A 107754-nucleotide genomic window follows, 5' to 3' on the forward strand; every position below is an offset into this window, starting at 1 on the left:
GTGTTCGGTCTTATTCACTCACACTTGATGTCGTCAGTGTTTGTAGTCGGTCATTATTTGTTAGAAAAGAAATCCACACGTCACAGTGAAAGCTCAGAACATTCTTCATATAACAGAGAAATGGAAACACCAACACTCTTGAATAAACAATGTATTTGTCACTTGCAGGATGTGTTGTTATTGGATCAGTGATACAATCTCGCTGTGTTCCCCTTGTTCATGTCACAAACAATCGTACCTGAGCAATTCAAGGTTGATTTGATTTCAGTGAAACTGGGAATGCAGTGCCAGAAAATATTTCAGTTCACTCTGTGCAAATACGCCTACTCTTCAGAACATCCTCAGTCCTTTTGTGGTTGGTAGAAATGGATTTCTGATATGTGTGTTCATGCATGTCCCTTCACAGATTTGGCATGCATGTACAAGCTGTTCAGCAGGGTTCCCAATGGGCTGAAGACCATGTGTGAGTGCATGAGCTCATACCTGCGGGAGCAAGGCAAGGCTCTCGTGTCAGAGGAGGGAGAAGGAAAAAACCCTGTAGACTATATCCAGGTACGACGATGGTTAATCAGGACACGCCGCAGTTATTGGTCTTTTTTTTTTGTCAATCTGCACAAACTTTATTTGAAGTTTTCAATGAATTTTCCTCAGTAAGATAATACACTGCTCAGATGATGTTGTTGTAGGTGGCTAAGAGAGATACATGCACCGGTCCCAACATGAAACCTTGTTTGGAGTAATCAGGCTCAGTACACTTCAGCACACCATTGCGTGAGGACCACAAGGCATTTTCATAACCTCCCAGCAGAGTATAAGCGCTCCATGTTTATGGCCACAAACCATTATGGTCTCTGCCATCAACCTCACCGAGTCATTGCACTTTACTCGTTAACATGTGAGGAGACGAAGCGACTCGAGACGAAGCTTTGAAGCTCAGCTTTTAGTACTGAATTTCTTGTCTGAAATAATCTTGGTGAGTTCTGTTCATAGGTTCTTACTCTCATCTAACAGACAGCAGCCTCCATGTTTTTTTGATCAGATCAGCTCTCCTTTGCACCCTGACATTTTTCTGATGAGGTCAGCTTTCCTCTGCTGTAACTGCTGTAATTACTGTGTTAAGCTACCGCTAATGCGAACAGCTGCTGTATCATTCCTCTTCGATCTCGTCTCCCTGCCCCCTTGCTGCAGGGTTTGCTCGACCTGAAGACCCGTTTCGACCGTTTCCTGCAGGAGTCCTTCAACAATGACCGACTCTTCAAACAAACTATTGCTGGCGATTTTGAGTACTTCCTCAACCTCAACTCGCGCTCGCCTGAATACCTCTCACTCTTCATTGATGATAAACTGAAGAAGGGAGTAAAAGGGGTGAGCCCTCTAATGGACCTACTCTGTCATTTTAAAACACACAGACAGATGTTACTGACCTCCTTATTAATAATGGATTACTACACTGCCGTCTAAAACCCTTTTGGTTTCATGGATTACATGTCATCTAAACATATGTCATTATCTCATGTTGAGAGTTGAAGAATTCCAGATTTGTTAAAGGTGTGGGTTTCTGTTTTCTTCTAGGTTTTACTTAAATTTGGCATAGCTCCATCTTTTGTATTTGTTATTACTGCATCAAATTAGGAAATATTTGTAATAATTTTTCATGTGTAATTCAATTCAGTAGGTTGTGTTGCATATCAAAAATTCTGGTGAGAGTAAGTCGCGAAGTCTATCCCTGACTATGATGGGTATATCTTGACCCTGTGTCTTGTTTATTTCGTCCAGCTGACAGAGCAGGAGGTCGAGTCCATACTGGACAAGGCCATGGTGCTCTTCCGCTTCATGCAGGAGAAGGACGTGTTTGAGAGGTACTACAAGCAGCACCTGGCTCGCAGGCTGCTCACCAACAAGAGCGTCTCTGATGACTCTGAAAAGAACATGATCTCTAAGCTAAAGGTGAGTGGGCGTTTGCGCTCATCAAGTTACACTCTCTGGAGTCTGGAGGAAGAAACTTCTTCAGCCTTGTAGTCAAGCTTTAGTGATTTTATGCAAATCACATCACTATGAAGTTTTCTCTGAATCAGCTGTAAAAGAAGTCATTTATTTGTGGAGACACCGCCTGTGCTCAAGTTGATCTTTAATCAATGTCTTGGTGAATTAAAAGGTTAGGAGAGAAGTCTGCTTACTGTATCCACCTGCCACTGTTTGTTGAGCACCATATGAGTTATGATTTACCCTAAATGGCTTTGGATTAGTCAATGAAATCCTTCTTCTGGTCTTTCTTTGCTCAGACTGAGTGTGGCTGTCAGTTCACCTCTAAACTGGAGGGCATGTTCCGGGACATGAGCATCTCCAACACCACCATGGACGAGTTTAGACAACATCTACAGACGACTGGGGTGAGGATGCGCCACATGTCTCAAACCATTCTGTCAAAACAATGAGCTGATTTGCTACCTCTAAACAGTACATGGCTGCTTGACTGACTGAACATTGCTGCGCTGCTCAGTTACATCAAGACAATTACGCGCCTAACTATCCGTGTCCTGGATGTACTTGGTGCTAGCTTCTGGCTTGCGCTGTGCTTTCACAGAGCTTTTTGACACCAGAGTGTCTGTAACTCTTATTTGGTTGCCATTATAGTTGGTTCAAGCAAGTGTCATTCATATTAAGCGCATGTTGGTTACATTCATTAAGTGAGTACAAAACATAAATCTGAATAATTATTTGTATTTTTGTGTGGATGCAACATATTTGTCCGTTTCGGATAAACGGTCTAAGATGTGTCTTTTTTTTGTGTCATTTACCTTCAGGTTACACTGATAACAACTTGTCCACAATAGCACTAAGCTACAGGATGTATTTGCATCAGCGTAGACGGAAGCCTGACCGAACATCTCGTGTTTTTTCGAACTTTAGGTGTCACTCGGAGGAGTGGATCTCACTGTGAGAGTCCTGACAACAGGATACTGGCCAACGCAATCAGCAACACCCAAGTGCAATATCCCCCCTTCACCACGACATGCATTTGAAGTGTTTAGAAGGTTTGTCATCTGGACACTTTAATCACAAAATGAGTTTATTGCTTACATGTGCGAATGGTTTTATGTCTGCACTTTGTTTTGTCAATGTTGTCTCTGTGTGATCCAAAAGGAGGAGTGTAACTAAGCCACTCTTTATGTTTTGTTACAAGTGTAAGCTGAACAGAGTAACAACTCTATTTCCTGAAGATATAAGCTCACCTTTATTTCTAGAAAGTGACAAAGTCACGCTGCGGTCTGTTGTAGAAATGACCAACACCCAAGTTAGATTAGTTGTGGTGCGTTGACTGTTTTCGGAGGTTAATCTGGTATAACTTCTGGTTTGCAGGTTTTACCTTGGTAAGCACAGCGGGAGACAACTCACCCTGCAGCACCATATGGGTTCTGCAGATCTAAATGCCACCTTCTACGGCCCCCTCAAAAAGGTGTGTGAAACCTTTGAAGGGGAGTTTCAGCACTTTTCAACCTAGTGGATGCCTTTGATGCCTTGAAGCGGTTCATTTTTCTGTTTTACGATGACAAACTGGAGCATTTATAGTTCAAGTGTAACAGGATTGTACATTGAAAAATAACAAGGTGACCAGGTATCAGTTTTGAGGCTTTGTTTTGCTACTCTGATTTTCTATAAGAAACGTTTTGCAAACGCTGAAACACCTTTTAACGTAGACATAACACAATCATAATAATAATAATAATAATAATAATAATAGATCCAACTAAATGTGAAGAATATTATTTCTCAATTTCAGTTGGGATTATTTTCTCGTGAAAATGCACATCATTCGAGCAAAGAGGAAGCCTACTGTTTTGTGGACTTTGAGTAACAACAGCATATTCATTTTGTAAAAGAGGATTTTGAGTCACACTTTCAGATTCTGATCTTTCATCCAAACTCATCAACAGGAGGATGGATCAGAGGTTGTAGTGGGAGGGGCCCAGGTGACAGGCTCCAACACCAGAAAGCACATCCTGCAGGTGTCCACCTTCCAGATGACCATCCTCATGCTTTTCAACAACAGAGATAAATCCACCTTTGAGGTACGCAACGTAATTCCCCACAGTCCACGCAATCTGATCGTGTGTTCTGATGCCCCACGTCACAAAAACAGTCAGCCAGAGCAAGAAACACAACGTGTGTTGGTTTAAGTGGACACTTACAGCAGGGAAATGTTATTCAAAGACAAGTTTCAGACTGTGGCCTCTGTAATGTCTTGGTTATTGTTTTATCATGACCCCAAACTTGATCTCTTAGGAGATCCAGCAGGAGACGGACATCCCAGAGCGGGAGCTGGTGCGAGCACTGCAGTCTCTGGCCTGTGGGAAACCCACTCAGAGAGTTCTCACCAAGGAACCCAAGTCCAAGGAGATCGAAAATGGCCACGTGTTTACAGTTAATGACCAGTTTACCTCCAAACTGCACCGTGTCAAAATCCAGACAGGTACACAAAATCATCAAGTTTATATGATGAATGAAGGAAAACCTAATGTTATATTTGTGGTGCTATCTGGAGATAATGATACACAAAACCCTTGTGAGGAAGAGAGTTTTATTGTTTCAAAATATAAACGTCTGATGAATCAGTCAATGAACTTCAGTCTTTATCAGTTGGCTGTGTGATTGAGGCACTTTCTATCAGAGGTGGTGGTCAGATATTAACTCTCAATCAAAGCTGCATTTAGTTATGAGGAAAAAAGTGCTTTTTCTTTTGTCTCACTTTGGGTGCTGGAGTAGATTTTCGCTCTGTCTTTTGTGCGCTTGTTCACTGTTTTCTGTGATAACAAGCTGCACCTGGATTATAGTTACAGTTTGTCTTGCGTATTTTGTTTCAGGACCTTAACCTACCTACTCGTGTGTCTACGCTAAACAAGATACAACTTGGACTAGATTTTTACTCAAGTTAAAACATTTTCAATCAGAAACTCGACAGAGGCGTCTACTGTTTATTCCAGTAAATCTGCAAACTCGCCACTAAATGCCAGTAAATCCTCTACGCTGCTCGTTTTAAGCCTTAGAACCCAAATGGACACAAATTGCGTCCAAATTCCCCACAACTTCCTCTCGGTTGAATTTCACAGCGAGTATTCATCACAGGTAGATGCCATGCGTACCCTATGAAATTGCACGAAGCGCTTTCCAGAAATACCGTTGCAGAGAGGGTTTAAGTTGAAGTTGCGTCGTTGTGACACACCGTCCTTCTCCCCTCCCGCTAATCTTAATTGAATAATTACCAAAGTCCCGATCACTTCACAACGTGCTGTACATCAAAATAAACATCAGAACTTACCCTTCTGATGATACCTGCCGTTTCTCTGTACGACAAGCTCACCTCTACTGTCTCAAACATAGGGCTAATATTACATCCTGCTCTGTATGAAAAAAAAAAAAAACCAAAAAGTTGTTCATGAAATTAGATTTCCTTCAGGTACTGAACACGTATTTTTTTGTGTAATTGCTGAGTCATACAGTGTCCCAGAAACATGGCTTAGATATTGCCAGATTCTAGACAAACTCCTCTACACAACTATAAAAAGATATCTCTACTTGCAATACTTTATGGTGAGATACATGTAAAAACATAACAATTTCATGACTTTTCTTTTTTCCTTGATTATAAAGGCTAATATGAAAAAAAATCTCGAACTATTGTCAAATTAAATGATGAAAGATCTGGATAGGCCATACTGTCCTGAAAATAACAGGACATATTAGGAATGGTTAGCCCCTACTATGACCAAGATGTGAGCTTCCAAGTGAAGTCAGTGAAATTATCCTGAAAGTAGGCTGGGGTTCAAAGGGTTAAAGGTCAGGAAAAGTTGGAGATAATTACTATTTAAAGTAAATATTACAGTATTTTTGATATCATGTTATGGTATACTCTTCCTGTATTTAGCAGAGGTGTAATAGGTCCACTGTTCAACTGCCACCTGACTCATGTCAGACATGCTGCAACTACTGTTTATCACCACCGGGGGCGACCAAAGAGAATACAATGGAGATATTCGAGTCTGCTACTTTAAATCAATTATTTGGGGGAAAAGCATGTACTTTAATCACACTACTTGTCTCTGCCATTTATTTGCCTTTGCCGTGCATCTCCTAGTGGCTGCCAAACAGGGGGAGTCGGATCCAGAGAGGAAGGAGACGCGACAGAAAGTGGACGACGACAGGAAGCACGAGATTGAAGCTGCTATTGTTCGCATCATGAAGTCCAGAAAGAAGATGCAGCACAATGTCCTAGTAGCAGAGGTCAGTCAGCCGAAATGGTTCCTGTGATTTTAAATGGCAGCTAGAATTTCAAAAAGGTTAAGAAGATAGTTGTAATAAACTAGACTATATTTTTTGGGCCTCCTCATTTTTTCACGGTGGACGTTAGGACATTTTCTTCCCCTCAGTGGAAAATGATGTGATGCACACAAATGGAGACGTCTTGTCTCACCTCTTGTTTTTCAAAAGTTGAAATGAAAGTTTTGCATAACGGACTTTCTCTAACTTAAACATTAAAAACTACGGAATGGACATGATTTTCGAATAGTTGAATATTCAAAATATATGACGGTGCTGTTTTTCGGTAAATGAACGGTGAAAGAAGAAGCTCTGAAAAATGACAGGATATTGAAGGATGCAGCGTTCTGTACTGATTACTGTGTTTTGTGTCTCGTGTCTCCACAGGTCACACAGCAGTTGCGAGCACGATTCCTTCCTAGTCCTGTAGTTATCAAGAAACGCATTGAAGGACTCATTGAGAGGGAATATTTGGCAAGAACACCGGAGGACCGCAAAGTGTACACTTATGTAGCATAAAACAAGTGAATTCTATGAAAGCTAGCATCCAGTTGAGAAAAACTGAGGGCCTTGTTTTTTTTGTGGACTGCTATGTGTTTGAATGAACTTGGAAGTGCTTTCATCATTGATTCTGGGAAACACTGGGAAGCTTAACTTTTTCTTCCATAAAAATGTGTAAAAAAAAAAAAAAAAAAAAAAATGCAAAAGGTGGCGAAGTTTTCTAGCAATATTAGATTTCTTCTGCAGAGAGAAGTGAACGGAGGGGATCTAGTTTTGTATAAAATCATGTTTCTTGTGGCCTTTGGAGAGAACTGGGTGAGCCTGTTTGCCAATTACTACATGCTGTCCAGAGCGAGTGTAGACATGTTAAAGCAAACACGTGGCTACATGGAGACCATGAAAACATTTGAACTCACTCCCCCTGTTTTTAAATGTTGATGTCGATGTGTTATGTTTGTGTTTCGTGGCACAATAATGGCTGTACAGGTTGACGGACAGTCTCGGCCTTTTCCTCACGGAGGATTTTTACATTTAAAGAAGAGGACAAAGTGTTAACTGGTACAGACCTGGTTTACAACAGCAGCAAAATACATTTTGAGTACTTGAGAAAACATGAAGAGTGCTTAATTTATGTTGCAAAATATGGTTTTCGGGGTTGTTTTAATGTCTGATATGAATTCAGTGTACCTCACTTCACAGCTGAAATATTTAATGCCATTTTTAGTCATTTAGCCAGGTCTGTACTAGTGTTTAGTCAGATCAAGGGCTGTTGCTTCACAGCATGCTTTTATCTAACGGATCGATCAGGGGAATAAGACAAACACAAAACTCCAGAAATAGTGTTTGGTCTCACATTTTTCACTTAAGGCCTGCTGTACTGATCGGCCAAAAAAAAAGATCTCCTCTCTTTGAATGGAAGGCTCCATGTGGTGCAGGCTTCAAAGAGGATATATATTTTTTTTGTTATTCTTGACTGCATTTTGAACGGGCGGAACCAGTCTAGCACCATGTTCTAATGTGTACAAATTGTAAGATAATTATTGTACTCACTGCGAAGGTGGATTGTACAGGGCCTTGTTTTCATCATATTAAATGTAGAATAAAAAAAACAAGGAAGGGGTGTTTTTTTTTTTTTTTCTTTCATGAAAAGGCCTCGCAAGCATGAGAAATACTTGCCTCTCCAACCATAATTGAAGCTTAATTTAAATGGTTAGCCACAGTCAAATTCTCTGTTCACTAGAGGAGTTTGGCAGCCACATTGTTTACAACAGTATTGTGAGCTTTACGTGCAACTATTTTCCATTCGTCTTAATCTTCATGATAAAATTTTAATTATTTATTTCTACTGTGCTGTTGTAGGGAGATGTAGGTCCCACTGGTCATTTTGCAGGATGTAGTTTGTGTTGCTGTTGAATCGTATTGTGTCATACTGAGTGGTGTTTTACCCTCTGATTAAAAAGAAAAAAGAAACGGCACAACTACCAAAAACTAAAACCTTCAAAATGACCTTAAACCTGAATTGACACCTCTAAAAAAGAAAATCTGAACATTTGAAAATGCCCAATATTACGGTGCCCCAAAGAGTTCAGTAACACAACAATGATCAAATAATACATTAATACATCCATGAGGTTGTCCGATTACCATCAGAGCATTCAGTTCAAACTGTCCAGTTTGTCTTGATTGGCAAAGACTTTAGGTTGAAGTGCCATTATGAAGCAAAACTGCAATTAAACAAAAATAACAGTGATACAAAGAAGGACAAAATAACATCTCGTAATTAGTTTAAAAAGAACTTTAAAGAGGTGGAAAATACGTACATTTACTCAAGTACTTCAGTTGAGTACAGTTTTGAGGGATTTGAGTATTTCTGTCTCGGTAATCCCTCTACTACATTTAAGGAGGAAGTGTTGCACGTTTTACTACATTTGCTCCATTTATCTGACAGCTTTGGTTACTTTTCAGATTTAACACAACAGATACTATAACAAGCCTTTAAAACACAACACGTTGTTAAGATTAAACCAGTAGTTTCCAACTTGTCTGAGTTGTTAACAGCTTCACCAAATAGTGAATAGGAATTGTTCTGCTCTACTTCTCAAATATCATTTAAATAAATGTTCAAACGATCCAAAATGTTAAAAAAAAAAAAAGTTAAAGGTCAGAGTTGTGAATCAGAACCTTTTTTTTTTCTTCTCCTTTAATCATAATCATCTGATGACCCATCAGATTTATTTTCTGTCTCTTGTTTTTAAAGTTGTTCAAACCAGCTCCACTTGCAACACGCTGCTTGCACGCAGATGCTTCCGTGTTAATAATCCAATGACGTCATAGCCCAATATGACAACCAAACCAGAACTTTTAATTTCATACTGTAACTATAATTTTGCTGCTAATACCTCAGTACATTTATGAGAGAAGTATTTTTATTGCATGACTCTGGAGTATTTCCTTGGTACTTTTACAAGGATCTGAATATTTCTTCCAGACTTCCACCACTGGTTTTTAAACATGACCTGTATTATTCCTCACGTGACGTTTTATTTCATGCTTGTTTAAACTTCATACATGAAAGCAGGATGTATTGCGGTATTGTTGAGTGTGTTAAGTGTTGTTCTGGGTTAGACACTTGTAAAAGGTTTTTTTTATTTTTTTTATTTTACTCCACATTATTTAACTGTCTTGTCAAAACTCGGGTTGACTGCTTCAAAAAAAAAAGCAGCTCTTCATGAGTTTAATACTCTTAAGAAGGTTTTAGCTAACAAGGTCTTTAATTTGCAGGGTTTTAGAGCCTCCCCTCCTGCGCACACGTCCCCTGCACTTTTAAATCTGTCCAGCACCGTCTGGACTTGTCTCCTTTGTCTTCCTCATATTGTTAGACGCATGCCATCTGCTCTCTGTTATTACAGGCGGCTTTAGACCGGAGGTCCGCTGCTCCCTTTCGCCCGGGATGAAGTCTCAGAAGCGGCCCGGACACCGTCCAGCGTGCAGCTCTGCTGGGGCACCGCGGTTTTATTTGGTGTGTACAAACAAAAAAACAAAAACAAAACAAAACTGAGTCTCTGTTTTAACATAACGGTGTGTGGCTGTTGGTGACGTCAGCGTCCCACTTCTTCTTTTTTTCTTCTTCTTCTTCTTGAGACAGGCTGAGTGGACAGAAATCAGGCAGGATGTCTTTTACTCCGAGTCCGGACTGCTGCAAACACCTCAAAAGCTCAAACTTCCTGCCGGGAGCGCCCGACCAGATGTGACGGTGTGAACCGGACGATGTGGCGGAGGGCGGCGGCGGTGCTGAAGACAGCCGACGATGGAAACGAGGACTCCGGAGCTGAAACTGCCGAGTGAGTCCGTTAGCTCCGGGCTAAAGCTAACCAGCCCCAACTGCGCTTCTTTTTTTTCTTTTTTTTTTCTCCGGAGCCACAATGGAAGTTAAATTTTGCCCAACATAATGAAAGGGTTCACATTTCAACTCATCAACTTTAACTGTTGCTTTTACTTCTTAGTACTTTTTTTTTTAATATTTTTTTTTAGCTGCTGTACACTTTCCTGTATTTTCCCATGAATGAGCGTTTTAATCTTTTTTTGTTGTTGTTCTTGTTGTTGCTGCTAACAACAGATAATGTGTTGTCATGGTGACCGCAGCTAAATAAAGGGGCAGCTTTCCAAACCCGCGGCCACAAGATGGAGACAGATTTTTGTCTTTCCTCCAGCGAGCGTGTTCGTAAAAACAAGTCAACTCACGTGCTCCTTAATTTGTGTCTCGTTTTAGATCCGACTGCAGCAGGATGTCGTCGTCTGTCGGTAAGTTAAACTCATACGGAATCAGAAGTGGAAGAAGTACTCGGATACTTTATTTAAAGTAAAAGTACCGATGCATCAAGTGTAAAAATGTTTGCAAGAAAAAAAGTCAAGATAGTCAAAACTGATGCAGCTAAGTTATCATGCCTTGTTAGTGCCTAACAGTTCCCATAATTATTTGAAGATTGTCTCAACAAGTGCTTTTATATCGATATCCTATCGTGATATAAGACCAGATGTGGTCTTAGAGTTTGATATAGTAATATCATGATATGGCATAATTTTTTTTTTTGTCCTTTCTTGGCTTTAAAGGGTGCATTACATAAAAGTGTTTTTTTTTAATTTTTATTTTATTACTAGGCTGATCTAGCTGCTTGTATTATTTAACACTTACCCAATTAGTCGTTGTAGCCACATTGCTGATGATTAGTTATCAAAACTCTTTTGTGAAATAACCAATAGTCATCCTTACAATATCGTTGCAATATTGATATCGAGGTATTTGGCCAAAAAGTATTGTGATATTTGATTTTGCCCTCATTGCCCGGCCCGACTCTACCATCATGTCACAAAAATGGCTCGACGTAAAAAACTGGACGTTATCCGACCCCCGAGCTGAGGTCACCACGCTGTGTGTTGTGAAGGTGCAGCCACATGAGACTCTTGTGTGAAACACTTTCAGCCCTCAGTGTTCGTTTTGGACCTCGGGGTAACAGCTGAACCAAAAATAAACTGCCTGTCAGTCTGTCAGAGCCGGCTGGAGATCATCCTAAAACACAAAAGGGATTCTTCTGTTCGTCCGTTGTAATGTCACTGCACATTTCCCCAAGAAGCCCCCCCCAAAAAAAATATAACCGCTTCCCAAACTTGAGTCGTACTCTCTGTGACAAGGAAACTAAATCCCGAATGTGTCAAGTTTGGTTGTTCAGTTGTCACTTTGTTATGACTTTATCTTTGTACACTTTGCACTGTGTTTGCGTGTAACTCCAGTGGAGCTCATGACCAGGCGGGTCAGGCAGCAGCAGCAGCGGCGGCGGCGGCAGCAGCAGCAGCTCCTGCTCGTGAACTTGCATCTGCTTGCCAACCCCGGAGACTCGCTGCTGTTGCAGCAAACGCTGGATCGCCTGCTGCGCTGGCTCTGCCCGAGCCTCCGCATCTTCCACGTATCAGAGAGAGCCGCCCCATTCAGAAGTTACGCCCGCCTCTGTCCTGTGGCAGGTCAGCATCCTGGGTTCCTAGTGTGTGGTCTTTAGTTTCATATCCGTTGTCTTATACATGTACAGAGATCTCGGCTATTTTTTTTTATTATTTTATTTTATTTTTTTTGGGGGGGGTGGAGGGGGACAACTCGTTGTACCCATGCGTTTAACCTCATTACTCACTCGAGAGGTGTATTTTTTCCTGTTTGACAAAATAACAAGCTCCGTATGTGGAAACGAGGCACGCTTACAGAATGTAAATCATTTCATCTTGGCTTTCAGGTCCACAGTTCCTCTAACCCGAAGTTGTACTTTAAACTGGTGTAAACAAGCCCGAGTTCCTGCCAGAACTGAATCTGTTTTTTATTTAAGGTCGATTGAGAATAAACCGTTTGCCAAAACTTCTCAGGCTACCCTTCTGTGGCCATCACCTTCTTCCTCCACGAGGCCTACGGAGAGGAACGAATCCTCAAAGTGCTGGACTTCTTCCAGCGGCCGCCCTGGCAGTACCACCACACTGAGAGCTGCGGCGGCCGGACCGGAGGGGTCCACATCACTTCCAGCGGCTCGTCCTCCGCCGGCCTGCTGCGGCCCTACCTCCTGCCCAGCAGAGACTTCTACAGCCTGGGCGCGGGGATGCCCGTGTGGGGGGTTCGACCGGTGCACTGCGGAGGGGAAATACTCCGCGTGACTCTGTACAGTGGATACGACAACTACGAGGACGCGGTGCGGCTCTATGAGACGGTGCTGCAGCGACAGGCGGAGGAGCAGAAGACGGGCTTCTGCTGGTTCACCCTCCACACCGGTGAGTGCTGGCGGTTGATTTTTAATAGTGTTTGCGTTCTACGCAATGAAAAACACCAACGATGATTTTTCCTTGTTTACCTGCTCTTTCTTTACCTTGAAGAATTTACCAAGACCACAGCAGAAAAGGAGATTTCATCTCTTGTGTGTTACGGTAATATTACAGACCGTGTGAAGTAACGTTCTAGAAAAGTGCACAAGACGCACGACTGCTTTTTCCGCTACTTCATATCATGAATAGAATAGAAGAGAACGACCGAAATCAAGTCTACTTGTATTTCATTTTATGCACTTGATGCGTTTCATCTCATTTCTTTTCTATATTTTTAAATGTTCCTTTATATATCTGTTTTTATGTGAAACACTGCGTGTAATTATCTTGCCGTGAAGCACTTTGAGCTGCATTTCTTGTATGAAAGGTGCTACACAAAATAAAGTCTATTATTATTATTATTTCTCTCAAATTGTCCATCCTTTAAGATAAGTCGAGAAAAAAACACTTTGACAAGTGAGACAGGATAATCATCATTTTCTCATTTCTTCTGCTTTGTTACATTCTGGCCTGTTTCTCTCACTTCTCCTCCCCCCCCCCCCCCCCCCCCCCCCCCCCGCCCCACCCCCCAGAGCCAGGGCTTTGCCTCCAGCTGGCTTTAAAGCAGTTGTCACCGGGGGTTCGCGTGGAGCCCTGCAGCTCCGCCGTGCTCCAGTTTTGTGTGGAGGAAATTGGCCAGCTGGTGCCACTGCTGCCCAACCCCTGCACCCCCATCAGCGGTACGCGCTGGCAGACAGAAGACCTGGACGGCAACAAGGTTCTCTTCCAGGTGAGCGGCGCGTCGTGTGTTTGCAGCCACTCTTCCGGTGCAATCGGGAGGAAAGCGCGAGTGGGACCGGGAGGTTTGTCACGAGTGCTCGCGTCGTCCAAAAAAAAAATGCCGTCAACACTTTCGGAGATTTAATCCGCGTCATCATTTCATTTCATTCAGCTGACGCTTTTATCCGAAGCGACTTGCAATAAGTGCATTTCAATACATAAGAAATAAGATGCCGTGTTTTATTTCCACTCGGTGACTCGCGTGTACAACAAAGAGACCAAAAGTCCTAAAAAAAAGACACGCATCAGTCGTAAAACGGGATTTTCAGATCTATGCAAATCTATGAACGTAATTATATGTAATTAACCTCACAGTGGGAACAGTTGGAGTGCAATTATCATCAGAAACAAATGTTTGTTTTCTCCTTCGTGGTGAGAAATGATTGAACATCTGTTGTTCTTTTGTTTTGTTTTTCTCTCCAATACGCATCATTCCGGGCATTTGAACTTTTTCACCGAATTTCTTATTTTAATTAATGTGGACTGATTGTTAGTTTTGGGATTTTAGATTCAATTTACTTTTTCAAATGAGCAGGTCAGGTTGGGAAATTTAAGGTGTGACGGCGTTTCTTTTTCCGACCTTGTGTCTCAGATTTGATCGACAGCTGCCAGTGTCACGAGCGCTGTCGGCCGTCAGCAGGAGTCAAGATCACGTATTCTGCCGTAGATGAAACGACAGAAAGGGAAAACATTTCTCTTGGAAAAGATTGATGACGAAATGAAAAAGGGCAACGCGTTTGCCGCGTTTGTCGCGGGATGAACTCAAAGCTGTCAGAACGGCCGTACGTCAGACGCTTGTATGTTACTTCTGTCGAAGTTACTCAACTAAATCTCTGCGGTCTTGGTGTCAAATCATAATCCCGCTCCTCTTGTCCCTCTGCGCCGCAGGTGAAAAGCCCAACTCAACCCCAGCGACCTCTGACCTGCGCGTTCCCCCCGACCTACCCAAGCGCGTCCCCTCGAGGAATGCAGCTCAGGAGCTCGGGACAGGGCCACAGCCTGCCGCCCTGCAGCCTCACGTCTCCCCTGTCACACAGGCAAGGTGAGCACTGAGGGGAGAAAAAAAAACCGGTGTTCAGGGCTTTTAAGATGCTGCACTCAGATCTGCTTCATCGCCTGGAGCTCGACTGTCAGCGAGATATGTGTCCGAAATTACAGCTCTCTGAACGGTGTCCCAAAGGCCATGGCGGGGGTTTTTTTTATTTTTTTTTATTTTTTTTTTTCTGATTTGCTTCAATTCATGACAACTTCCCCAACACTCACAGATCGCCGGTCTATCAAATGCTCTCTTTCATGTGGGAAGCAATTTTTTTTTTTTTTGCAAGACTCCGATCACAATGAGCCGAAATGAATCAGAGACATGGAAGGTGAACGACAATAGGAAAGTTGTAAGTAGTTCAACTGAACATTTGGCTGCTTTCCATGCAGTTTATTGAAGAGGACTGAGAGCTTCCCCAGCAAGGGTTAATTAACTGGCAGAAGACTTTGGACAGAAATGTGTTTCACCACCAAACAGAATTTGACTTATTTATATTTTAATTTCATTGGCCCGACTTGAATTCAACTTGAACTTGCATTCAAATATTTCATTTGAATCACAATTTCAAAATGAATTTATTAGTTGAGGTTATTTGATCTGAATCTGTGTTTGATCCTCCTGGAAAATTCAGCTCTCCTTAATACTTCCACATTCAGTTCTCGAATATTTCCTTTCAGTTTGTGTCTCGCACGTCTGACACTTTGAGGAATAGCAATGAAATGCAGATTCACAGAACTCTGTTGTTTTTTTTGGCCAATTAGCACCCAGTGAAGCCCTGAAGGCAAACTTCCTCCTCATGCCGTGTGTTAATGTGGCTTTTTTTTTTTTTTGTAAATCATATTATTCTATTATGCTGAAAAGTTTCATTGTATTTGTATTTTTCAGGACTTTAAAGGGTTTTTAGTTTTAGAACTTTTAAGACATTAAATCATGTCATTAATTTAATTTAAGTTTATAAATGGTTGCATGAATCTGCACTGGATTGCTATTCTTCAAAGACCCAGATGTCTGAGACACAAACTGAAGTTGTATTTCAAGATATGAGCTTGAATTGTCAGAACTGAATGTGAAAGTACGGCGTGGAAATTTCTAATTTCAGAGCAACTTAATTACGTTTCCTAAGATTACATTCAGACTCGAATGAATTGAAATTCAATGTCAAACTAAGAAACTCCATTTCAAATGATGTGATTTAAATTCAGTTTTCTGTGCAATTATTTAAGTTGAGCTTTTCAAAAATATAAGTCAAATTAAAAATGATTCCAATTCAGTTTCTAGTTGAAAACCTCACTTTTAGGAACCAAAACTCTTATCATCCCAACAGCTACAGATGGTTATCTTGTACATTTGAGTCTGGCACACTTTTAAATGTTATTTTAGACACTTATGTTCAAGGGAGTCCGAGATTAATTTTTTATTAAAATATAACACAATTTCATTCGTCGTGAACCCCCGAAGTTGAGCCTTTTCTAGTCACCTCGAGCTGACGAAACACAGAGATCACACGGGGTAGCCGCCATTTCCATTTGAGTGTATTACATGAAGAGGACATTTTCGAGCTTTAAACCTTTTGTGCCGTTGCTTGCTGCTTGCTGCTCGTTGCCAGGTTACCGAGCGCGCGGCGACCCCGCCGACGAGAAGCCCCACGGAGGAGAGAGCCTCGGGTCGGGGAGCCGCTGCAGCACCCCTCCCGGCAGCTCCTGCTACTCCTCCCAGCGCAGCAGCCCGGCTCCGCTCTCCACCTCCAACCGCCCCGACTCTCCTCCGCATCCCCCGATCGCCCGCTCTCTCTCCCGCCTCCTGCTGGAGGAGGACGAGGAGGAGCCGGAGACCAACGTGGACACGGGAGCCGCCGTCTCGCCTCACCCGGACGCCGCAGTCAAAACGATCGCCCGCTCCCCCTCCTCCGTGGACGTTTCGACGTCTCGCCGCGCGAAGAGACCCGCCGCCGTCGGGGCTTCTCCGGCTGCCGAGGGACCGGCCGGGGAGCGGAGCGAACGTCCGCCGCCGTCGCCGCGCGCGACCCGCGAGGAGCCGGTCGATGAGTTCTTCATCTGAAACCCTCGCCGCGACGACACAAGCTTGACGCGTACGCCGCAACGCTGGAGAGGCGGGGGACAGGACGAGCACGTCTCCGGAGAGGAAACCGAAGCGCCGCGGCAGGTGACACCCTCCACCCGGATGTGTCTTAAATTCTTGAAACGGTTCCGCCCGTCCCCTAAATGTCCCGTAAATGTACAAGAACAACACTGTCGTCTGACGACCCGCCGAGCGAGCGGTACAAGGTTTAAGACGGGGTTTTATTGTCGAATGTCTGAATTGCTTTTCTATCCAGATCCGGCGATGGACTTGTACAGCTGTTGTAGCTAAAACGTAGCTCGGTGAATAGCAGACAAAGATGAGTATTTGAGTGGGACTGACGGCAGCCCACGTTTCTGCTGCATCACTCGGCGAGGTCACGCAACGTCTTACTGCTCGACTGCCTTTCCGAACGGAGGAAGGCTGACCGCAGCGTGAAGGCACTCTTTGATGTTGCTCTTCAGCGTGATTAGAAATCTTGATCGAGTCTTACTGCTCTCCACAGCATCGGTCTGCACTGAGCGAAAGCCCGGAGGCTTTCGATTACATTTCCAATGATTTAAATGCACTTGAAACTGATTGTTGCTCTTGTATTTGTGTGTTGAAATGGAAATGCGGAGGATCAGGCCGGGCTAAATCACGATATAAAAGTCTTTCTTTAAACCACAGCCAAACTAGATGCTGAACCGGAGATCTGAGAGCTGTTCATTACTGTAAAACCACAGTAAGCTGAGGGATCAGTTTACTGTGGTTTTACAGTAATGAACAGCTTAAGCAGACGGATTAATTTAAGTGAAACCTCAGCAAGCACATGGATTGGACTGATCACTTCAACAGATGGTAGTCAACCACACATTGTTTTACACAGTCATCATTCTAGAGGTTTCAATACAAATAGATATTGTATTATGTGGGGGGGGATAGTATTCGATCAATGACAAACTTGAATAATTCAGATAGGACTAATCTTTTGTACAGCAGCTTTTCCTGCTTTTTAGTTGTGATAAAGGACGTAAATGAAACCTAACAGATGAACCTGAGTCTGGTATTAACTTGTGCGTTGTGAAGTCTGCGTGTTTAAATGTAATTTGAGGTTAAGAGCCGCTCCCGTGTGGCTGCTCTGGACACTGTGGGTGAGCGGGGCAGCTCGAAGACGCCGGCGTGTTCAACCGTTTACTGTAAAAACTGAAAGAAGGCAAGTGTTCTCCGTCGGGAAGCCGACGCGTGAGCGACATCAGAGTGTGAAATGTTCGGTGATGAATGGTTAGTGTGAAAAGAAAAATAAATAAAACATCTTGGTTATCAGATTATAATGACTGCCTGTGTGAGTCCTGACATGTGACTGAAGGTGTAATGTAATGCATCTTTATCACTCTGCCTGCAGGTTATGGGAAGAAAAAAATATCCAGAAAAGTGGAATGAAATAAGAGTAAATACATGTATGCTGGGAGGATTTTGTTATCCGTTATGTCGTCCAAAATGTAAAGAAAAATGTCTTGGTATAGCATGTCGTCCAAAATATGAAGGCCCCCTATCGAACCCAGAACCTCCTGATTGGGAGAAGACAACGCTGGCTTTGAACTGCACCATTTTCCATGCTTGTTTGACTTATAAGACTTATAAACGTGTTATGGAAGAGCGATCAACGGTGTTGTGGTTGGTGTTGTTGCCTCCCAGTCAGAAGGTTCCAGGTTCGAGACTCGCCCCGGAGAGGATGACGTTAACACCTTAGATGAAAAGCCACGTCAAAGGCAAGAAACGAACCTGGAACCTTCTGACTGGGAGGCAACAACACTAACCACTGCACCACTGTGCTTTCTTCCCAAATTTTTTTTGAAAATCATATAAATTATATAAGTCAGACAAGCATGCAATAGAGGCAGCACAACTTTGCAGTTGCTAGCGTTGTCATCTCACAATCAGGAAGTACTCGGTTCGATCAGGGGCTTGGAACTCTGTCTGTGGAGGATTGCATGTTCTTGCTTGTAGCGTGACTTTGTCACAATTACGACTACATGATGTTTGTTTTACATCATGGACTACATGCATGATAACATGCATAAGGTAGTCGTCCATATTTTGGACGACATATTTTACTTTTACTTATTATTTATGCAGGAACATGCAAATTCCACATAGAAAGTCCCAGGCGGGGATCGAACCACGGACCTTTAGACTGTGAGACGACAACGCTGACAACTGCACTGTTGTGTTGCCTGACATTATTTGAACGGAAGTCATATTTATAGCATGTCGTCCAAAATATGATCAAAAAGTCATACTATAGCGTGTCGTCCAAAATATGATCAAAAAGTCATACTATAACGTGTCGTCCAAATTAGGAAAAAAAAGTCATACTATAGCGTGTCGTCCAAATTAGGAAAAAAAAGTCATACTATAGCGTGTCGTCCAAAATATGATCAAAAAGTCATACTATAACGTGTCGTCCAAAATATGATCAAAAAGTCATACTATAGCGTGTCGTCCAAATTATGAACAAAAAGTCATACTATAGCGTGTCGTCCAAATTAGGAAAAAAAAGTCATACTATAGCGTGTCGTCCAAAATATGATCAAAAAGTCATACTATAGCGTGTCGTCCAAAGTACGTCCTCAAAAGCATCAAATAAAGTCACATTATTACAGGCCCAATGGTGCTGTGGTTAGCGCTGCTGCCTCTTAGTGAGAAGGTCATTGGTTGGATTCCTGCGAGAGACGAACATATCGGATCCAAAAAATGTCATGTTGTTAAAAGTATGAAAAGAAAGTCATAACATTGGAAATATGAAAAGAAGTCACGTGATGTCTTTGAAAATATGAATAAAAACTGTACTGTGGCATTATTTAGCATGCCGTCCAAAATAGGAAAAAAAAAAAAAGTCACGCCAAAACGTCGTGAAAACGTAACAATATATTCTCCTATTAAAGAGGCTCACCAGGATAAACTTTTCATTCTTTATTCTCTCCACTTGGGAAACCGACGAATCTAAAGCATCACTGATAAATACCGCTGATAGATGTTTGTATTATGGATGTTAGGCTGCATACCCAAAGCCACCAGACTCAGCTACAGTGTTCTACACGTTAATGTCACTGTGTTTATTAATGGCAGTCTGGTGGCGGAGGGACATTCAAACAGGGGTCTGACCTTGGAGGAACTCTTGTCCATAACAGTGTCAGACACTTAAAAGTTCCCTTTGAACCTGCCAGCAGTGGGCGCTGGTCAGCTTACTTTGCTAAAAGTCTATAAAGTGTCCATTGCACAGTGTTAACAGTAAGCTGAAATGTTTGTTATTATTGCCTCTTCTGCTAAGCTTGTTACCTGTTCAGGTATCGGTCACTTCCTCTCTGAAAAAGGACTCCTATGTACAACTTGGAGGGGGGAGTCACACAATTAGGTTTTCCTTAACAATGGGAAATAGATTGAAACAGCAAATAACAAGAGACGGAACTTTTGACGGTGTTTATAAAAGAAGAATATATTTAACATATTTTCTACTCTGTATAAGGGGGACAGATTGGTATTTTCTCAGTATTGGGGGGGGGGGCGGAGGGGGGGGGGGGCACGACCCCCACCAAAAAGGCTGTGGTTACACCCATGATGGAAGTTAATAAAAACGTTGTTTACCATTCTGTAACAGTGGTTGACGAGGTGGTTGGTTGCCGTCTGCCGTCTTGTGATCGGGTTCTGAATCCGCCTCAAATGAGTCTGATAGCGCTGCCATTACTTCTCTGCCAAAAAAAAAATATTCATGTTTGCCGGTAAGTTTAGGGGGCCACGGCCCGTCACCTGTGATTGGCCTGGTCAGGTGTCACTCGGAAAATAGTCAGCCAATCGGAGGAGATGGTCATTAATATTAATGAGCCTTGGAAACGCCCACGAAGAACAGCTTGTCCTCAGAAGATCTCCACTGAGAGGCTTTAGAGAGGAGGTGTAAAACGGTGTTGAAAGAGCTTTTGACACTGAAAACCACAAAAATATCTTCCATGAAGATGTCAGGACTATAAATTAAGCACCGGAAACGTTACAATATGGGACCTTTAAAAAGCACGGCACTGTTTCCCCAGCTGTCAGTCTTGTTCGATCACATCCACCATTCTGCTATCAGGATATACTGCCTGCACTGCTCCCTCACACTTTACCAGACTGTCCAGACAACTTTATCCACTCATCTTCCAAAATTAAAAGATGTGAATTGGAGGTCAATTATCAAAATTCAGGCCATCTACTATAACAAGAAACTAGGAGGGATCACAATTACAGGCCAAAATAAGTAACATTATTTACACAGTGTGTTAGTGAAATTGCAGAAGAGATGATACCAAAAAAAATTCCTTTTGTTTTGAAAGCAAACTCCAGCTGCTTTGTAACTTCACCCCCCCCCCCCCCCCACCCCCCACCACCACCTAAAAACAGTTTTTGGTCAGATGATTATTATCTAAGCTGTATTAATAAGGCTGTTATTATCCATCCACACGCAGTAATATTAATCGCTCAGCAGCATAAATACTGCAGAAGTAGCCTTATTTCTGTTGAATCCCTGTGGCATTATTTTGAGGCTCCTTTTACAACATTTAAACTCAATGTGGGTTCATGGCGAAAGGTTTTAGGACCTCTGCGTGAAGGTTTACGTCGACAGATTGCACTGCAAATCTTACAGCTCTCTCTGCTGGTTAAATGATGTTGTTGCTCTGAGGAGTGTTGCTGCAACCAGTCCAACTTAGATCCTTGGCCCACTGGCCCTCCCTGGTGACTCTCACCTTCACCGAGTCGAATCTCCAGAACTGCTGTTCTTTGAACAGGTAATGGCGTCCGTCTGGACGGGTCAGTGCCCCATTGGTCCCCTGTGGCACACCAGTCCAGTCTGTCAGCCTGCGGGGGTAGTAGGGCTCCTGGCGCAAGGTTTTGAGGTTGAGAACGGAGTAGCGGGAGCCCTTGAAGACGATCATGTGGCCCAGAGGAGCGTAGTAGAAGGCACAGTCGGGGTGATGAGGCAGCCCCGACTCGCTGCTCTTCCTGGGGAAGCCGGGGTCCAGCACGCTGCCCGTGTAGCGCCACATCCGCTTCCCTGCACAACATGAGACAAGATATGAGGGTAATTTGTGCCTTTTTTTTTATTATTTTTTATAAAAGTATAAAAGACAGTTTCGAGAGCTAATTTCTCGCACTGCAATCAAAAATCAAGCGCGTATGTAAAAATACATGAACTGAGAGTAAAATTATTTGGACTGCAAACAAATTATCCCTTACAGTTCTCTTGGTTTTGGTCACAGACTTCAGAGTTTTCCTGATGACACCAGCTTTTTTTTTTTTTTTTTATTGCGTGACAAAACGTTTTTATTGCAAATTAGGGCCTCTGGTAACGAGTCAAAAACTTGACATCATGCTGTTGATCACAGGTTCTGGAACAATATTTATTTTCTAATAAAATATAAAACTCCAGCAAGCTCCTTTGTGTGTTTTGGGGTTTAGTGTCTATAAGATATGCAGCTTTATGAGAGTATTAATGACGAGCATCTGGACTTTACATAAACTGTCTTGCATTTAAGCACATGAGGTTTTTGGCTCTGAGCTTAACTTTAAACAAAGTATTAGCCTTGAGCACGAAGGTGAAGCTCATTAAAAAAGTGCAGCTGACGCTTCAGTGCAGTAAAGTCTTTAAATAGCACTTTCCTGTTTAAAAAGGCACTAGAGTTTCTATTTTGGGATTTTTAACAGATACGTGAAATTAGCCAATAGGTAAGGGAATGTCTTTAAAAGGAAGTGTAAGTCACATTATTGAGCTCAGTGAAGCAGTACCTTTGAAAAAATACCACTTGGAGTCCAGCGGTGAGAAGGCAGCGGCCTCGATGGCCGGAGGGAGGTCAGACCAGCGTTGACGGAGAGGCAGCGGGCCGGTCACACTGCCCGCAGCCGACACTGTCCAGTACACGCTGCCCCGAAACACCAGCACGGTCTCGTTCTGGTCTGGAATAAACAAACAGAAAAACTTCAGAAAAGTGCGGATAGGGATTGCCCAGATGTCACGAGAATGGAAAGGTGGGTAAAACTTGTGCCTTCTTTCACAATTTGTTTTATTTTGAAAATAATTTTACAGTACAGGGAAACAAACATTTAACATTGCCCTTGTCCTGCAACGTTAGACATAAAAAGGAAAACAGGAATTTCTACAGCTTTCGCTGGTTTAGTTTTGATCCTCACCAATAACCACAGCCGTGGAGGACGGGGCTAAATATAGGTGGCATCATGAAGGTATCATAAAGTTACATAAAGATCATATTTAATTTGGACCTCACCAATAGTGATGGCATCAAAGACGCCGTGGCAGTAGAGAGGCTGCCCTCGAGCCTCGTGTCCTCTTTGTAGCTCCGTGAACTCCCACTCCTGCAGCGCGGCGTGCAAAACCTGACCTGGCAACCTAACAGGCCGGTCGCCTAACGGTTTACCTGAAGGTAAAAAGACCGAAACAGCAAAATAATGAACTACGAGGGCAAAAAAAAAAAGAAGAAGAGTCCACCTCATGTGAACTTCACTTTGAGTAGGTTGTGCTTTAATTTGCCAGAAATGGGTTACAACATGATGACAGAGCTCAGAGGACAAACATCATCAGTCCAATTTCTCACGCATGCCAAAAAGCTATTTACGTTTTTTTTTTAGACTGTGGGAACAAATGGGAAGACAAACAGTGGAGATCTCTTCTAAAACAGGACTTGGGAAACGTTAGCATTTAGATTGTCCTTTACAGGATGTGACTGGGTTGATGTTCTCTGACGGATGACATTACACTGTGCAGGAAATAAACAAAAGCGCTTAGATAGTGCACACTGGATCCTAAAGCAAATTCATCGAATTTTTTTTGTACTAAAACTAGAGTCCTCCTGTTGTTTTTGGCCTGCAGCGGTCACATCGTGCGTACTTGCGGTGCATGAGCTCAAAAGAACAAAAAGAAAAGCCCAACACACTGAAGCCTAATACTAAACAATATCGTTTTAGACATGATTACAGCCACTTTTGTTTGCGGGGAGCCAAACAAACATTTGTGCTGGAGTTGGATAAAATCAGAACACCCAAGAACCGAAGGAAGACTGCAGGAAAAGTAGATATACACACCACAGAGGAGAGGAGTGGGATCCGCAAGCTCTGTGTGAGTGTGTGAGTAATGCCGTAAGATAAGGTGGGATCTCTGACTCAAACACAGAATCTCCCCTCCTTGTGCTCTGCATCATTCATCGTTGGTGAAAGAGGCACTCAGATACTGGAGACGCGAACAGTGCACAAAACATTTACTTAAAAAGTGGCATGACAACTTTAAACGTCGAAACAGGTTGACTGAAACACCTGCGCACAACACAACCGCTGCTGCCTATCGCTGTTATCAGCGCCGAGGGCCGCGACAGAGAGCGTTTTCCTAAGAACGTTTGCGGCGCATTGAATGCAGATCTTTTAGCGTTGCAGTATTGATCCTTTTTATTCAAGTAAAGGATCTGGACGCTTTACTGATGCCTAATGCTTTTACACTCTCTTGACACACTGTATTCCAGGGAGAAACACAACATCCATGTTTCTTCTCACTGAGCAATCATAGGAGGGCAGGAGCTCTGGAAACTGACATATTCAATCTGCCTCACATGTGCTTCTTCTCAGATCGCAATGCCAACAGGAGGAGCTCTTACACGCACACGCACACACACACACGCACGCACACACACACACACACGCACACGCACACGCACACGCACACGCACACACACGCACACGCACACACACCGTGCCTGAAGCTCATATCTTTAAGCAGATGTAGCATATTCTCAGCGCCAGCCGTTCTGTCAGTTACTTGTCTTGTCAATTTCTTTCTCTAGAGATGCTTGACATTTACACGTGAAATTACTGCCACAGGGTGGACATCAGATTGTTAAGCATGCGGGAGAAAAGCAGCTGCACTTTGCTAAACTCCATCTGAATGTCAACTGAAGAGCCCCGGCTAACTTTTTTGTTAAGCAATAATAAAAAAAAAAAGAAAAGCTGTCAGATCAGAGAGATGTCTAAAATTCTTTCTTAAAGACTGATGAGCAGACATTCACAGGTCCAGTTTTCAGTGTAAAATCCCCAAAAACATTTAGCTCAAGCACCAACTAAAAAGTAGCTATCTGATGTCCGGGCTGCTCATTAAGCAGTGGCACCGAGTGCTGTAGCTCTTGAGTGTAAGTGAGCTGAAAATAAATCCGTACGTCTGAGAGATGGCCGGCAGAGGCAGCGGGGTGAATAAGGAAGACTGGAAATCACCATTTTAGGAGCTGAGGAGAGAATATTTCCAGGTGCAGAGCAGATGGGGCTTATCAGAAGACAGGCAGGCATGAAGACGAGGTCTACCTGCAAGCTTCTGTGGAGCCGAATTTTAAGTTCAGAGTTGAATTATCCAAATGATTGTGTGACTATCCTGCAGCCATGCAAAGATTCCTGCAGTGCTGCGTTTATACTGGCCCTCTAACACTGCAGCTGTCAGGTGAGGCAGTCTGAAGCGTGAGAAAGTCCACGTAGGGAGGAGAGCACAGGACTGTCACCCACGTGGCCGCTGTTCGTGTCCCGTCTGAAAGAAATTCGACTTTGATTTATTTCAATCTACACATATACATGAATTTACTTTCAACGCACACCATGATCTTTGCCTAAACCTAACGAAACTGCCAAAGTGCCACAGACCCGAGGGTTCAGCGTCAAAACAGAGAAAGCGCATGTAGATTCAGAAACACCACACGACCACCGAGGACCGTCGGGTGGTTAAGAAGCATTTGTTTTTGGTGCAAAAATAGTTTGACGACATGTTGTTGTGCAACTGTTATGTTACAACTGTTATAACTGTTTTATTGTAAGTCGCTTTGGATAAAAGCGTCAGCTAAATGAAATGTAATGTAATGTTATAGTGAAATCAGTTACTAAGCACCTGCCAAAAAAAAAAAGTTATAAGTAACGTGCAGAAAAGCACATGTGGAAACCTGCCTTACACATGCCAGGAGGGACAAGACACTGACAGTGAACAGATACTATTAAAGTTGCCATACTGAAAGCCGCGCATCTGCAACCCCACCAGTAATCTATCACAACACAGCCGACCAAACTCCCAGGTAAACACTGAGTGTAGCGCTGACACGCTGGATGATAATAATAATAATAATACAAATAATAATATACAAACAAGCCACTGGGTGTGTTATTTTGACGCTCACACCACCTCTGCTGCCCTCGGTCTAAACCCTCCACTCCTAGCAGCTGAGAGGCCGCAGATCTGAAACAGATAGAACAGACTCCTGCAGTCAAAGATAAACTCCACTGAAAACACAGAGAGGATGTTGGTTCAGCTCTTCGCCGAACAGATTAGACCTCATTTCCACGTTTGCCAAGAATACAAGGAAACGTAAAGTGACTGCAAAAGGTTTTTCGGTTCCTCCTCTTTCTGTTCTATGAATCAATCTCTCACAAATAGAGCTGCCGTGGACTTTTAGTCACATTCATAATCGGATCTTACAGGCGCTCTGAATGTGTTGCACAGTTAAATGTACAAAAACAAACAGCAAGGAAGGTGTCATCTAAGCAAACTTAGTCTTTTTGTTGGTCAAAGCCAGGTTTTAATGATCGGTGTTGACTTTCAACTTTCTACTCGTTCTCCTTCTGTGTTTGCAGCTGGTGGCCTTCTGGCCTTTTCACAGCTCAGTGCCACAACTCCCGATTTAATGGGCCACAGAACAAAAATGACTCTACGTCTGTGTTCCCTGATAGACAGTCTGGTTTCATAACAAGTTATTAAATCATGCGGTCGGTTATATGCAGTCCAATTTATTCTGAATTGCAACCTCATTTCAGCATCTTTACCTAAAGGCCTCCTGAAGCCAGACGATGAGACATTGGTCATCTGTCCACTGAAGTGCTTAAACCTCAGGCAAAAGTGGTAAAAAAAATATCTGTCGGTGTCCAGAGAAGGTGACAAATGTAACACCTTTCCTTCCTTTTGGAGCCACGCGTATTTAACAAAGGAAACACTTCCCCTTACGAGCCGTTAAGATGAATGTGTTATTCTGGAAATGTGTGAATTCTGGATGAAAATTTTAAACAAAATTTAAACACTGCAAAAACATCTCTCGTCTCAGGGGTCGTCATATAAACCTAATGCTTAGTCACGAATGAACCATCTTCTCACCGTACAGCTGCTGCACTGCGATGATGTCGTCCCAGCTCAGAACCAGGCTGCGGCCCAGTTTCCTGTAGTACGGCGACATCAGAGCGTGACGCACGGGGGAGTGCTCCAGTCCCAGAGTGTGTCCGATCTCATGGGCGGTCACCATGAACAGGTTGTGCCCCTTGTGTCCGTTTAGCGTCCACCTCTCTGCCATGTCGAAGTGGGCTTCCCCTCGGCGAGGCAGGAAGGCGTGAGCCAGAGTTCCCCCTGAGCATCAAAGAAGACGCGCACCTTGAGAAACTTTAACATTTCAGTCGTCTTGTAAAAAGAGCGGGTCGGTTCAGAGGCTGATCCTGTCGCGCGCGATCGACGCGCAGCGCTGTGACGTTCACGGGTCAGGAGGAACGTATAACTGTGATGAGTAAGCGTTACAAAGCGCACGAGAAGAAAGACTGTAGCAGTGAGACAAACCTGGTGATTAGTGGTGGCGGGGAGCAACGCGTGTTTTTATTGTGGAAGAGAAAGCCGTGTGTTTTCATTTCGCTGTAGGCGGGCAGACTGTCACGTCGGACAACCGAAGCGCCATCTCGCCACAGAGTTCAGGTCATTTGCGCCGAACGTTTTTGCTCAGACGCCTCAGAACATCACAGCAGAGCTCGTTGGGGGGGAGGGGGGTGTTCACCGTGCACAGCCGCGCCTTTTTTTTGGTTTTCGACGGTGATGTTCTACCCCCTCTGAAACGTAAACGCCACTCGAAACACCTCTCCGGGCTCATGGCTTTGTTGCCGTGGGCTTCCTAAAGCATCCCGGCCGATTTCAAGAGTTTGACACAAAATCTGACGTGCGCCGTCCGCTCATTTCCACGGAGAAATCACCAAAGCATGTGCAACTCGGGTGCTGATTTTGATCAAGCGAAGGAATTTGCAACGCTTACTCATTTGGGTTATAGTTTCCTCCTGCTCCGCGCACGTCACGGTGCTGCGCTTCGTTCACGCGCAACAGGAGCCGACTCCGTAGTTACCCTCGCCCAAACATCATGCCATTGCTTCATTAAACATATAAAATCACAAGAATTTAATGAAGGGAGTTTACACGCTCACACTAACTGTAAATGCGTGTTCTTGTGGGATTCAAATTAAAGGAAGAATTTGGAAAAACACAAACTCAGAAGTGAAAACGCAGATACGATCAGACAGAGAGATCGGCGGTGGCTTGAATAAATGTGTGATGACTCTGACCTGGTCCGTCGAAAGCGTTGCTGGCCCCGTCGTTGTGGTCTCCCTCGTAAAAGGCCAGCCGGATGTCTGCGGGCCCTTCGGGGGCCTCCTGGAAGACCAGGCCCGACACGTTGCTCCACACCTGGAAGGCGGCGCGCACTGCCAGCCGCACGGAGCCCAGAGACAGGTGGTGAGGCCAGTTCACGATCTGGTAGGTCAGATGCCGCTTGTACCACTTCTCGGCTGGAGAACACCCGCGGGGAGAGAGCCACAGAGATACAGGTATGAAGCTCGCAGTTTTATTCATCACCAACGCACGGCCAGAGCAACTGCTGATGAGCTCAAATCACCAGATAACCAAAAGAGAAACCCGCAGACATTCCTGTGTGCTTTTAAAAGCATACAACATTTTTTTTTTCTCCTCTCTGGCATTTAGATACAAATTGGACACTTTTTTTTTTTTTTTTTTTTTTTATAAATTTGAAATAACAAATTATTGAAAATGGATATGAAAGGCAAGATCGCTCCACATGTTACATTGTGAGTCATGTTCTCCAGATGTATATGGCACATAACAGGGACATGTTCCCCAGGTATACATAAGTGCTTTCCAGGCTCTAATGTTCACAGGCTCCTCAGCTAAAAGCACATAATGAGAACATGGAGTGGGACACGCGCGTGTGTGTGTGTGTGTGTGTGTGTGTGTGTGTGTGTGTGTGTGTGTGTGTGTGTGTGTGTGTGCGCGTGTGTGTGTGCGCGTGTGTGAGGTGAACTGAGGATCATAGAAACCTGGGAACAAAGTTCTCTTTTAAGTAAAAAAAATACTTTGATCTTCTTTTAAAAGAAATGGTGTTGTTTGTTGTAGCGCTGGCACACCACGTGTGAGGGGCAGGAGATGTTAGTCATCACAGCAAAACTTATAAAACCAAAACTGTCGGCAGGAAGTTGATGCAAAATATTTTGCAGCTAAAAAACGCACGATAACACAAATTCTGAAAAGTCTAACAATAACTACTTGTAGCTGAACAGATAACAACAAAAACTCACAGCACGATGTGACCTCTGCTAATTCGATCTGATCAGCTAACCACAGGGTGAGCTACCCTGGTACAAACTTTTTATGGCACAAAGTAAAAAATTAAAAACTAATTTAAGAATCATTTGTCATTGTTTCAATTTAAAAATATATATATATATATGGTGCCACAAACACATTCAGGATTTAACTTTTATGAATTAAAATCAAACTGTTTTACTTTCTCTTCACAGTTTGGTGCCGCTCAGTCACTGATGAATTAAGAGAGGACGTAACGAGACATACCTGTTTTTACTCTCGCTGATCACTGTTGCGCAACTTAAAGGATAAGGTCACATTGTTTTAAGTCTATCTTAACATAATACTCACAAATAGACCGTGTGAGAAATGTTCCTACTCTTCACACACTTGTTCTGAGCAAGAATGCTTTCTAATGTCCAGCTGAAGAAAATATGAGGCCTCAGCAGCCTGTTATCCAAATCATGGAGGAATCTTCCAGAGTATTTTCAGGACTAATCCGTGTTAACTTGTTTCCTGAGCGATGGCAAAGAGGAGATTTTAAAGCAGCTTACGTTATCAGTTCAAATAAACTGATAACAGATAAACTAAAACTCTGGAGTGAGGTAAAAATGTTTTGTTTTTTTTAAATTTTGCCCAGTTGTAAAGTAAAAAAAAAAAAAAAAGCAGCATTTTCACATTCTTGTCAGACATTTGCAATTCAAAAAGTTATCAGAAAAAGAATACTTTAATTCATGAATGCACTGGCTGTGTCCCTTAACTTTTACACAGTTCATCAATTGTGTAACACTGGTAACAGCATTTGGAAAAGACTTCAAAAAGTTTATGTTGCTTTGTATTTACATCTTGAATCTCTAGTACAGCGAGATGTTTCTCGTGTTCAACCGTCATGGTTTGAAGTAGAGCCTCTCTGAACAGGCTGAGCCAAAATGACAGGATGTTAACCATGTCAGCTTACAGCTGGATAAACTAACAAGCACTCTGAGTGCAAGCTTGACTAAACAATTTACTCCAACACGTGTCTGTGGTTTCTTTGCTAAGGAATAATTACACGTGTCGCAGACTTCAGAATCTCAGATTTGTTAAACGACTGAGAGCGGTGAGTTAAATGGAGCCATTTTTCAATTACCAAGACTCTAATCCGTTCATATAAATTTATATAAGCAGGATTACGCCGTGTAGCGCTGTGAAATCGAAGCAAGCCTGTGAGCAAACACACACTGTCGACCACGCTGATCACATCCCACAACAAGCAGGCAAGCCTCGCAGGAAACAGTCATTAGATAATATGAAGCTTTAGGGGGAGGCAGCTGGAGAGGCTGCACACTAGCGCCGACTGTTCAGGTCCAGAGTGGACAGAGTTGGTGAACACCTTTAAAACAACAGAAGGATTTTAAGGAGCTGTTTAGAGTTGAGTCCAATGGATTTTACATTTATTGACTCAAAACGGATGTGTCCAAAGTATTTGTAAAAAAAATAAAATAAAATAAAACTCATTAGTTGGTTAAATGTTTTTTATTTTCTATATTATATCCAGGCAAAGTGCTGGACAGCTACGTCTTTAGAATAATTTGGAATAATCGGAAAAAGCCATGACCTGGAAATGATAGCAGGTAAAACTTCCAGTGAAGCAGAGCTGGACTGAAACTTTCAACTTAATCCTAAACCTGCAATAACTGGTTTATCTGCAATAACTCTGCACTTCATATGGCCAGCCACAAGAGCTTTAAGGGTTTACACATACTTTCAGAGTTGATGCTTAACTAGAAGTGGCAACATACATCAAGCACATTAACAGTTGTCAAAATATATTTTTTTAAATGGACCAAATGTGAGTGGGAGGTCTGCACACATGCCAGCGTTACACGGTTGTTGCAGCTCCACCACACAGCCTGGCACTGACTGAGAATGTAAACCTGTAGACAATTTTCTGCTAAAAGTATGAGTGATTTTGTTGCCATGTGCGCTCGGTTGAATAATGCACAGCAGAGAGACGATGGGGAACGATATACACAAGAGGTATGTGCCGTGAACTGCACCCCGGAGACGGGCAAACATCTGGTGACATCAGTTTGTTTCTGTGTGAGTAAACACACGGAGTGAAGTTGTGCTTCTGGAGAGTTAAAGCTACACATTTGATATTTGACTTTTGCGTTGCAATTTACAGAGATATTCAAACAGTAAGAGCCGCCGCACCTGTGACCTCAAACATCATCACCACATATGAAACAGTCACTGATTTACATTTGAGAAAGAAACATGGAGCCGCAGCGAGCTGTCCTGTAGAAGTCCTGTAGGTTTTTCCATGATTTGATACTTGATCAGGTTCTCTGTGACTCAACACCAGAGGCTGTGGGACACTCGAACACTTTCCCACCACCGCTCCATGTTTCTCTCCCATATGTGCATTAGGCCTGGCGTCACATGATGTGCGTATTCTCAGAAAGCGCTCAGGCGCCTATACCCGCCGTCCCAGACCGCCGCGGAGTGAGAGGTCCCCCGAGGACGGCGGAGAAGCCAGGAAGTCCGATACACAAGACATTCCAGGACTTCCCTTATGGAAGCAATTAACATGATGCCCACTATAGCAGCAGCGTGGGGAGGGTGGGTTATCGCAGACATTAGACTGAGATCATCTGATAGCTAAAGTTATTGTTTGCGGAAGTTGCAGAGAGATGTTGTTTGTTGCTGGTGTTAAGGGGGCTGTTTGACACATGCATACACACAAAATGTCTGACTGCAGATCCCATCAGCGTGTCCCAGAGCTCGGAGTCACATCCCATGGTTTGTTCTGTCTGATAAACAGTCTCGAGCGCAAAGATGTTTATTTAACGGTGATATGACAAAAGGACATTTTGGGCATTTTTTAGTAAGAATTGATTGTCAACGTAGTTGCCACCTTCTTTCCTGTTGATCGACAAACTCACAAATGGGATAACTGTTGCTCCGATCAGTGTGTATGTTGCTGAAATTGTGTGAAATTACTGCGAATAGTGTGTCGTAAAAGCGGTTCAGAGTTTCCAGTGCAGGGCAGAGATCCATACTGTAAGTGCACATCTGTGAAAGGTCCGCACACCTGTCACACACCTGTTGCACTCAAAACACTTATCTCGGACAAGAGTGGTGGAATGTCAGTTGTGTAAAATATCGGTGGGAACGACCATCAGATTCAAGGTCTGCTTTCAGTTTCCAGGAAGCTCAGAGTCAGCCGTGTTCACACTAAACAAAATCACAGCACAGCACAGCTGAGATTGAATAAATGGGCAGCCTGTCTGACTCGCCTCTATGTAGCCGTGGCCGCAGGCTTCGCCTAGTAGCCGCAGTCTAGCTGTCAAGGACAAACAGCTCAGGCGGCTTTAAGCAGGGAGTTGAAGTCACAGATGGCCTGACTCGCAGGTGCGCAAACTGTTGAGAGAAGCTTTTAACTCATGACTCAATGATTAACAGAGTAATGGCAATGTAAATGGGTTCAGAAGTATCCTATAAATGATGTATTCACCTAAATAATATGAAACATCGTACATTAGCTGCTTTAAATATTAAAACAAGTTGGTACTAGTTTTAATCTTGTTGATCCTGACTAATAAATGTACGGCATGTGAAATTACAGTTTATCCTGAGAGGGACGTGAATGTCTGAATGAAGTTGCATTAAATTCCTCCTGTTGCTGTAAAAACATTTCACCCGGAACCACAAATGTCAACGTCACGATGCGACCTGTCGTATCACCCGACTGAGCACAAACAAGCCCGAAAGACGTCAGTTGAACGCCGACGTTCAAGTGACGTTCACTCGGACTTGGACGTCCAAACAGGGTCCTAGCCAGATGTTCAGAAACTGAACCCGTCGTGGACGTCCATCACACCTACAAAAGTGAGTCTGGACTGTACGATGTTATACCGACACGATCTGAACATTTCCCGGATGTTGTGTTTTGACTGGAAGGCCAGATGTGTGACACACCTGTCAGTCCACGACAGCATTCTGTGTCAGTGTCATGTTTTGCCTCGTCTAGGCACAAAAAGAACCACATGGTTAGGTTCAGGAAATTATATCTGTCGCTTTCTCACTGACCTGAAGGTTTTGGGTTCGATCCGTCCAACTACCCCCCCCAAACCGGCCTGATCTTAAAGACTTTTGTAGTTCGTCAGACGAATCTACTTTTCACGCCGAGACGAGACACAACGTGACACTAACACGCGACCTTCTGGTGGGCCGTCAGGTGTATTACATACTTTGTTGTGACACCGGGCCGCATGATGAAAAGTCACCAAAGTTACATCAACTAGGAGCAATGAATGTCCAAGAACAATGAGGAAACAAATCCCTCTGTTAGATGTTGGAAAAACTCCACAAATTTAGTGAAAACTTTTAGTGAAAAGTGTTGAGATACTTCAGTCCGGGTCAAAGCGGACCCACCGACAACCAACACTGCCCCCCCCCCTCAGCGCCACGCCACCAGCAAAACAACGGCTGCACATACCTGAGACCTTCAAATAAAATGTTACCGCTGAGTGCTGAGAGATTAGTTTTGAATGCATGTTTTACTGGCTTTTTGCCCGGTGTGAATCTGTAAGAACGAAGGTCTGATCCAAGCACGAGTCTCTTCCAGCAGGCATGCTTAATACCACAGGCAGAAACACATCATACTCAGGAGGACAAACAAAACAGTGTTTCAAGTTCAAGGTAGCGGTCGCACAGCAGCGCAACAATGCTTACTCACAACTGAGCTATCACGTTGTTTAACGACATCAGTCAGATCTGACCTGAGGGTGTAAAAGTATCTGCCGTCAACGGCGCTCCTCGCGTGACTCTACCGCCGCCCGTCACGTGAGTCACGCCTGGGTCTAAAGTAATGACACAGGAGTTGTTTTCTAGCACACGAACGGCCTCGAATCCCTCCAAACAGCCAGTCGCTCGGCAACATACCGGGACACTGAGGAGGCCAAACAGTGTAATCCAGTCAGTCAGTTCTGGATGTGTTTACCAGAGGGAACACTGTCAGGTACCGACATGAAGAGGCAGAGGCAGGTGGACGTCAGCCACCGCTGCATTCCCTGAACATTAGCCAACCTCGTCAGTGACAGGTAGGAATGCGGAGGCTTCACACACACACACACACACACACACACACACACACACACACACACACACACACACACACACACCGTGAGGCTGGAAGCACAAGGAGAGAGCGAGACAGGGAGCGGAAAACCCTCACTGTACTCCCGCTGCAGCGCGACGGGCCGCAGCTGTTCATCCACGAAGGAGATGTGTTGTTCCACTTTCAACCAAGATTCATTCAGATTCTGCCGGGTAGTTTCAGTGGCGACGCGGCTGCGAGGACGGCAACGTTGGCCGGTTAGTTTGCCGACAAACAAACAGACGAATAAAGGGAGCCAAAAACAGTCCTGGAGGAGGCAATAATCTGATGGAAATACATTTAAAAAGCACAGTAATGCTGATTAAAGTGGAGTTATTCAAATTCAGACTCCCGGCGGTTCTCTGTGGAGCCATGTGAGTTCATCAACCTGGACTGAAAACCAACGCAGAAACACTGATCATGGTTTTGTGATGTTGCCCCCCCCCCCTCTTAGTATCTCCCACACACGTTTCTATGGGGGGAGGAATCAACTTTTGAGTAAATTCTCAAGAGTTTTCCTGTGAAGCACCCAAAACTAAGAGAGGGAACCTTGTGCTCAATTACTTCATGGCATCTGCAAAACATTTGGCAGCTGCACCCTTGAGCACCAATAAACACGTTAAATCCTGCAACCTTTACCCCGTCCAGACTGCAAATCTCAGCGGAGGCTTTTATTACTGTTTATTACCCCCTGATAGACTATAGCAGAAAATTGCTGAAGGAATTTAAGGGGACAAACTACACACTCAAAAGTGGTCATAATGTAGACGTGCACAGATTTCTAAAGGGAACTGCTCAGCTGTAGAGAGCTCAAGGGGAAACAGGAAACCGCTGGAGCTGCAGGACGCTGTATATTGCTGCTGCTGTTTGGGGGAAGTCTGACATCTCCCCACTCAATTCATAAACTGGACAATTATCCAGGAGGTCGAACGGTCTTGTTAACTCAAGAGAAACATATAAGTCAGAAACTATAGATACAAAAAAAAAAAAAATGTCAAGCAAAAGTGAAGTGGAGGTTTCCACCAAGTAAATATGACGTGAAAGGTCCGTGGAGCTGTGCGGTTGTAGCTAAGAAAGATCCTGGCTGACGCGTGCGCCATCGGTACCCTCCGGCAGCTTCAATTACAGCCCTGCACTCTTATTTAGTGCTCTGTTTTACGAAGGCGGACCCTCCCAGTTAACCGGTGGCTCTTGAAGACCACGACAGGACATTCAGACCCCCACACACACAAAGCAGTGCGTGACCTACCAGCTTTCTTCACACCGGCGCAGATGTCAGTCAGGTCCACCTGACAACATAAACACACGCGCTTTCTCGTGCAGACTCTTTGAAACACGCTCGTACACATGACACACAGTACCTTGTGCGGCGGAGCGCCTCCCGCGGCGCTGCGGTCGCCTCTGCCCGGTGAAGATGACGTTCACTCTCTGGGCCCACGTGTGCTGGCTGCCCTCATCCGACACCCCGCAGCGGGGCTCTGCCATCCGCCCCAGCGTGGCGCTGTCCAGTTCACCTGTGACGGGTAGACGGGACAGCCACTGGAACTCGCTGCAGAGAGAGAAAAGCTTTGCGTGGCGCTCTTCTTAAACAGCATTTTGACTTTTCAATCGTGTAAAGTCATCAACAGGAATTGAAAAGAGATCCGATCATCTGGGCTCCGAGGCTCCTGATTTAACAATATTACATCCCTCTTTATGTTTCTGAGAAGAGCAACTGGAGATTTGTCGGAAAGTTTTTTTTTTTCAGACACTTGAGACCGCTTGTGGAAATGAGATTTAGGCAAGTGGGAAGGCAGTATGGACCTAATGCTGCTGAATGAAGTGATTTCTTAAATGTGCTTCGGTGGGATGAAGCTATGTTTGCCACGTCAGCGTTACTGTGAAAAACAGAAATAAGGTGGATGGATGGAGGGATGGCTCTGAAAGTTCATAACGTTAATGTCAATAAAGCATTTGTAACGTTCTTTTTTTTTCTTACAAACTTGAAACTGACTGAAGCTGGTCACAAGTCATTTGGTAAAGTAATGATCCACTTGCATACGTGGACCAGCCTCTTCCTCTGACTTCTATGTACTTTTTTTTTATTTTTTTTATTTACCACAGACGGTATACGATCTTCACGAATCAGATCACGCCTAGAGACGAGCCTTTTGACACATCGGATGAGTGTCAGCTGCACACGGTTTACTAACCCGAGCCTATTGTGCAGTCTGCAGACGAACCACAGGGCGAGGTTCTTAAAATTCCTGGACGGTTCAGAGAGGGTTCAGGAGATGTTTTCCCGGTGCACAGGTGTAGGGTGTGTTTTACTGCCCGGCAGTAACGTTCAGGCCTGAGGCTTGTCCCGCACCGAGCTCGCCCTTCCCCCTTATGAACACAACCAGCAAACTGGGATGCTCACAGTGCCGAGAGAAAAATATATTTGCCCTCAAATCACGTCACGCTCCTTTATAGGACCTCGTAATGACCCCCCTCCTCCACTTTAGAGCTTTCAGAGATGGAAAACCGCTTGTCATCACCTACCGGATGGCTGACTGCACCTCCACCGCATTGTGGATGTGGTGATCCTGATGGAGGTAACCGTACTTCTCCAGAAAGTCCTGCAATAGTAACCATACGTGTTAGCAGTGCATCAGAAAGGCTCCAACAAAACATTCAAACCCACAAAAAAAAAAAAAAAAAACTCCACAACGAACCTTTTGCTCTTCAGTAAAAATCAGCTGATAATGCTTTTACTCTTGAAAAGTAAAATTGTGGATGTTTATTTTAATGTCACATAACATTTCTTATAAGAACTCTCTCTGGTAAATCCCCAGAGACACATACCTCCCCACGAGGAGAAAAAAAAAAAGGGCATCATAAAAGTGTAAAGACAATTTTCCATACATACTGTATATGCTGTAGGTTGCAATGTATACATGAGAACCACCCGTAAGACAAAGAAACGCCCCGGGGTGTCCCTGAAATTTATAGGTATTATTTCACATTCAAGTTAAGAATAGTTCTGAAGTTTAACACCTATAACATAACCTTAAAAATGAACCAACAGGATGCATGACAACAGATGGTGCGTTGGGATTTTAGGTCGGGTTTATTATTATGATCTCTTCGTGTTTATGCAGCAGGTTTCATGTTCAGACAACGGCAGGTACAGCTATGATTACAGATGTGGTGAGATCGGGGAGGGGGGGGGAAATTAAAATTGTGGAGATGACAGCTGTGCTTCGGCAAACAGGAATGAGCAACAAAAATGTTCCTTTGTCCCTTTGGAAGACACTGAAAGTGCCAGAAGGCTTTGTTTTTATGTAAAAACAGTAATAAAACTGAGGAAACACATGTCAGAGAAGAAAGTGTGCAGCCTGTGGACGGATGAGAACAGACGGCTCGCAGAATAAACCGGTGCAGCAGTCAAGCTACCAAACAGTAAAAATCCCCCAAACACCACGACACATATAGTTGTTCTTCTTTTTAAAATGGACTCTTTGCGCGTCACTGTGTGCAGCTACAGTGTGTGAGTGACGTAGTGGCCACATGTCATTAAATGGTGATTTTACTGGAATATTAAATTATTTTTAAAAAAAATTATAATTTCCTCAAGTACTTTATTAATAATAATAATAATAATAATAAACGTTATTTGTATAGCACCTTTCATACAAGAAATGCAGCTCAAAGTGCTTCACAGCGACAGAAGTACATGCAGTGTTTGACATAAAACCAGATATAAAGGAACATTTAAAGATATAGAAAAGAAATGAGATGCAGAAGAACAGATAAAATGCATGAAATTAAACACAAATAGAGTTCAAATATAAAATAAGCAAATATCCATTTTAAAGGTAGTTCAAGTGCAGGCAAGCGCAAGAGAGCTTCAAGAGTAACTAGTTGAAGGCTGCTGTGAAGAGATATGTTTTGAGCTCTTTTAAAAGTATTAACTGAGCTAGCTTCCCCGATATCTAACAACTAGTTTGTTCCACAGCTTTGGAGCGCAGCTGACAAAAGCCGAATCCCCAATTTTCTTTCGGCCGTTGTTGGAAACCTCCAATAAACCAGCAGCAGATGATCTCAAGTGTTCTTGAAGGCTCACAGTTCACCAGAGAGTTGGAGATGCGACTCGGTCCGAGCCCATTAAGAGCTTCCTATGTGAGGAGGAGGACCTTAAAGTCAATCCTGTGTGTTACAGGTAAACAGTGCAGAGCAGCCAGAACTGGACTGATGTGCTCTCTCTCCTCTTGGTTCTGGTTAACACTCCAGCTGCAGAGTTTAGGATGAGCTGAAGTCTCTCTGTTGTTTTCTTTGGAAGGCCAATAAAAAGGTGTATCACAGTAATCCAGTCGGCTAGAAATGAAAGCATGAATCACCTTTTCGGCATCTGTCTGATTTATAAACGGCCTCACCTTGGCTTTGTTTATGAGGTGGGGAGAAAAAAAAGATGTTTTCATCACCTTATTAATGCTTGCCTTGTAACGTAGATCAGAGCTTAAGGCTACACCAAGACTTTTAAGAGATTCTGAGATATATTTTGTGACAACAGTGTTTTCACTGTTAAAAAGAGATTTATTTTGAATGGGTAAACAGATTATTTTATATGTCTTATTACATGTCTGGGGGTATCTTTAAATATATTTGTATATAAAAAAAGCTGGTTGTCATTTTGAAAGGATGTCATCATCACCCACCCATCATCATCATCATCCAGCTGTACCGACTGGTCTCCGGCTCGGAGAGTCCTTCCATCGGAAACAAATTCCCGCAACTGGTCCGGGAGAGGAATGTCCTGCCTTCCTCAACCCCGTCTATCAACCGTTGGGTCAGAAACTGGGTCATATTTATTCAACTTTTTAGCTTATAAAAATGTCATAAGCTAAAAAAAATAAATTAAAAAAAAAAATTGATTTCAGCAATGACATCACTGGTCTTCAAATGTGGTACAGACATTCATTTGGACTCGAGGAAGAGCTGATAAGATTTTGATGGTCAATAAGCCCCGCCCAACAGACACAAATGTTCAGAGTTGTTAATCAAAAAGCCCCATTAAAGAATAAAGGGTCGTTTTACTTCGATGAATATTTGCCTTAACATTACTTGAATAGAAGTATTTTATTAGTAAAAAAAAAAAAGTGCCCAAAAACACTGAATTTGAGTGTATAAGCACTTGATAAAACATGAAGGGTAAAATAAAACATTGATATTAAAGAAACTAGTGAATATTTCACGTCGTGGGTTTTAGGGCTAAATACTATGTTTATCAAATGACATTCAGTCACAGAAGAATATCTCATCGGTCTAAAACGATAACGACTCCTGAACTGGTAGGTAGCCCTACAGCCGAGCAATGATTTAGGTCAACAATATCAATTTGAAAATCCCGTTTGACATTTTAACAGCGGAGACCTCAACGTCCAGACAGGGAGTCATCACAGGTCATAAAATAACGTTATTAAATAGTGTTTTGAGCTGTTCATGCCAATAATTTCCCTCCTGCAGTAACCTCAAGTGTTTTGTGTTCCCTTTGAAGCGAGTCCAGTTCAACACGGGTCTCTCAAATCAATTCAATCGCATCTTAACGCGCCAGTGATCCTTCAGTCGCTTTGAAAAGGAGCTCACGTTTGACAGCAGTACCTCGGGGTCCGGCGGCAGCGGCGATCCGCCGGCGGCCTGGGCGCTGAGGAGCGCCGTCACCGTCAGGATCCAGACCCTCCTCGGGTCCCGTCCGGCTCCACACCGCTCCGGAGGTCGTCGGCGGCTCATCGCGGGGAAACCACACGGTCACCACACCGCGCATTCCTGCTCCGCGGCCGGTACCGCGCTCATGGTTCGCGTTCCTCCGTAGCCGAGAGCCTAAGACTGGTCGGCCCGCGTCTCCATCCCGGCGAGGACTGACGGCGCTAATTGAAAACGCCCGGAGTATTTTGCGGGAGGAGGGCCGGCGCCGCCCCTCTGCGCGCCTGCACGGCAGCTCGGGGGCAAGTAGCCTGGCAGCTTCTCCTTACACTAAATACCAGCTGATTTACAAAGGATTTAAAGCACGTTGCCGTTGTCTTATTCAGCGTTACAAAGGCTTGGGTGTATAAACTCACACTAAGCACAGAGAAAAGATCACAGTTTTAATATTGTTTTTGGAAAAAAAAAAAAAAAAAGAAAAAAAAAAAAAAAAAGAGAACCCAAGTAAAACATTTTATTCAGCTCATACAAAACAACAAAGTCTACCTCACAAAACATCTGCAACTAGAGATCTGGGAGAAAATTAAAAAGATGTACAAAGAAATGAACAAAAAAACCCAAAACAAAACAAAAAAAAAAAAAACATTTGAGCACATGCCAACGGTGCCAATCAGCCCCGAAGTCCCTTCGCATCAGCTCGACACATCCCTCACTCACAGATGAACAGGCAATACTCGGGATGCATCGGCTACAAAAACTGTAGACACATCAGAATGTCTGATCTATCCCCCTCCCCGATTTTAGTTTCCCCAAACTAAATCCTCCCTCCACAGCGAACTCAAGGGCTGGAATGGATTTCTTCTGCTCAATGTTTAGTATGGCCGGTCTCTTCTGTCGTCTCTACGGTCGCCTCTGAGGACAAAGGACAAAAGACAAAAGACGTCGGTTATCCTTCATCCACCTTTGTCATTGAACTGAACAGTTATCATCTGACAAATGAAGGCGAGGCTTGAGATATGGTGCGAACTTCACATTAACCCAGCGCCCGCGTGGTAAATCTCCAAATGGATAACCTGAAGTGCTCTCAATAAAGCACACTTCCATTAACCCCCCCCCCCACCTCCCCCAATTTCACCTTCAGACAGCAGCAGTAAATAAAGCGAAGGGCGGAGCACCAATATTCAGACACCAGAAGCACCTCCAGGCTCGAGGTAGTGTGACAGTGTTTTCACGGCAAAAGTGACAGAATGTATTATTTAAATGAGAATAACAAAATAAAAAAAATAAAAACGTCCACCGAGCAATGCTCAAAAGGAAAACATCTACAACATGGCGGAAAAAGACTTTTCATCGCGCGACTCCGGCCGGATTCACGAGAGCACGACAAGATAACAGGAATCGCAAAATCCATCTCGTCAGGCTTTAAGTTCTGCATTTGTATCTGAACCAGCGGTGGATTGGACCCATGTGTGTCCAATGAGGACCTACAGGCCTGTTTGGAAGCCACCGCTTGTTTGAAAACAACAAGAATTAACTCAAGACAGATGCTTCATCCAATCACCTGCCAAGCATCTTTTGAAAGTGAACCATTTCAACTGGTTTCCCAGGATGACGTCTTGGATGGTCCCGTGTAACGCCATCTGACGTTTCAGGTTTAAGTTCGGCAGGCGGCGGGGCCATTTCATGGCCGACAGATCAAACATTTATTCCCGTGACATTTTCCTCAAGGTGCAAGTTCATTTTTTTTTTTTATTACGAGACGGAACTTAAATCGCTTTTTAAACCTTAATGACATTATTCGTAAGGCCGAGACATAAGCTGCATAAAATGGAGTGGCTGGTTAAAAATGATCTGCAACTGGATACGACATGTTTTATGGTGGAGATTAGACTAAAATAGGGAACAGGAATCTGGTAAACAAGTTTTAAACTTTTCTAAAGTAGTCCTTTTAAAATCCTACGACTTTCTGGGAGGAAACTGAACTCAATGCTTCAAGATTTTTAGACCGACTTAAATCCAGAGTACAAAACGGTATGCAGATTTCTGGTAAACAGCATATTAGAAAGGTTTTGGTAGGTACAACCTTCTGTACGCAGTTGAATGTACTGCAGGAAATTAGGACACAGTATTTGTTTTTTTTTTCCCCTTCAAGCAGGCGTCGCCCTCTTCTGGTCACACAGTCAAACTACAACAACACAGCACATCTACATGTGAAGTCTCTCAACTCCGTTCCTGCTTGACAAGTTGCTGAATGGACTTGTATACAACCATCACTGCACGGAGGATTAAGTGTTGCTCGGCTCATCCGCTGGCTTCAGCCGAACCCCCAAAATACCGGCCTTCATCTTGAAGGGCAGCTCGCAAGTCAAATTGAAGAAACAAAACTCCTGAACTCACCTTCCTCCCATTTTGTAGCCACCTCCGTAGCCTCCACGGTCGCCTCCACGATCTCCGCGGTCGCCTCCGCGGTCGCCCCCGCGGAAACCTCCACGGCCTCTGAAGCCGCCTCGGTCGCCGCCGTAACCACCTCGGCCTCCGCGATCTGCAAACACACAATGACAACGTGCATGTCAGTGAAGAAAGTTTCTAAAAAAAAAAAAAAAAAAAAAAGAAGAGTAAAAACACATACTGGACAGACGTGTTGGTGATATTTTGCAAATACTTTGAAGTATTTACAAAAGTCTTTATGCTGGCTACAAATATTTTTTCTTTCAAGTAGGTTTTCTTGCTCTAACCTTTTCACAACAATTTATTTCTTGGTAAAAAAAAAAAAAAAAGGTGTGTTTTTTCCTGATTAAAAACAACATTTTTCCAGTAAAACGATCCGGTTAACGTCACTTACCCCCACCTCCAAATCCAGCATCTCCTGGTTTGGGTGCCCCACACTTGTTACACTCCTGCCGCCGTGCAAAATTCATGTTGCCGCAAGAGCTGAACAAAGAAATTAGATGGAAATTTATACACACAAATCAAACCAGTTGGCCCCTTTTGTTGTACATTAATCACCATTTTCTTTTTTTTTAAATCCCATTAAAAGTATGAAATCCTGACCTGTTGGGACAAGGCCAGTCTCCTCCCTTAATATCAAAGCTGGGTCCTCCGCCGCCGCCGCCACCGCCGCCGCCGCCGCCGCGACCTCTGAAACCTGTCAAACATCCAAAGAGAAATGATGATAATCAGAACACCGGCAAAAACATCAAACACGCAAGGAAAGGTTTATGGCTACACACCTCCTCGCGTGCCTCGCCCACCTTTCTGTGCAAACTCTGCTCTCCGGGTGGCAAATGATACTTTGATGGGTTTACCATTGAACTCCTTTCCTGAAACAAACAAAACAACAAAAAAAAAGGCAACGTGTTGGTGAGAATGATGCTGACCTACTGGAGAAAACAAAAGAGGAGATGTGGCAGCACCATTACCATCAAACCAGTCAATAGCAGCTTTGGCTGAGGGAGGGTCATCAAATGACACTGTAGCTTCTCCCTTTGGTCGACCGGTGGCCTTGTCAGAGTAGATGTTGATCATCGGTTGGGCGGTCTTCTTATTCACCTGAAAGCAGAATATGCGTCGACATGACCAGTGTCATAATGCAACATTTTAAATCACTCCAAATGAGCGGAAACTGACGACAAAAGGCAATCGGATCAAATCAATACCTTGATGATGCCAATTTGTTTGAAGAAGTCACCAACTTCCTGAACTGTGGCATCTTCTCCGAGCCCCTGCACAAAAATGGTGTTGTTGTCGGAGTTGTCCTGCTCTCCAGCTGTGGAAGAGATCAACCGTGAGAGGGGACACCGGGGACGCTTATAGAAACAGAGACCGCTGGCACTGACTAATCAGTACAAATCCTCATTTAATCATGCGATGCTCAAAGACGGTCTCACCTGGTTCATCCTGAGAGTCGTAGTCTCGAGAGCCTGTAAAACAGAGGAGAGGGATGGAGGAGAAAACTTGAACAAAAGGTTGAACGACTGTCTGTAAAGTTTCATACATATAATTATTAACTCCGTCCCTACCAATGCATAATGATACAAAGCAAATTAAACAAAGCCCATGTTTACAGCTCTCTGGTGGGTGTTTTCATACCGTTGCATCACATACCAACACCTTGCAACAGGAACAGAATTGTTCTTTGGTTGTTTTTTTTTTTGAGCTTACACCAGAAATGAAAACCACCAAAATGTCTCCAGTTTTAGAAAGTTTTCCTTCTTCGTCCTGGGAACACCTCTGTCATTTACAATCAGCCCTCGTCTTCATGCAACAATACCATTATTTTACAGCTCAAGCTCCATGTTCTTTACCAAATCTGAAGTCACTTATGAGAAATAGCAATAGGTGGAGTCCCTTGGGATCTGGACATGGAAATGGTGGCATTCACCGAGTTGTTTTTTTTTTTTTTTTTTTTTTTTTTTTGTAATCCCCCTCTTTTCTTTTTGCTAACTCAAGTTCTTTCCTCCCCAACCGACACAGTTCTGATGCTCGTCACTTACCACCGTAATTTTTGTAGCCACCACGGTCACCACCTCTGCAGAGGAAAAATTGGAGATATGATGGCTTTTCCTTTGTCCCAACTGAGAGCTCAAAGCTCCCCTACATCCCCATCAGTATGCACTCCTGCCAGGGTGTGCGACTATGGTGGAAATGTCTCACACGAGGATTGCGTTAGTCTTTGACATTAGAGCTCAATGAACAGACGACTGCGCAGCTCTGACTAAAAGAAAAATCTGGCACACGAGTGAAGACAGTTATCGCGTCACTGGGTCACCATTTACAAAGAATTTGGTACTTTTTTTTTTTTCTTCCTTTTTCTTCTTGTTACATGGTCGGATTGGATACCAAGAGCTGGAAAACCAGCTGAATTTGTTTTGGGGGTTTTGTCCCCCGTGAGAAGCCAAATTGGTGTTAAGGGGTGTATCAACCAATGAGCAATCTTCCACTGTGTGCATTTATGAGATCCTTTAACTGAGGTCCAAGTTTTAGTTCAATCACTCTGAACACCTGTAGTATAAAATGTAGATCCATGTTAACACATTATACATGTTCGCCATTGTCAAATATACAACACTTGAATGAAACCTGTTGAATGTGAAGCAGCTGAAGATGTGGCTCCAGGTCTAAGTGCATCATCTCAGTGGAGTTTCCATTGTTCAAGAACTATAACGTGGCCTTCAGAGAACAACATACCAAAAGTGAGTCGCCGGCAACTGAACAAGTTTGGCTGCTAGATTGAACTTTGATAAAAGTATGGAAGCATTAAACATTAAAAACTTGTCCTCTATTAAGTTCAAATTACAAAAAGGTGACAGAAACCTCTAAATAAAGGGCATTCACAGGTTTAAAAAAAAAATTATTAATAACTTATAGGAAATATACACTACAAAAGATATGGTTGGTTTCCCAATTTTATCGAATTGACCAACATGTGGCCCTTTCAGACCTTACTCAAGTCAAGCGCCAAAAAACAAAACTAAATATCGTTTTTCTCTCCTCATGAACATGTGCAGGTGGGTACCTTTACTAGAACCTCTTCAAAACCGAGAAGTACAACTTTTGCAAGAGGGCAACGGTGAAAGATATTTTTTTGTGTGGAAGAAAGCACTCTTAATGAGGTGCTGCAGAATTGTCGCTTTACAAAAACATCTGTTAACTAAAACTCACGTTTCAAAAATAATTTAACGTTCCTCTTGATACTGTACAGCCTCTAAAAATGACACAAGGTGCCCCTTTCTGGCTGAAAGGGAAAAAAAAACAAAAAAAAACAAAAACAAAAAACTGTCAACTGTTGTTTCAGAGTGGACAAAACCTGTCCCAAAGTGTGGGATAATTCAGTTGCACAACCAGGTCTCTGGTGCCTTCACAGCTCTGATGTGGGCAGATGTAGTCCGTCTCCATCCCTTCACATAAAACCCCATTGATAGCAGGTGGATCATCATTGGGTCAACTCATTTCTAACCACCAATTAAATTAGATTTAACACCAGCAGGGCTCTTGTGTAAAAACTTAATGTGAATCAGGTTTTGAAAAAACAAAACAAAAACCAACAATCTCACACGGTTCAGGCACCTGGAGCACAAAGCTGAGGGTTGGGGAACATTACCTATGAAGTCCATGACAATATTTGATGAATCTGGTATTGAAAAAATTGGGGGTCTGGAGCACAAAGCAGATGAGTGGTGAAAATCCATCTATGTGGATGGTTTGTGGTTGATGACTGATGATGTGTTTAGTGACAAGTTATTTCTCATTTCTGTGTGCAGAGGGTACCTTGGGGGCAGTGGCACTGTGCAACTTACCCCATACCAGGAGGTCCTCCTCTTCCACCACGGTCATATCCACCACTGCGGTCATAACCGCCTCGATCAAAGCCACCGCGGCCTCGGCCTCTGAAACCCCCTCCTTCGGCACGGTCTCCCTGGTCGCGCCCAAACCTTCCACCCTGACTACCACCATCACCTGGTGCAGAAAAGATTTACAATCTCACTTAATAGACAGCAAACTTCCACATCGTCTGAGGAATCTTAACACGATACAGGTGTAGCTCTATACTGATCCTGGATTCAGTTATTCATACCCTCACTCCATCGGCTATAGCCGCCACCTCCTTGCCCCTGGCCACCATAGCCTCCGCTGCCGCCTCCGCTGCCGCCTCCGCTGCCGCCACCACCACCACCCTGTCCGCCATAGGAGCTTTGCTGCCCATAGCTGTCTCCTCCTTGGCCCTGGCCACCATAGGAACCTGGTTGTCCATAAGAGCTCTGCTGGCCATAAGAGCCTGACCCTTGTTGGCCGTAAGAAGACGACTTGTCGCCATACCTTGATTTTAGCAAAATCATTACAGTTAACCCAACAGACACCAAATACCCGAATCCATCAGTTGTTTCCATGTAAAGACATGTGATTAATAATGTGGAGCAGAAAATAACATTTTCTAATTCATCTACACTATAAAAATTCATTAGCTTGAATATGACCAGTGTTTTCAGTTAAAAAAATATATCCAATTTTACATTTGGATTCAGTATGTGTAACAGCATGCATTGCAACTGATGTACTTTATTGTTTAATAAAAAAAGAACTTTAACTTGTATAAAACATACAAAATCTTAACGTTACAAAAGACCATTTGTCGTCCAAACGATGTCTGAGAGAATCGTGCTGAAATAGTAAAGAGCATCCATAAAACAGGAGCCCAAATACTGCAATATTAGCTAAAGCTTACCCGGAGGAGTCCTGTCCATAATTACTAAAGCTCTGTTGCTGAGATTGGCCATAACCCTCTGTCAAAACACAGATGAGACAAAATGAACATTGAGAAACCTCTAATTTGGTTCAAAATAACCCGTTGTTTTATTCACTGTTTGTGTATGACGCAAAAATAAAATAAAAATCGTAAATTATTTTACTCGGCTTAAATAAAAATGAAAAGCATCTTAAAATCTCCTCTCACACACATAAGAGGGTGCAATTTATTCATGTGGTGATCAAATACCGCTACAAACATTCAGGGAATGCGAGTAACTGCCGCACTATAAATACCAAGGTTAAGCTATATTGAACCAATATTAAGTTTAGGTGGTAATTTAAGTGATTTTTAAGAGACATCAATGCACTGTACCTCAATTAAGACCAGTAAAAACAACTTTTCGCGTACGGGTGCTCCGATCAAGCGACCAACACTTGCTCAAAATAGTTCATATAGATCAGTCTACGTAAAAGGTCGAGACAATTTATCGACGCGCAGCTAAAGCGGCCTTCTGGTAGTTCAGGAGTGTGAATACATTCGGGGGAAAAAAGTTTTGTTTTTTGTTGACCAAGTACATTCTTATGATATTTTGTTTTTCTTGGTGCGTTGTGCACAAATAGATGATAGTTTTTACTCTAAATTTGATAAAGTTGTATTTTTGTAATTCCACAGGAACGCTAACACTTGTTCATCTCGGTTACCATCCGACACCAGGTGCCACATACCGTCCACGGACAACGTACTGGATAAAAACAGATTAAAAAAAAGAAAAGAAAGTATAACAAACAAAAAAAAACACGGGGACGGAAAACTATAGGCTGCAATAAAATGCAGTAATGTTATAAATAAATAAACGGACAGATAAAAAGGCAGCAGCAGCAGCGGGCATAATTAGTTTACGGTAGTTCATAATATTGCAAACTGTACCTTGTGTCCCACTTGGCTGTTCAAAGCCGGCATAACTCTGTGCCCCGTAAGAGCTGCTTCCATTTCCTTGTCCATAACCCTGCCAACAAGACACATCAGTTAAGACAGGTTATCATTATACCAAAAATAAACACATGCTGTTGTATGCAGCCTGCATACAATAAGCTGACAGCAGTTTGGGTAAAAAAATAAATAAATAAATAATAAATCTACCTGTCCACTCTGCTGACCGCCATATGATCCATAGCTGTGGACACAAAAGAGCAACGTGGCTCAATTATATGTTAAACAACAATATGTACATACATGCTCTGTATTTCTGTGGTAAATTAAGCGTAAAGCTTGATCATCCTCACCTCTGTGAGCCACCATACCCCGAATCTGACGAAACAGAAACAAACAAAAAAAAAATTAAAAATTAAAAAAAATAAATAAACGTGATTAAAAGTGACATCGTAACTGTCCAGAAGGACCACGACGTTTACTTTAAACGGTGTGCCGAGGAGAGAAGAGGAGAAGAGGGTGACTAAGCAGGCAGCCGGAGGCCAGAAGTGGTTTTTATGAAGGAGGAGCAGGAGGCCCGGCGCGAGGCCGAGCCAATAAAAATGGCGGTCAATTTCAGCGCAGGCTCAGACTAAATGTTGAAAACGAAAAACAGGTTTATAAATACGTCCCGGTGCCGGCTGAGTTCTTCTTTTATTTTTTCCCCAATGAAACACCGTGAATAATGCGAATCCGTCTGAATTGTTAAAAACACACCGGTTCGCCGCCGCTGTGAGAAAACAAACCAGCGGCAGCGTAAACAAAAGACGCGTTCACGTTAGCGGACAAGACAACCTCGGCTCGGCGGCGGAGAGGCCCTGCTCGGCCGGCGTACAACCTCCCGACGCCGACGCCGACGTTTTACAATTAAAAAACAAAAAAAAAGACCGGACACGGGAGTAAACGCCGCACTAAAAAAAAACAAAAAACGAGTACTTTAAAAACACCCGCTGGAGAACAGCTCGGTCGGGGGTGAAAAGACGAGACGTGCTCCATGAAGTAGACGGAGCCTCCCGGGCTGACCTCGCGGCTCGGCGGCTAACGGAGCAGCTAATGCTACTCAACCCACTTTTACTTATTTACAGGAAGAAGAAGAAGAAAAGAAAAAAAAAAAAAAGCAAACGGGAGAGAGACGCTCAAAGAGGATACGCGGACTTACCAGTGGCCATTGTGTGCCGTTATACGTATATATAAGTTAAAAATCGATGTTCTTGTGATTAGCGGATAAAACTTGTGGTTGGATGTACGCAGCGCCAGAATGAGACGAACACGCTGCGGCGCTTCCTCGACAGCTTCCTCCTCCTTCTGCGGACCGACTGCTCCACAGCTTCTCTGCTCCGCTTCTTCTTCTGCGGGCTTTAAAGGCAGCTTCGCGTCCCAACGCTGTTGTGCATTACTGCCACCTGCTGGTTCCGGAACCCAGATTAATATGACTTTTACGAGCCTGGTCTCGTTGTCCCTGATATTATTTTGTGGATCAAACCCTGGCAGCCGCTGGCCAACCTCGAGACAGAGTCGCTGCGGACAAGAAAACTCGGGCTAATTTGGTTTTTTTTTGCTCAACCCATTGTAGAGCCATGGATATTGTGAATAGCTCAGCGGGCGACACTCAAAGTTACATGACCTGCGTCCGGCCAACTCGATGGGGAACTACAGTTGCAGCACCTGTGAGTCCTGACACGGGGTCCTTAGAGCCACCTGTGAAGATCTGGACGTAGTCGTTACACCTAGTTTCCACTCACCAGATACACGCTTTTATCTCCTGCCTTGATTTATAATAACTTAAGGTCAACCTCTGGAGTGTCTACCAAAGTTGGGTAAAAGTCCTTCCCATGCACTCCCCAATCTCTTGCCGTTACATCTCCTGTCCAGCCAAAACTGATTTTTTTTTTTCCTCATACGCTGCACTCCCACAATCAAGCGTGTATGTATTTTACTGAAGCTGTATCATTTCATTCCATTCCCGTGAGACCACTCATGACATTTATCACTTTCTTACACTTTTAATATGCTCCGTCCACGTTAATGTTTAATCAAAGTGTACTCCCAGAAAACGAAAACCTTCACCTCTCTCCTTACAATTCAGAGTTAGTAACCCCTCTAAGTTTCTACCTGGTAAAGAGCATTCATTTAGTTTCCTCCACTGAGAATTTAATTCCCCACTTTGTCCCCCACACTTCAACCTAAAGATCTCCCCATATCGATTGGTGTGCTTACAAATATGTAATTTATCATTACTGAAAACAGTGTGAAACTTATGACGCTCCCCGATTTTAACCTTCCTCTCAGGTTTGCTGGCATCCTTCCCAGGTTTTCTTGTAGGTACAGTTACAGCATCCTTCCAGCTCTTTGGGACTTTCTCTTCTTCCCATAACTTAATAATATGAACAACTTCTCCAGCCCCTGTGTACTTAAATGTGTTGACATGACATCACATATCTAATCTTTCCCTGGTGCAGTCTCACCTGTTTTTCTAGTGCTCTATTTAATTCTTTAATGCGAAATAGTTTTGTTCATTCTCAATACTCTCTCCTTTCTCCTCTTCTTCTTCTTTGGCCTTTAATGACGGCGTGCATACTTGGTGTTGCATTACCGCCATCTTCAGGACTTGGTTATCACCTACAGTGTCCAACAGACACTTCGGCACTGTCCACTCTAGTGTGTCCTTTAACATAGACCTACACATAATTGTTGTATTCTTAGTGATACACGTGTGTGTTAATGAGTGATATTACTTTGGATCCTTTTGCTTGCAAAAGCTGGTGCACCCCTGAGCAAATCATATCATTTATTGATTTTTAAGGTAACCTCTGCAGTAAACAAACATCAAACATGAGTCTGTCTTTAAATGTTAAAGCACTGTTAAAGTCTCGTGTGCGCATGACTTTGACGACCACTCCAAAAGATTCTGGGATCTCACTCATGGTGGATTTTGAGGTCTACTGTCTTGTAAAAGACTTCTTAATGACATTTCAGATGGTGGAAACTGAAGACTGGAAATGCTTTGACACCTTCTATAGCCTAGCAGTTACCAAAGGTAACTGTGCTTTTAAGAAAATGGTCGTTTTTAATGTCCGTTTGCTGTAGGAGTTGTATTTACCTTCTTTTCTTTCTTTGTTTATAGCAGACATCTAAACATTTGTACCCAACTCTATATTTGCTTTACCTAAAGAAAGGAAAAAAAAAAAAATCTTGCAAAAACATATGTATAATATACTATACATTGGATATCCATGTTGGTCGGGTGGGACCGAAGCTTTTTGTCCAAGTTAAAGTACAAACCTGCTACCTACCTACCAAACATGAACACACTGCAGCCCTGAGATTTTAATCTCTCAACATTACTGCCTAATTAACGTTGATGATGAAGCTGAAACTTCAGGTCTGATAACAAATGACAAACAGATGGTTGACAAAGTTACACATTTCTAACTATTGTTTACAATGCTGCCACATCTGGTTCTGGTCTGCAAAATGTTTTGTATAAGCACGCAAGCTTCAACAACCTCACTTTCACTAACTACTTCTAAGGTTTTATTAATGTATTTTTCTAAAATGCCATTACTTGGAAAAAAAGAAGTAACAACCCCTAAAATTATTCTAATTTTATTCATAAAAAAATGCATGCCTCCTTACAATCAAATAATTACATTACAAAGGTGGATGACAAAAAGTGACAGCGCTGAGTAAAGTGTCTCAGATGAATTTCTATTAAAATGGAAGTATGGAAGTAAATAAAATTTTAAAGTATGAAATAAAATAAACAACTAAAAAGACAGTGAAGCGTCACAGTCTTATTTATAACTTCATACATAAGGCAGTGTTAAAAAGGCACAGGCTGCACTTTAAAATGGTTGGCCGACTTCAAACTCTCCAGATTCTTACAAAAGTACAGGGATGAGCACTGACAGACAGATGCTGAGGAACACGCTAATGGTTCTGATATGCCTTGTCATGCTCTCCATGTAGTCGTGCATATGTTCAGACAAAAAAAAAAAAAAATACCACATGACATGGACGAGGTCAATGACACATAAAACCATAACCTTGATTCATATAAAAAAAAAACCTAAACAAAACAAAACAGTGATTTGGGAGGAAAGATCTGCTTTCTAACATTTCAAATGTTTCAACGTTTCACAAATATTCCAGGGTACCAACAGAGATTAATTTTCATTGTGTTTAAAGGCAGGCTATGAAATAAAATGCACATAATCTCGGGTTTTTCTACATAAAATCGTCCCCTTTGCATCACTGTTTGTGCCTCCATAAGGTTACTGTTACTGATTAAAACTAACAGCGACTGAATGCATAAAAGGCAAACTCCCTTGTCAAAATACAAAGGTAATCATAACATTGTACCCATGATGCCAGTTTGTTACACCAAACATTTTGCTCACAGAATTTTTGTACAAACATTTAATATATTTTAAGTACTTTAAAACTGCTAACTACTGGATCAGCCGAGAGAAACTAAAGTCGGCACCCTTTCACATCCAAATCCTTTGAGTGTTCATGCTGCAACAGGAACCCACAAATCTCCATATACTTGAGACAAATTGCACTATATTATATTTTATAAAATGTATCTAATCAAAACTAAATCTGAAAATAAAACGGACTCTTTGCTGCATTTGCGTCTTTGAACTTTCATTGAGGAATTTCGAGGCAGTAGGTCCCTATGTCTAATCTCCGAGCATCCAGAGTTGCAGACAAGCCCTGTTACACTAATTCATTGATTGCTTTATATCCAAGACTCTTAAGTCTGGAAACCAGAGTGGGTAACCTTTGTTCGTCCTGACCCCGCAGCTCAAGTGAGGACCCCAGCAGACAAGAGGCTGGTGGTCCAGAACCATAATGTAGAATATGTACGCACGAAGTACAGAAACTGCTGAATGGGTTCATTAAAAACCTGCTGAGGTAAGGGTTGCCTCATGATATTTTGCTACCTGCAGCTCTCATGAACCAGGGTGACAATGAGCAAGTATTTCGTGTTTTTTTTTTTTATATTATTCAGTCCTAAATAAAACAAACAAAACAGAAACTTTAAAACTACCACTTTTGTAGAGAAGAGTGAGGCTGGGTTCGAGGCTCTTTAACTCCACACATCTTGCGAGTAGCGTCCCTTGGTCATCAGTTTCTTGACAAAATCTGTGGCCTGGGTGCGCGTCATACCTCCGAGTTCTTCTGCAATCTCATGGAAGGCCGTCTGCACATCCTTGGCCATGTTCCTTGCATCCCTAAACAAGGAAACAGATGGCTTTAGATTTCTGGTAGTCTTTATTTTAGCGTTTCCATTTTATATATATTTCTTGTTGGTTTGTCTACTGATGGATGATCATCAGCCAGCAATGCTTTTCACCTAAACATGGTGAGAGTTCTTGACTTTGATTCCTCAGCAATTATTATTTTAACAGTAGGAGGCGCCAAAGCACCAAATATAATTTGGGTTTCCATTATCTCTACATTTTCTGTGTTAGAGTAAAAAAATCCTTATACATTCACATCAAATGGCCAAAATTCAAATGATCACCAAACTTATATCCAATCACATTGTAAAAATCTTTTCCACACGATAAGTGAATGAAAGTGAAGATTGTCTTTTTTTTTGTAACTACAAGAGATTTCATGAATTCTTTTGTTGATCAAATGTTATTCACCCGCAGACGTAGATGTGAGCATTGTCTGAGTGAATCAGCTTCCAGACGTCCTCCTTATTATTCTTCAGGAGATGCTGCACGTACACCTTTATTTTGGAAAATGGAAGGACAAAAATAGTGGATTTATCAACACAACCTGACAAATAAAACACATTTCTGTACGTGTCAGATAATTAACTATTCGACCTGTGTCTTTCTTTTATCTAAATGTGATATTTGACCAAAAAAACTGTATTTAATTCTTTAAATAAAATGAAAGAATTGACATTCACCACTGGTAGAAAACTCTGGTACATTTTGTTAACTAAACAACGACCCTGGAACCCGCAGTCTCCAAAAATCACTTGCCAACCAGGCAACCAAGTACATCTTGCATGCTGAAGTATGATATAACATAATATAATAATATATTATGTATAATCTCAATTAGAGCAGGCAAGCAGTTTCCAGCTTTAGCAGTCAGTTGTACCTTTTTCTCCTGGTCTCTGGAGAATGCAACTTTAAGCTGTGTTAAGGCTCCGTCCTTCTCTGCCTCCTCCAGCTCCTCCTGGTACAGATAATCCTCATCCTTATGTCTGCAGCCAAAGTACATCACCGTCTCTCCGACCTCCTTCCCTATGAAGAGACGCCAGCCGCCAAACAAAACAAATCATTGATTATTGTGTATACATTGTACACGTAATCGCAGCAGAACAGTCCATCCATGGGATGTGTGGTGTTCAGACCACTGCTGTGCGGCCAGGTAATGTTTGGTTTGGTGAGCAGGTGCTTCTATAAGAACACCGCTATTGTGTTCAATGTTACAGAGCATTTATTAGAGTTTTCTGCACTACCTAACTAGTCTAAAAGCTACAGTTCTTTAATCTGAAGTTAATGACGTCACTAATTCGTCAATGAATAGCTACAAAACTGATTTCCTGCATCTATCCTCCATTACTTGTGTGCTTATGTTTGACAGTGTTAAGTTTTTTTTTTTTTTTTTGGGTGCACCAGTACAGAGACTCAAACACGTTCGGAGGTCTTTCACTTCGTCTGGCTCTCCTTGTGAAATCAGTTGGTTGTTAAAAGTTCAGTCAAAAAAGCAACACATACACCGTGGCACAGTGTCTACTAATACCTTGCCGTTTCAGCCAGCCTCTCTCCTGGATGAAGCCCATGAAAGGAGCAATCCCAGTCCCAGGGCCGATCATGATCACTGGGTTGGTAGCTTTGAAGGGCAGGCGGAACTGAGACTTGCGGATGTACATGGGGACGGTGGACTTGTGGCCATTGTCGGTGACCAGTTTGTTTTTCAACCAGTTGGTTGCAACTCCCTTGTTCATGCGGCCAGTCTTGGTCTTGTACTCCACCACAACGGCACAGATGTGGATGCTGTTGGGGTGAACCTACATGAACAGAGAAGAGTTATTAAAAGCTCATTACTCAGGTCAGACCAGCAATTTTTTTTGACAGTTATCACAATCTATAAAAATGTCTGCAGTAAATTAAAAAGGTATGACTTGAATTTCTTTACTTTAGAGGAGGAGGCGATGGAGTAGTAGCGAGCCTGAAGACGTGGCAACAGCTCACACAGATGGTCAATAGGAGGCTTCAGAGAAGACATGTCCTCCAGGATGGCGAGGATGTTTCTACAGGAATCCAACACCCAACTGTGATAGAGTGCCTGTAAATAGGCAGAGCAAAAAGAAACACAAGGTTTAAAAGAAAGAAAAAGGTTCGGCATCAGCATTATAGATCCAGTTTAATTAGACTGCTGCGATGCTCCTGCAGCTGTGTTTCTGTAACATTAACTAGAAAATGACTCAAGTTCAGGGGTAAATTTATTCAAACACCGCCACCAATCAATTGTTACCCTCTTTCACTGACCTTGCCCTCGGGGGAGGAGGAAGCCATCTTGCGCATATTCTCCTGGTCTTTGGGGTCGGAAGCGTACTGAGCCAGCTCGTAGAGGACGTTAGTGCGAGGAGGTTGACTGATGTCCAGGTAGTGAGTGAGCGCTGTGCGGTAGGTGGTGGGGCAGGGGAAAGGATGCTTCTTGTTGGACTCCTCTGAAAAACAACATTAGCAAACACATTTTTGGCACTGTGTTATGACAGTTCTTATGGTGAATTAGTAATGGAAAATGTTGAGGTATAAAATATGCACCATCTTTTTGTCACTTCAAAATACAAATAATCTAGTCAATATTGAGACTTTAAAGATATATTTTAAGTGAGTCTTCGAGCATGTTAAATGGTCTGCATTTGTAAAGCACTTTATCACCGTAATAATCTCCAAGAGCCTTTAGACGGCTTTCCGGTCACACACACACACACACACACTAATGAAACAGAGCTGCCATGCGAGGTGCTCTCCATCTGGAGTACATTCACGCATCAGTGGTACGCCATCGGGAACAACTTGGGGTTAAGGGTCTTGCCCAAGGACACTTAGGCATGTGGACAGGAGGAGTCGAACCACCAACCTTCCAATTAGTGGGCAACCCACTCTACCATCCAAGACAGAGCCAGTATGTCGTCTTTGCTGAATTAAATGCATGTCTGTTTAGGAAACTTGCGATAAATATTTCATGTTTTGAGTTAAACCAAGTCATTTTGATAAAACACTGAACAGGAGTGGCTTTAATCATTACTTATGCAACCACAAATTATATCCGATTACAAACTAATCTAATTAAAACAAAAGTCAGCAATCTATAGTACAGCAATAACACGTAATTGCAGTTACATAACCGTCTCCAATCCGCGTGCTTTAAGTGAGCCAATACTGTGAGTCTTGATATCAGGGAGGATTTCATGACTGTTTGAGGGATTCTGATTCTGACCAATTGGGGAAGTCAAGGTGCTGTGGGCTGTCAATGCCATACCATCAAGGTTGTTGAGGGAGATAACCACGTCAAGGTCCGCTCCAAGGGCCTGTCCCAACTTGTTCACCAGCACAGAGTCGTTTGTGGGGAAAACGGCAACATGGTCTCCTGACTCGTATCTGAAATCACACAAAGTGCCACGTGTTTAGACCTTGACCTGTATCCATAAAGCAAAAGATGAATGTGAGGTGCTCATATAAATCGCATAACATCGGGAAATAAATAAATAAATAAAAAAGCCTTATCCAGCAATTAACTGTGCTTGTCAAAGTAGCCTCACCTGATCTTGGAGCCTGTTATATCCAGCTCCAGGTGCATAAGATGTCTATCACCAGCTTTGTTGAGTCTGCGGTTGACAGTGACTGGGGCTAGGAAAGGGTTTTTTGAATCAAAGGGCCTAAAGATAAAAGAGGAAGACTTTAATACACATACACAGATACAAAGGTGTATAAGTCCATTAGGGAGAAAAATACATTTAAATAGAAAATTACTGAGATTGATTTCTCAGTAAATAAAATAGTTTAATGTTTCATCAAAAAGGCAGCAGGGATGCGTTTCCATTATCCACTAGGGGGCACAAAGCTTCATTTTTACAATGTGACCTTTGGTAAAGTTTACAGTAGGTTATATAGTAAATGTGGGTGAAAAGGGAGCAGCGACTGAGCACACAGCACTGTAGTAATGAATGAGTTCTGGTAGAGAACAGAGTCTCTCCTACAGTACTTACGGCTTCTGGACCTCAAAACTCTTCAGGCGGCCGATCTCTCCTGTGAACACTTTGTTCATATTGATGTCGGTGGGCTCCTTCAGCTCGTACTGACGAATGCTGTGTGGGAAAACAGACCGAAGTTAGGCTCTTTATGCACTGAATACACAGTAAAAACACTAACACAAAGTGCGTTACAGTAAATTATATCCATATTATACACAGCTGAAGCTTTCTTTATAATTCGAGATGCTACAGGGAAAAAAGCAGTTAGGGAGAGAGAATTTACAAACGGTCTCGGAGGCAGCGTTAAAACAATTTAAGATCAAAATAATGGAGAAAAACATAAAAATCAAAATGACTAAATAGTACACAAAAATGGGATTTGTCCATGAACTCACCTTGATTCATCTCCTAAGGCTTCCACTCCAAAGTGCTCACAGACAGCCGGCCAGAACTGCTCTCTCCAGGAAACGAAGTCCTCTTCCAGACTGAAACACAGAAACCAGACCATTTTAATTAACACCGATTTAAAGAGACTGCATCATAAAGTTTCTTTTTTTTTTTTCTTTCAAGTGAAACCATTTAAGAAAAACATCTGATGACGTTTCTTAAAACCCAAAACAAAAACAACAGTCTGTCTTCACCTCTAAAACAATACATTTTCCCATCAGGAGGTATTTTACGTTTCTGCTGCCTACTATGTACTTATAAGATCAATGACTGTGGGCCACATCATGTAATTTGTGCTGCACCAGAGAAAATGGAGGCTCGGAGCATTAATCGATCACTTACTTGCCGTCATCGTCCCCCAAACCAAGATCAAAGATGCGCTTGGCTCCCAGTTCCTCCAGCCTTTTGTCCACATATTTTCCCATCGCATTGTAATGTTCATAAGTCTTATTGCCCAAAGCAAATACCTGGAGACAGACAGGAACGCAATGAAGAATCATCGGTGTATCGCTTTGATTTGCCTGTTAAGTTGGAAATAACAGCACTTACGCAGTCAAGTCAACCAGTGCAGATGTTTGGCTGCTTTTCCGTTTATCAAATACAGAGTGAAGAATGTAACGGTACCAAAAAAAAATGTAACTACATCTCCCATAATCAAGTTCTTTACTCAAATGACCTAATAACAGCATAATAATGACGCACAAAGAGAAATGACGCGAGACACGAAGCCCAGTGCAGCTCATACTACTGAGGCCTGCAGCTCTGTGTCAGTAAGACAGACATGAACACTGACAATTACTCAAAAAACAGGTTGTGTGGCTGCAACAGTAAATATTACTTGATATAAATCAGGCCTGTTTTGTACGTCGAAGTAGTCCAAACAAGCCGTTTACACGTCCAAGAAATATTATCTTTATACCCGATATGGAGTTATTCTTTTAAAAAGCAAAAGGCTATTTGCGTGAAAATAACACAGAAACTACACAGTAAATGTGCATGAATGAAAACTACACTAGTACATATTAAGTTTAGTAGGATCAGTTGAGCTAACGTGATATAAAATTCGGAGTAAAAATATAATTACTACCCATAATAAAACAATTGATAGTTCCAGGGTCTCAATCAAGAGAGTTAATTGTTTTCTTGGTCTTAAATTACAGTAAATTGAATATGTCAAGTTGTTGGTCTGAAAAGATATTTGATGTGACATTGGGCTCTGAGGTGTTGTGACAGGTTCTTCTTTGTTTTCTGAGGTTTTTGTGAACCAAACGATTAATTGAGAAGACGACTGATAAATGAACGGATAATTTAAATAATCAGCAGTAGTCCAACATGCCACATGGCGTCAAACACACAGACTTGTGCTGAACAGAGTGTGCTCACTGACTTTATACACAGCAGGCTTTTAGCTCTCCATGTTGCGCTTCCTTAACGGGAAACCTCATACACCCTGGAGAGAACACTATTCCTAACTTCCTACACAATCGGTTTTGTATTAGAAAGACTTTGTAAAACACGACTCACAGTGTAGTTTAGCCCAGAGAGGTCCTCATCATCACTTTCCTGCAGCCAGTCATAGAAGTCCTGTGCGTTATCTGTTGGGTCTCCTTCCCCATAGGTGGCCATGCAAAATATAGCGAGGGAGTTTTTTATCTCCGCCAGTTGGGCCAGCTCCCCCTGTAACATGACACAACAAAAGTAAAACGGTCAGCGCTGAAGAATTGATCATTTTATGAAGTGTGTTTGTCTCCAGTATCTGACTGGTTGTTTCAAGAGCTACCCCGTCAGCAAGCCAAGCCAAGAAATCCAAGTGTATTATGTAACATGCCTCCACTTGTTCTCTCAGCAGTGTTCGTAGTATTGTGTACTTTGTATTATTGTGACTGAAATAGCAGAAACATCCTGATATGAGAATGTGCTGTACTTGAGTATTTATGTACTCATTTGCATGAACACGATATATTCGCACACTTAATTCATAATTAAAAGAGAAGGAGATGTTCTTGTCATGTATTATAAAATTCATTGTCTCATTTTGAATGATGGTCCACATGTTAAAAACAGAATGACTAACATCTCATGTTAGTAAAATGCAGGAGAAGTAAACCATTATCACCACCAAGGTGTTTAGTGCCAATTGTTTTGCCACAATAAGAAACAGACTTCGAGTTCAGCCATGCAGTGATGGTTTGATTTTTCTAGTCACTGGCAGCTATAAGCAGCAGTATCCAAAGAACGATTAGGACCTCTGCTCATTTAAACTCTGTGGTTTGTATGTTGCTCCACTGATGTAAATTACCATGTCATACTCCTCTGGATCAGCAGCCATTCCTTTCATGCCGTAGCGTTGGGCGTCTTTGGACAGTCTGTTGGCAAATTCCTCCCCTGTGCCCGTCTGGGAGCCGTAGAACACAATGATGTTCTTTCCCTGTCCGCAAATTCACAGAAAATCATTTACATTGCGTGTAAAAGCGTTTTCCCAAAAAACATAAATAACTGCCAACCTGCTGCTCATGTCTAGAGTTAGTATCACTGTTTTTAATGGAACAACAAAAGCTCACAACAGACGCATTAAATCTATTGTAATTCACCTAAAATATTTCCTGAATTTATTTTCTCCCAAACCTGAAATGTAGCATTGGGGAAACTGGAGCACTTCTGCGGGCACCAGACTTTACATTACTTCAACATAAAGCTTTTCTTTACATAAACATCTTCATGGCAATTGTAAAATGCTTAATCTTCACCTACAGTGTTGCTACAATAATTTATGACGAAGACAAATAGGGGCAAAACTGAAAAAGCAGCAGGGACCCAAAGTTATTTTTTGCCACCATCGTGGTATCTGAAGTATTTGCTGCAAAACCACATGATACAAAGCCAAAGTGGTCTCTGGATTCTGGCTTGAAAACAGAGGACCATAAATGACAACCAGTGTTTCCAAGTCTAGAACTTCATATGGTGCATTACATTAGAGATTCTTCATCTACTGATCAAAAGAGGAAGAAAAGGGCCTTTTAGTACTTTAATGGATGTTGATTTACAAATATCGGTCAAGAAAAAATAACCCACAACAAAAGCAGGTTTACACAGAGGGACCTCGACAAGATAAAACAAGTATTTATGAGAACAACGTCAAGGTCGATCAGTACCCGAATAAGGGTACACCACACCATTTAACGTAATGTATTGTCAAGTCTGAATGGCTCTGAATACTCTTAAAAATCTGTTCTTAACACTGAATTCACGTTTTGGAACAAAAGCAACAAAGCAGATCCTGGAGAATTACCTGTGATGGAAAATATTACACACGTCACAGCTAAAAGAGGAAAAAACAACATTGAAGTTAAAACAACATGACTTACGGTTTTCTTCATTTTCTCGATGAAATTTGTCTCCCGTATGGTGGGTTCTCTTGGAAAAAAAAAAAAAAAAAAGAAGCAGATTTAGCTTTTTATAAAGAAACTTAAGGCTAAAGAAACTCAGAACCTGCCCGTTACCTTGATACTATGCTCCCATGTTTACCAAATATTTGTTGAGAAAAACGGTGTACATAAATTCAAACTGAAATTAATTTTCCTTCCTTAGATGATAGTCAGAAGCTTGATGGTCATTCTACTTTTTGACCACAGTTATTGATTTCACCTGGGAGAGGTGGAAGTAGTCTTTCTTATTTAACAATTTTTCCTCTGTGAATGCTGGTGGTTCACATCCAGCTCATATTCTACCTTCATCAAGACAACTCTGGTATTAGTAGGGAACACTGGGAAACCAAAAAAGGACCAGTATGTAGGCTTTAGGGAGCTCTATTAACAAATGTGGAATATAATATTCTTAATTATGTCTTCATTAGTGTAGAATCACCTGAAACTACGACTCGTGTTTTCAGTACCTTACAGTGAGCCCTTCATACACTTCACATAGCGAGCGGGTCCTTTTCTACAGAGAGCAACATGTTGCACCTCCATGTTTCTACAGTGGCCCAGAGGGGACAAACTAAACACTGACTCTAGAGAGGGGCTTTCAGGTTCTTCGTGAGATTCACAACCACCATAGATTATCGTACAATGAGTGGGTGAATGGGGGGCAAACTGTAACGCACTCTGAGCCCGCTAAGGTGATAAAGTGCTATTTTAAAGGAAAGACCATTTACTATTTAGACAGGGAGTGTGAGGCACCGTTAGAGGCCACTAAATCGTACAGACTTCTCCTTTTAGCGCCGGGTAAGGCCGAGATCAATGAGTCACGAGACTCAAAAAAGAACACCAGTAAAACTGGGCAACAAGCCAACATTATAACTTATTTACTGTTCATCGACTAAATAGTTTAGTCATAGTGATATGTTCATACCGAGCAGAACTGTAAATGCTGTTGGCCAAATTATTAAATCGAAGCAAACTGTATTTAAAAACGATACGTAAAAAAAAAAAGCAAAAGATTTTGTGTAATGTGATGTAAACATTTAGATGAATGTGTAGCTCCAACTCTTGGGCAAAATTAACAATTGGTCTGGTCAATGTAAGTGTTATTTTTACAACAAGGTGATGATGAATAACATAAACATCAGCCATACTAACTGTGTTCAAAAGCACGTATACGCAGAGGGGGAAGTGGTTGACAAGTTATCGCTGTGGGTTGGTCCTCATGGCAATTCAAAATCTGGATTTACCCAGAGAGTGAATAATAGACTGAAAAAGATCAAAGATCAAAACACCATGTGAAAACACACTGTTAGTAAAGAGGAACACAGGAAGCTAAATCAATTACTGAGCTGAATAAAAGGCAAAGCCTCTTCATTCAGCATCAAAGCTCTGAAAAGGACAGCTGCAACTCTGCTGCACTGAAAAAGAAATAAAAGGCAAAAAAAACACAAAAAAAAAACATAAATACTCATGTAAGATGAATACATTTTTACTATTTATGCTACAGAGCACAAGACTGAAGCAAAGCCATTAAAGCTGACCGACAGTGTATTAAAATGAAAGATCTGACCTGATCTATATGAAGCATGAAGGGGCATCACAGTTCTTTTTTGTCTCTTTTTTTTTTTGTAAATGTAAAACACCTCTGCGAGGCCATCGAGGGAAAAGCAGTATGTAGAGAGCGGTCATGTGGGATTGATGCTGAGCACGCCATAAAAACGGACCCACGTGTTTTTTTTACAGAACGCTCGGAGAGAACGTGTAAATTCCTCATCAAAATGTGAAACAAGTCTTTACCCTCAAGCCGAAGCATTCCTGACACCTTTTGCAGGCTCTGTTATCAGCTGGGGCCGTCTGCCTCGCCGGCCCCACAGACGCTCAACAGGAAGGACTTCTTTTTCTGCGCTTCAACAGCCAAGAGTTCAAAATGTTGCAGCATCCGAGTACCATTACAATAAAATACCTTGAGCATGTTTAAACTTGGACTAGAGAACAGACAGCAAAACATATTAATCATCTCGACCCCACAATCTTTGCAACTCAAAATACAAACTAATATTTAGTGATATTCTCATGACGGGCATTTCAATAATAACTGCTCGATAACGATTTTTAGTCTAGTCCTTTGTCTTATCCCAGTTTAATAAATAGTTGATCATATCATTTAAGCTCAGTAGAGTCAACAAAGAAGGTTAAAAATGACACTTGATGACATCTCCAGCGTTGTGGAACGACTGGTTAACGGATAAAACTGAACATCAGCATTTACAGTTGGTTCAGATGTGTCATGTTGGTATCCATAATACACAAATAAAGCGAGATTTTAACTGAAGTAACAATGGTGTTTAAAAGCCTAGTAGCATCAACCACTGTCATTTGAAAGGCCGGCACTGCTAATACAAAACAATTAAGTTTTGCGAAACATGGAAAAAAAAAAATGCTTTCTGGCATTCAGTCGTTGGACATAGCGTCAAAAAAAGAACTTTCCTTTCATTCATTCATCCATCCAGGATCTGATCCTTTTCAAACAGGCACACTGACTCAGTTTAGTCTTCCTCTGTGACACATTCAAACATGGAGATGATCTTATGATGCTGCAAACAAACAAGATGTTTTTCCATTTTGCGTTCTGACCGATTATTCAAAGACATAAATATCATGGAACTCAAACCATATGCTAAGTGTGTTTACTGATAAAAATCAAACAAGGCCTGGTAATGCGCACGTGGCTGGTGAGGTAAACAACCGAGCTCGAGGGGGGAAAAAAAAACAGAACACTCATTAATTAAATTACAAACAGTGTTTGTAGTGAAACACATTTGATCTACATCTCTTACACAACCTGCTGGGAACACAGCATGGTTTTCGTTGCTTACTTACAAACCACCTGTTCAACACTTACTCACAATGTGTGATTCAGAAACTTCCAGAGTGGGATCCGTGTTATCCAACCAAACAGCAGGAGTACACAGAGGCTTGTGGCAAATGTTTAAGACAACTTCATGCAAGCATCATTTAAAAGAAATAAAATAAAAATAAATGCTGTATTGTGCTATGAAGAAGTAAATCAAAGCCTTTACTGACCTCTCAGCAGCATCTCTCCTGTCCTTTGGCAGGGAGAAGACACAGCCCATGGCATGCAGCCCTGTAGCTCGCCACTGCCACTAGCACCACTGGCTAGGCCACGCCAGGAGCCGCCACGCTCAAAATCAAAAGCAGGACCTCCACAACAACAGGATAGAAAAGTAATACCAGTCCAGAAAGGCAGATGGACACCAGCAGGTTTTGAAGAGCTGGCTGCCTTCACCTTAGGGGCTCCAACACGATCTGAACTCTGCCTCTTCCTGTGCTGCTCTCTGAAACCAGCAGCGTCTGCTCTCCACACACACACACACACACACACAGACAGACACACACACACAGACAGACACACACACACAGAGCACAGCAGCCTGCAAACCCTGTCAGTGTCTGGCAACCGCTGAGAACACAATGGTGGGAAACTGACTTTCCCATAAAACGTAGCCGAGCTGCAGACCCACACTTTTGACTCACACAAACACACACTGAAATGATCTCGGGCTGAAAATGCCTTCCTCCTCATCCCCGCCCCTTTTCCTCTCCGGTCCGAAAGGTGTTAGGAACGAAAAAGTCTACAAGATCCATTCTGAGAATTTGGCTAGTTATCAGAGCAACTCCTCTGTGGACCACTGAAGGAGGGGGGGGGGGGGGAGCTGTGAATGGTAGTGGTTTTTTTTACTGAAGTATCCCCCGCCCCCACCTCACTGGAGGAGAGATGGGAATGTCATTGCTATGGCAACCTCATTTATCATAAAAGGATTCCATTTGTGACATGGTCCTACTCCAATGGCAGAGCAGCTCAGGCTACACACACACACACACACACACACACACACACACACACGCACACACGCACAAAAGAAAAACAGGGCAGTGGGGATAGAAGAATGAAAAAAAAAAAAAAAAAAAAAAAAAAAAAAAAAGAAGTAACTCAGGGCAAAGAAAGGGCTGCTTGTCTTTTGCCTCAACTTTCCACCTTTGGAGAGGGCTTACAAAAGGAACTTGGCTCGCCCTGTGAGTGGGCTCTCCAGGGAACTTTCAAAATGGGTTCAGGGCCAAAAACAAAAGCACAGGAAAGACATGGAAGACTACGCCCCCTTCATAACAGTTAGGTAATCACTGCTCCTTTAAGGGGAGGGGTGACCAGGCTTGCAGGCTTGCGTTGCTCTATGTTCCCTTCCTGTATCCCCGCCCTCCACAGACAGATACTCTTCCCGAAGCATAACACGCTCTCCAGGGGTCTTTCCCCTTCGAGCCAACCGCCTGTTTTCACACAAATGCTCAGGATCTCCCTCTCTCAGCCTCACACTACCACACAGTGAGTGTGGCTGCTGCCGGCCCATAGCTTGGCTTTACTCTCAAAGAAAAAAAAAGGCCTCGTGGTTGGAAAAGGGACTAAAAATGTGGTCAGTGCAAGGAGAGTTCACTGAAATAGGGCAGAGACCTCCATCACGACCCCGATAAGCACTGAGGGGAGTGAACAGGGGAGGGAAGGTCTGCAGGCACTGACATAAGAGAAAGAGGCAACCAAGGACCGGTCAGTTTGGGAGTTTGAAAGAGAAGAGGGTGGGAGAAAACAAACTTCATTGCCAGTAAAACATTTACTGGAGCCTTGCTTCAAGAGTTTGAACTTGCAGATAGCGTGTCATCGGGCAACCCGGAAAATATTTGTTTTATTAAAAAAAAAAAAAAAAAAAAAAAAAAAAAAAAAAAAAAAAAAAAATCACAATCAGATCAGTGGAGAAACACCCTTAATTGACATCGATTTTGAGAATTAAACAATAATCAAATGCTGGCTCGTTTCTTCTTCTGTCATTAGAAAAGATATATTTCTGGATTTTAGACTGACGGTTGCACCAAATTAGACACACGAACAAAGCACCTTGAACTGTGGCAAACTGGTAAAGGGCCATTTTCCCTGTAATCTCTAATCAAGAGTGAAAATCATCAACCACATGACTAAAGAAAGTTCAAATTCAGTCTTTCCCTTCACTTCCTTTTAGCTGTGTATGTATGTATGTATGTGTATATATATATATATATATATATATATATATATATTAAAAAAAAAAAAATTAAAAAAAAGTTTCCTTCTTCTAAACTCAGGTCCATATAATTGATGGCTTTTTACACAAACATATGAGCTATGATCTTAAAGGCAGAAACATTACAAAACACACATGGATCACCATCCCCTAGTGGATACGCACACAGACGACCAGTGGAATTGACAACTTGACACCCCTCTTTGAAAGTTTTGTTGAGGAAACGGGTCCCTGCACAAACAAGAAGTGCTGCGAATGCAACACAAAGGCCAAGAGATCGGAATAGAGGGTGATCGGAGTAAGGTCGCAGCCACCTGCAGCAGGATTATGATGATTCAAATTTATAACACGCAAGCAAACTTTAGACCTTTGACAGTCCAGCAGCGTTTCTTAAGCAGGCTCCTACACGTCAGTCGAGTGTTTGCAATGGAGCGGACTGTAGCCGGCATTTGATTCAGTTCAGTTTGTGTAGCGCTACATCACAACACCAGTTATTTCAAAGCCCTTATCATAATAAAGTCCTTACAAAAGAAACAGAGCGTAACCCAACAATTCCCACATGAGCTACAGCTGGAAGTTCAAATACAAGTATATCTAAGCTTTGTAATGCAGCATGCACTAAATAAATAAATGGGTTTTGAATTTAAATATGACCATGATGCGTTTATTTTTCTTCCACTTTGCAGCTTAAGGAATTGAATTTGTTTCTGAACCGTCGACCAGCCTTCATTGTGTATCATTTACACGTCAGGTTTGAGTTGGAACCTGTTATTTTGAATTTGACTAAAAACCTGTTGATAAAATGTTCAAATAAAAACAAACATGGATACTCACGGTGTGTCAAGCTTCTTGAACTCGGGGATGGGCTCGGGCTTCTTGCGGGACATGTACCAATAGATGACAAGGCCAATGATTAGACTAAATAGGAAGATGTCCAGGTTGCCAAATAGAGGTTCCTCTTCAACCACCAAGGGCTCCGTGTGGGTGGTGGTCTGCGTGTCCATGTCTGCCATGTTAACACTGTACACGGAGACAGAAGGAAGACAGCTGAAGTGAAAACGGGAACTATTCGCCAGTTCCAGCTTATGACTACATATCACATCTCTTCCCTTTTGAGGGTTTTGTTAGACTAAATAAGCAGTTTGAAGCCTCTCGGGATAGACATGTATTCTTTTAGCATTTCACAGATCAAAATATAAACCAAAATACACCAAATAATGAAATAATTATGAGCTGCAGCCCTACACTTTGGAGAGTATGTGACCTCGACTGTCTTTCTTATGTTGACTTTTTTTTTTACATGACTTGTGATTATGTTGGGAGGCGCAGTGATCTGCAATATAAAATGTGCATTTTAAAATGTGTTTCAGTTTTACAATCTCCGCCAAAACTGTGGACTCTGGCATGAAACAACTGGTCTCACCACTACACAGTACAATATGATTGCTAACATGTGTGAGCTTTATTCCACATGCTACAATCACACAATGACTGCTTTTGTGCGACCATTATCGGACGTTTGGCTATACATTTGGTTCAACATACGATAACATTATAATCTGCGTCTTTCAATGCGTGAGGAATCTCTTGTCGCGCATCAACGACATCAGCTCTTTTCACACCGAGCATGAGAGGACTTCATGTTCTCAGCTCCCAGGTTTCAGTTTGGTTCAAGGACTGAAAACAATGGAGATCAAGTTTTCTCTGATCCTGTAGGCTGGCAACCAGAGGACAATTTGACACAGACACGCAGACAAAGACTCAACAAAGCACTGGCTGATTAAATTGCTGAGTCACTGATAGATTAAGAAAACCACTACATAGGAAAGTTTCTGCCAACCCCAGTATGTACAGAAGTCACTGTGATTTCCAGTTGTGCAATACTGTCAGAAAAAACCTCGACATACACTTTCTAGTCATTTCTAAACAGAATATTTTAGTGATATTTTCACAAAATCAGCAGTGATGCAGTATACCAGTTGTGTGTAGGCATTTTTTTACTGGGGCAGGAATTACATAAAAATAAGTAAGGAATCTCAAACTCACACTCAGCAGCTCAAATTTGTTTCAAGTCAAACTATTATAATAACAGCTTACAGTTGTGGCTTTTACAAAAAAATCCACAGTTAAAACCAACACGGGATTTTTTTTTTTGGGGGGGGGGATAAATATTCAAAACTGGTTAATAATTTCGATAATACATAATTTTTTGGATCAGCAAGGATTTCTTCAACATAGTTATTAATAAATTGTTACCAATATGCATATTCACAATCATAATTTAAGCACACTCACACCAGCATTGGAACTTAGACTGACCGTTTAGTAATTGTTACCAACATATTTAGTCAGTGGCACATTTTACAGCTGTAAAATAAAATAGTTCTCTGGTGCATAAACTATGTCCAGTGAAATCCAATGATGGTAGTAAGGTTTGATAGTGACAAAATATAGGCTAGAAAAAAAAAAAAAAAAACACACACACACACACACGGATGTAGATAGTGGTTGTGAACTATTGGCTTTAGCAGAGGTCTGCATTCTCCAAGTGCCCTTCTAGTTTTATATAAATTGTAGCTGTATGCACAAAATAAACTGACAACTGATTGGTACAAACATCATCTCTTGTAACAGTACCAGTGTCTCCTGTGTGTTGCAATACAATATCCATGCCAATTACTTTGCTTAGTGATCTCCCAGCAGAATCAATTAGCAGTTTAACCTGAGAACACAACCAACCTGTGTAAAGTTCACAATGTTTCATTTACAGTTAGCTGCGATAGGTAGCAACTAGAACAGGCTCACCTACATAGAAAAACACAAGCAATTATTCTAATAAACTCACTAAATAATTGAGTGATTACAGTTTTTCTTGTTGGTTTCCCACGTGGTTGCATACGCCCATCAAAGACATGACATCAGGGAAACATCAACAGGGTAAAAAAAAATACCAAACGTAAAAGAGAAATATACAAGATTTTAAAGTTTAAATCAATCAAGAATTAAGCTCAAACGATCAACATAAATGTGAAGGAACAGCAGTGTTGACATAATGTCGAAAGCATCTCCGTATTGGGTTGCACAAACGGATAACCCCGTCCCATCTCAGGTCGTAATACCACCCCTCACCTCAAGCGGCGATAGTGAGTCACTGTAGCATTCAGTCTGCCCTCAGTTCAACATTAAAGGAAGAGGTAGTAGAAGATGTATTTTAACCTGTTATGATACAGTAAACAATGATGGCTTAAAGTTTTGGAGTCATAGAAATAAAACAAGAGTTAAGAATAACGTTGTGTTCCACTGCCAGAGAAAGCTCTTAACAAGCAAAAGGAATAAGTTTGACATACTTCTTTTAAATTGGTGAAAAAAACAGCAGTTAACTCTGGCTGTGTCGCAACAGGTAGTTACAGTAACTAAACGTAAAACATTACTGACAGTGTTAATGTTTCATTTGTTAAGAATTTAAGACTAGTTACAACAGCTGTATGTGATGAGCTCAATCAGCTCGCTATCTCTCTATCGAACTGAGGCTTTTTTTTATGCAGCAAATAAACAAGGAATACTAACTTTGTTTGAACAATTCAAAATGAATATTTAATGTAGTAAATGATAACAAAAACTTTCATTGTGCAGCCAACATATGGTTTTGTTTCTTGCTAAAAAAAAAAAAAAATTAAGAAAAAAAAAAACTATAGGCTAAACTCATTGCCATATTTTTTGGTTGAGCCACTACCGAGTCCATACAATTGAACTTTATTATCATCACTTATTTAAAAAAATAAATAAAAAAATATCCGACTAACTAGCAGGGCAAGAACACTACAGTGACTAACTACCACCTCCTCATGTACAAAGTGGTATTACAAGCTGGGATTTAAATCTTGCATATTTCACCTTTAAAAAAAAAAAAGAAAGAAGCGTACTCTTTATAAGAGCTCACTAATGAAGCAAGATCAGTCAGTGGAGGACTGAAAACGATTTTCCTAGTTTGACAAATCATCGTCATGCATATCCAACCGGTTTTAAACCCTTTGTTAGATAAAAACCGACTCGCTGTCATACAACTCTTGAGCTGTCATATTGTGCATGCCAGTGTACGCCTACTACTAGCGGACACATGGTGCTTTCATAATCATGTGAGATTCTGATTAATCGCTAATCAAACCAAGCGAAAGAAGCTTTAATAGCTGTTGACACGGGACGTATAAAATGAACAATTAAAAATCACATGCATATGAAGTTTACTGGCGGTCATCCGGACAGTTCATCTCCATAAAACAAATAGTTGTGTAAGAGTGGAGACCCTGGCACCGGTACCGGGCAAAGTGCACGAAGTGAAACACGGAGGTCACGTTTACGCACGAATTTAAACCCAAAGACTCGCTCGCGGAGTTTTTTTGTTTGTTTTTTTTCCCCACTTTGGTTTAAATGAAGAAAAAAAAAAGTGATGGGAAGCGGGAGTGGGCCCCGACTACGTCCTGGACAGTTACCACAACACCGGATGAAAACATGGTACCGCGTAAAGACTACCGGTCTGTCTGAAGACGTATTGTCTTAAACCATCAGATATGTAAAGCTCACTAAACCCTACACTTCAAAATAGACGCGCTTGAGGGACCGACGTGACACAAGTTTGCCCCAGTTTGCGTAACACTTGTCCCAAAGCTCGTGTTGGATTTTATTAAAAAGCTGAACGTGTCCCCCTGCGTTTTAGGTTTCTAGTTACAGTGCGAATACCATCGCTAAAGTGTAATTCAAACAGACTGCCACGGAGTACAACTCGATGTAAAACGTGAGTTTCCTCAACACTTACCTTCGCCTCTCCTCTTTGTGTTGCGCTCAGTGTGCACAATGCGGAAGGAAACTATACGCCATGTAGGAGCAAACCAACTGTATTATAGCGGCGGGGGGAAGTGGGCGGGGAATACTCCGGCAACGGAGAGGCCAAAAAAAAAACAACAACAAAAAAGTCATCGACAGTTGTTTTAAACTTTTTCTTTTTTGAAAACTTTGCAATCTGCGTTTTAAAGAAAACTGTCTTATAAAATTGAGCACTATATTGAAACGGATTTATATTAATTCGCTGTGTGCCGCTGCCTGCATTGGGACCGGTCCACAACGTTACCGAGCACATGTAATCTACAATAAGTAACTGTAGAGGTACAACAGAGGAAGGGTCACGGTTATGTAATGAAAGCAGCACAACATGCATCTCTGACAGACTGAAAAGCAGAGTCATCAAACGTGTCCTCCTAAAGTCAAACGCTGTTTATGTTCACAGATAATTAGCCCAACAAACTTTTTTTTTCTTTTTTTTTTTTTTTTACCGCCTGCTTGTTCAACTGTATTCACCTACTTAATTAAAATGAGCAACATCAAAAATTATAATTTTGAAAATACTCTTTTACAAGTAAAAGTTATGCAATAACAGTCGGTTCAGAAGTACTTATTTGCAGTAGAAAAACGTCTGTCAGAAGGGGTGGGGATTACTTGGTACGTTTACTCAAGTATTTTACTGTGCTTAACAGGTAAATTGAGGCACAGGGACGTCAGTAAAGTGGTCACAGTCAAAGTAGGTTATCCGCCATCACTGGCTATTTATTAAAACATTTACTAAAGTTCACAAAAAAGAGGGAAGAAAGAGGGGAGCCACAGTCATTAGCTATAAGCCAACGGCCCAGTGATATGACACTGGGATTGTTGTGCCCATGAGAATTGTAAAAGAAACCAAAGCAAACTTCAAATAAAGCACCACACTAATAAAATATGCCACCACAAAACATATCATTCTCAAAGGTGAGTGAACTCGCAGCTCACCAACCACACCGGTGAATGGAGGCCTCCACCGGCCACAGCAAACAGAGACAGTATTAAAACACTAATATGGCCCGCACGAAATTGTTTGAAGGATTAGCAACATATACAGCCGAGATAAATAAGGACTAAGACACTTGATATTAAAATGCAAATATAAACAACACTCAGTGCTCGATAGAAATTTGCTGAGATATTACACTAATAATTTTTACTGCTAGATTAATACATTACATACCACCTCACTGGTGACAATTTTCCATTTCATTTACCTACATATACCTACATTAAAAGTTATGGCAGACCCACTATATCAATGATTAAAAAATACAGGATATTTGCACATCAAACAATAAAAAAACAACAACACACAGTTAATAAGAAATACCACAAATTTGGCTTTCAAGAGCTACAACTTTACAAAACAGTCACATGGAGAGCACAGGAAGCACCACAGTCCGAGTGAGGGCAACGTGTAGCCTCTACACCTGCTGGCTACATTATTCTCTCTTGCCCCTGGTTCCTCGTGTCCTTGTGCTAAGTTAGATACAATTTTAATGTGAAGAAGAGATAAGATTCTTCAGTTCTTCATCCTGTGGTAAATTATGCTTAAATTGTGGTGGATTATGCTTATGCTATGCCCATTTATATATATATATATGTTTAATCCAGTCTTTAATCAAATGCTATTATGATACTATATGTAACCCTGTCGACTCAGCATTAAGATATACTGCACACAGCTGTGTGCCCAAGGTCATGAAAACACGAAGTAAGTTTCGGTACGTGATAACTCACAGGCGAGCTGAACTCAGATTCAGGAGGTCACGGTACCAACTCTCTATAATGAGTTGGTACTCCTCTTGTGGAACATCAGAGACTAAAGTCCCGCCCTACTGTGTATAAAGTATGTAATATCAAGTGCTCAGATCAGACTCCAACAGAGAGACCTCTGGTTGATGTTGGGCTCTCCGTGATATCATGTATGCTGAAGTTGCTGAATAAATCAACTTGCTGATTGAATCTGCCTATTGGTGTCTCTGATCAAAACAACTCGGTGGAATCAATTGGTGAATTCCAACAATCCCCATTTCATTCCTCCAGCCAAAACATGTTGGTGACAGCCATTTGAGAGTGCAATTTAAAAAAAATTGCATTTCGTGTTTTTCGTGTTTAGTTCACAAAGTAAAGACACAGGCTAGACTTTTCTTCATTTGAAGTAAATCTTTAAATTATATTTATTTATATTTGTCTATACTGTGTGTATTCATAGATGAACTATACATGTTTTCACGTATCTATGCAAAAACAACATCATGATCAAATGAGCAGTACTTTATCAATCCCACACAGAAATTCAGACTTCTGTTACCTAACTTCAACTACACCTCATAAAAGACTCTTAAAGGGCTGCAAACAAACATTTTACACATACACACAAGCATAATATACGTAGAAGTACAAACTAGCGGGTTTTCAGAGACTAGTGTTTCTGTAAAATGATGTACTTTATTGGAGGTTGATTCTTTTGGTGTATTTGTTTTGCATACAAACACAAGAACATGGAGGTAATGTGAATTATACTTTAACCTTTAATGGTGACTGATTAGTACTAAAACATGCTTTAATATTCATGCTATTTGTTTATTTTTATGTATCACAGGCTCTTTGGTTTCTGACTCATGCTCTTCATTTTTTGACGAACGACAGCAAGAGTGGTGAAGAAATTCCCCATGAACAGGATAAGGAAGCAGAGCCCACACATCAAGACCTGACATCACATGGGACACAGAACAATACATGAGTCAGCAGAACAGAAAGCAGAATAGCTTATCTGTTATTGCTTTCATGACATACGTAGAGGGTCAGGAGTAATATTCAAAGTGTAAATTATAATTAACCACGAGGCTGGGAACATGTTGGACTAAATGTGACCATGCCCTTCTAGCTAGACAAATAAAGAACACAATAAGGGAAAATGAAGAATAGTTAAAAGGTACATTTTTACAACTTTTACAAAATAGAGTGAAACAGTCAAACGTGGCTGCAGAGCACTGACCTGCCATTCTTTACTGTCTGGGAGCTGAGCCATTCTGTACAAAGTCAGGCCATTGAAGAGCTGCCAGAACTATAAGACAAAACACGAGGACTTAAGGGTTTGTGTTGTTTTAAAGGGAACTGATGTATGCAAATAGCAGAGACACTCGAAAGGTTGAGCTCTTATCTGAATTACCAAAAGCCCTTTAAACTATTTCAAATCATGCCTAAATACTCAGAGTAATATCAAATCTAGAATGATGTCAGCATTTTTACCCAGTCTAAACCATAACAGTGCAAGAATGTTTTTTCATACAAACTCAGCAGTTAAAGGAAACTTCTCAGTGACAGACTGTACTCACATGACCAAAAAAAAGGAAGGGCAGAAGAAAAGTCAGCCCTTTCCACATCCAGGACTGAAATCCCTCTAAACAAAAAAGGAAAGAAAGACAAATGTTTGAAGAGTTTTGTTTTTTTCACTTGCATGTGTGTTTACAAAAAAAAATCGGAAAAGAGGAGCTCCAGATATACCTGACCGAACTTATCATTTTTACTAAATTTTTATACGTCTGGCTGAGTTCATCTTTGTTCTGTGTTCTTGGTGTGTTAAAACGAGGCTCACCCACGGTCAGATCCATGTTGTGTCTTTCGCCCAAGGATCGTAGTCTGTACAGACATCCACTCTGATAATAGCACTGCAGACACTGAACAAAACCTGCGGGTTCCAGATGAAAGCGACATTGATCCGGTTTTTGTTTGGTTAGGAAAAGTTTGAACCACGAATGCTTTACAGGTATTTTGACCTTACTTTGATACAAGGAGTAGGCAAGGAACTGGTTCCTGAATATCTTGTACATGTTCCCATCCGGCCTTAGTTGTTGTGGAAAGGAGGACATTTTTAATCACATTTTCAGATTTTAAGTGTTGAAATCATTTTTCATTGTTTTCAGTCTTTTATTTCGGGTTTCCATCTTCCTCCACTCACCATGTCAGCATTACACCGGACAGAAAAGCTGATATGTAGTGATGAAAAACCCACCATCCTTTGATTCTAAAATACAGGACACATTATATTAGATATTTAAATTGTATGTTTGTGCAAACACGTGACACTATCACAAAACAATTAAGTACAATATTAGTAATGTATAAAAAGTAGATCACAAGGCTGTGAATACTTTTTAATTCATAAAAAAAAAATCTGATTATGTTATTTTCATTTATCGTGGTAGGATAATTTAAAGAAGAGCTGTGCTGACCTGGAGCCGTTGTTGATGAGGATACTTTCCCTGATGGTTAATGTACAGTAGTACCACACCAGCATGAAATTGAGGATTGCATCAAGAAATCTAAAGCCAAGGACACAAGCAGTGTTATATTTTGACAGACAGTGTGTATACAGTGTCAGTGTAAATCGACTGTAACTGCCCCAGGTGAGGCAGCTGTTAAATACAAGATGTTTACTGCACCTGTAGTTGACAAAGAAATAGCATATGATGGAGAACAGCAGCAGGATGATGGTGAGGATCAGCTTGAACTTCTCATATTCGTCTTTGTAGGCAAATCTGACAAAGATGAACATATTCAGAACTCACTATGCAGTCCAACAGATTCATCAGCGAGGGGTCTTCAAAGTTTCTGTGATTCTCCTATAAATCATCTTAATGGATTAAAGTACACCAGTAAATCAAAAGAGGTAAGTGGTTGAAAAATGTTGTTTCAGCAAATAAATATTATCATGAAAATAAAAAGTGGGTTTAATCATCCGCGTGTGTTTTTGATAGCTGTTACTTACTTTGACTGCTTGCTGAGAAGAGTGACATTCACATTTCCAAGAACGAGGCTGAGGTACAACCTGCGATTTGAAGCAATTACGTCATTTTTTCGTTTTCAACTTTACAGAAGCAAATAGAAGAAAATTCATGCCTTCTAACTGTTGAAAATCATCTTATATTCTGAGGGCTTTCAATTAAATTAGAAGTCATCACCCATTTTTCTTGGGAAGGAAAGCTTCCATTTCAAGGAAAGCCTTTGGTCGTGTCTTGATTTTTTCTTTGATTTCATCCAGTGTCTTATCGTCTTCATCTGATGGTCCTTTGCTGCATCTGATGAATGATATAAGATAACTTTGCATCCCTGGCACAACATGACATAAAACAGTTTTTTTATTTGGGCTGAGTAAGGTGCATTTGGTAAAAGTTAGCTTTCCTTCTTCCCTGTATATGCCTGTGAATGTATGCATGTGACCTGATGCACTGTATTTATCTTTACCTGTAACTGTAAATCTGATTGTGAATCTTTATATACAGTCTATGTTGTTAGTGGACACTTACTTTTTCAATAGACAGGACACCTCACTCAGTCTTTGCCGCTGACAGGAAATGGAGAAAGAGCAGTTTTTTTGTAGTTTTGAAATTTCATCCAGTTCCTGTAGGTACTTTCTGTGCGTCTCCTAGATGGCATAAAGAATATGGGGTTATATCAATAACCAAGGAAACATGTACATTAAAACGAACATGTAAACTTTTTAACCTTCCTTGTGAATATGGTAGAAAATCTGAAGCAGAACCAAAATATCTGACATGAAAATAAGTACTACTGAAGAACTGCAGCACTTTTACAGAAGGTTTAATTGCTGGATATTGAAAATTCTAAGTAACAGAACAATAAATGGAAACAATTTGTTTAGCAGGAATTGCTCTGAATGAATATCCAGTCAGATGATTATGGTTTATTTCTTACCTGAAGTTGTTGATAGTCTTCCTGCAGACATTTCCACTCCTCCAGAATGCCTGTTAAACCTTTGCTCATTTTGTGAACACGTTGTCGTTACACTAACAGCAAAACTAGACCGACTTAAAAAACAGTGAGATCTCTAAATTATTAAAGCACCTTGGAATGCGATCTTGAAGTATCTTCAGGGTGTGTATTACATCTCCATGGACAGTTTATTGCATAAAATGAACTTTGACTGGTACAAATGTGCAAGATTTTAATCTGGACATTGTTCTGTAGAAAATCTCTGGTAATCACATTGCTCAGTTATCATTAACAGAGGTGAAAGCAATAGGTTAGTGTTGACTAAAATATATACAATTAAGAGGCCTACATTTTTTGTCTTTTTACCATTGTTCACCCAGCTCCCTGTTTGCTAGATGGTGCTTTTGCACATATTTTGTCTCTCACTATAGTTTGTCTGTCAGGTACTTGCACGTTAGCAGCATCTAGTGGACAAAGTCAATTTCTAACTCACTTTACAAGAGAGGAAAAGCTTTTCCTTTTGCTAAATTTATGCAACACATGACAATTTTGAGGAATCAGGAATCAATTAAAAAAAAAACAATTCATATGAATATCTTGTAATGATTATACTAATAACTTATACCTGTGTCGAAATTCATTTTTATTTGGGTAAAGTCAAAATACTATCCGATGGCATGTATTGTAGGTCGGCTGCCCTATGATTTAAAAACTAACACCAAAACAACAACAAAAACCAAACCAATCAAACAACAAAAAACTTCAGTAAGAATTTCTTAAGTAGAAAACGTGTCTCCAAGCTTTTATATGCGTCTGTCTTTATGTATAGGCTTTTATTCTGAACTACTTTTGCGGAAGTGCCGTTTTTCCGAGGCGGCAGCAGAGGTATGCGCATGCGCCTCTTCCAGCTGACAGCGGCAGGTTGGTGTTTATATTCCGTCTGTGGAGCTCACAGGAGCTGCAGACTAGAGGCCAGTTCACCAGTTCATCTTCAAACAGAGGAGCCTGCTGTAAAGATTCCTGGACATTAAAACTACGTCAACACCAAAAAAAAAAAAAAAAATAACAAACAAAACAATTTGATGACAGAGGTGAGAGTTTATCTTGTGATTTTGACCCAATCTCTGCTAACATTAGCCTGGTTTAGCTTGTCCGGTATCCGTCGGCGTTGTCGTCATTTGACAGGCGTGTGTGAATGAAGATAAAGGTTGTCGTTGATCTTATCTGAGTTTATACTGTTTCTCCAACGTTGGACAAAGTCAGCTAGAAGTGCTCCTTGTGCAATAAGTAAGAGACCGAGTACCTCCGCGATAATAAACCCTGAAATATGACGTTTAATCTTAGTTTTCTGTGGAGTTGCTGCGGCTTTATGCTCTCTTTTCACGGGAGATCGTTTTTTGCTTTGGTGATGGACTGTAATTGTTTGAAGGCAAATTCATGAATGTTTGTAGGGACGGTACAGTATTAAAATCACAAAGCATCAGTTTGTCTCTTTCCTGGGAGTCACAAACTGCCATTATGTTTTACATATTATTATCATTTGTTCTTTCATTGTCTTATTGATAATTGGTAAACAATTCTTTATGATTTGTCAATTATATAGTCTTGTTTCACATGCAAAGACTTGCCTGTTTTTCTCTCTTTATGTCCTTCTATGTTGAATCATTTGAGTTGAAGTTGTCAGTGGATTTATCATTAACAGAACATGAATCAGCAATAAACATATAATAACTTAATTGGTAAGTCATTTTTAAAGCTAAAACGCATTTTTAATTTGTCAATGTGGGAATATTTTATGGAAATGATTAGTCAGTGAGTCGAGACCATACTTGTTAGATTAATCAATAATAATCATTACTTGTAGCCTTACTTTGGGCTTTGAACTCTTCATAAGGTTAATTATACGGTTTTAAGTGCTCACTTTTGCAATTACACATTTAATGTTTTATTTAAAAATCCACTGTTCCTAAAATGATTTTTTTTTTTTTTTTTTTTTTTTTTTTTTAAGGATTCAACTCAATATTGATCTATCTAGACAAAGACAGTCGCAGACAGAGAGTTTGTTGAAATCCGGTTTCCCTGTTGACATTAACTGGGTGGTGTTTGTTCTGCAGTTGACTGACAGGAGATGTGTGCTGCCGTGTATGTCCTGTCTACGGTAACGGGCTACGTGCTCACTTCCGCCCTGCTGCTAAAATGTCCAACTCTTTTGCACCGGAGGAAGCGAGAGACTTTCCTCAGCAGGCACATTTCCCATCGTGGAGGTGAGTCAGGGGTGGTGGCGCACATTCGGATCTCGGTTCGATGTTTTTTTTTTTTTTTGTCTTTCTCTCCAAAACTTTCTTTATGAATGTATTTGCATGGTTTTAGTTGTATTGCAGAATGAAGTCCTTCTATACTGAACCCTAAATAAATAGGAATGTTGATACCTACAGAGGCCACAAACAAAATGTCAACAGAGGCCCCTCTAAAAGGTGGAAGACATCCCTGTTTTCAGACAGCGATGGCAAACTTCCAGCTGTCGGGTCCAAAGTCATGCAGGGAAATTAAAAACACTGTCCCAAGCTTGTTGTTTACTTTTTGTATTGCAGGGGCAGGTGAAAACCTGGAAAACACCATGGCAGCTTTCAAGCAGTGAGTATAAACCTCAAGTCATACTGACACGGCTCTTTCCTGGTTTTTGCATGTACACACTTGCTCTTGTGACTGTGGACAGTTTGTGTCATCTGAGCTGTCTGCTTTGTCTTCTCGCCCACACTGATAGGACTCAATGCAATATATATCTATTCAAATATATATTAAAATATATATCTAGTCAAATGCTAAGATGACGTACTTCTGTTTCTGCCTCTGTTTGACTAGTTAATGAGGCAGAAAGTTTCTGTTTTCATTAAATGTGTGTGCCGTATTTCAAACTAGTTGAGTCCATATGTCGGTGACTGTTTGCTCGACCTCAGTGACCACAGTTCACTGTGTGTTGGTTCATGCAGCGCTGTGGATCTTGGCACAGACATGCTGGAGTTGGACTGCCACATGACAAAAGATGAGCAGGTAGTGGTTTCACATGATGCCAACCTGCAGAGGGCCTGTGGCATCAACGCAGACATCTCCGACATGGCCTACGCTGTGAGTTGCTGCTCTGTAGTAAATCCTTTGGTCATTTCATTTCCCTTTACTCTTCCCTCCTCATCCATCCTGCTCTGTGTTTAACTGCCTCTTTTTAATTCTTCATTGGCCACTCGTGAAAAGGAAAATGTATAAATGTATATAACGCTGGGCTTTTTGTTTACATACTGTATACATGAGGTAAAGAGCTCAGTGTAAAGTGTTGATTTACAGCGACAGACATGTCACAGAGTTTCACAAAAGATGTAGGTTAAAGAGTATTTTTGAGAAGTCAAACAGTCACATGTGATGTTTGTGTATAGTGGTGAGGTAGCAGCAGTGATGGTTAATGTGCCCTGATCAGAGGAGCGCCACACAGAGTCACCTGATTATGTCACATGATTTTATAACATCTGCTCCAGCAGAAATTATTTGCGAGTCAGAGGATTAGCTATTAGTCACTGAGGATTTCTGCTTTTTTTCTACTCTACATGTCTTTGATGGTCTTCACTTTTAAAGTCTAATGAAAAAAAGACCTTTGTTTGCCGACAAGGTCGGAGATCACAAAAGTTAAATGTTTTATCATCTTTGGTCTTGTTGTCAAAAGAAGCACCGAGCTCATTGACATGAATCTTGTTTAATCGTGACCTTGGTGGGATCATGTCTCTTCTATGTTGACCGTCATTCATTTTAACACCTCAGTCCCACTCATCATGCCACCTCTATGCCGACCTCACAGGCTCTGAGTGGAGGTCGTATGTCTCGACTGTTAACCGCTGACTGCTGTCTGCTGTCTGCTCTTTGCAGGAACTCCCTCCATACCTCTGCAAGCTCGGTGTAACTTTTCAGAGAGGTGAGCCGCACATATCCAAAGCTCACACAACCAACATACAGTACAGATGTGCAACATCTGTAGTCAGTGTGCCCGTTCAGTGGCCTATGTTTGTGTGCAGGAACGCTGTGTTTTAAATTTGGCTGGTTGATAATGGATCAATTCATCAAGATGAACTCTATCTAGTGACTGTAATTAGTTGACAGGTGACAGTAAATATATATATTTTGAGTTTATTGGCCTGAAAAGTGCCACGGAAATGATGAATAAACACAACCATACGTCATATTATTCAGTGTGATCTGAGGCTGACGGTGTTTCCAACCCGTCCTTGTCTGTGCAGAGTGTTTCTGCGAGGGAGGAGAGGACAAACACATCCCTCTCCTCAAGGACATTTTTGATGCCTTTCCCAACACCCCTGTCAACATTGACATCAAGGTCAACAATGACACACTCATCAAGAAGGTGTGTGCACATAACTGTGTGTCCTCCTGTTTTTTAAGTAGTCTAACCCTGTTCTGATGCAACTCTTTCTTTTGGTTTCATAATTATTTCGGCTAAGACTGTATTTATGACTAGTGTGCCCTCTGAAGCAGAATTTACCTCATTGTGGATCAGAAAGTGTATTTAACAGGCAGACACTGAACTTATGATCCATCATTGGATCGTTTTACTCCGATATCTTAAAAAAAATGAAGAGGGGTAGATTCTGTAAAAACGCTGCTGTTATTTTATAACTTTCAGAACTGACTTTTCCTCAGAAGAAAGCAAGTCTCGATTTCAAAAATAATTGACAATTGAATGGCAAAATAAAATGTCCTGAATTCATGTTTCATGCCTGTGGACTTTTAAATGTTTGCAGGTCTCGGAGCTGGTCGTTAAGTATGACCGAGAGCAACTGACTGTCTGGGGCAACGCAAGGAACCAAATAGTCAAGAAGTGTTACAAAGAGGTATTTTTTATCTCGGACGTATGTCTCTCTTGTTATTATTCAGTTGCAGAGAGTGTTTTCTCTATTATAGTATCATATTTTAAGCTCACATTGGGTCCAGTCATTACAGGAGGTGAATGTCCACTGAACAATTAGCAGCAATCATAACACTATTATTTTCATCCAGTATAGCAGGATTAATAGGGTGTGGTAGGAAAAAAAGTATCGTGCTAAATCTGACACATACAGTAGTGTAGGTGGATAACTAGGGAAAATTCCAGATGTAGGGCATTCCTCTTTTCATCAATATCTTGTTTCTCCAAACGTGGAGAGGGTGTAATCAAACTGACAAATCATCTCAAGAGTCCCTCTGAAAGTATGACTTGCATAATCAGTGATCGTCATGAGGCTAAGTCTCGGTTGTTTGTTTTTGCAGAACCCTCATATTCCAGTGTTGTTCAGCATTCCCAGAGTACTGCAGCTGTTGGGCCTCTTCTACACTGGCCTGCTGCCCTTTGTTCCCCTCAAGGAGCAGTTCCTGGAGATCCCCATGCCTTCTATCATCACCAAGTACGTTCACACGTACACATACAGATAGTGTTAAATTAACTGATGCCGTGTCCTGCTGCTTGATTTACAACACGACACACATCGAGTCAGGGTCCTCCACAGCTGTTGTTTGTCGGTACAGTCCAACAGTAACACCACACTGCAACACAGGTGATTAGCATCAGTCTATAAGTACACAACATTTTATGAGCAGTCAGTCAGAGTTTGAGGTCCATTCAACAGGGGTTGAACGAAATGGCCTCCAGATGAAGAGAGTAACCGGTTTCAGTGGGTCACAGCAGGATTAAATTGGCCCATGTAAAACATGCATAAGAACTAACTTATTATTTAAGTAGCATTTATGGCCAAAGAGCTGTAGGCTGCTGCGTGTAAGGAAAAGAAAAATACTTTCCTCATCTAAAGTCTTTAAAAGGTTAAATAAACACTGGCAGCACTTTTAACTACTGCACATTAATTATTTCAAAAATGTATCTTTTAATGCTGCAATTTGCAGATAAAAATGTTACCCATGGCTATAGTTTTTTCTTCCATTTACGAGGACATTACTTCAGCACAGAGACACATCATCTCCTCAGACACCAGAGACAGAAGTGTTCCCACATGACCACAGTTTCATACTTAACTGTGTGAGCCAACTCATTACTGTGATGGGATGTGCTGTAAAGCTCAGGGGAGTTTTCAGGAAGTCTGCCCTGCACTCCGATTCTTCTTTTTTTTTTTAGACAAAGTGTGTGGAAAGGTTACACACATGATTGTGTTTGGTTTTCTATTTCATTAAAAGTACTTTTAACCTGTTGCTGCCGGCTGAGTTGAGCTCCCCTCACTTTGGTTGACTGTTTGCACAGTGTCCTTTCTGTCTCTGTTGTCCGGGCCACAATGCTCTTTTGAAGGATGAACTTCCTCATTAAGTCATTAAAAGAAACATTCACACCTCTTGCCTGGAGGGTGTGTTAGTGCATCATAAGGATAAAGGTCAAAGAGCAGATTATACATGCCAAACATGCATTAAGGCTCACGTGAATTCTTTTATCACACTTTGGTTGCACTAAATACTCTCTTAAACACACCCCACAAACAATTTCCTATTTTTTTCCTTTTTGCACTTGAGAAGCATCAATATGGTAACTACATCAATTGCTTTTTAACTCTTTAAGTAGTTAACTTTTCTGTGTGATTTTATAGACTAAAGGATCCTAACAGATTAACTAGGAGTCAGCGATTGATCACCTGGCTGGCAGACTCGTAAGTCACTCACAACCAAGCATTTACAATCCATCTACCTTCTTTATCTTAATTTCAGAGTGGCTGAATCGGTGGAAGTTTAAAGAAAAAAAAAATCACTGTTTTAAACTTTTAAACCTGCACTACTGGACTTTGTCTATGTGGTGCTGAGACCTTACTGTGTGACTGATTAATGCAAAGCTTTTACAAATGCACAACTAACTCTCTACCTTTGCTATACATGCAGTTTCTTGCTGCTAATGAGTATTTATTTATCTCTTGTAGTTTGCTGATGAGGAAAACTCTTTTTCAGCATTTAACGGCCAGAGGGATTCAGGTAAAAACTTCTGTTACGATACATTAGTAACTTCCACATTATGGCTGATTGAATACATACTTTCTGTATAATATAATATCAATATAGTTATATCAATATATATCAATATATCAAAATGTTCAAATATAGACCAAAGCAGCTGCTAACACTGCCGTGTGTGTGTGTGTGTGTGTGTGTGTGTGTGTGTGTGTGTGTGTGTGTGTGTGTGTGTGTGTGTGTATATATGTATATATATATACTGTACGCGTCCTGCGTCTGGTTTCAGGTCTACATTTGGGTGCTGAATGACGAGGAGGACTTCCAGAGGGCGTTTGACTTGGGAGCCACAGGAGTTATGACAGATTTTCCCACCAGGCTTAAAGACTTCATGGACAGGAATGGCATTTCTAAGGCCCAGTGACCTGCCGAAAAAAACCTACCTATGCTCACCCTGTCTCGCCAGTGATTATGCTTCAAGCTGACTGACCTGCCAAACCAGCCCCGCACAACACCCACTTTTTGCTGCACGCATTCCAGCAGGGCTACTCACTGTGTTTTACAGTGAGTGGGGATCTCCATCACGTTCTGCTCCCGGCACTAGTGTGAGGAAACAAATGTGGTACTTGTGTGGTTCAGTTAGACAACCTGCTTTAGATTATTATCCTTTTTGTTTTCCTTGTTCCTTCACTCCACACACAACAATGTGAGATCTCTGTTAGCATTACTTACCAATTCATGTCCACACAATACTTTTGAGTAAAATCAATAATGGGACTGAATGGCCATTTTCTTATCAATCTTGAATTTCATAATAGAGTCATGGCTTTAAGCTAAACAATATTTTTTTATACAAATTTATTAATGTAGAGGCTTCAGCTTTTTTAAATGCATTTAGGTGTTTGCAGTATTACTGCATCACAGATCAAGTATTGTGTGAGTACAAGCAGATGGACCTCGGTGTTTTGGTATCATTTTAATTTACCGCTTGCTTTTTAATGTTTTTTTACAATCAGACTGCTGACTTGGCACACCGATAACACAATCGTCTAAGCAGCTGTGAGATATTTTTATATGAGCCAGATGCTGCCAGAAAAGTGCTTTTGTTGTCATAAATACGGAGTAGAAAGTCCTAAAGAGTCGTAGTTTAAAATGAGCAGCGGGGCCGATGAAGTGGGCAGCGCCACTGCTCCGCATCTACCGGAGGTTTAAGCAGAGGCTGATTCAGCTGAACCGTGCACTACTGTAATAACCACTGTTTCCGTGTGCTGTGTCGTATGTTTATAAGTAGTTGTTGGTGTCTAGATTTTTCTTTGAATCAAATTAAATTGAATGAGGCATTTTTTTTTTTTGTCTATTAGTGAATCAGAGAGAAAGTTTGCACGAAATGAAAAACGTCATCTGGATTGTTTTTGTGCTTTTTTTCCCCCCACCTGTGTCAGTGGGAACGTAAACAGCATTGAACTCCATATTTATACGATTTTGAAAGTATTTTGGGAACCCAGAAGAGGCAGCGCTGCATGTTGATTCATCGCTTCACTCTAATAATTTGAAACTGAAATGTATTATCTCGCAGCTCCTCGCCTTGGGTGTCACTGTTTTAAAGGTCCATAGGATTATCATACCAGCACGTCCTCTAATCCAAACTTGTGACCACACAGTGAGGGTCTGTAATGAATATAGTATTGGTTGAATGTGCTGCATGTTGTTCAATATTTTAGTCAACACTGTATTGCACTGTCAACTACTTTGTCGGGAATTTTATGTTTGTGCTTTCACCGAGTTAAATCTGTGCACGTATCAATCTGATATCTGAAATTTTATATTGTTTTCAGAACTGTTTATTCAGAATTATTTTTCTTTAAGAAAAAAACTTGATCCACCAATCGTATTTCCAATATTGGGGATGTTTTGATTTCATTACACAGGTTGTACTGAGTGGATTTATTTTTGCATGCTCAAAATGAAGCTGTTGTGTTTGAATACATGTTGTTGTCAGTATGTTTGTGAGACTGCTGGGGCCTATCAAAATGCCCACATGGAGTCTGCCATTTAATTGGCTGATTGATTATTTAAAAATTAGGCAACATTCTATCAGCATCAATAAACACTAGATTAAAAGTTATATAATGTGTGTGTGTGTGTGTGTATAGTAAACGCTTCACAGCGTCGTTTTAGACCAATTTGGACAACAATTATATGTCAATTTACAGTATTCCGACAAGTAACCACCTGCATATAGACAGCAGGTGGCGCTGCAGACAGCAGAGATTTCTGTAGTTGTCCTTGTAGCGGAAAAGTTAACAATGCTTGACATATTTCATGACATTAAAAAAAAAAAAAAAATCCTTTTGCGGAGACATTTTCTACTCTCTTGTACGAGAACTGGTGAAGTCTTTCGTGATTTCTGCTGCTTGGTATTCTTTCCTGAAAATATACTCATAGGTAGCTTGTGTACTGTAGAGAATTCAGTAAAAAAAAAAAAAAAAGTGACATTCAGGAGGGTTTGTTGGTTCCTTACTTGTGCCGTCGACCAATCAGCGCGGTGTTGCTATGCCTTATCGGTTTGCTGATTGGCTGATACGCCTGTCATTTATTCATCACGTGAACGGCCAGTGTAAGTTTTGACAAAGAGTGTCAAGTCAAGATGGTTAGCGGTTTCCGGCGTGTGCTTACAGTTTTCTCTTCACAACATGCCACAACATGCCACTTCAAGAAAAAGTTCAGTGTGCCAGCAGCCGTTAAGTTTTTATGAAAAGTATTTTCGAAAAGTTTTTCGTGAATGCAGCACAGTTATCAGCCTCCGTCGTTTAGCTGGCGTCCCGCGGTGACATCTGAAATCATCATTGTGCAGTTTTCAGTTTTGACCACAGATGCCTTTGTTACAAAGTCACGCTGCAAAACTTCTAAATGAAACAGAATTAAAAAAAATTAAAAAAAAAAAAAAGACGCCGGCCAGAAAGTGACTGTGCGCCGCTCAAGATGTGATGCCGTGTTGAGTGTGTCGTCGTTTTACTGCGAACACGGAAGTGAGTAGGAGGGAATCCTCTCGCTCCGGCTGGTCGTTTCACCACTCTTCTCTCTCTCTCTCTCTCTCTCTCTCTCTCTGCTTCTTCTAAACTCTGCAGGCGGCGTTGCGCGTCAAAACATTGCGTCTCTGCAGGACTTGTCAGGGCCAGAGAGGAGAGGAAATTTGCCTGGGAAGGAATGCGAAAGAGGCTTTAGGATTGGCATCGCCACGAGGAGAACGAGGAGGTGCGACATTTTCTTGGCTACGTAGAGATCCCGTTTTTTTCTTCTTTACAAAGGTAATATGATTTCCACTGCGTTATTTTTCCACTCTGGGGCACGAGTTACGCACTGTTTTCATATCGCTCTTTGATGCTTATTCAAGCATCGCTGTAGTCGTGTACAGCCTGTCCAATAGTTTTTAAATGAGGCAACTTTTCCGTCAACCTGAAGGTACAGATGCTATATTATTACACATTAAAGGTCAAGTTTATGATTTGATCGTATTCTGATCATTGGAACAACAGTTCACGTCTGGACTGGTGTGTTTTCTTTGTGGACGTGATGCTGAAGTCTGAAGTGGAGCGACAGTATCTTGTGGTTATTATTAGGACACATGCTGTTTGTGGTCCTGCTGCACGTATGCGCCATCGTCCCTGTGCGCGCGCGCCTGGCCGTAACTGTGCACGTCAACGGTGATCAATGCGGGTTATCGTGTAATAAGCTCACGTGATCCCATACTAACGGAAAACACTTGTCTGTGAAAGTCATCGGGGATGTTAAAGCTTTGCAAATGTAGCTCTGTGTGTGTGTGTGTGTGTGTGTGTGTGTGTGTGTGTGTGTGTGTGTGCGTGCGTGTCCGTGCGCGCGTGTCCGTGCGCGTGCACATGTGCGTGCGTTTTGAGCATTGCTGAGCTGAGGCATCCCCGCCATCTGTGCTACGTGTGGTGGCCGAAGTTCTGCCCCAGATAAAGTGCGCCACTGCCTGTGACCTGATTCAGACCAATAATGACAACAAGCACTGTAACCTCGAGCCTTCCTGCTTCCGTGTTTTTACTGATGTGTTACCCCAGGTGATGAGGCAACACTATTTACCTCCGAAACCAACTCAATAAAGTCCACGTGAGGGCATACGGACAGCTGTCCTTATCAAGTCACAACCTCTCTTCTTTTTGCAGATCTATTGTACATGCTGATAGTCATTGATCATGTGAGGGGGAGGGGGGGGGGGTCTATACCCAGGGATCGAAGATGGGGCTCAGACAGTTGCAGGCCTTGAAAGGTGATCCCTCACAGACAGGACTTGTTTACACAAACAAAAGTTGTGTACAGTGTGTTGCGCTTACAAGACTCTTTGTCACATCACCCACTTTGTTTGTAGTCACAGTTTGTCATCTGATAGCCACATGTTAAAATTCTATAGAAATTATATAAGCACATGAATAAGGAAAATATGAGCAATAAAAAATAAGTTATGTGTTGACTCCCGCCTTCTGCAAGGAGATATGGTGACATTTAAGTGTCAGAATCGGCTGAAAACAAACATCACGCTCCATAAAGCTGCTTTTCCCTTCTGAGGAGAACAAGACAAAGAGAGACAGAAGAAGTGCAGGCGTCCGTAACCAGACACACACACCCGAGAAGCAGGAGCATCACTTCATCAGTGAGATGTGATATGAGGGGGGGGGGGGATTTTTTTTTTTTTCTTCTTCTTCTTCCTCCAGTCAGTGATGTCATGCTGCTGTAGGCTGTTGCCCTGGTGTAAAGCTGAATGGAGAACAGGATGGGAGTACAGAAAGTACAGCAGTCGTGATGCTGCAGCTCGTGGGCAGCGTAGGACACGCAGCTCAACCGGCGCCAAGGGACACACTCCTTCTTTTTCTTCTTCTATTCATTTAACTCGCTCTCTGTCCCTCTCTGACTCCCATTTTCACCTCGCATCCCTCCTTCCCCTCTATCTTCCCCCTGCCCTCGATGGTTGTCAGAAACGGCATGAGCAGCATCAGTGTGTTACATAACAAAGAGTTTTTTTTTTTTTGTTTTTTTTTTGGGATACAAGGGCCCTTTTGGCTGGTGAGACTCGTGGCACGTAGCCTTTTGTGATGACACCCAGAAATGACCAGAATGGACAGCGCGGTGACCTCAAACGACCCGCGGCAGGACTGATGAATAGACAGAGTGACAGCAGAAAAAAATAAATATACAAACAGGCTGAGAGGCATGGAGACAAATGAAGAGAAGATTGAGAGACAAACTGATAATAAAAAAAAAGAAAAAGAAACGGGACAAAACACACGGCGGTTGTGCAGACGGTCTCGGTCCTGCCTCGTCAGCTTTGATAACATTTGTAGGCTGTGTGGATCCCTGCAATCAGCTAGTCATCTGATCATTTATGCAATTTGTTTTTGGTTTTATTTAGTGAAAAGCAGCCTGGACGGACTCTTTGTGTCAGCACATCAGCATCCTGGTTCCCAGTAACAATGTTGCTTTGCAAAATGACTTTCAAGCATCTCCACCCACCAAGATGAGTGAATTTGGAAACAAATGGAAATTGTTTGAAAATGCCAAACAGCCTCGAAAAGATCCAGTTCATTTTCATCTGCTTCATGTGGCTCTACAGCCTGTGCATGCTTTCTCTCAAATATTTCAGTACTTAATGTTTGGTGTACTTCTTGTGGTCACTGCATGTCAGAAGAAACAAGGTGCAGGAGACAAACTTTTGATAACGGGAGCTTACAGCCCTTCTCGTATAATAGTGGCAATAAAGTATCTCTCGGACTGCAACTGAAGATTGGTTTCATTATCAGTTCATCTGCTGATTATTTTTTGGTTAATTGATCTTTAAAATGTCAGAGTCATTGAATGTTTGATGTTTTTTTTGTTACTGCGGTGTCTTTTAGGAGCAGCTGGAAGCCGTAAAAAAAAAAAAAAAAAAAAAAAAAAAAATCCTAGCGTGTCAGCTCGCTGACAACCAAATAAAAGTCTTGAAAGCCTGTCACAAATTCTCAGAGCCCAAGTTGAGTCTTTAAATGTTTTGTTTTGTCCGAATATCAGTAAAAAACAACAACAACAATAACCTCAAAGACATTCACATATCAGTGATGTCAATCGAGCAAACGCTCACATGTGAGAGGTTTGAACCAGAGAATGTTTGGGGTTGAACTTTTTCTGACGATCAATCAACCGATCAGTCCAGCGAACGTTACAGCTCTACAAATAACTCTGGCACTTATCCCTCCACAGTCCTGTTAAGCACAAGCTGTAACTTCACACAGCATGACTGTACTGTAATGTATTTTTAATCACATTAGTAAGATGTATCAGTTTTCATGCAGAGCCACTGGCAGACAGTTACAGCTGTCATGAAGTGATTCTTCTTCAGAGTGAGTCCAGATAACACACACACACACACACACACACACACACACACACACACACACACACACACACACACACACACACACACACACACACACACACACACACCGAGAGAGCTGCGCATGGATTATGTATGACCCACGAGATGATGCGTTAACGTGTGCGACACTGTAATCCTCCTCCGCTGTTGAATATGAGTCCACAAGGGCACACGAGTATCACGATGCACTATATGCGTCAAACATGCTGACAATTGGCTGCAACAGCATGTCGCAGAGCTTTTTCAGCGGCGCGTGGTCGTCTGGCTTCAGCTGTGACGGACAGCTTCTGGCTCATACGAGCGTGTTTACATTTTATACATTAATCTGGTACTTTTGAGCCTCCACAGCAGCGTTTACCACAAGTCTCTCAGGCTAAAAGAAGCTGCTTCAATTTAATATAATTCAATCCAAAGCCTGAGGTTAATTCTTGCATTCCTAAGATTAATTACTCATTCAGCTTTTTTCTTGATTAAGTTGTTCATGGTTTGATAACACCAAAAAACAACAAAAAAAAAATAACAACTGTCCATTGCATTTTGTAATTGCCTGACGGGACGTCTTGAAATTGCTTGTTTTGCCTGATCAACTGTCGAAAACATCAGAGGATTCAATTTTCTATCATGGTATACTTTTAAAAAGTGCAAATATTCATATGAAAACTTCCTATCTCTAATTAGAAAGATAAATTGTTAATTAGGTAAAGTGGGACTCAAAATGTTGAACAAATCTTGGACGACTGAACGCAACATAAATGTTGTCCTGAACTGACTGAGAGGGTAAAACATTCTCTGGGTTGAACATCTGTGTGTGTGTGTGTGTGTGTGTGTGTGTGTGTGTGTGTGTGTGTGTGTGTGTGTGTCAGCTCTGACAACTGTACTGAGTGTGTCTTTGTGCCCTGATCCCACGCTGCTGGCACAGAGTCAGAGGAGAGAAAACAAGGGCACGTCTCACTGCCTTATTTATTTATATCCCCCCGGTCCTTCCCATCAGCGCTGGGGCCTTTATCAGCCTCCGTCCGACACTAAAAACAATCATATTGCAGAGCTGTAAAGAGGGCTCCCCTCCACGCCCCCCACCCCCTCCCACCCTCCACTCTCTCACCACTCTTGTTTGTCCTAAACTCACAAAGGCCTCCTGCACCCAATCAGTATTTTTTTTTTATTAGTTTTTCCAGATGGTTCAGTAAAGACACACAGGAAGGAGAGGAGACAGAGTGGGACAACATATTGTAGAGGTGAACAACTCAAAACAAAAATCTTATAGAGTCGGAGTCTTACAAACAATAGAAATGCCTGGTTTTATTTAGTGAGAAAGGTCATGCTTTTTTTTTATTTTACTGAAATCATTTAAATCAGAAAGAATAGTAGGCGGATAGACAATATAAGTAGCATATACGGTTTTATTGGGGGCTCATCCACAGCTTTATGAAAAGAAGCACAGGGGAATAAAACAAGATTACGTTTGTGATTGATAGGGTAGCAGAGTCACATCGCTGAAATCACGATTAAAGTTGCATTAAGCAACGAAGACCACAAACATTATTACTGCAGTGCAAGAGGCAGAGCGCAGGCCTCTAACCATTTAGTTTCTCCTGTACAGTCAGTCAAAACGTACTCCTCTCCTCCTGGCCCTTGGCCCCCGGGATGCGTTCCCAGGCCAGCTCACTAATCTTCTCGGTCACCAGGGCGCACCAGTAGGAAGTATTTTAAGGGCTCGATCCATTTGGATATCATGGAGCGAGCATAGCACGATCCTCACAGTTGTGCTAGGCTAAGCAGATTATCTCTGCAGCCTCGCAGACTTAAACACGGAGTGTGAGCGAGCTGCCGCTACCGCCGTGTGTCCGGGGAAAAAAAAGCATTCAGCTGGTGTGAGGGTAGTGTGGTTTGACTGTAGGTTAACAGTAACAGCTGGGACAAGATAATGGTCAAATGATGACTGCTTTCATTGCTTAGTTTTCCCCCAATGCCTACTTAAACGTTTGGTCTATAAAAACCTGAGAAAATAGTGAAAAAGGCCCATCAGAGTCCGAGGTGGCATCTTCAGATGTATGGCCATAAAAGGGGAAAACAGCAGCCCTGCCCCTCGTGTTTGAGGAGCTGGAAGTCGCTCAAAGAAGTTTAAATCCAGAAGCTATGTGATTACTGGGCTGAATGCGGACATGCTGACCTTTTATAGATCTAATGTTTATAATGGTCATGACTCAGTTTAGTTTGTTAGCATACTAACATTGCTAATAAGCACCGAGGCGGAGGCTGATGGTAATGTTATAGCTCCTATTATTAAATACCTGCATTGCACAAATTGCAATCTTGATGCCTCTGTCTGTGATTTACTTCTCAGTCAGGAGGATTTATTATTTGGGCCCCATATGTGCCTGTATAAATGTCATGTTAATACATCAGGTAGTAGTGGTAGCATGGACACAAATTACAAATAACATTTACAGAAGTGCTTGAAAGTTTGTGAAACCTTTTGAAATTTTGTATCTTTCTGCACTATTGTTGCCTAAAACCTCATCCGATTGTCACGCAATTCAGAAATAATTGTTTTATCAGCGATGACAAGCCGTCCTGTTCCAGATGCACCAAAACAGGCCCAGACCATGATACTACCGCCACCATGTTTCACAGTTGGGATAAGGTTCTTATGCTGAAACTACGTGCTTTCCTTTCTCCAAACAAAATGCTTCTCACTTAAACTAAAAAGTTATATTTTTGTCTCATCCATCCACCAGACGTTCCTCCAGTAGCCCTCTGACTTGTCCTCATGATCTTTGGCAAACTGCAGACGGGCAGCATTGTTCTTTTTGGAGAGCAGTGTCTTTCTCATTGTAGCACCAATGAGAAAGACACACCGACCTCATTGTTGTTCAGTGTTCTCCTGATGGTGGACTCATGAGCATTAACATTAGACAAAGTGAGAGAGGCCTTTAGCTGATTAAAAGGTCACCCTGGGTTCCTTTGTGACCTCCCAGACTATTACAAGCCTTCCTCATAGAGTGATCTTTGTTGTTGGAGCCCTCTTGGTGAGGCTAACAATGGTTTTGAATTCCCTCCATTTGTACACAATCTGTCTGATTGTGGATTGGTTGAGTCTAAACTCTTTACAGATGGTTTTGTAACCTTTTCCCAACTTATGAGCATCAACAACTAATTTTTTTCTGTGCTCCTCAGACGTCTTCTTTGTTCGTGCCATGATACACTTCCAATCCATAGACATGTGAAACTTAGACTTTAATAGATTCCTTTCATTTAATCTGAACAGGGCGCCCACTAACAGCTGATTGTTATCCCATTGATTAAAAACACCTGAGTCTAATCACACGTTCATACCTGCTAATCCTGGAGGTTCACATACTCAGAAATATGTAATATTGGATAATTTTCCTTAATAAATAAATGTCCATGTATACTATTTTCTCTTATTTGTTTCATTGGGTTCTCTTTAAGGATAACTGTGGATCTTCTGGGTCCTCCTTTCCACAAGCCAACGTGTCTTCAGGCAAGACACTGAACCCCCAGTTGCTCCTGATGGCAGGAGAGCACCTTGCATGGCAGCTTTGCCGTCATTGGTGTGTGAATATCTGTGAGTGGATGAATGGGGGAAGAGTAAGACTGCTTAGGTGATAAAGCGCAATGTATATGCCGTACTTACCATTTTATCCACGTTTAGGACTTGTGTGAAAATCCAATGATGTTTGATCATATTTATTCAGAAATATTAAATACACTGAAGGGTTCACAAACTTTTAAGCACCACTCTACCTGATAATTTTCTGTTAGGCCCTGCTTTGGTGGCTCAAATTGTGCTCCCGACCAGCTAGGAGTCATTGTAGGCTACTAGGCGGCGATATCCTGTGTGATGGAAGCCTCTACCTGTACCGTGTTTGATACTCATCTCTTTCAGTGCTGAGATTTTTCGGCTTGAAACTGAAATGTGAAATTTTGTGCCTCAGCACAGGACACAGGTCCATTAATAATGCACGATGTCTCATCATATCATAGCCTTTTGATGTTTTATGAGTTTCTCAGATGCAAGCCCGGCTGGAGAATTCACTCAGCCCACAGAGCAGACTGTAATCCCATCAGCAATTTTACACCTGTGGCTTCATTTGCAACAACAGTTTAGGGAAACAGCTGTTACACAACCATGTAGCCATTAACCGCTCTCGTATCCTCCGTGTGCTCAGGTGTTCGCCTCCCGACCCACCGCCCACCACGGCCCTCACCTGTGTGTTGCGGTGCTTCCCTTGTGAGCCGACCTGGGCTGGCAGTCCCTTCTTGCACCGCCCGCCAACTCCGCCCATGGTCAGGATGACGCGCTCCAAGACCTTCCAGGCGTACCTGCCGAGCTGCCACCGAACCTACAGCTGCATCCACTGCCGAGCTCACCTGGCCAACCACGATGAGCTCATCTCCAAGGTAACCGACGGCAACAGAGCAAATCCAGTGACTTGACTCATTTTACCAACAGTTGTTGCCCCTGGAAACCACCAGGACAGGACTTGCATTCAGGCAGCTCATTACAAACTGGAAAAAGAGAGCAATGGAGTTCACAGGCAGTTCTTTGCTTCGCTTTTGGTTTAATCACAGGTGATATTTTATTGTGTTATAAATTGGAACAGACAAAAAAATTAGAATTATTTGCAGGATTAAGAGCAATTAAATGGACAAGCATTGAGGAGTAAAAGAGAGGTAAACAGCAGGCTGAACACCTGTATGTCTGTCAGCCACCGCCACACTATTGCCTGTGGCTGGATTATGTTATAAACTGGTTAGTGAATTGGATTACGAGTGCTCTATCACTTTTTCCACGTACGATTACAAAAAACACGCTCACCTGTGTACAGAGGCCTGATGTCAGTCCTAATACAGCTGCACTAAATAAATCTGTGTAATTTGTCTCTTAAAAAAAAAAAACATTGGTGTTGCAGCAAAAAAAAGGTGTGCAAGAATACAGGTGCATTGCTAGGTTTAAAGGTACTTATGCATTTGTCAACTGTGATGTTGTCAGTGCCGTAAAGTAGATATTAAAACAGATCTTGTCTACAGGTTTTAAAACGAGAGCGTCTGTGACAGTAAAAAATAGTCTCAACTCAACATGAGGAAACCAAACCAGACCTTGTGTTTGAATGACAGTTTAATAGCACGCTTAAACATTTTTATTAGGTTGTTAGACCGTATGAAGAGGTAGATTCTTGTTCCAGCCTTTTCATGTTCGTCTCATCTTGTCGCCGCAGTCGTTCCAGGGCAGCCAGGGCCGAGCCTACCTGTTCAACTCAGTGTGAGTATCCATCGAACACCTCTCTTCATGCATTTCAACCCACCTGTCTTAGAAAAAGACACACGTAACCATGCTCAGGTTAATAATACAGATTGTCCCACATGGCAGATGTGTTGTTTTTGATCCCCAGTGTAGACAGTGTGCCTCAGAGCGATGTCAGCTGAATCGAGTGTGAGAATGAGGATGTTTGAATCTATGCTGCGCAGCTCGGTGCCGTATCAGTATGCAGCGTGTGAGTGTGTGTGAAGCAGCGACCCCCCTCTGCAGACACCATGCAATACAAATTTCATAGAACTATTTTTACAAAAAAAAACTTTCCTCTCTCGCTGTCTCTGCTCATGTCTCCTTTCTCTTTTCTCTCAGGGTGAACGTTGGGTGTGGTCCCGCAGAGGAGAGAGTTCTGCTGACAGGCCTGCATGCTGTAGCAGATATCTATTGTGAGAACTGCAAGACAACCCTGGGCTGGAAATACGTAAGTGTCCTTGGCTGATAGGATGCACAGCACCGCAAATTGCACCCAAGTTTAGAGGACGATAAACTGGGAGCTTGTTATTATAGCATACACAGATTTTATGGGTACCCTAATTATGTTTGGACTCGTCTTCTCCCAGGGCTGCTGCAGGAGTACAGCTGCAGGCTGAAGTAATTAGATAAACTTGTCAGAACAGATGGAGACAAGAAGGAGAAGTTGTGATTGATATTATGAGACTTGAGATGAGTGTTTTATGTTTTGGGGAATCATCTGGTTAAGCAGTTTTTTTTTTTAATTTCTTTTGTCACTTAAAGCTGAAGATTTACAATTTTTAGATTTTAACAGGAGATGTCTGCTTATGCTGTCGTTTATGCAGCTGATAGGTATTAATATTTCCCAAACATAAACATACCGGCACTCTGGTTGAATACGAGCTTAAATGATATTGCAAACCACATTGTGTAGTCTTGGCTAACCTGAGGCTCTGTAAAAGTTAAAGCCTGCGATGTAGCATGTCAAAATACAAAGTTTGCAGAATGTATTTAGTGCAGGCAGTATTTTAGGTCCCAAGTCAGGTTGAACCAAACAAGAACCACACATGTTAGCTGTCTTCATATATCAACAGAGCTGAACATGTGTTGCTGTTTTTGGTGACCCCTGTCAGCGTGGAAGTGAAAGTTTACACTACAGGGCACGTGACTGTATCTTTGAAGGGTTAACACACACACACACACACACACACACACACACACACACACACACACAAATACACTCACAGTGTCCTTGTTGTTTAACTTCTGAAAAGGCCCCATTGACCAGAACTATTTACCTAACCTCTAAGTCTAACATTCACAGCTGTGTGTTTCACTTTAAACCTGATTCTTTAACCTCTCAGCCTATATATAATTATTTTCCTTATGGCACCCGGTCAACACCTGGTCAACCAGCTTCAGAAGTAGCTACTTTTCTCAGTAGTTTCTATTCCTGTCGGGAGCCCACAGAGCAGAGAAAAGAGAGGTCACATGCATGCTAAAGCGCACAGGCACCAGATAAGGCTTAATGTAGGGCTGCCACTAATATTAGTTGCAGCAGTGTAGATTTTCTGCACCCGTCAAAGTTCTATTGAGAGGCTTGACCTACTGCACTTCTACACCGAGAAATCTGATAAGGGGCCTCCGCAGCTTTGAACCAAAATAGCCAAAGACAAAACAAGGTACAGACGCTGCACAGTGAAAGAACATTTGTATCGGCCGATTCTGTTAGTGCTGTACAGTGAGTGAATGGCTTTCGAGCAGAAACACAGGGTTGTTAATGGACTGGGACAGCAAGCAGGAGTGTCATTTTGTGCCATTTTTCATGGCATTGATTAAAAACTCTTTCCTAATTAGTGTTACTAAATAGAAACAATTGATTTTGAACAGTTTTCAAATAACAATGTGTCAAATGATTAACGGTATGTAGCCAGCAAACAGCCAGTACACTCTATATGATAGTATGTGAAGGAATTAATGACGTTTTCACACTCCTTTATGTATTTTACGCAACTGAGCAACACTACATGGTGCTCAGCTTCTATGTGGCTCAGACTTTGGCTCTGGTGTTTTCTAAATCCCATTCATATTTTCAGAGGAATTTTGGACTGCACAGCTACGAATAGAAATGCACGTTGGAGCCTGCAGAATTAGAGCTGCTGCGAGGCTCAAACCTGTGGCCTTTAGATTTTGGCAGATTCTTAGTGGTTGGAGATATTTTCCTGCCAACGTATGACGATTCAGTCTGGTTCTGCCGGCTCCTCTGCAGTGTTCAGTGACTGATGGTTATATAACCAGCTTCCATAGAGCCAGGAGCAGAGAGGATTCAAGGTTTTATATACAACTAAAAACATTGCCCTATGCAGTGGTATTTTATGTCACGTGTCTCTTTTCCAACGTGATCCTACTCTCTATCAACATGTTAATATTTTCTGTCCATGGTTTGAATTAAATTATGTCTCTGCCACTCCCTCCAGGAACATGCTTTTGAGAGCAGTCAGAAGTACAAAGAGGGAAAGTTCATCATTGAGCTGGCCCACATGATCAAGGACAACGGCTGGGACTGAGGGGCGAGCAGCCGGGTGACAACCGCAGCGGAGGAGGGGAAGGGAGGGGACTGGGTGGAGGGATGGGAGGGAGGGAGAGGGGTGGTGTGTGGTGGGTGAGTGTGTGACTTTGGTTTGGCTGATTTACCATTAACCTCTGTAACTTACTGCCCATCCCTCCCGACTACACCTCTTGATGTACACGCACACACTCACAAACGCACACATCAAGGTCCCAGACATCCCAGTTTGACAGAGAGACAGACCAGGCAGGCTTGTACGCAGCTAGCAGGACTAGGTGACTGGCTGGCAACAGTAGACAAGACGAGATGTCAAATTTTTGTGTGTTTATTTTTTTACTCAAACAGGATTCGATTAAGCAAAAGGTAGCAACACTCCCTCTCTACACGCTAGGAGACATCTTCAATGTATGCAGTATTTATCTTACAATAATGTTGGAACCAGTTGTCAACGGGTCATTCGGCAGAAATTTAGCCAGAAGGAGACCAGTTGGCCGAGGCTGACGGGGTTCAGTGGCCTCGGCGGAAAAGCTGACGGGCATTCACTCTGTCCCCAGCGTGAATGAGATGACCTAAGATGATTATAGCAAATCCAGCTGATCGGGGACATGCCAGCTGGGCCAGTGATGAGGCCTGGCGCTGAGGCTTGGCACGGAGGCCCGAGCACATGGGTATTGAGTTGTGGCAGTGGGGGTGGGTGCAGGGATTGCCACCCACCAGGCCGCTCGCTCAAAATGGTGGGGAGGGGAAGATCCTGATACAGTTATGTAGAGGCTTTGATGGCTTCTGGCTGGGATCCAGTCCACGTCTTGCCAGTGATGCAGCTCGGGATGGACAGGGTGGGCCGGGAGGGAAAGAGATACAGACGGACAGCCACCAGCTTGTCCCAAAACCTCACAGGAATTTGCCCTTGCAGCAGCAAAGCAGCTCCCCTGGGTTTTATTCATCCTTCGATACACAGAGTTGTGTAAAGCGATCTGCTGATCCTCCCCACGTATGTCTGGTGTCGGTGGATGCATTGCTGCATCCACCTTTTGTTAATTGGCCAGATAAAATTACAAAACATAAGCATGTCTCAGGTCAACAACTTGGGCGGGGATTCCCAAAGGTTTGCGAGCACTGTGAGCATCTTTCGGCTGTGGCAGGGGCGATGAGCAGAGGTGACGAGGCTCTGCGGGCTTTGTTAGGAGAACAGCTAGTGATCAGGCAGACACAAACACAACCCTTGCTGTCATACAGACAGCAGTTTGATCTGAAGAAACTGGCGAACGGGTGGCCGACGCATGACTGGTTTCATGGGCCAAGGGAAAATGCAAATAGGAAAAAAATGATCACTAAAAGTTTGTTATTACTTTTAATGAAGTCCTGAGGTTTATACATGACCACAGAGGCGTGTACTGTAGATTTGTTTGTAAAGTGTATCACTCTTAGGCTCTCTTTCAGTCTGGGATGACTGTTGTTTAACTGCTGTTACCCTGATCTTCACTAACTGGCCCTCACAAAACCTACTAGGAAACATTATGAAGCAATGTACTCGATACACTTCGTCAATGCTTCTTCTTCTTCATGGCATTATTATTCCTTAATGCACCGACACATGATCTACTTACGGTTTTCCAAGCTTATTAAATATTTCAAATGCTTTATGGGCCTTCGATTTAGGACACCTGGGTAATATTTGATGTACCATTACCGGGAAGGAAGCATTGCTCAGGTACATTGATGCTAACTTTTCTTTGCTAAGGCCAGGATCCTACTTAATGTGCTGGATGTTATTCTCTGATGGAAATGTGTAGTTTTCAAATGAGAGAATCGATGACAGCTGCCTCCATCCCATGCAAATGCAACGCTGATGCATGCATGATGTAAAGCAACTCCTTTTCTGACTAGTTTTGTGCTGGGTCCGCATCACGTTTTTGTGAAAAGAACATTTTGTGTGTATTAGAGTTGCAATGAAACCTTGTGCTGTGATTCATCTAATCAGTTTCGCCGCAGTCCATTTGATCTGCAAGATCCTTTTATTTCCAGTGGCACAAAAATATCACAGATTAAATGTGATCCTGGTTTAGAAAAGCAAAATTAGTTGCTCTGTTTGTCACACAGTTTCCTGCAAACATTGCTCTAGAGGTTGCCCTGTATATGGCGAGACCTTTTCGGTTACAACCAAACCTGAACAGTTAAGTCTGTTTCAGTAATTCTCAGCGGCTGACTGCTCAGTCGGAGGCTGCAACATTAAACCCAGCACAACCAAAGAACCCACCCATCAACAATAAATTTGACCAAACAAAAGATTTAATTTTGCTTGGGCAAAGTGTTGCAAAACAAGGGTGTGTGTGCATAGCTGAAAGCCAAGGTTGTGGATAGCCTTTCTCTGTGATATATATATAATGCATTATGATTTTGTAAACAAAGATCTTAATATATGAATATATTCTATTTACTGTATTCATCATGAGGATTACCATTCATGTCAACCTCTGTGTTACAGACTGTAAATAGTGTTAATGTATTGTGTTTTATCTATGATCCATACGATGATAAATGAATATGATTTAGGTCATGTCAAGCTTTTTCTCTGGTACCCCACATTGGCTGTACGATACTACTTTTTTACTGACAATGTTTCAATTTTAATGTCTTTTGTAAAGGAGGATGCTGATGTTGGACTATATATCATTGGATCTTCATCTAATAAAACGCACCTTGATATCTGTATGGAATATTTGTCTCTTCTCATGCTTGGACGTTGTGCACTTTAAAGGGACACTCTAATGTCTTTGTCAGGTTGTCCCTGGTTGTCCCTTTTAGACTTCACTCCCACAGCCCTAATGGAGGGTTTTTAAAGTCTCAAGACAAATTAGAGAGAAATTTGAATCGTTTCCATTTAAATGCAAGACAATGTAACTTTGAGTGAACGTCAACCAAGCCACCATTTAAAGAACACAGTAACCACAAACATGTTATTTTTTCATCAGCTCTTCAATTAAAGAGAATCAATCCTTAATTAAACACATTTAAAAATGTGTTTTAATGGAAGTCAGAGGCCGCAGCAGTTACTGCCTCTCTAAGTTGATTAGCTTTCATCAGGACTTTGATTTATCTGCTTTTTTTCTCCACAGTGATTTAACTGTGATTTTAATTGTGTGGTTTTACAGACCTCATAGTTAAGCAACTGGAGCGTCAACATTGATTATTATTTTTTTTTTTTTCAATTGTGGTTAATAGGAGAAATCGGGGCAAGCTCGAGGCTACTAGCCGTAGCCAGCAGGAGTGCAGCCACTGCAGTTTGGATTTTGAGGTACCTGTGTGATCTTGTGGCCAAAACTCTAAAATGTACACACTAATTATGACTAAATTACGCACAAATATCTAACAGGAGAATATGATGAAGCGATATGACATTTTATATTTAAAGAAGGTCAAAGGTCAGCTTCACTGCGTTATCAAAATATTTTGTGAAACAATTTGTTATGGCTATTATTCAACACCGCAACACACGAACAGAAGGGGAGATTTTAATACTGAATGGGGGACAGTAGCGTCAGGTGTTCACCTTGAAACTGTGGAGATGGTATAAATCCTCTGTGCTGTCGGGTTGAAGTTGTGTGTGGAGCATCCACATGTTCGAGTTTGTAGTTTATTTGCAGCCACATCTACATCTGAAGAATTGTGTACCATCAAGGTTACAACAACAGTCTATCACTATTAGCTTTCTTGGTCAAAGTCTTCAATACATGTATTATAAAGCAACTGGAAAAACATGGATATGAACTGTAACTTTACTGGTTGGCAGTGAGAGGAATGTGTTCAAGTTCATTTGTCTTGATTTAAAAAGCTCCCCTCCTGGCCATCATGGATTAAAAAAAAAAAAAAATCTGTGGAGATCCTCCTTATAAGAATGAAATTGATTTGTTGTTTTTGTAGATGATGGATGCAAATACAGTCTCTGCATAATAATAACATCCTTGCCTGATTGAAAACGGTATTGGTGAGAGAAATGACTCATTCACACTCGTTATGAAGGTGAGTGTTTGTGTGAATTGACCAGGCATCATCATAGGAGGACGTGGGCACAAAGCCTGCAGCGAGAGACTGAACAGAGATATCTGCTGGTGACATTTGATTGTCCCCATGGTAACAAGTGCATCATCTGTTACTATTAGGAGAGTTGCATAAAACAACAACAGCAGCGGAGCTTGGTTTCAGCTCCAGTGTTGATCACTTTACGAAAACGTAGAGGATCCTGCTCGTGAGGTTTTCTGGGAAAAAGCATTCGAAGACGTGTGTTAGCGTGTGCGGTGTGCGGAGGAGGGTTATGAGTGGGTGGTAAGAGAGTCACACCTGTTAGTCATACATTAATCAAGCGTGCTTACGTGCTTATTTTCCTCCCTTTCCTCACTTCTACTCCTCATTCTCACTCTCCTGTCTTGCTTTTCTTTTGTGCTCTTCTTCCATTATCAGTCTAAATCCCGTCCTCTCCTCCCTCTGCTCTACACTCTCGTCTCTCCCTGTCGTGTTTTCAATGAGCCTCCTGGGCTGATTTCTCTCCCTGTCCAACTTGGCTAACCCACTCCAAATCTCACTGCAGCAGATGGTGCTGTGTTTGCATTGGGCCAGATCTCCTAGCAACCCCGCCTCTCTCTATCACTCTTTCCTAAACCGGAGGAGTTGGTGTCATGTACTGTCTGGGTCCGCCATGCCCACCCTTCCTCTGTCGCTGATTGACCTGACTGCCTCTCAGTGTTGATGTCTATGTTTACGTCTGTCTCTTCTCTCTCTCGCTCTCTCCAATGCAAAAGTAGGGCAACGGATGACTGTCTGGATTACAATACATGTGCAATGATTACATTTGATGTGCAAAATGGGCAAAGCGGACACCACAACCAATGACCAGCCCTTTCACACAGACAAAGTGTGATTTGTAGTGACCTACATTTTACAGATGTTCACATATGTTGCGAGGGCAGGGAAAGATCACATCTGGGTCATGTCGGGCTTAAAGACAATATTTCCACAATTTCTGTTATTTCAAGCTGCAAAAAGTGTAAGTCTGTATGTTCTTTATCATCCCATCATTTAATATGTTATTAAAATGTTCGTTACTATCCTGTGAGCCGGTCTTATAAAAAAAACAACAACAACAACAACAACAACAACGCACACCATCAGGTAACAAGCGACGCTATAAATACAGTCTGCAATGTACAGTCTGTTCTGCCCAGATACACACACACACACACACACACACACACACACACACACACACACACACACACACACACACACACAAAATGCACTTTACAAAGACAGGAGGGCAAATAAGGACTTGCATCCCTACATGGCATTGGTCTTTTCATTGTGCCTCTGGCCTGCAGACATGCACACACACACACACACACGCACACGCACACACACACACGCACACGCACACACACACACACACACACACACACACACACACACCCCACTGATATAGCACCACTATCACTGCCACTTCTACCACCAATTTCTTGATAAATATGTTATTGTGGGAATTACAGAAAATATAAGCAAACAGAAGGCAAATATTATAAATAATTTCTAGTTTTAAATTAAGAAACAAATATGGCAATACATTTATGGGAAAAACAAACCATGCATACCTCTTTTGCAAAACGAAGGCCAAATTCTCTTTCCCAAAATAAATTCCCCATATAGGCTAATATCTCTTAATTTAAAGTGTGGATACTGCAGTAATGTGTCTTTAACCTTTAAGCATTTGATGTTTTCTCATCTCCTTGAGCGTAAAATCTAATCATGAACCCAGACTAAATCTTGAAGGGATAGTTTGACATTTTGAGATATATGGTTTCTGACCAAGAGTGAGATGAGAAGATCAACTCAGATATGATGTTGGAGGCAGCAGACCATTAGCTTAGCTTAGCATAAAGACTGGACACAGATTGCAACAGCTAACCTGGCTCTAGCAGACTGCCAGCACTTCAAAAGCTCACTAATTGACACAATATTTAATTTGTTTAATCAGTACAAAAACCAAAGCATAAAAAAAATTACGTTTCATCATTTTTCGGTGGTTACGAGCCACCATTTCCTTGCCATGTTGTGAAATTGCCAAGGCAAACTGGAAAATGTTTGTTTTTAATGTCGGTCTGTATGAATTTAAAAACAATGACAGAGGCCTATAGGGTGATAAACACTGAAAACACTTTGGAGGTGCTGAACCAGGCTTGTTGTTTCCAGTAAACTAAGCCAATCTGTGATTGGCTCCAGCTGTACAGTAATGAAAGTAGTGTAATTTTTTCGAAATAACTTTCAGCAAGCATATTTCCCCCAAACTATTCCATTAATCTTTTTTTTAATTAAGCCATTAAGCTTACATTTTTATTGTTGTGGCAACATTTGGTCCTCACATGCAGAAGTTTGTCACCACACTCACACATTAGCCTCCAAAGTCTCTTAAGTAATCATCCATCATGCACAGACTAGCACACAGACTAGTAAACAGCCTCGCGCACACACACACACACACACACACACACACACACACACACACACACACACACACACAGGACACCTTAGTATTGTCGAGGGAAAACACACAATACAAATGGCAGCTACAGGCCATCTTTATGTCTCCCTGTCTCTGATTAATTGCTTTCATTTGCTTTTCCAGCTGCATCACGCAGACAACACAAATGCTTAATCATTCTCCTTGAAGTATGTTGACTGGTAGCAGAACAACAGCCCACTGCTACACGAGTATGCTGAATAACGTCTTTGTCTACTTTCACTAAATGAAAACTCCGCTGGCTCGTGTCTAAAAGGTACAGTTGCACAACTAAGTGGCAGCAGATATTGATGATCAATAGGGCGCCATCCCCCAGGGACCGTCTGCATCAGCTTCTAAAAGCTCGCTTTGTGGCTCTGCCCTCGTATGTGGAGGAATCATTGGCCCTAGAGGGAAACAAAGTGCAGTCCAGGTTGTTTGTTTACTTGGTTAGAAGTGCCCACAGGTCTCAGCCAAGCTAGATCAGCTCCCATCCTCCCATTGCGTGGCCTAATGGCTCGCTATCGCCCCCTAAAGAGATGCCCCGTCGGCTACATTTACCTACATGCACGAAATCCGGTGGACATCACACCTTGACGTACAAAAAAGTTCCAACGCACCATGACATCAACTCAACAGGAAGTCCGCCATTTGAATTTAGTTGCCATTTTTGGCGATTCGCGCATGTTTTACTTTAACGAACTCCTCCTACAGATTTTGTCGGACCGACTTGAAATTTAGTCAGTTCACTCTTAACATGTTTGGAATTAAAAGCTATCAAAATAATTTATCGATCGGTGTGCCCATGGCGGCCAAAACGTGACCCAAAAGTCATACTATAGCATGTCGTCCAAAAAGTTTAAAAAAAAAAAGAAAAAAAAAAAAAAAAAAAAAAAGACTTTTGGGTCACTTTTTGCTTTAGTAGGACTTTTTTTTTTTTTTTTTTTTTTTTTTTTTTTTTTCATAATTTGGACAACATGCAATAGTATGATTTAAAAAAAAAAAATATTGTGACAAGGGGGGTACTTGAACACCCAACCTTTTTAACTGAAAGGCAGCAGTGCTATCCACCGCTTCACCAACACTCTCAGATGATAGGAGGACAGAGGAGGATGAGTCCGCTTCATAAGCCACACAGTTCACAGAGGGCGAACCCTCTTAGGGTAAGCCACATGTTTCATGGAAGGTGAGTCCTTCTAAGGGTAAGCGACTCGGGTTTGTACATGCAGACGTACTAATACCAAACCAAAGGTCAACAACAGTACAAAATAATAATCCCCCAAAAGAGACGTTTTTTAAAAAAAAATATTTTGGACAACATGCTACAGTATGACACAGTGGTGCACTGGTCAGAGCAGTTAGCTCACAGTGAGAAGTAACTAGTTTCGATCCGCCCTTGAGGCATACATGTCAGTTCAGAATAAGTTCACACTCCAAAAAGTGATTACAAAATAGGCATGTTGTCCAAAAAGTGACCCAAAATCAATTATAGCATATAGTACAGCCAGGGTGATGCAGCTAAGTTTGATGTTTCGCCGTGACACAGGAAGTTGATGTTTAAGGTCAAATGATGCTCCAAACCTCACGAAACTTTGCACATGCGTCAGGCACCAACTTTCATGAGTTTTTGAAGATGTTAAAGCCGCCAAAAAAAGCCAATTCTTTTTTAAGAACAATAAGGAACGAGATCGCGGAAAAAATTAAAACCGCAAGCGGGAATATGCGAACCCTCGCGTGCTGCACGTCGGGGATCCGGCGGGTCGGGGCCGCCGGATCCCCGACGTGCAGCGTGCGAGGGCCCGCACATCACTGCTTGACAGTTTTAATTTCAGTTCTTTGTTTTTCCTCTTCACAGCCTCATAGAGAAAGTGGTTTGCGTTTATATGTTGCTGTTTTTTTGTTTGTGACAGGCTCTGAGGGATCAGGAGAACTTCTGGGAAAAGATGGGCTCGCTGACAAATGCAACATTGCCTCTGTCAACCGCAGAAATAAGTCATAGGACATTCATGTTTTCAGAATTTGATGATAAATTGTGTCTGTTTACTCCTAAATTCAAAATGCGATTCATAAAAGCCTCCTCCCGTATGTTTGATTTACAGAAAAAATAAATATGGCGCTACAGCCAGCAGCCGGTCAGCTTAGCACAGACTGAAAACAGAAACAGCCAGGCGCTGTCAAAAGGTAATGAAACATACCTGCCAGCATATAACTCACTGCCAGAAGTAAATAAGTGATTTATTTACCCCGAGTATCAAAATATTCCTTTGAGTTTGTGCATTTCCCTGATCCAATGTTGAAATTCGATCACACAAAATGTTTTACTTGTCTTAAGAAAGTAAGACATGCAGAATTCATTTATGGAGAGTTATACGTGTGGTATCTGTGAGGAATATTTTAGGTGAAATATTCTCGCGAGCAAGAAACACTCTGAAACAGAACTGAGATAATTAAACACAAACGAGTCGGCACATCCATTGTGACCATGCAGCATTAAGGAAACGGTCTGGAGCGAGGAGGGAGGGGGTCCAACAGAGAGCAGTATGATTTGTTGTCTAAAACCACAAGTCCTGCAACGAACATTGTTCCAATTTTTTTGGCCATAGTTTGTGCTGAGGATCACACAATTGTAGATATATACGTGCATAGATAGATAGATAGATAGATAGAAGTACCTCCTTCATGTTATAAACAGTGCGTTGTTTCAGTAGCAACAAACACCTCAGACGTTGGATGACACAGTTTCATACCTCCCTACTATCAGTAAATTTCTTTCCATGTGTGTGAAGAATCATCCAGTACCTGTCAGTGTACTGGCTGATTTAGAGCAACTGTACAAGAGGCTGTCATGACGCGCACACGCACGCACACACGCACACGCGCGCGCGCACACACACACACACACACACACACACACACACACACACACACACACACACACACACACACGCACACGCACACGCACACTGCTGCCAGGAGACCTGCTGTAAGGCAGCCCAGCTCAGGACTGCAGAGACTATAAATAGCTCAGGCAGTCTTTC

The 107754-nt window shown here is 42.0% G+C and overlaps 8 protein-coding genes across 15 annotated transcripts in view; 4 read left to right on the forward strand and 4 right to left on the reverse strand.

Annotated features, from left to right (window-relative positions):
- Window positions 1-7928, forward strand: part of cul3b (cullin 3b) — a 15025-nt gene extending 7097 nt beyond the window's left edge. For both annotated transcript variants that reach the window (XM_069147817.1, XM_069147818.1), the window contains exons 7-16: window positions 407-552; window positions 1189-1365; window positions 1777-1947; window positions 2283-2390; window positions 2911-3035; window positions 3361-3457; window positions 3936-4070; window positions 4285-4471; window positions 6134-6279; window positions 6703-7928. In XM_069147817.1, coding sequence (XP_069003918.1) covers window positions 407-552; window positions 1189-1365; window positions 1777-1947; window positions 2283-2390; window positions 2911-3035; window positions 3361-3457; window positions 3936-4070; window positions 4285-4471; window positions 6134-6279; window positions 6703-6834 — 1424 coding nt within the window. In that variant the 3' untranslated portion in view covers window positions 6835-7928. The remainder of the gene's footprint in view (window positions 1-406; window positions 553-1188; window positions 1366-1776; window positions 1948-2282; window positions 2391-2910; window positions 3036-3360; window positions 3458-3935; window positions 4071-4284; window positions 4472-6133; window positions 6280-6702) is intronic.
- Window positions 7929-9669: 1741 nt separating this feature from the next.
- On the forward strand, window positions 9670-18363 carry LOC138197179 (protein FAM124B). Of its 2 annotated transcripts, none has more exons than XM_069147820.1 (8): window positions 9670-9835; window positions 9919-10157; window positions 10586-10617; window positions 11605-11832; window positions 12223-12618; window positions 13242-13438; window positions 14377-14530; window positions 16134-18363. In XM_069147820.1, the coding sequence occupies exons 2-8, from the start codon at window positions 10084-10086 to the stop codon at window positions 16583-16585; spliced, it is 1533 nt and encodes a 510-aa protein (XP_069003921.1). In that variant the 5' UTR covers window positions 9670-9835; window positions 9919-10083; the 3' UTR covers window positions 16586-18363. The 2 variants fall into 2 exon arrangements, with proteins under 2 accessions (XP_069003921.1, XP_069003920.1); XM_069147819.1 differs by having other exon boundaries at window positions 9962-10157.
- Window positions 18364-21004: 2641 nt separating this feature from the next.
- mmp28 (matrix metallopeptidase 28) lies at window positions 21005-40057 on the reverse strand. 2 transcript variants are annotated; one of them, XM_069147823.1, is made up of 8 exons: window positions 39814-40057; window positions 36715-36791; window positions 35553-35740; window positions 28016-28237; window positions 26799-27044; window positions 22903-23052; window positions 22406-22573; window positions 21005-21674 (listed from the first exon to the last, which is right to left on the reverse strand). In XM_069147823.1, the coding sequence occupies exons 1-8, from the start codon at window positions 39940-39942 to the stop codon at window positions 21280-21282; spliced, it is 1575 nt and encodes a 524-aa protein (XP_069003924.1). In that variant the 5' UTR covers window positions 39943-40057; the 3' UTR covers window positions 21005-21279. The 2 variants fall into 2 exon arrangements, with proteins under 2 accessions (XP_069003924.1, XP_069003922.1); XM_069147821.1 differs by having other exon boundaries at window positions 39799-40057.
- A 298-nt stretch (window positions 40058-40355) lies between these two features.
- taf15 (TAF15 RNA polymerase II, TATA box binding protein (TBP)-associated factor) lies at window positions 40356-49409 on the reverse strand. Of its 3 annotated transcripts, XM_069147824.1 has the most exons (16): window positions 49230-49409; window positions 48385-48409; window positions 48242-48275; window positions 48029-48107; window positions 47078-47135; window positions 46430-46671; window positions 46152-46311; window positions 44349-44383; window positions 43743-43775; window positions 43512-43621; window positions 43275-43404; window positions 43086-43175; window positions 42907-43000; window positions 42698-42786; window positions 42253-42397; window positions 40356-40767 (listed from the first exon to the last, which is right to left on the reverse strand). In XM_069147824.1, exons 1-16 carry the CDS (start codon window positions 49237-49239, stop codon window positions 40728-40730), a joined length of 1374 nt encoding a protein of 457 aa, XP_069003925.1. In that variant the 5' UTR covers window positions 49240-49409; the 3' UTR covers window positions 40356-40727. The 3 variants fall into 3 exon arrangements, with proteins under 3 accessions (XP_069003925.1, XP_069003926.1, XP_069003927.1); XM_069147825.1 differs by lacking the exon at window positions 44349-44383; XM_069147826.1 differs by lacking the exons at window positions 46430-46671; window positions 47078-47135 and having other exon boundaries at window positions 49230-49408.
- A 2251-nt stretch (window positions 49410-51660) lies between these two features.
- porb (P450 (cytochrome) oxidoreductase b) lies at window positions 51661-71185 on the reverse strand. 3 transcript variants are annotated; one of them, XM_069147827.1, is made up of 16 exons: window positions 71117-71185; window positions 67138-67323; window positions 61121-61169; window positions 60055-60183; window positions 59280-59432; window positions 58098-58222; window positions 57704-57793; window positions 57324-57422; window positions 56877-56993; window positions 56597-56715; window positions 55597-55778; window positions 55244-55393; window positions 54848-55115; window positions 54200-54345; window positions 53731-53816; window positions 51661-53310 (listed from the first exon to the last, which is right to left on the reverse strand). In XM_069147827.1, exons 2-16 carry the CDS (start codon window positions 67314-67316, stop codon window positions 53166-53168), a joined length of 2037 nt encoding a protein of 678 aa, XP_069003928.1. In that variant the 5' UTR covers window positions 67317-67323; window positions 71117-71185; the 3' UTR covers window positions 51661-53165. The 3 variants fall into 3 exon arrangements, with proteins under 3 accessions (XP_069003928.1, XP_069003929.1, XP_069003930.1); XM_069147828.1 differs by lacking the exons at window positions 67138-67323; window positions 71117-71185 and adding an exon at window positions 64262-64839; XM_069147829.1 differs by lacking the exons at window positions 67138-67323; window positions 71117-71185 and adding an exon at window positions 62333-62431.
- Window positions 71186-73425: 2240 nt separating this feature from the next.
- LOC138197184 (ion channel TACAN-like) lies at window positions 73426-76965 on the reverse strand. Its single transcript, XM_069147832.1, has 12 exons — window positions 76897-76965; window positions 76488-76606; window positions 76143-76259; window positions 75950-76009; window positions 75624-75719; window positions 75414-75503; window positions 75140-75205; window positions 74963-75024; window positions 74777-74869; window positions 74517-74581; window positions 74177-74245; window positions 73426-73888 (listed from the first exon to the last, which is right to left on the reverse strand). Exons 1-12 carry the CDS (start codon window positions 76963-76965, stop codon window positions 73775-73777), a joined length of 1020 nt encoding a protein of 339 aa, XP_069003933.1. The 3' UTR covers window positions 73426-73774.
- Window positions 76966-77833: 868 nt separating this feature from the next.
- Window positions 77834-86212, forward strand: gdpd1 (glycerophosphodiester phosphodiesterase domain containing 1). The gene is made up of 11 exons (XM_069147830.1): window positions 77834-78005; window positions 79029-79178; window positions 79506-79548; window positions 79905-80040; window positions 80827-80872; window positions 81195-81316; window positions 81714-81803; window positions 82219-82352; window positions 83535-83594; window positions 83859-83910; window positions 84176-86212. The coding sequence occupies exons 2-11, from the start codon at window positions 79043-79045 to the stop codon at window positions 84308-84310; spliced, it is 954 nt and encodes a 317-aa protein (XP_069003931.1). The 5' UTR covers window positions 77834-78005; window positions 79029-79042; the 3' UTR covers window positions 84311-86212.
- An 801-nt stretch (window positions 86213-87013) lies between these two features.
- Window positions 87014-98208, forward strand: ypel2b (yippee-like 2b). Its single transcript, XM_069147833.1, has 5 exons — window positions 87014-87194; window positions 94507-94738; window positions 95557-95600; window positions 95964-96072; window positions 98081-98208. The coding sequence occupies exons 2-5, from the start codon at window positions 94622-94624 to the stop codon at window positions 98168-98170; spliced, it is 360 nt and encodes a 119-aa protein (XP_069003934.1). The 5' UTR covers window positions 87014-87194; window positions 94507-94621; the 3' UTR covers window positions 98171-98208.
- The last annotated feature ends 9546 nt before the right edge of the window (window positions 98209-107754 follow it).

The sequence above is a fragment of the Embiotoca jacksoni genome, unplaced genomic scaffold (assembly GCF_022577435.1).
Source record: "Embiotoca jacksoni isolate LCO1_2020_lvr unplaced genomic scaffold, fEmbJac1.0.p SCAF_14, whole genome shotgun sequence".
Classification (NCBI taxonomy): domain Eukaryota; kingdom Metazoa; phylum Chordata; class Actinopteri; family Embiotocidae; genus Embiotoca; species Embiotoca jacksoni.

What these genes read in the sequence shown, in the direction of transcription:
- porb (XM_069147827.1), bottom strand. Translation starts at nt 67,316, where the DNA reads ATGGCAGACATGGACACGCAGACCACCACCCACACGGAGCCCTTGGTG. An exon ending in ATCCAGAGGAGTATGACATG is followed by an intron (nt 59,433 to 60,054) that starts GTAATTTACATC and finishes GTCATGTTACAG; the next exon opens with GGGGAGCTGGCCCAACTGGC. An exon ending in AGTTTTGAGGTCCAGAAGCC is followed by an intron (nt 56,994 to 57,323) that starts GTAAGTACTGTA and finishes TTTTATCTTTAG; the next exon opens with GCCCTTTGATTCAAAAAACC.
- taf15 (XM_069147824.1), bottom strand. An exon ending in CGACTCTCAGGATGAACCAG is followed by an intron (nt 43,622 to 43,742) that starts GTGAGACCGTCT and finishes TCTCTTCCACAG; the next exon opens with CTGGAGAGCAGGACAACTCC. An exon ending in TGCTGGATTTGGAGGTGGGG is followed by an intron (nt 42,398 to 42,697) that starts GTAAGTGACGTT and finishes GTGTGTTTGCAG; the next exon opens with ATCGCGGAGGCCGAGGTGGT.
- LOC138197179 (XM_069147820.1), top strand. Translation starts at nt 10,084, where the DNA reads ATGTGGCGGAGGGCGGCGGCGGTGCTGAAGACAGCCGACGATGGAAAC. An exon ending in GCAACAAGGTTCTCTTCCAG is followed by an intron (nt 13,439 to 14,376) that starts GTGAGCGGCGCG and finishes TCTGCGCCGCAG; the next exon opens with GTGAAAAGCCCAACTCAACC. An exon ending in TCCCCTGTCACACAGGCAAG is followed by an intron (nt 14,531 to 16,133) that starts GTGAGCACTGAG and finishes GCTCGTTGCCAG; the next exon opens with GTTACCGAGCGCGCGGCGAC.
- ypel2b (XM_069147833.1), top strand. Translation starts at nt 94,622, where the DNA reads ATGGTCAGGATGACGCGCTCCAAGACCTTCCAGGCGTACCTGCCGAGC. An exon ending in ACGATGAGCTCATCTCCAAG is followed by an intron (nt 94,739 to 95,556) that starts GTAACCGACGGC and finishes TTGTCGCCGCAG; the next exon opens with TCGTTCCAGGGCAGCCAGGG. An exon ending in GCCTACCTGTTCAACTCAGT is followed by an intron (nt 95,601 to 95,963) that starts GTGAGTATCCAT and finishes CTTTTCTCTCAG; the next exon opens with GGTGAACGTTGGGTGTGGTC.
- LOC138197184 (XM_069147832.1), bottom strand. Translation starts at nt 76,965, where the DNA reads ATGAGCAAAGGTTTAACAGGCATTCTGGAGGAGTGGAAATGTCTGCAG. An exon ending in AAGACTATCAACAACTTCAG is followed by an intron (nt 76,607 to 76,896) that starts GTAAGAAATAAA and finishes TATGCCATCTAG; the next exon opens with GAGACGCACAGAAAGTACCT. An exon ending in CTTCTCAGCAAGCAGTCAAA is followed by an intron (nt 75,720 to 75,949) that starts GTAAGTAACAGC and finishes CATCTTTGTCAG; the next exon opens with ATTTGCCTACAAAGACGAAT.
- mmp28 (XM_069147821.1), bottom strand. Translation starts at nt 39,942, where the DNA reads ATGAGCCGCCGACGACCTCCGGAGCGGTGTGGAGCCGGACGGGACCCG. An exon ending in CCGAGGTACTGCTGTCAAAC is followed by an intron (nt 36,792 to 39,798) that starts GTGAGCTCCTTT and finishes TTACTATTGCAG; the next exon opens with GACTTTCTGGAGAAGTACGG. An exon ending in GAGGCGCTCCGCCGCACAAG is followed by an intron (nt 28,238 to 35,552) that starts GTACTGTGTGTC and finishes GGTGTTCTCCAG; the next exon opens with CCGAGAAGTGGTACAAGCGG.
- gdpd1 (XM_069147830.1), top strand. Translation starts at nt 79,043, where the DNA reads ATGTGTGCTGCCGTGTATGTCCTGTCTACGGTAACGGGCTACGTGCTC. An exon ending in ATGCCTTCTATCATCACCAA is followed by an intron (nt 82,353 to 83,534) that starts GTACGTTCACAC and finishes GTGATTTTATAG; the next exon opens with ACTAAAGGATCCTAACAGAT. An exon ending in ATCACCTGGCTGGCAGACTC is followed by an intron (nt 83,595 to 83,858) that starts GTAAGTCACTCA and finishes TATCTCTTGTAG; the next exon opens with TTTGCTGATGAGGAAAACTC.